We start from the raw sequence: 121,865 nt of genomic DNA on the forward strand, positions 1-121,865 counted from the left end.
ATTAGTTGCAGCACGCGGGCTCAGTATTTGTGGCGCACGGGCTTAGTTGCTCTGCAGCGTGTGGGATCTTCCCGGACCAGGGCTCGAACCTGTGTCCCCTGCATTGGCAGGTGGATTCTTAACCACTGCACCACTAGGGAAGTCCCTATAAAACTTACCAAAAAAAAAAAAAAAGAATATATTTAAAATACTAAACCTAACTCTTTCGTATTCTATGAATAACTCTAGTATCTAAAGTTGTTGCTGATATGATTTTGCTGGCAGTTGTTCTTGTTTTCTCTTGCTCATGGTTTAGTTGCCTTGTTGAGAATTTTGAGTGCATGCATATCAAATAAAATTCAAAGAATTTTTTGAAAAAATAAAAAAATAAAAAATAAAACTTACCATTAGTGACATTTAGGACATTCACAATGTTGTGCAACCCTCACCACTACCTAGCTCCAAAAATTTTTCATCATCCCCAAAAGAACCTCTGTACCCATAAGCAGTCTCTCCTTCTAGCCCCTGGCAACCACTAATCATCCCTCTCTCTCTCTCTCTCTCTATGGATTTAGCTATTCTGGACATTTCATATGAGTGGAATCATATACTGTGTGGCCTTTTGTGTCTGGCTTCATTCATGTAACATAATGTTTTCAAAGTCCATCCAGGTTGTAGCATATAACAACACTTCATTCTTTTCCATGGCTGAATAGTATTCCTTTGCATGGATATGCCACATTTTGTTTATCCATTCTTCAGTTGAAGGACATTTGAGTTGTTTCCACCTTTTGACTATTGTTACTAGTGCTGCTATGAACATCTGTGTACAAAGTTTTGTTTGAACACCTGTTTCCAGTTCTTTGGGGTACACACACCTAGGAGTAGAAAGTCTGTGTCATATGATAATTCCATGCTGAACTTATTATAGAGAAATGCAGTCAATACATTTTTATTGAGTAACTGCTCTGTGATGGATTCTGGATTCATTAAAATGGTTAAACGGTGAATTTTATGTCATGTGGATTTTACCTCAATTTTTAAAAACTATAAAAAGGGGTGGAGGCTGGAGTCACCCTCAGGCTGTAGGTTTCAGACCAATGCAGCAGACTGTGAGCCCCTCTGGGAGCAAGAAGACGCTTGATCTCTCCCTGGGACTCCAGTGCCCAGAGCAAGCCTTATATATTCACACCCTGCACCAACTCTGCATGACCCCAGTGTGACAGGCTGGGGGTGCAGCAGGCCTGCAGCAGGGGAGCTTGCTGTGCTCTTGGAGCATGCCCTCTAGTGGGAGTGCAGGGGATAAACTAGCAATCACCTGAGTTTCCTAGAAGGTGCTGTGACAGAGAGGAACTGGAGGGGGCAGCTTTGTTCCACTGGGTGGTCAGAAGAACCCCTCTCTGAGGAGAAGATATTTGCGCTGAGTGATGGGGAGGAGCCAGCCAGCTGAGATCTAGGGAAGCATGTTCCAGGTAGTGGGTCAGCTCGGTGAGTTGGAGGGGCAGGGTGAGCAGAGCCCAGTGAGCAAGGAGAGTGGTCTAGGATATAAATCAATGCACAAATACATTTCCCTCCTTTCTTGCCTTCCTTAGAAACGATCCCTGCCGTGCTTTCTAGTGGCCCTGCTCCATCTCGGCTCAACCTTCATAAGTCCTCCATCTCCCAGGTAGTCAGTCTCACCTCCCGTGAAAACTCCCTGTTCCCTGGACTGCCAATTTGGAGGGTAATGAGTTGGGTCCTTTGAGGAATAGCGCCTATCTGCCCAGAGGCACGGCAGGAAGGTGTCTCTGAGAAGATGGGCCCAGAGTGTAGCTGAGTGAGCATCTGCAGGGGCCTCCCCCACAACTCCTCTTCAGCCTTTATCACCTCTTCCCTGCTGTTTCTGTAATAAAATGTACCCTTGTTGAAATGGCTGAGTGCCTGGTTCTTCCACTGAGGCTTTGCATGTGGGGTGGCAGGTGTGCAAAGAGTCCTATCTATCACCTAATTCTGGCAGCAAGCCTATAAGGAGGTTCTATTATGCTGCCTGCTTTGTAAGTGGAGAATATAGAAGACTTGAGTCCAGATCCCAGCTCCACCCCTTACTGGACTGCCATTCTGGGGAAGTTATTGTTTCTCAATGCCGCGTTTTACTCTCTATAAAGTGCGGATATTAAGAGCGTATAAGACCTCTAATCATCACGATCAGGACCAGTCGTTTGGTTCATCAAAAAGTTGGTTAAAAGGGGCAATGAAAAATACTTTAAAATCTGTAACTGTACACACATTTGCCAAAGCTTTGATATAGGACCAGAGGTTGGTTTTGCTTTGTTTTTAGTTTGGGTATATGGACCTACAATTTCCAGTTTGTCCTTAAGTGGGGAGCAAAAACTCTTATACAGCAATTTGAGCGTAGAGGGAGGCCAGGTATACTGTTCTACACGCTACAGTGCACAGGACGGCCCCCAGACCGAAATGTCAATAACGCTGAGGCTGAGAAACATGGGTTCACTTTCTGCGTCTCCTCGCTCAAAACGTCCATCCCCCTGTTTGTTCCCTGCTGTCTCCATGGCAACGGGCACTTATCAGGCATTTAATAACGACCCGCTGGATGAATAAATGAAGGCCCAGGATGGGCAGGGGGAGGCGGGCGTGCTCCTGAGACTCACTAGTGGCCCATTTGTCATGGAGACAGGCCTGAAATGGGAAGTCTGGGTTTCCAACCAAATTGGGAGCAAAAAATAATAATAAATAAACAAAAACGAGCGAGTGAATCCAGCGAAGTCTCTTAGCACTTACTAGAAAGCAGGCACGATCATTTATTAGTGATTATTTCAATAATAAAACTTCCCCGACCCCAGGCAGACCGCTCACAAGCGACCCCGCCCCCACCGGGCTCCTCCCAGGACCCGCCCCATCACCGCCCTCCCCAGGCGCACGAGCTCAATTCCTCATCACAGGGCCCGGCGCGTGACGTCACTGCGCAAGGGGCGGGGAGCGTGCGTGCTGTGTTACCATGGTTACCGCGATAGGCTCAGAAACTTCCACAAGTGATGGTCGAGCCCCCCACAACTGACCCCGAGGCCAGCGAACGGGCCAGGCCACCTGGCAGGAAGGACCTGGCAAGCAGGGCCAGGGATAGAAAACGGGAACGCTGGGTCAGGGACATTTCTCACTCCCATCGGCGGCCCGATTGCTCGGCGGCCACTTCCGGATTCAGGTGCTATTTTTCCCCAGAAAATGACAGTTTGAGAACCATTTACAAGCATTCTCTATCCACGAAGTCATCCTTGAATACAGCCATTGTTATCACAGTCTCCTTTTTACAAACAAGTGCTCCTCCGGTTTCTCTGTCACTTTGAGACTACAATACCCAGAAGTCTCCGGGCTGCTCTTCCCCAGGCCCTCAGTCGGAAGGTTGCCCTGGAGACAGAGAGACGCCGGAAGCCAGAAGAATGAGGCGGGGCCAGATTAGAAGAAGGATTCTGATTGGTGGAGCGGCCACGTCACCGGCTTTGAAGGACAGGTAAAGGGTGCGCGTGCGCACTGCGTTGGCCCCGCGCGCATTCTCGGTTAGTGGAGTCCAGGGGTCCCCAAACCTCCGGCTACTGGGTGGGGTCGCAGGTCGCGTTGGGGCACAGCCAAATTTGCGCACGCGAGGCGCTCCGGGCTGCGTTCCCGGGGCCAGAACTGCGGGCTCCGTAGAAGTGCCCGGGGAGGTGAGTGAGATCCCCGGATACCCTACCCGGGTTTCCCACTGGGATTGCCAGTCTCCGTGGTAACAGCCCCTCCTAGCTCGCATGTGACGTCATAGCTCCCCCTGGGAGGAGAAGGAGCAAATTTGAAGGGGGTGCGGGTTCTGAGCCTCGCCCGCTCCCTCCTCTGGGCTGATATAAGGCATCCTGTTTAGGAGTTTGCACTCTGCATCCTGACCTGGGTCTGAATCTTGGCTCTGTAGCTACCCAGCAATGGGGCTGGTGGCCAGGGTTTCAGGTCCTCATGTTAAAATGGTGGACGGCGTCTTCTCCTGAGACGTGTTACGAGAGTTAAACACTAGGCTACCACACCCACAGCTCTTAAGAATGCTTTCTCACAAGAGTTCAGTAATCATTGATGATTGTTTTAGAATTATTTTTTAATGATGATAAATGGAAAATGGCTGGCACAAAATCGCTTTCGAAAAATGATAGACATTACAGGTTTAATAGAATTCGTATCAGCTCATACCAGCTACCACGTATCAAATACTCATCGTGTGCCAAAGCGTTATAAAACGCTTCTATTACTCAACCTTCACTGCCATCCCATGAATGTAGTTCCTCTCAAAAATCCGCATTTCACCAAGAAGAAAGTCAAGCCTGAAGCAGGTTGCCTCACTTGAACAGGGACACAGAGCAAGTAACTAGACCCAGCACATCCCCTTAATGTCAAAAGATCTGCCCTTAGCCACACGTTTTGCCAACTCTGATATTATAGCGATTTCATAGCAATATCCAAGGGTGGTTTATAGTAAGAAACATGTTTGGTCTTTGTTCCCATTCTTAGGGCATAGAGCTCCTAAAACCCTTGAAATTTCATAAGTAATGAGAGTTGATAAAGGTGCTTTTGATATGTTAGTGAGATGGCTTTTGGCAAGCACGTAAGGAGTCTGAGCTGGTCGCCAGGGGCGCCAGCCTGGCGACTGGCGATTGTCCACGGTCAGTGATTTCATCACGCGTGCCGAGGTGATGAAGCCTTTATAAAAGCCAAGGAGGCTGGGGTTCTGAGGGCTTCCAGGTGGGTGGACACGTGGAGATTTGGGAGAGCGGAGCACCGCAGAGGGCATGGAAGCCCCAAGCCCTTTCTTCACACCTTGCCCTATGCATCTGGTCCATCTGGCTATTCCTGAGTTACATTCTTTTATCATAAACTGGTCATGTGGTGGGAATTCCCTGGTGGTCAAGTGGTTAGGACTCCACGCTTCCACTGCAGGGGGCCCAGGTTCAATCCCTGGTCGGGGAACTAAGATCCTGTATGCCATGCGGTGCGTCCAAAAATAAAAACAAACAAACAAACAAACAAAAAACTGGTCATCTGGTAAGTAAGATGTTTCTCTGAGTTCTGTGAGCCACTCTCACCAGTTAATTGAGCCCAAGGAGGGGGTCTTTGGAGCCTCAAATCCATAGCCAGTGGGTCAGAAGCACAGGTGACAACCTGGATGTGTGTTTGGTGTCTGAGTTGGAGGGGACAGGGCAGTCTTGTGGGACTGAGCCCTTAACCTGTGGGATCTGATGCTGTCTCTGGGTAGATATTGTCAGAATTGAGTTGAATTGTTGGACCCCCAGCTGGTGTCAGAGAATTGCTTGGTGGTGTGTGAAAATAACACACGTTGTAATTGGTGTCAGAATTAGAACATGTAATCCTTTTCTGGATTCCTCGGTCCTCTGTGCCCCTAGGAAAGGCCCCCACCCTCTTTCTTTTTGACTCTGAGCAAGACCAGGACAGCCCACGCACCGCCGAGGGATCCTCTGAGCCTTGGGGGAGTCTGGTGGTGATACAGGGCCCGCCTCACCTGCCTTCCCAATGCCTTTCCACGCCTGCATCATGGTGCCCACCCCACAGGGCAGGGGAAGTCTCAGATGCATCTACCTCACGTGGATGAGAGCCAGCCTGAGTACGAGCTCATTACTATTTCATGAAAATTAAAATCTAAAAAGTCCTCAGGCTGGGAATTCCCTGGCGGTCCAGTGGTTAGGACTCAGCGCTTTCAATGCTGAGGGCGAGGGTTCCATCCCTGGTCGGGGATCTAAGATCCTGCAAGCTGTGTAGCACGGGCAAAAAAAAAAAAAAAAGAAGTACTCAGGCTAATGGTTCTCAAATTGCGGGTCCCCTGACCAGCAACACTTGCACCTTCTGGGAGATTGTTAGAAACGCAAATTCCTTGGGGCCCACTCCAGACCCACGGAACCAGAAACACAGGGAGTGTGGCCAGCACTCCGTGTTTTAACTGGCCTTCCGGTGGTTCTGACGTGCTCGAGTTTGAAAATGATGTGGAGAAGGGATAAAATTAGGATGATTAGGAAACCCGGCTGATACGGTCATCCTGTACTGGGAGTGGAGGGAAGAGGAAGCACTCCAAGAGTTTTCTTTGTGGCTTCTTGTTATCGAATCACTCTTGCTCGCCGCTTACCGAATCAATACTCTCAAATGTTGGTGGAATGGAAAGCTGCCTTTTATCAGGATGCCAGCAGTCTGGGGAGATGGTGGACGCAGCGTCCCCCAGAAACCACCTCTGAAGATTCTGCTCCGTCATGAAAGCTTTTAAAGGGAAACAGGGAAGTCATGTCGGTTAATCACTGAGATGGGGGGTCAGAGTCGTCACCATCCCCCACTGTGTGCAGGCTTGTTGACTTATTGTGATTTTTCTCTAGATGCTATCTTGTCCACACACTTTGAGAGATTCCTGAAGGGGAAGCTAGGAAAGAGATCTGGTCATCAGTTAATTACTTATTCTTCATTTCTACCTCTTTGATCTACGGAAAAACCAACAGGTTAGGCAAGGTATTGTGTGATCAAAAGATCTGAAAGGTGTGTTAGGGCCGGAGATAAGTAGAGCATGGGGGCAGCTGGTTTAAGATTAGTGACAAGACAAAGGGATGCCTTCTGAAGAGAGCTCTTTCCTGCAGAGCTTTTTCCTGCCCAAAGCTGCTTGTATTCTGACCACTTGAAGGGTCAGTTAAGGAGCGCTAGGCTCCTTACAGACACATGAGAAAGTTAAGATTCTTACTCAGTACTTTAAGGGTCATAGAAACCTGATAACCGCTAAATTATGGCAAGATCTGGTCCTTCGTAGTTGCAAAGCTTCACAGCAACCTATAGCATTTACTTAATCTCTTGCCCCTTGGAATCACCATGGCGGGGCCCCGTCGCAGACACTGGGCTTCAGTTGGCTCCAGGTGGTGCTGGGATGTTTGTTTGTTTATTTATTTATTTTTGGCTGTGTTGGGTCTTCGTTTCTGTGCGCGGGCTTTCTGTAGTTGTGGCAAGCGGGGGCCACTCTTCATCGCGGTGCGCAGGCCTCTCACTATCGCGGCCTCTGCCGTTGCGGAGCACAGGCTCCAGACGCGCGGGCTCAGTAGTTGTGGCTCACGGGCCCAGCTGCTCCGCGGCATGTGGGATCCTCCCAGACCAGGGCTCGAACCCGTGTCCCCTGCACTGGCAGGCAGACTCAACCACTGCGCCACCAGGGAAGCCCCCTGGGATGTTTTTTTTTAAAGAAATGGTAATTATGTCGTAGGATGGAGGCGTTAGCTAATGCTATGGTGGTAATCATATTGCAATATATAAATGTATCAAATCAACACATTTTATATCTTAAACTTGCACAGTGTTATATGTCTGTTATAGCTCAATGAAGCTGGGGCCAAAAAAAAAAAAAAACGCTCCCCAGGAGGTGCAGCCCAGGTTGAGAGCCTGGCATTTTAGTCCAAAAGTACCTCCTCATTCGTTCCTGCCACTCATGAGTGCCTGCCCTGCCACGAGGCTGTCAGCTGCACCTTGCAGACACCTTTGGGATGGGGTGGTGTTGGCAGGGGTCGGGGAGACAAATGAATAGGTAACCATAAGAATGTGAAAAGTGCTATGAGGAGGAAAGTACAGGCTCCCAGGAGATCATGAGCAAGTAAGTACTTCCTTCACCCAAGCTGGGGGAGGGGAGGCGGGGCAGGGGGTACCCCAGGGACGATTTCTGGGAAGAACCTCAGGGACATGTAGAGGAGGAGAGATGAGGTGAAGGCCGGTGAGGAGGGTACACCACTTATGCCACGTCCCATGGCCCAGAACACCGGCTGCAAGGGAGGCCGAGACGTGTAGCCTTGATCAGGCTGCCCTCGGACCAGCTGAAAGTCAGGGTTCCACCCCGGAGCTGGAAAGACCCTGACTACGCAGCAGAAATTCTGCCAACTACTTGACACACCATCTCATGGAATCCTTGCTGCAACGCCTGTCTTATAAATGGAGACACTGAGTCACAGCGTCTGTCTCTGAGCCTCTGCTGCCACGTAGGAAGCATGACTCCCTCTGTGCACGTGTGAGGATTGATTTAAGAAACACGTGAGGCTGCTGGTACATAGTAGGGCCTCTGGTAGGTGTGAGATGCTCTTCTTAGAGCCTCTGGCCCGTGGGAATGACTCGCGCGCCACCTGGTGGTTGAACAGCACGCAGCCGTGGTGCCACCTGGTGGCCGCATCCCGCAATTGCTCCGCGGAACTCGGGGTGCTGCTTCTACCGGGCATCTCAATCTCGGCTCCCTAGGGGGAGCCAGGCGAATGGGACAAGTGAGGGAAGCTGTCTGGGTGTGAGACGCAGGGGGCGATGGGGATTGTTGCTTACTGCGAAGCCATCCCAAATCTCCAGCAAAGCGTCGCCACGTGGAATGCAGACCTAGAATTAATTCTCTTAAATTGTGATCCTCCCCCCCCCCCCCGCCAAGAAATTCCAATGCGTGTGGAAAGCATCTCCATTTTCAGAGATGGGAACTAATCAAATTTTTTTTGCAAACACTATATTGGCCAAACACACGTGGAGGCTGGCTATAGCCCATGGCTCACCACTTTGTGATGTCTCATAGTATGGTCTTATGGTAATTTCAAAATAAATCTTCCCTCACTTTCTTTTTGCGGGATGGTGATGGTTAATTTTATGTGCCAACCGGACTGGCTCACAGGGTACCCAGATGTTTATTTCTGGGTGTGTCTGTGAGGATGTTTCTGGAAGAGTTAGTGTCTGAATCGGTAGACTGAGTGAAGCAGATGGTCCTCCCCAGTGTGGGTAGGGGTCACCCAAGCCAGAGCAGAAAGGTGGAGGGAGGACGAATTCTCTCTCTTTCTCTTACTGTTGAGCTGGGACATTGGTCTTCTCTTGCCCTTGGTCTGGAACCACTGGCCTTCCTGGTTCTCCCCAGTTGTGGGGCTTCTCTGCCAATCATGAACCAATTATTATAAGACAATTCTTCATAATAAATATATAGTATATATCTGTATCGATATCTCTCCTATTCGTTCTGTTTCGTTCTGTTTCTCTGGAGAACCTTGACTCATACAGTGACTTTTTATTAAGTGTCTCTTACGTGCTTATGCTTTACCTGCATTATTCTCATGTCATTGTCCCTGAAACTTAAAGGGTAGTTTCTTATTATTTCAATTTTAAAATCATTAGTAATAGTACTGGCTAACTTTTGTCAAGCTCTAGTCTCCTGCTAGATGTTTTGCTAAATGCAGTATGCAAATGACTTCTTTGGGTTTCTGCACCAAGCCTTTGAAGTGGATTCTGCTGTCATCCTCATTTTGCATATGAGGAGACAGGCACAGAGAAGCTGAGCGCCCTCCCCAAGGTCACACAGCTTTTTTTTTTTCTAATTTTTTGAAGTAAAGTTGATTTATAATGTTGTGTTAATTTCTGCTGTATGTCAAAGTGACTCAGTTATATACATATATATATATTCTTTATCAAATTCTTTTCCGTTATGGTTTATCACAGGATATTGAATATAGTTCCCTGTGCTATATAGTAGGACCTTGTTGTTTATCCATCCTATATAAACTAGTTTGCCTCTGCTAATCCCAAATTCCCAATGCTTCCCCCCCACCTCCCTCCCCTTGGCAACCACCAGTCTGTTCTCTCCAAGTCTGTTTCTTTTTTGTAGGTATGTTGATTTGTGTTGTATTTTAGATTCCACATGTAAGTGATATCATGTGATATTTGTCTTTCTCTGTCTGACTTACTTCACTTAGTATGACCATCTCCAGGTCCATCCATGTTGCTGCAAATGGCATTATTTCATTCCTTTTTATGGCTGAGTAATATTCCATTGTATATATGTACAACATCTTCTTTATCCATTCATCTATCGATGGACATATAGGTTGCTTCCATGTCTTGGCTGTTGTAAATAGTGCTGCAATTGAACACTGGGGTGCAAGTATCCTTTCGGATTATGGTTTTCTCTAGATATATGCCCAGGAATGGGATTGCTGGATCATATAGTAGTTCTATTTTTACTTTTGTGAGGAACCTCCACACTGTTTTCCATAGTGGCTGCACCAATTTACATTCCCACCAACAATGTAAGAGGGTTCCCTTTTCTCCATACCCTCTCCAGCATTTGTTATTTGTAGACTTTTTGATGATGGCCATTCTGACTGGTGTGAGGTGGTACCTCATTGTAGTTTTGATTTGCATTTCTCTAATAATTAGTGATATTGAGCATCTTTTCATGTGCCTGTTGGCCATCTGTATGTCTTCTTTGGAGAAATGTCTATTTAGGTCTTCTGCCCATTTTTGTATTGGGTTGTTTGGGGGTTTTTTTGTTATTGAGTTGTATGAGCTGTTTGTATATTTTGGAGTTTAAGCCCTTGTCAGTTGCATCGTTTGCAAATATTTTCTCCCACATGGTAGGTTGTCTTGGTCACACAGCTTTGGATGGTCTTTTGTTGCCTGGTTCACTGTCAACCATAGTTACCGCACTTCACTCATTGATCCTGTGTGTCTAACACCTCTAAACATTTGAGTTTTCCACCTCTTATATATAGGTTCTAAAAATTGACACGCGGTCACACAATATTTTTGAATTTGAGGCCTGAGAGGGACCATGGATAAGACTAGACCAATCCCCTAATTTGCCAGATAAAGAAACTGAATCCCATAATAGTTATTCAGGCAAAATCACATAACTAGTTGTTTCAAAAAAAGATGCAAAATACTGGAAGAAAATATAAAAAGTATGTATGGAATCTAGATGAGCTTGAAAAAGTATATCCATACACCTGGATACCGGTGGCAAGTACTGGGATGGAGGGTGCATCAAGGCAAACCCAGCCTGGGGGGCAACAGATGTGGGGCCGACTTGGCAGGATGAGGAGGCAGAAGGGGCTGAATGTGGGTGTGTTGGGGGCCTCCAAGCCCACCCCCGGGTTGGATGATTCCCTAGGAAGCCTCACAGGACTCAGCGTAGAGTCGTACTCCTAGCTATGGTTCACTGCAGCCAAGGATACACGACAAAATCAGCAAAGGTAAAGGCACGTGGGGTGGGGTCTGCAGAAAACCAGGCCCAAGCTTCCAAGTCCTCTCCTTGTGAGTCACACTGATCACACTTAAATAAATAAAATTTTTTTTTGTTTTAATTTATTTGGCTGGACCGGGTCTTTTTTTTTTTTAAACATCTTTATTGGAGTATAATTGCTTTACATTGTTGTGTTAGTTTCTGCTTTATAACAAAGTGAATCAGCTATACATATACATATATCCCTATATCCCCTCCCTCTTGCATCTCCCTCCCACCCTCCCTATCCCACCCCTCTAGGCAGTCACAAAGCACCGAGCTGATCTCCCTGTGCTATGCGGCTGCTTCCCACTAGCTAGCTATTTTACATTTGGTAGTGTATATATGTCCATGCCACTCTCTCACTTTGTCCCACCTTACCCTTCCCCCTCCCCGTGTCCTCAAGTCCATTCTCTACGTCTTCGTCTTTATTCCCCGGACCGGGTCTTAGTTGCGGCATGTAGGATCTTCTTTGCGGCATGCGTGTGGAATCTAGTTCCCTGACCAGGGATCGAACCCGGGCCCCCTGCATGGGGAGCGCGGAGTCTTAGCCACTGGACTGCCTGGGAAGGCCCTACGCTGATCACACTGAATTCCTCCAGTGATGAGCTGTGACAACACCTGTGATGAAATCCAACTCATATTTTACGTCAAGACAAGAAAATTTAAATGTAAGAATTTTCTCTGCCTGTTTGAGCCTCCTCCCTCCCCTTTAGTGTGTATTGTGCACCTGCCTTAACCAGACCTCCTCAGGAGATACACTTCTTTCTTAATCTTGTCAGGGGCGACAATGACCCATGACCCACTGTTACCCCAAAACTGGATGCCCCTCTTGGTGGGCATCGAACCAAAAGACACGACCAAGCCAAAGATCGGGATTAAGAAGGATGTATTACTTGCAACAAGGAAGGAGAACACCAGCGATTTTTCCCAAACAGCAAAATTGGAGAAGTTCTAAGCTAAGGGAGGAGAATTCAGCATAGAATTGGGGCCAAGGTTGAGTCCAAGTGTTAGTTGATTGAAGTCAAGAGGGTCAGAAAAGGTCAACATCATCCAGTTCATCTGGTGGTTGGGCCCTTGAGGAGGGTTTAAATTCTGCAAAACAGCTCAAGGATGTGCTTCAGGCTAATGTCGAAACAGAACTGGGAGTCTTTACAACTGATTTATTATCTTTGCTGCTGTCACTTTGCTTGCCTGATAACAGTCCTTTGTTCCTTCATTCTTCTGTTCCCTCAAGATCATTAATTAGTGAGACCTGTTGAAGGATAAGCATTGCGGGGGGAAAGCTCAGATCACAGAGTAGCTCAGGCCAAAAATGGCTTCTCTGTGTCAAGAAAGCCATGCCTGGTTCCCTTTCTCTGGACACCCCCTACCCTATCTGCGTAGACCACTACTCAGTTTGTTCGTGTACGTGTATATCTGGATTGTGTACACTGTCAATACGTCATCTGACTATAACCCTTTGTCTCAAAAACTTATATAACTGTGCTTTGACCTCTAATGGGTGGAACAGTCTTCAGAGCTTTCTGAAAGACTGTCTCCTGGTTTATAACCCTCAGGTTGGCTCGAATAAAATTTTCCACTTCTGGGAATGCCCTGGTGGTCCAGTGGTTAGGACTCGGCACTCCCACTGCCAAGGGCCCGGTTCAATCCCTGGTCCGGGAACTAAGATCCCACTAGCCATGCGGCACGGCCAAAAAAAAAAAAAAATTCCATTTCTTTCTTAGATCAACTATTGATTAATCTTTTCATCAACACCTGTGAGGTGTCCGCCAGGGAAGCTCATTAGAGACTTAGGGCCGAAGGGTTTTTACTGGGGGCTGGTCACAAAGGCTCTGTCTGCCTAGCACCTACCCAAATCCCAGACTCCCAGAAGGAAGGCAGGTGTTCGGCATAAGCCGTACTGTTGGTACAGACAGTGTAGGCAGGTGAGTCACTGTAGTGGATGCCGAAAACTTGGCCTCTGTGCACCGGTGCCAAATCGAATCTCGGAGACAGAGTTTTGGGTGAAATAGAAAAGAACAGCTTTATTGCTTTGCCAGGCAAAGGGGGACGCAGCAGGCTTGCGCCCCTCAAAACTGTGTGTCCCAACTCAGGAGGATTTGGTGAGGAGCTTTATAGCCATGGTTCAAGGGTGGGGCTGCTGGTAAGGATTAGGGTGTGTGCAGGGCTTGCACTCCTTTCATCTGGCCTCACGTGGTCTTCTCTGGAATGAAGAATGCTAACATCTTCCATTTGTTGGGGCTTTCAGTTCTATAAAGAGCTCAAAGAGGACTTCCCCGGCGGTCCAGCGGTTAAGACTCCTCGCTTCCACTGCAGGGGGCGCAGCTTCCATCCCTGGTCGGGGAACTAAGATCCCGCATGCCACGCAACTCGGCCAAAAAAATAGGGTTCATATAGTCAACGGAGAAATATAATTACAATCAAAGATCCAATTTTGGAGCATTGATTGTGTGCCAAGGAGGTCACATGTGTGTTTTTAAAGCCCTTGTCATCTCTTTCAAGTTGGTTTTGCTGTCATGGAACACCCAGGAACATTTTTGTTCAGGGAGCTTAAATATTCACTCCAAGTTCTTTCAGCAAGTATAGGTCTAACAATTGTTTTAATATAGATCAGTCTGGGGGCAAACTCCCCAGTGTTTCTGTAACACCTGGATGAATATAGCTTCCTCCTTGCTCTCAAGACCCAGAAAACAAAAACTAAGCCCTCAAATATACAACATGCTCTGAAATAATTGCTTGTCCTACATAGATTAAAGACCTCACAATCCTTTTTCCTGGTTGAGGGCAATAGAAAGAATTTGGCAAGTCATAGGTACTTCTATTTTTTTAAATTGAAGTAGAGTTGATTTACAATGTTGTGTTAGTTTCAGGTGTACAGGAAAGTGATTCAGTTACATATATATATTCTTTTATATATACATTCTTTTTCAGATTCTTTTCCCTTATAGGTTATTATAAAATATTGAGTATAGTTCCCTGTGCTATACAGTAGATCCTTGTTGGTTATCTATTTTATATATAGTAGTGTGTATATGTTAATCCCCAAATCCTAATTTATCCCTCCCTCCACTTTTCCCCTTTGGTAACATAAGTTACCAGAGAGAGAGAGAGAGAGAGAAACCTCTTTCTTACTGGGAATTCCAAGCATATCCACTATTCCTGATACTTTTCAATCTCCCTGTGCCCTTTGCTGTTACATAAACATATTTTGCAGAGATTTTGGAATTGTAATAATGTCCCGTGATTCTTAGCACAGTAAGCAAAGCTCAAAATGTGTCTTGGGATTTGGTGTGACACAGAAAGTGGCTGGAAGAAAAGCTCAGAGAAAGAGATACTGGGTAAGCCAGAGGGCAAAAAGCACAGCCTCTGGTCAATGTTTGTCGTCCATATGTAGAGAAATACTGGTTCATTGTCCAAGTACAGGAAAGTCTGCAGCAGGATGGTAATATCTCTAGTTCCACAACCGAAATGACTAAATAAATGGAGGCATGGCCACCAGGAGTGAGAGGGAAGCAACGGCTGGCCTCGCCATGGTTGGGGAACTTCTCACTGTTTTAATATATTCTGGTCAAGAGTCAGGGCCTAAGCCTAGATAGAGATGGGTTAGCCTATTTTTATTTAAAAAAATAAAAAGAAACAGGTATTACTATTGAGCCCATAGCAGAGATGAATGGAATGGTGAGGGGGGGGGAATGAATCAGAACAGATGGGACAAGTAGAAATGAACTAACAAGATATTAACTTAAATATAAAACAGTTAATCACTATGCTGTGCACCTGAAACTAATATAATATTGTAAATCAACTATACTTCAATTAAAAAAAAACACACAATGTGATACCGCTTCACATCCCTCTAGGATGGCTAGAATAAGAAAGTCAGATAAAAATAACTGTTGGTGAGGATACAGAGAAGTCAGAACATTCATACGCTGCTGGGGGTCTCTCTGAGGTTCTTGAAGCCTCCTGAGTGGGTCCCTCTGTGCACCTAGGAAACCAGAAGCCCTGGCTGGGATCTCCCCTCCACCACTGGCTTGCTGCCCGATCTCCACCTGGTCCCTTCCCATCCCTGCTTCTCTGGCAAGAGAATCTGGAGCAATGTGCGCTCTTAAAAGCAGCAAGAGAAAAACAAAGTGTTATCTACAAAGGAACCCCCATATGACTATCAGCAGAATTTTCAGCAGAAACTTTGCAGTCCAGAAGGGAGTGGCAGGATATATTCAAAGTGCTGAAAGGAAAACACTTCTAACCAAGACTACTTCACCCAGCAAAGTTGGTAAAGAGTTTTCCAGGCAAGCAATAGCTGATGGAATTCATCACCACTAGACTGGACTTAAAAAATGTTAAAGAGACTTCTTTAAGCTTAAATGAAAGACGCTAATTAGTAACAGGAAAACATATGAAGTTATAAATCTCACTGATAAAAGTAAATGTACAGATAAATTCAGAATATATAGATAAGTTCAGAAAACTCTAATGTAATAATTGTGACAGATAGATAAGTCACATATAAATCTAGCATGAAGGTTAAAAGACAAAAGTATTAAAAATCACTATGACTACAATTAGTTAATGAATACACAAGGTTTTTTGTTTGTTTTGTTTTTTATTTATTTTGGGCGTGTTGGGTCTTTGTTGCTGCATGCGGGCTTTCTCTAGTTGCGGCGAGCGGGCACTACTCTTCGTTGCGGTGCACAGGCTTCTCATTGTGGTGGCTTCTCTTGTTGTGGAGCATGGGCTCTAGGCGCACGGGCTTCAGTAGTTGTGGCACACGGGCTTCAGTAGTTGTGGCTTGCGGGCTCTAGAGCGCAGGCTCAGTAGTTATGGCGCATGGGCTTAGTTGCTCCGTGGCATGTGGGATCTTTCCAGCCCAGGGCTCGAACCCATGTCCCCTGCATTGGCAGGTGGATTCTTAACCACTGCGCCACCAGGGAAGTCCCAATACACAATGTTAAAAGATGTAAATTGTGACATCAAAAACATAAAATGTGGAGGAGAAGAGTAAAATGTAGAGTTTTAGTGAAATAGAGCAGGACCCTATGGTCCTTGTCCCCCCATGTCCTTAGCCTGCCTTTTGTCTGTGGAAAAACTTTATCCAAAGAATAAGTTTAATCAGAGAAATGAGAAAATGCAGAAACAAAGGAAAACTGTCCAACAAGACTAAATAATAATAGTTTAGTCATTAAGCAGAGTCAAGGACCTTTAGTTCCTTCTCAAGGGCTATAGATAATATTCTGAGCCATATCCTGTGAGCTGTCATATAGTTACTGAAAACTCCACCAGGTGGAAGAAGTTAACTACATGATGACCAGACTGTAGCCATGACATAAGCTGCCACAATTCTGAGAATTGGCCTCAAGGAAATGGAAACAAACCAACCCTGGAACTGAAGACTAAATGTACTCGAAACAATCAAGATGACACTGGCCAGACCACTGATGACCAAGTTCAAGGTGACTGTCAGAGCTGACTATGCTGCTTCTGCATGTAGCCCCCTCCCTCTGTTTATAAATGCTCATGCCCACTGGACTGTCAGTGGGGTGGGGGGGAGTCGGCCTTTGGACAGAAGGCCCCCCTCCTCCCCCAGTTGCCAGCATCCAAAATAAAGCAAACTTTCTTTTCCACCAATTTTGCCTCTTTATTGGCTTTTGAGCGGCGAGCAGCTGGACCCCACTTTCCATTACATTAGTATGCTTTGGAAGGTAAGTTCTCAGCTTAAAGTAGACTGTGTCATAAGATGCTTTATGTGAGCCTCATGGTAACCAACAGGCAAAAACCTACAGTAGATACACACAAGATAAAGAGAAAGGAATCTAAGCATTTCACTAAATAAAATCATCAAATCAGAAAGGAAGAGAGCAAGAGAAGGAGAAAGCAATGAAGGAATTATAAAACAGCTAGAAAACAATGAATAAAATGGCAATAATAAGTCTGTACCTACCAATAATTACTGTAAATGTAAATGGACTAATTTCTCCAATCAAAAGGCATAAAATGGCGGAATGGATACAAAAATAAGACCCATCTATATGCTGCCTACAAGAGCCTCACAGATTTCAAACTATATGCTGCAGGCGTAACACACCCTCGATAAATAAATATGTAATTACAAAAGTGAAGGTTGGGGCTTCCCTGGTGGCGCAGTGGTTGAGAATCTGCCTGCCAATGCAGGGGACACGGGTTCGAGCCCTGGTCTGGGAAGATCCCACATGCCGCGGAGCAGCTGGGCCCGTGAGCCACAATTACTGAGCCTGCGCGTCTGGAGCCTGTGCTCCACAACGAGAGAGGCCGCGATAGTGAGAGGCCCGCACACCGCGATGAAGAGTGGCCCCCGCTTGCCACAACTAGAGAAAGCCCTTGCACAGAAGCGAAGACCCAACACATCCATAAATTAATTAATTAATTAATTTTAAAAAAAGGTTTATTTTTCCTATCTATATAGACTTTTTACTCTGTATACGTCAATGTTAAATATTCACACAAACACAAAATAATTCTTATTAAAACATAGAGAAATTTTTAAAAGGACACAAAATTCATTTTCTGGAGTTATTTATTAGCCCCTCCAAAATTTTAAGTCCTTCTGATATACAGAGGATGAAAGCTATTGTATATGCAGCTGGCAAAGTCATTTGGGCTTATGGAGACTTAGCTGACCCATCTGAATCTCAGTGTCCACAAACATAGAAACTCTTGACAGGAGAAAAAAATGTGCAAGTAAATAAATATCAGCTCATGTCATGTTAGTTGGATGTTAAAAATTCTACTAATTTCACCAATTCATGGACATTTAGAAATACTGCAAGTCATGTGTTAACATGGCTTACATGTTTTTTTCCAGACCAAATATTATATGAAGCTAACCTACTTCTATTAGTAGAGTGGCCATTTTTATGGGCTGTTGATACACCATTTTAATGGGAGGTGTTTTTCCATGTAGTCGATTATTAGCTATGTAACCTGGGAAAAAAGTGTCCAGAGAATGAGAATAATGATGTGGCAGGAAAAGAGCATCAGGTTCACTTTCCCTGAAAATTTTGTTTTCCTTCCATGAAAAAGTCATTCACATTTCTTGGATCTGCTCTTGTTTACCAACCTTCTCCTGTGGATTGAACAGCTGAAACCTCAGGAAGTATTCTGAGTCAGCTAATGATCACTCAGGCTGACCGTGACACTCCCCATTTTTATAGCTGTCATGCAGGCAAATTGGATAGCTCTGTCTGTCTCTCTGCCCTTTATAACAGGACCTGGTTCAGAATCAGGAATCTAAGATTGCTAAGACCAGAACAACCAGACCAGGCTTGGAAGGCTGGGTTTTTTTGTTTTGTTTTTGTTTTTCAAGATGGCTGGAGATTATTTGTGGATTGAGGGGATTCCTTTCCACAGATTCATTATTGAAAACTTGAGCTCTTTGAGAGATGAATTTGTGGTGAGGGATGAAGACGTCATTATACTTTCTTACCCAAAGTCAGGTAAGAAGGTGGGATCAGAAATTGAGGAGGTTACCTGCATTGGTGACTTTGGTGACTAGTGTGGTGTCTCAAAGGAGATTATACTCAGAGAGAGGGATTCATACAGGAATTATAATTCAAAAGGATGTGACTACCAGGGCATTGTAGAGATATAGAGAGAGGCTTATATGAGGGAACACTAAGGCAGATTTAGGGAATTGTGTGGGGTGGTGAAAGGGGAGAGGTTACTGAAGAATTTCTGGGAAGAAAAAGAAACATCTATCCTGAGAAGTCAAGAGCAAATGTGAGGTTGTTAGCTGTGAAAGAAAAATTATTCTGACACTTGTTAAAATGGCAAGAAAGCTTTTATTCAAGACAGTGTGTATGGAAAAGAGACTGAGTTCAACTCCTAATACAGCAGTGAGCTGGGGACAAGCAGAGTGAGGGGGTCAGTGGATGGAAAATTACTAAGAGGATTTGATTAGACATCAGGGAAAATTACTGAGAAGAACTTGATTAGACATCAAGGGTAGGGAGATTTTTGCTAAACTAGCCTAATAGAATCTGTGCTGAAGACAGGAAAAGGACTTAGAAGTCAAGGGCAAGGGATGGGAACCTTGACCAAGTATCAAGTGTGGGAGGATTCTCAGTAACTGACTTTGCAGGATTCTTGTTAAAACTTGGCTCAGCAAGGATGGGGCACAGAGGGTCAAGGTTGTAGCCTCATAGAGTAGAGGTCTAGAAGAGCCTCACTAAATTTGGCCAAGGAGAGAGTCTTTGTCAGAGGTGAAGAGGGAGCAGAGCAGGGCGGGTTGCATATGGAATGGTCCAGATTTGAAAGACACTGAGGGATATTCCAGAACCTGAAAAATCATCGTGGAGAGTGGGAACAGGGCAGGAGCAGGAGGTGAGGCTGGATGTGTGTTTTTGTTGAAATATAGTTGCTGTACAATATTATATAAGTTACAGGTGTGCAGTGTAGTGATTCACAATTTTTAAAGGTTATACTCCATTTATAGTTATTGTAAAATATGGGCTATATTCCCTGAGTTGTATCATATGGATGATACACGTGTTTTTTTTTAATTTTTATTTTATAGTGGAGTATAGCTGATTAACAATGTTGTGTTAGTTTCAGGTGTACAGCAAAGTGATTCAGTTATACATAGATATGTATCTATTCTTTTTCAAATTCTTTTCCCATTTAGGTTATTACAGAATATTGAGCAGAGTTCCCTGTGCTATACAGCAGGTCCTTGCTGGTTATCCATTTTAAATATAGTAGTGTGTACACGTCAGTCCCCAAATCCCAATCTATCCCTCCCTCCCAACCCTTCCCCACTGGTAACCATAAGTTTGTTCTCTAAGTCTGTGAGTCTGTTTCTGTTTTGTAAATAAGTTGATCTATATCATTTTTTTTTAGATTCCCCATATGATATTTGTCTTTCTCTGTCTGACTTATTTCACTTAGTATGATAATCTCCAGGATGTGTTTTAAATGGGAAATTAATATGGAACCTAAAAATCATGCTAAGGAATTTGGAAATGATCCAAAGGCAATGTAAATCCATGGAAAGCATTTAAATGGCAAAGTGAAAGGAGCATATGTTTAAAGATCACGAAGGGCCTCTCTACATTAAAGGAATTTTAAGAGCACTGGATAAGTAGAGAGCAGAGATCAATATCAGATCGGAAAAGGCTACCTGAGTTGGTTAGGCAGTTGACGGCTTTGATTAGGACTTGGATGTGACAGAGGAAATGGGAACCAAGCAATATTTAGGTTGTGGGTTCAAAGTGATTTGGTAATTGTTTGGATTAGGCAGCATTTCTGAAATACTGCACTACTGACATTTTTGGGCTGGACACGAGAATTTTTAGGGTGTGGAGACATTACAGTTTGGACCAGTGGAAATGAGAGATGAGGGAATATCACTGGAAAATGTACATAAATACTAAGAAAGTGCGTTTGTGCAGGGTGGTCAACGGTACAATCAGTCTGTTGCCTAACAGTATTTGGGACAAGACGAATTTGCACCCTCTTGGCTGCAAGAGGGTGGCGTTAGTTGTGGGAAGTAAGTCCTATCGGCTCATTCAGAAGCACAAAGCAGATGGTTGCAGATGGCTGAGTCTTTCCCTCTGTAGGTCTTTCTTCTGTCAGAGCAAGATACATGCTTCGTCTTTTGAAACTTCCCAGAAAACTCTCTCTTAGGTGGTGTTTCTAGGTGTCCAGTCACATGGGGAGCCCTCGCTTCATTTGAGTAGGGAAAAATTAGCATTTGCCTATGGTCAAGTCGGAAATAATGTCTGCTTCACTGAAAGTCTGGGTGTCTACTTTTCTGTACTAGCATTATCTATGTGCCCTGCTCCGGTGGAGCGTCCCGAGCTTGGAAGATGCAAGCGCTCACTCTTTAAGTGGAGTTTTGTTTTGTTTTTTAAAGACTCAATCATTTTTTAAAATTTATTTTTTAAATTTTATTTATTTATTTTGGTTGCGCCGGGTGTTAGTTGCGACAGATGGGCTCCTTAGTTGCAGCTCACGGGCTCCTTAGTTGTGGCATGCATGTGGGATCTAGTTCCCTGACCAGGGATCGAACCCATGTTCCCTGCTTTGGAAGGCAGATTCTTAACCACAGCGCCACCAGGGAAGTCCCTCTTTTAGTGGAGTTTTGGATGTCTGTCGAAGGTTTCTGTCTTAATTGTTTTCCCTCTGCCTTGCCTACTGGTACCTATGTGAGTCAAGCTATATGTATGGGATGGAATAAATCGTTCTTGGGGTGGGGGGCGTCCAATGTTGTACATTTGATGAGGAGGGGGCAAAGGAGATTGAGCAATAAGAAGCAGAGTAAAAGGGCCCCAGCCACTTCTGGATCTATACCCAGAAGAATTGAAAGCAGGAACTAAAAAGAGATATTTGTGCACTTTTGTTCATAGCAACATGAATCACAATAGCCAAAAGATGGAATTTACCTAAATGTCCATTAATGGACTAATAGAGAGATGATAAGTGGTCTACACATACCATGGAATATGATTCAGCCCTAAAAAGAAGGACATTCTGACACGTGCCACAACATGGATGAACCCTGAGGAGAGTATGCAAAGTGAAACAAGCCAGACACAAAAGGACAAATACTGTAGGATTCCACCTATATAACGTACCTAGAGTCGTTCAAGTCATAGAGACAGAAAGTAGAATGGTCATTGCCAGGGGCCGGGGGAGGGGGAGGAATGGCAAACTGTTGCTTCATGGGGACAGAGTTTCAGTTTTGCAAAATGAAAAGAGTGCTGGAGATTTGAATGCACTTAACGACCATGGGAATGCACTTGACATTACGGAACGGATCACATACAATTGATTAAGACAATAGATTGTAAGTGATGTGTATTTTACCACTATTAAAAATGTTTTTAAAAACTTAAAAAAAGAGTAGTAGGGAAAAGGTGGAGATGGTCTCAGGGGAACCCAAAGAACAGAGTCTTTCTTTCTTTTTTTTTAAATTAATTTTTATTGGAGTATAGTTGCTTTACAATGTTGTGTTAGTTTCTATGGTACAGCAAAGTCAATCAGCTATGTGTATACATATATCCCCTCTTTTTTGGATTTCTTTCCCATTTAGGTCACCACAGACCATTGAGTAGAGTTCCCTGTGCTATATAGCAGGTTCTCATTAGCAGAGTCTTTGAAGAATGAAGACTCACAATTCGATCAAGTGGAAGGAGACAGATAATATTGGGAGTGGGGGAAGGCTGGTGGGGGACATATGGGGAAGAGCAAGCATGACTTTCAGGGTGAGCCTGGAGCATGAGTGACCTCAACACCCAGTAGCCTGGAGAGCAGTGAAAAGGGAGCTTCTCTTTTCGGTGAGCTTAGTGGTTGCCAAAAAGGGTATGGTGAGAACAGGGAAAGGGGAAATGATGGCAAGGTCTTCTCTTACACTCCTTAGCACCTGGGAGCCTTCTTTCCCACTCAACTGCTAGATGCTGCTTCATTCTTCTGATTTTTTTAAAAAAATTACTCCAGTACCTCCAAATGGATAAAAAATAATCCTTTACTTTGTCTTATCCCTCAAAGATTTAACAATTAGCCCAAATTTGGACATCTACTGCTTGAAGCTTTAAAATGCTTACCTATTGACATATATATGATACTATATATAAAATAGATAACTAATAAGGACGTACTGTATAGCACAGGGAACTCTACTCAATACTCTAATGGCCTATATGGGGAAAGAACCTTAAAAAAAAAGTGGATATATGTGTATGTATAACTGATTCACTTTGCTGTATACCTGAAACTAACACAACATTGTAAATCAACTATACTCCAATATAGGAAAAGGCTGCTGAGCCCTGATTTAAACCATTTGCAAAATAACAAAAAAAATGCATATCTAAAAAGAACTGATCCCCTTATGATCAATCTGTTGTCTTCTGTCACTAAAAACAAAAATACAATAAAGAACTAACTCTGCTCAAAAATAAAAAAGAATGAAGAATCAGTGAGATGCATTTAAGGGAAACAGTAAGATGATATATAGATACATAATATAAGATTCCTAGATTATTCCCATAGAAACTATTTGGCATTCTACGTTTTGAGAAATTCTGCATACAAAAATTAAAACTTGGGCTTCCCTGGTGGCGCAGTGGTTGAGAATCCGCCTGCCAATGCAGGGGACACGGGTTCGAGCCCTGGTCTGGTAGGATCCCACATGCCACGGAGCAAATAGGCCCGTGAGCCACAATTACTCAGCCTGCGCATCTGGAGCCTGTGCTCCGCAACAAGAGAGGCCACGATAGTGAGAGGCCCGCGCACCTCGATGAAGAGTGGCCCCCGCTTGCCACAACTAGAGAAAGCCCTCGCACAGAAACGAAGACCCAACACAGCCATAAATAAATAAATAAATAAATAAATAAATATTTGAAAAAAAAATCTATTAAAAAATTAAAACTTTATTTTCTGAGCTGTAGTAATTTTATTATAGTTAACTCCTTTTCAAAATAATGAAAAATTTAAAATAAGCTATGTCAATAAATATTTTTTTAAGAAAGGGAAACAGTAAGGTGAGAAATGAAAGCATCCGTTGGAGTTATGGGCAGGGGCTTCACGGCTGAAATAACGCAGTGTCTGTAAGATGTGGTGCGGTTAATCGTCAGGCTGAAGTGGGTAACACTCTCTTTTTCCTTGTGCAGGAACCTTGTGGATGACAGAGATCGTCAACCTGATCTGCAACAAGGGGGATCCTGCCTGGGTCCAATCTGTTGTCAGCAGTGAGCCTTCGATGTGGTTAGAAACTAAAGCTGGGCTTCAACGTATAAAGGATCAGAAAGACCCATGATTCTACGTCTCCCATCTCCCCAGTTCAGTTGTTCCCCAGGTCATTGTTCAATTCCAAGGCCAAGGTAAGTTAATGATGCAAGGTCAGTTTGGGTCACTTCTTTGGTTATCCTGAAGGCCTGTGTTTTAGGGACAGAGTTAAAATGTGACTCAGGTCCATCGACAGGTGAATGGATAAAGAAGATGTGGTACATATATACAATGGAATATTACTCAGCCAAAAAAAAGAGAATGAAATCATACCATTTGCAGCAACATGGATGGACCTAGAGATGATCATCCTAAGTGAAGTTAAGTCAGACAAAGACAGACGTCATATGATATTACTTATATGTGGAATCTTAAAAAATGACACAAATGAAATGAACTTACTTACAAAACAGAAATAGACTCACAGACATAGAAAACCAACTTATGGTTACCAAAGGGGTAGGGGTGGGGGAGATAAATTAGGAGTTTGGGATTAACAGTTACACACTACTATATATAAAATAAGTAAACAACAAGTATAGCACAGGGAATGATACTCAATATTTTGTAATAACCTATAAGGGAAAAGAAGCTGAAAAAAATAGATATACATGTATGTATAACTGAATCACTTTGCTATACACTTGAAACTAACACAGCATTGTAAATTAACTATACTTCAATTAAAAAAATAAATTAAAAAAAATGTGATTCAGTGAAGTGAGCATATTAGAAAAGCTTGTTCCAAGCTACGGTGGCACGTACCAGACAATCTCCCTGGTGCTGCTCCAGGGAATACTCGGTCCTTAATTAAATAAATCCTGGCAGCACCCCCAACCCCTAGGTACCCAACATTGATATGACCATATGGGAGGTGTCTCAACTGTAAATCAGCATCTATATTTCAGAAGAAATGTAGGATTGGCACACATGTTTGAAATCCCACTGGGTTTTTCTAATCGTGAAATCATTTAGGGCATGTCTTTCCCACTTAATAGATCCACTGACCTCTGAGGCATAATCTCAGGACCCCTAAAGGAGGGCCCTAACATTGAGTGACCCTATGCTGTAAATGTGCATCTTCACTCATCTTAGATTATAGTTTAAAACGTGACACCGAAGGTATTATCAAAACTGTGTGAAACTGAACTTATTTACAAAACAGAAATACACTCTCAGACATAGAAAACAAACTTGTGGTTACCAAAGGGGAAAGGGGAGGATGAATTAGGAATTTGGGATTAACACACGGCTGTATGTAAAATAGATAAACAACAAGGCCCTACTGTATAGCACAGGGAACTATACTCAATATCTTGTAATAACCTATAATGGAAAATAATCTGAAAAAGTATATATATATATGAATCACTTTGCAGTGCAACCAAAAATGAATAAATACATAAAAGGAAGAATGAAAAAATGTATGAAACTCCCTCAAACAATCGTATGTGACGTGGTAGTGGAAGTATGATCAAAATATTCTAACATCACAGTGTCTTTTATACTATTAATATTGTGCTATGTTTCTATTTGGTTGCTTGTTTATTGTCAGGTATATTTATCTTACTGTGATCACCGTGATTATGAAGACCAGGTTTATTTTTTTTATTTTTATTTTTTGACCAGGTTTATTTTTTAACTTTTTTTTTTTTTTTTTTTTTACCATTTTACACCAACCTACCAGAATGCTTAAAACAATATAGAGATTTAAGAAAATATTGGATGGTGGGCATGTAAATTGGTGCAACCAGTATGGAAAATAGCATGGAGGTTCCTCAAAAAATTAAAAATAGAACTACCATTTGATCCAGCAATTCCACTTCTGGGTATCTATCTAAAGAAAACGAAAACACTAATTTGAAAAGATAGATGCACCCCCATGTTCAATGCAGCCTAATTTACGATTACCAAGATATGGAAGCAACATAAGTATCCATTGATGGATGAAGAAGATGTGAGATATATATATATATATAAACGTATATATACATACATACATACAGTTGACCTTTGAACAACATAAGTTTGAACTGTGAGTTTCATTTATACAAAGATTTTTTTCAATAAATATTGTACTGTATTTTCATTTTATTGCTTTTTATTTTTTTATTTTTTAATAAATTTATTTTATTTATTTATTTTTGGATGCATTGGGTCTTCGTTGCTGTGTGCGGGCTTTCTCTAGTTGCGGTGAGCAGAGGCTACTCTTCGTTGCGGTATGCAGGCTTCTCATTGTGGTGGCTTCTCTTGTTGCAGAGCATGGGCTTCAGTAGTTGTGACACGCAGGCTCAGTAGTTGTGGCTCGTGGGCTCTAGAGTGCAGGCTCAGTAGTTGTGGTGCACAGGCTTAGTTACTCTGCGGCACGTGGGATCTTCCTGGACCAGGGATCGAACCCGTGTCCCCTGCATTGACAGGCGGATTCTCAACCACTGCACCACCAGGGAAGCCCTATTTTATTGCTTTTAAATTAACTAAGCGTAGGGAAAAGTTTGTGTTCGATTAGAGAGCACAATATGTGGAATCAAAAGAATTAGGGTTTGAGTCCTGATTCTATCCAAACTGTTTCTGCTTCCTGCCCTTGGGTGAGTATCAGTTCCTTTGCTTTTGAAGCAGAGATAGCAGTACTTGGGTTTTCCACCGTGTAGGGGCCAGTACCCTCAACCCCTATGTTGTTCAAGGGTCAACTGCACAATAGAATATTACTCAGCCATGAAAAAGAATGAAATCAAGCCATTTGTGACAACATGGGTAGACCTTGAGGGCATTCATGCTTAGTGAAATAAGTCAGATAGAGAAAGATAAATACCACTTCATCTCATTTATATGTGGAATCCAAAATTAAAAAAAAAAAAAAGCTCATAGATACAGAGAACAGATTGGTAGTTGCCAGAGGTGGGTGGGTAGTTGCCAGGGTGGGTGGTGGGCAAAATGGGTAAAGGAGGTCAAAAGGTACAACCTTCTAGTTATAAAATAAATAAATTATGGGGATGTGATGTACAGCCTGGTGACAATAGTTAATAATGCTGCGCTGCATATTTGAAAGTTGCTGAAAGAGTAAATCTTAAGCATTCTCATCACCAGAAAAAAATAATTCTGTAACTATGTCTGGTGACCAGTGTTAACTAGACTTATTGTGGTCATCATTTGGAATCATTATGCTTTACACCTGAAACGAATATAATGTTGTATGTCAATTATACCTAAGTAAAATAAAATAATAAAGAAAATATTGAATGAATGAAAGAATACATGAAACAGGAAAACAAACCAAAAAAATAAAAAAATAGCCCAAGACCACACTCTGTAAAATGATTATGACTTTACTCCAGAAAATTCTGGTTTGAACCTCAGTTCTCCAGATTTTGTCTATGAATAAATAGTGCAATGTCGTTGAAGCTCCATTTTTGTGTGCTTAAACCAGCAGGATTTATTCATCTGTGCTAAGGACTGGGAGGAATGTGATGATTAAGATGACCTCAAGCCACATCCGAAAGGAATGTATAGATCATTTGAAAAAAGACCAATAACAGACAAAATTTGTTAGTTTCCATAGCGACCACATTTTCTACTGACAGCCTAGCTTAGATCAGAGCCTAATGCATACTCAATGAATAGTATCTATTTTAAGAAATATAATAAGTAGATTAAGAATCCGCTTATTGTTGTTTATCTATTTTATATATAGTAGTTTGTCTTTGCTAATCCCATACCCCTAATTTATCCCTCCCTGCCTTCCTCTTTGGTAACTGTAAGTTTGTTTTCTAAGTCTGTGAGTCTGTTTCTGTTCTGTAAATAAGTTCATTTGTGTCATATTTTAGATCCACATATAAGTGATACCCAGCTCAGATTATGACTGCAGTGGAGTAAAGCAGTGATCAGAATTGGAAATGACCTGATATAACACTTGATCCAGCATGTCCTAGCCCAGGTTTACTGACATAAAACTAGTTCCTTTTTTTAAAAAAAGTTTGTTTTGAGAACCCTGAAAGTTTGTTTCCTCTTGAGGTTTCACCATCTACAGCAGCATGAGTTTATTCATGTCATCATTTTGAATTTTATAAACGAACCCTTATATACAGTTGGCCATTCACATCTGTCTGATTAGTCCCTGGGAAATACTGATATCGTAGAAATTCCTAGGAAAAGATAGTGAGGCCTGGAACATGAAATTCCAGGAATAGCAATGAATAGGGCAGAGTCCCACTAAAACTCAGACTTCTTCAAAATGTAATAACATCATCTGCCTCTCAAAACTTTAAAGACCATCATTCCATGTATCATAAGGTTCTTAAAGGGCAGAAACAATCCGTATCTTATACGCTGCTCCTTCCATAGAATCCAACTCAATGTCTGGCCCATTGTGGGTTCTAAATCTATTTTGTTAAATAAATGAATTAAAGACTAAATTGTAGCCAGACACTTTAATGGGCATTGGCATTTTCTCCATTTGTGAAAAGCCTGGAGCAAGGGAAATGGATACATTTATTCTCATTTTCTCTCTTTTTTAAATTTAAGTGTATTTACATAATGAGAAATCCCAGAGATGTTATTACTTCCGGTTATCATTTCTGGAAAATGGTAAAGATTATCAGAGAGCCGGAATCATTTGAAGAGTATTCGGAATGATTTCTGCAAGGAAATGGTGAGTTTGACTCAAAATGTGGACGCCAGGTGGAATGGGAAAGTTTCTGCGTCTCATCCCCAGGTCTTACTGTCCCATGATTTAAACAACCACATTGTGATCGAAACCTAGATGTCGCTAAATCTGTAGTCCCTCCTGTTAACAACAGAAATCTTAGCCAATGTGCTTTGTGTTCCCCCCCAATTTTTTCTAAATATGATAAACATGTAAAAAGATAATTCACCACACTCAAAATAAGAGAAAAGTATGAATTCAAACTACAATGATATACAGTTTCTCATCTGTCATAGTGGAAAGTGTATGCCTTTCCTCTCCTTGCCGTAACAAATTACCACAAATTTAATGCTTTAAAACAACAAAAAATTGGGAATTCCCTGGTGGTCCAGTGGTTAGGACTTTCACTGCTGAGGGCCCGGGTTCAATCCCTGGTCGGGGAACTAGGATCCCACAAGCCGCCTGACGTGGCCTAAAATAAAATAAATAAATAAAACAAAAACGTATCTTACATTCTGGAGTTCAGAAATCCAAAATATGCCGTATGGGTTAAAATTAATGTGCGGGCATGGCTACATTCTGTTCTTGAGGCTCAAGGAGAGAATTCACTTCTTGCCTTTTCCAGCTTTTAGAGGCTGCCCACGTTTCTTGGCACGTGGACCACATCCTTCCACACTCTGCTGTCATCACATCTCCTTCTCTGATTCTGACACTCCTTCCGCTCTCATATAAGGACCTGTGATTACGTTGTTTCTACCTCGATAATCCAAGATAATCTCTCCCTTTGAAGATCCTGAATTTAATTGCATCTTCAAAGTCCATTTTGTCATGACAAGTAACGTATTCAGAGACTTGGGGATCAGGCTGTGGACACTTTTGTGCGGCCATCATTCTGCTCTAGCACAGCTAGCATTCAAAACATTTGACTCACGCTGTGGCGGTGAGACTCTGGGTAGACCAACACGCTCATATATTGCTGGTGGCATAGATAACAGTACTAACCCATGTAGGGTCATCTTGCAAATTCTAGCATTCTAGCATTTACACTTTCATGTTTAACTCCCCTTTCTCCAGTGGAAAAAAATACACTAGCAAAAATACACACACACAAAAAAAAGTTGCGGCGGGAAGAAAGAGAAGATGGATTTACTAGACTTCAAATGATCCTTATTTGTAATAGCAAAAAATAAAGTTGCCACCAAATATATAATGAAATGCTACTCAACTTAAAAAAATAAAAAAGATGGAATGTTGCCATTCTATTACAGAGTGACCTCTAGAATCCACTGCTAACTATTTTAAAAATTGAGATGTGGAGAAAAGTTTGTAGCATAGGCTACCAATGAACAACGATGGAGGACAAGTACAGGAAAGGGCATGAGGAGAGAAGAGTTTGGTAAAATTTGGAGAGTTGGGTGTGATAAGAAAGAAGCAACTAAATGAGGTGGACGGACCTAGAGTCTGTCATACAGAGTGAAGTAAGTCAGAAAGAGAAAAACAAATACCGTATGCTAATGCACATATACGGAATCTAAAAAAACTGTACTGATGAACCTAGTGGCAGGGCAGGAATAAAGATGCTGACATAGAGAACGGACCCGAGGACACAGCGGGGGGAAGGGGAAGCTGGGATGAAGTGAGAGAGTACCATTGACATATATACACTACCAAATGTAAAATAGTTAGCTAGTGGGAAGCAGCCGCATAGCACAGGGAGATCAGCTTGATGCTTTGTGACCACCTAGAGGGGTGGGATAGGGAGGGTGGGAGGGAGGCCAAGAGGGAAGGGTTATGGGGATGTATGTATACATATAGCTGATTCGATTTGTTGTACATCAGAAACTAATGCAACATTGTAAAGCAATTATACTCCAATAAAGATACATATATATAAAAAAAGAAGCAACTAATATCTGCCTGGTCGCCATCAGAGACAACCTTAAATATTGTATTAAAGAGCTTGGTTTTTTTTTTTTTGGCTGCTCCACATAGCTTGTGGGATCTTAGTTCCCCGACCAGGGATCGACCCCGCGCTCTCAGCAGTGAAAGTGTGGAGGCCTAACCACTGGACTGCCAGGGAATTCCCAAGAGCTTGGAATTTAACTTATGCAATATTTTGATTTAAAAAAATATTATTTCTGGGCTTCCCTGGTGGCGCAGTGGTTGAGAATCTGCCTGCTAATGCAGGGGACACGGGTTCGAGCCCTGGTCTGGGAAGATCCCACATGCCGCGGAGCAACTGGGCCCGTGAGCCACAACTACTGAGCCTGCGCGTCTGGAGCCTGTGCTCCGCAACGAGAGGCCACGAGGGGCTTCCCTGGTGGCGCGGTGGTTGAGAGTCGGCCTGCCAATGCGGGGGACACGGGTTCGAGCCCTGGTCTGGGAAGATCCCACGTGCCGCGGAGCAGCTGGGCCCGTGAGCCACAATTACTGAGCCTGCGCGTCTGGAGCCTGTGCTCCACAACAAGAGAGGCCGCAATAGTGAGAGGCCCACGCACCGCGATGAAGAGTGGCCCCCGCTTGCCGCAACTAGAGATGGCCCTCACACAGAAACGAAGACCCAACACAGCCATAAATAAATAAATAAATAATTAAAAAAAAACAAAAACAAAAAAAAAAACTTAAGGTGGTTTAAAAAAAAAAAAGAGAGGCCACGATAGTGAGAGGCCCGCGCACCGCGATGAAGAGTGGCCCCCGCTTGCCGCAACTAGAGAAAGCCCTCGCACAGAAACGAAGACCCAACACAGCCAAAAATAAATAAATCAATCAATCAAATTTAAAAAATAATAATAATAAATATTATTTCTGAAGAAAACTCTAAAATTTTGGATCTGAATTTCCATAAAAGATATTTTTAAAGGGCTATAATGCCAAAAAAATTTAAACACCTGTTTTAGTTGTGTCAGCTTGTCCAATGCTCTGGAATCCTATTTGATCCCCTTGTAGAGCCACAGAGGAAACATATATATATATATTTTAATTATTTATTTATTTATTTATTTATTTTGGCTGTGTTGTGTCTTCGTTTCTGTGCGAGGGCTTCCTCTAGTTGCGGCAAGTGGGGGCCACTCTTCATCGCGGTGCGCGGGCCTCTCACTATCGCGGCCTCTCTTGTTGTGGAGCACAGGCTCCAGACGCGCAGGCTCAGTAGTTGTGGCGCACGGGCCCAGTTGCTCCGCGGCATGTGGGATCTTCCCAGACCAGGTCTCGAACCCGTGTCCTCTGCATTGGCAGGCAGATTCTCAACCACTGCGCCACCAGGGAAGCCCAGGAAACATATTTTTAACAATTATTACAATTTTTCCTATCACACACATGCTCCTCCTGGCCATAATCTTGGATGTTCCTGGATGAAATGCTCTCCTTTAAGAGTTTCCAGGGGGCTTCCCTGGTGGCACAGTGGTTAAGAATCCGCCTGCCAATGCAGGGAACACGGGTTCGAGCCCTGGTCTGGGAAGATCCCACATGCCGCGGAGCAACTGGGTCCGTGCACCACAACTACGAGCCTGCGCTCTACAGCCCACGAGCCACAACTACTGGGGCCCGTGTGCCTAGAGCCCGTGCTCCACAGCAGGAGAAGCCACCCCAATGAGAAGCCCACGCCCCCCAACAAAGAGTGGCCCCCGCTCGCTGCAACTAGAGAGAGCCCGCACGCAGCAACGGAGACCCAATACAGCCTAAATAAATAAATAAATAAATTATATTTTAAAAAAAAGAGTTTCCAGTGGGAACTTCCCTGGTGGTCCAGTGGTTAGGACTCTGTGCTTCCACTGCAGGGGGTATGGGTTCAATCCTTGGTCGGGGAACTAGGATCCCACAAGCTGCACGGCCAAAAAAAAAAAAAAAAGAGTTCCCAGTGTCCGTGTTCAGACAGTGAATGTTCAACATTTTACTAGCAGAAGGAGGACCTAAGTTCTAGAAGCTTCAGTTTCCCTATTGGATTTGGGAGTGTAATAATTGAGACTGTGCTGAAACCTGCTCCACACCTGTAAGAGAAAGAATTAGGTGTCTTTATTGCAAGGTAGAAAAAAATCTTGCCTTTTGGTTTTTTAACTTCTTGGAGTTTATCATCTAATTATGTCAAACACAACTATTTCTCCTATTTAATTATACCAAACCCTTAGTTACAAACAATCTTAAACATAAAAAACAGATCAACCAATTATAATTAAATATTTATTTATTTATTTATTTGGCTTTGCCGGGTCTTAGTTGCCGCATGCGGGTTCTTTTTATTTGCGGCATTGGAACTCTTAGTTGCGGCATGTGGGATCTAGCTCCCTGACCAGGGATGGAACCCAGGTCCCCTCCATTGGGAGCGTGGAGTCTTAGCCACTGGACCACCAGGGAAGTCCAAGCAATTATAATTAAACAGGATAAATAATTCAAGCACGTCTCAGTGAATCCAACATAAGAATTCAACGAGCTATACTCCTGTAGGAATAGCTGGAACCATGGGATTAAACAGAAGATCTTATATCTCTGCACTTTTCTGCTTGAAATTTTCATTTTCTGAACAAAAAAAGATGTGATACACACACACACACACACACACACACACACACACACGATGAAATACTACTCAGCCATAAAAAAGAATGAAATAATGCCATTTGCAGCAACATGGGTGGACCTAGAGATGATCATACTAAGTGAAGTAAGCCAGACAGAGAAAGACAAATACCATATGATATAACTTATATGTAGAATCTAAAATATGATACAAATGAACTTATTTACAAAACAAAAATAGATTCACAGACATAGAAAACAAACTTATGGTTACCAAAGAGGAAAGTTGGGGGGATAAATTAGGAGTTTGGGATTAGCAGATACAACTACTATGTATAAAATAAATAAACAACAAGGTCCTACTGTATAGCACAGGGAATTATATTTAATATTTTGTAAAAAACCACAATGGAAAAGAATATGAAAAAAATTTTTTCATTTTCTTTGTCTCAACATAGGTTTCTGCTATTTTGGTTCACATGATATGAAAGAGAGTTGACCATTCCTGAATTGGGGAACGTATATAGTATTGTGCAGTTATACAAGGAGAGACAGAAAGTTTCCTCTTTTTTTTTCCTCCAGAAAGTTTACTCTTGGTATGAAGACCAAAAATCTCAGGGGAAGAGACACAGGTTTGCATGTGTCTAATGCCTTATTCAACAATGTCTAAGTGACAGTATCACTTGACCTACGACTCCTCAAATGCACATTGTGAAAGGAAAAAAAAAAAATTTCCACACAGTGTGCTGTTCCAAAGGTTTGGGATGGGTGAAGGACATACAAAAGACATATGTTTCTGGTATAGGGGAAAGAAACTGTATTCATAGCAGAAAGAACAAAGACACGGACTCCAAATTAGAAGGGGTTTAAATTTAGCTCTTTCATTTGCTAACTGAATTCTCTTTACAGTTCAGAAATCTCATCACAGGTAGATGTGACACATTTTTTTTAACTTTTTATTTTATGTTGGAGTACAGTTGATTAACAATGTTGTGATAGTTTCAGGTGTACAGGAAAGTGATTCAGTTATGCATATACATGTATCTATTCTTTTTCAAATTCTTTTTCCATTTAGGTTGTTACATAATATTGAGCAGCGTTCTCCGTGCTATACTAGGTCCTTGTTGGTTATCCATTTTAAATAGATGCCCATCTTAAATACTGCATTGTATACGGCGCCCACCTGGTGGCCATCCAGGCAGTAAAGGCAGAAATTCTATTTCTCATGTCAACGAAGAAGAAAGGACAAGGATTCCCCCAACTTAGCTCACTTGCTCATCAGACACATAGGGTGTGCATCAAGCGGGCAGCATTCCCGGGGCGGTGGGGTCCACGGGAGTGAACCAGGTACTTCTCTCCCCGCTTCTCTTGCAGTGCTGTATGGATCGTGGTCTGACCATGTTCACAACTGGCTGCAGATGAAAGGAAAAGAGAATTTCCTGGTGATATCGTACGAGGAGCTGCAACAGGTAACCATTCTCTCTAGCTCCATCTCATGGCTGTCAATCTTCCATCCATTCGTTTTCTTTTTTGAATTTTATTGTATTTATTTTTTAACATCTTTATTGGAGTATAATTGCTTTACAATGGTGTGTTAGTTTCTGCTGTATAACAAAGTGAATCAGCTATTCATATACATATATCCCCATATCTCCTCCCTCTTGCATCTCCCTCCCACCCTCCCTATTCCAACCCTCTAGGTGGTCACAAAGCAACAAGCTGATCTCCCTGTGCTATGCGGCTGCTTCCCACTAGCTATCTATTTTACATTTGGTTGTATATAGAAGTCCATGCCACTCTCTCACTCACCCGTTCTTTAATATTTCTATTCTACCCTTTCAATCGGATATTATCCCTGGGAGGAAATCAAGTAGGGTCATTTCTTCTTTGACCTCCTTAGGTTGTACACATTCTTTCTTCAATTTTCTCATTTATTTCTTTTTACAACATTTAATGCAGGCACTGACGAAGAGTTCAGCAACATATTTTGTTTAGTAAGTTTAGCACATACTGAGGGCTATCAGTGATTTCATGGCAAAAATCTGAAGCAATCTGGGAACCCAGGGGCAGTGTCCGGTGGGTATGGAAGGCAGATGGGGCTTGGCAGGGTCAGGATAGAGGCAAAAGTATTTACATATTCCCAGACTGACTGATAGGAATTGAATATGTCAGTCAGTATTCATAGGAAGCATTCGCTGACCTCCAGAGAAAGTGGCCGACGTAAATTTTTTTTAAATTAATTTATTTTTGGCTGCGTTGGGTCTTCGTTGCTGCGCGTGGGCTTTCTCTAGTTGCGGCAAGCGGGGGCTACTCTGCATTGTGGTGCATGTGCGTCTCATTGCAGTGGCTTCTCCTGTTGTGGAGCACGGGCTCTAGGCACGCAGGCTTCAGTAGCTGTGGCACATGGGCCCAGTAGTCGTGGCTCGTGGGCTCTAGAGTGCAGGCTCAGTAGCTGTGGCTCACGGGCTGAGTTGCTCCGCGGCATGTGGGGTCTTCTGGGACCAGGGCTCGAACCCGTGTCCCTTGCATTGGCAGGCGGATTCTTAACCACTGCGCCACCAGGGAAGCCCATGGCCAACGTAAATTTAAATAGACTGTCTCAGGACTTCCCTGAGCCACAACTACTGAAGCCCATGCGCCTAGAGCCCGTTCTCCACAACAAAGAGAAGCCACTGCAATGAGAAGCCTGCACGCAGCAACGAAGACCCAACGCAGCCATAAATAAATAATAAAGAGTAAAATAAAAAATAAATAGACTGTTTCTTATAAACACCCCTCTGTCCCTTACTTGGACTGCACATTTCCAGATGAGCATGACGAGCTCATCCTCTTCTTGCTTTGGCTTATTTTCTGTCTCCTCCTGGTCCTCACTCTCTGCTGTCTCTGTTTGCTCTCTTTTTCCCGCTTGTCATTTTCTTTCCACTCTCTGTGGTTCTCATCCTAGGACACACAAGCCAGTGTAGAGACGCTCAGCCACTTCTTGGGCAAGAAGCTAAGCCCAGAAGAACTGAATGCAGTCCTCAAGAATGTATCCTTCAAGACCATGAAAGATAATAAAATGAGCAATTGTTGCCTATCACCTGATATCTTTATGGATCAAAGCAAAGGTTTCATGAGAAAAGGTAAGAGAGCATTTTTTAAAACTGAAGTATATTTGATTTACAATATTATATTAGTTGCAGGTGATTAGTTGCAGGTGCAGCATAGTGATTCAGTATTTTTATAGATTATACTGCATTTAACATTATTACAAAACAATGGCTACATTCCCTGTGCTGTACAATATATCCTTGTTGCTTATTTATTTTATACATGGTAGTTTGTACCTCTTAATCCCCTACTCTTATCTTGCCCCTCCCCCCTTTCCTCACCCCACTGGTAACCACTAGTTTGTTCTCTATATCTGTGAGTCTGTTTCTGTTTTGTTATATCCATTCATTTGTATTATTTTTTAGATTCCACATATAAGTGATAAAATATAGTGTTTGTCTTTCTCTGTCTGACTTATTTCATTGAGCATAATACCTCCAAGTCCATCCACATTGTTGCAAGTGGCAGAATTTCATTCTTTTTTTATGCCTGAGCATTTCTAATTTTAAGACCTGGAAGAAATGAACAGAGAATTCCCCTGCTTCTGTGGATACACTAAGATATGGGGCGAGCAAAATATTTGAGTCTCTAAAATCACAAAAGTGGCGCCTGACTTGGAGAGTTTAAGGAATGATTTGGGATATTTATAAGGTCATAAAGAAAACTTGTGAAGATGAAGCACTGCCTACGAATGATGTATCTACCTGGCCCCACTCGTGTCCTCGGTGTAGGTCGTTGTGTAGAGCACCCTCACATTTTCTTGTTAGAGAGTTCCCGCTCACAGCACTGGTGTGGTCCTTCGCCCCATGGAGTGACCCTCCCTTTACAAGTATTGACAATGGGAATATCTATTCCACCAAAAGGAGCTGGCAAATAGAAACCCTGGGAAAAGAAAAATGAGGGGAAAGACATGTGACTTAGCTCCAGGCCAAACCTTCCGTTGAGACCCTATACTAAAGACCAAAGATGTTCACTACACAGAAGGAATGAAGGTGTTGACGGCATGTAGTGGGTAGTTTCCATTTTCAACCTGCAGTTTACAAGAGGGGGGCTGGGGAGACCTCAAGGAAAAGGTGACATGTGACTTCTGTTTGCTCGGTTACCCAAGGGGAGAGCATTCTAGGTAGAAAAAACTACAAGGTACAAAACACTGGGTAGTGCTGTTTGCGGTGATATTCAAGGGTGGAGAGTTAAAAATAAAAGGAAAGGGACTTCCCTGGCGGTCCAGTGGGTAAGACTTCGCCTTCCAATGCAGGGGGTGCGGGTTTGATCCCTGGCTGGGGATCTAGGATCCCACATGCCTCGTGGCCAAAAAAACAAAACATAAAACAGAAGCAATATTGTAACAAATTCAATAAAGACTTTTTAAAAATGGTCCACATCTAAAAATAAAAAATAAAATAAAAGGAAAGGAAAGAGAAGGCATGACTTGGGAGTAGCAATCAATCACAAGTATACCATATCTACCTACATGACCCAGGGTAAGAGCAGCGTGGGAGAAAAGAACCTCCACTGTCCTAAAGAAATGTGTTGCTGGTTAAATGAGGTATACGTGTAATATCCTAACACAATGCCTGGCATATGAGAAATTACTTCATGTAGGTTAGGTGTTATTGCTGTTGTGGTTGCCTTTTGTGATTATTCAAGCCTCACAATATAAACAGATTGCAAACTGGAGACTCAAATATACTACCAAACCAGTGGCCGTCGGACTCTGGACAAGAAAATTTTAACCACTCAGTTATGTTGCCTGCAATTTCCAGTTCAGTGTTCGTGACAGATTGGCAGTGGCGACAGACACAGAAGACGCTCAAGTGAAGTCTTGAGACCTTATTTATAAACCTGATCTGGACTTATTTTGTTGTATATTTGACAGGAATCACTGGGGACTGGAAAAGTCACTTTACAGTGGCCCAGAGTGAAGCCTTTGATAAAATCTACCAGGAGAAGATGGCTGGGCTCGCTCAAGACCTATTCCCATGGGAATAATGGCCTTATATTCCTGGATCAGATGTAAATGCTGCATTTCCTGATGTTCTTGTGTTCGAGCATGCTCATAGGAAGCAAATTTTAATCCTACAATTCAATTATATGCTTCCTTGAAAATAACCATGTTCTAAGAATACTATTTCATAATAGGTGGAAGTCATAATAAAATTTAAATTTCAGTGCCATAAATAAAGTTTTAATGGAACACACATACATGCACACACACAAAAGAATCATGTTCCTTCTTAACTGTAAGCCATGCCAACTTCAAAAAGTTATATAATATTTCAAACACACAGAATAAGAAAGAAAACAATATTTTAAACCTCATATGAATTCTAACCTGTTAAAAAATAAAAGTTGATACCTTCCCATATTTGTGAGTCTATGAAAGTCCACCACAGAACGTTACATATATTAATATACTCACCTCTTCTTCTGTAGCCATTCCCCAATCATATTTTCCCTCTGTATCTTTGGCATCTCATCATTAATGGCTACTCAGAATTTAGCGTGCACGTTTCTGCAGGGGACGCCCTGTTCAGATCACCACACCGACGCACTTACGCTCCAGCCGCTGTGAGGGAGCTTGCTGAGGGCTTGCCGGAGCCCTCTTATCTGCAACACTGCTCTGAGCAAAACGAGAGACATCTTTCCTGGAAGATTAGGCTTCCCGAAAAACAAACGGCCCCCAGCAAATGACTTGCAGAGATAAATACTAAAGACTAACACCCTGCGCTAGGAAAGGAGCAGATTCGTGGTGTGCTTTGTTGTCAGGCTCTCTGGGGGACGAGAACAAACCACATCTGTGTTTGGCTTCTTCCCCAAGACCCACCACTCACCCCCGCCGTGTTGTGCTGGCCTCACTCCTTTTCAGAGCACACTCATTCATTGAATCATTTATACAAAAGCACCCATTTCAAGCTCTGTTTCTAAGAAACCCAACTCAAGAAACTTAACCCCAGAAGCCATGCTAGGAATAAATTACACTGTGAGGATGGGATTCTGGAATTGATCACTTACCAGCCAGACAACAATGAGGACCCCAATGCTAGCAGAGGGGAACATACAGACAGACCCTGGCATATTATCCCAGGGCAAATCCTAAGGGTTTTTTGTTTGTTTGTGTTTATTGGTGCACCACGCGGCATGCAGGATCTTACTTCCCTGACCAGGGATCGAACCCGTGCCCCGCGCAATGGAAGCGCAGGGTCCTAACCACCAGCCCCCCAGGCAAGTCCCCTGCTAAGGTTCTCACTACTGTGTTGGGATACAGGTGGAAAGGGCTGACCTGTCATGTGCAGTATCTCTGGAATGTGATTGTTACAGGGGGAATAGTAACTCTTAGGACTGTGGAATTAGGTGCCTTTTGAAAAGTGCCACTAACGCAAAAAGCAGTGGAGACAATGACCTCAGATGGATTCATCAGGGTTGTAAATGTCACCAAAAACCTGGCCTCTGTTCACTGGTGCCGAATAGAAACACCGAGACAGAACCTGGAGGAGTAGAAAAGAGTAGCTTTATTACTTTGACAGGCAAAGGGGGCCACAACGGGCTAACGCCCTCAAAACTGTGCCTTGATTCCTGGGCAATAGGAAGGGGTCTTATAGTTTCAGGGTGGAAAACAGGGCTGTAGATGAGGATCGGGGCTGATGTAGTCTTGCATTCTTCTTTCCTCCTGGAGACATTGGGATTATTAGGGCTGGCGTCAGGTGGTTCCGGAACGGGTTCTGGTGGTCCTCGAGGTTATCGTTCCATGACGTTCTTTCTGGAATGAAGAATGCTCACAAAGGAAAGGAGTGCTAGGGAGTACTGTCTTGGAGGAGTAAACATCAGGTGCATAGTACAACTTTAGCTAGAGGGCAGTCACTATCAGAGTGCAGTTAAGCAAGAAAGAGAAGGGAAAAATAAAAAACGTCTACAGGGGCTTCCCTGGCTGGACATCGAGCCCTGGTCCCGGAAGATCCCATACACCGTGGAGCAACTAAGCCCGCGTGCCACAACTACTGAACCCTGCGTGCCTAGAGCCTGTGCTCTGCAACAAGATAAGCCACCACAGTGAGAAGCCCGAGCGCCACAACTACTGAGCCTGCACCCTAGAGCCCACGAGCCACAACTACTGAGCCCGCGTGCCACAACTACTGAAGCCTGCGCCCCTAGAGCCCATGCTCTACAATGAGAAGCCACCGCAATGAGAAGCCCGCACACCGCAACGAAGAGCAGCCCCCCTACCCCGTTCCTACTCGCCGCAACTAGAGAAAGCCCGCGCACAGCAACGAAGACCCAACGCAGCCTAAAATAAATAAATAAATAAATAAATAAATTTATTAAAAAAAAAAGTCTACAGGAGACCAGTTGGATGGGTGGCAAGAATAAGGGCTGAATAAGGGCTGACATAATGGGGGTGCCTCAACTAGCTTCTGCTACAGCATGAAGGACAGTGCGGGAGTGATGTCAGCAAGACGGTGAGACAGGAGGCCCTGTCCCCGGATGATAATGATGTGAGGGCTCTGGAAGCCAGGAGAGTAGTTCCAGTCGCCACAGGGACCACGGAATCCAAGCTCAGCCACGTCGGACAGGACGAGAACAGCCTCACCCTGCCCGCATCACCGCTTCCAAAGCTGCCGCATCTCAGTGCCGAGCCCCCTACCCCCAGCCCTTCTCACCCGGTGGGGAAGGAGAAAGCCAAGCGAGGGGCTGGCTTCTCCAGCCTTTGAGACCTGCTTCTGTCTCCTCACACACGGAATGTGAGGAAAGCCACGTGGCTGTGGCCTGGGGGCAGCGAAGATCAAAGAAACGGGGTAAGGATGGCAGCAACCCGCTCGAGGGTCTCAGGGACCACCTGGGCGCCCCCACGGATGGCACAGACCTCACGGACTGGCTTGACCCTGCAGAACCGAGGGAGACACCCGGTCCTGAGGCTGGTCCGTCAGGAGGAGGGAAAGAGGTGAAGCGGGTACCCATCGCCCCAGCACTTTGGGGCAGTGCCCTGGGGAGAGGCTGGCAGCGCTCCACACCTGACACAGCCCTGTTGAGGCAGGAGATAGATGGGCCCCAGGCGGAACAGCTGGAGTTTGTCCCCTGTGGGCAGATACTCCAAGATGAAGAGGACGAGGAGCTGAGCCCTGCCCAGAGAAGACACCACATGTTTCTCATTCTCAAGGTCAAGGAGACCTTCCCGACTACACATGCACAGAAAGCCTCCTTGGAGGTCAAAAAGGGAGTGATGTCAGCCTACCCAGAGGCCTCTTCGCAAGAATCCACCTTGGCTGAGAGATGCACACGCACACATGGGAGGACCCTGAGATAAACCAAGTACGGACTCAGAACCAGGCAAAGCAAGATGACTGGCCAGAGGAAACTCGGAAGAAATGCCCCATGTAAGTGATTCAAACTACCACGAGGGCAGGACTCTCTCTGTGAGCCCACCCATGTGTGCCTATCCACATGTACTCTTTTTCCTCCTAGTAAACACTTTACTTGCTTCACTACTTTCCGTTTCTTTGTGGAAATTCATTTTCTCCAAAGCCGTGTGGGCCAGGGCCTCGTCACTGGGCACTGGTCTAGTGGCGAGGATTCAGTGCTCTCTCTGCCATGATCTGACTTCAGCCTCTGGCCGGGAACCGAAATCCTGCTTGAAGCTGCTGCAGGCTGAGGCCACCCGAGATCACTGTGGCATAGAGGGAAGACACACAATCCTAAACATCCCCTCCAGGAGGGACCCCCAGAATCTCCAGACGGGCTGTCTGCTGGAGGTCCTTCCCTCCTGAAGCCAGTCCATAAAGACTGGAAGAGGCGACTGCTTCTCAAAGTGCAGACATCAACGCAAGGCTACAAAGATCATGAGGAATCAGGGAAACCGGACGTCATTGAATGAAGGAAATAAGCCCTAGTGACCGATCCCAGAGAAATGGAGATCTACCAACAGCCTGCTGGAGAATTCAAAGTCATCGTCTTAAAGAAGCTCCGTGAGCTACAGGAGAACAGAGATAGGCAATAAAACGGAATCAGGAAAACAGCAGATTTTTTTTTCCTTTACAATTTTGTTTATTGAAGATTAATTTTCTATTCAACTTTAAGGTCCACAATTATAAAGCTTAACTTGAAAAAACAGAGATTAGTTTTGACATTTGAAATTAGTACAAAAACGATCTGTTACAACCATAAGGTGAACAATATAGAAACAATTGCATCTCAAAAGCATGTTAGGAAAACAGCAGATTTTTTAAAATGAAAAGTTTGGATTGATGTCAGCAAGAAGGGAACAATCTATCATCAACTGGGATCAATCACCATGGACAGGAAATAAATCTAGGCAAGGACAAGTAAGGAATGAGAAATAACCATGTTTCTAAGCCTCCCTTCCCCATTCAACTCTTTCCCAAGTCATTCTTCAATTCCAAGGCCAAGGTGAGCTAATAATGCAAGGTCAGTTTGGATCACGTCTCTGGTTGTACTCTGTTTGTGGGACAGATTAAAACTTGATTCAAAGTGAGCATATCAGAAAACATTGTTCAAAGTGACATGTTTGTATATTAGATAATTTCCTTGGTATTGCTCCAGAGAACACTTTGTCTTCCTTAGCTAAGTAATAAATCTCTGTTGCCCCCTAGTGTAAAGTGCCCAACATTGAGTTGTCCACGTGGAAAGCAGCTCAGTTACAAATCAGCACTTAAAATTCAGAGGAAATATGGGTTTGGTGTTTACATTTGAAACCCAATGGGAACTCCTCTAATCATGACATCTATGTAGGGCATGTCTTTCCCAATCAACTGCTCCACAGTCCTGTGATGCGTAATTTCAGGAGCTCCAAAGGAAGGTTCTAACTTTGAATATCCCTAAAGATATAAATGTGGATCTGTACTCTTCTTATAGTTTAAATCATGTGATACAAAACACATCTAAATTGCACAAAACTCTCTCAACCCATCTTTTGTGATGTAGTGGATGAATGATCAGAATATTCTTATATCACAGTGTGTTATATTTTATGAATGTTGTACTGTATTTCTATTTGCTTGTTTACTGTAAGGGTCATTTATTTGACTGTGACCTCCATGACTCTGGAGACTGTGGGGGGGAGGGGAGGGAAATTTCTCCCCTCCCCCTCTTGAGTTCTTGTGGCTGGACTAATAATACAATTGACTCAAGACAGAGTAACAGGAGAAAAAGAAACTAACTTTAATTCAAAGAAATGAGACCTAAGAAGTGGCCAAAGCAGGCAGCTTTTATACTTTTTAGACAAAGAAACAATAAATTCGTGAGGAACTGACAGGACAAAGAATTTTAGGTTTTGGGTGCTCAGTTAGTGAAGAATCTAAACAGAATTAGGTTTGGCTGGTAAATTAAAGAAGTAGTAAGGTTTGTTTATACAGGTCTCTTGGCCCTAAATTCCATCTCTGGTGATAAGGATGTCTCGCTACCTTCTGGTACAGGAAAAGCGCCTTTCACACAGGACATTTCCTGCTTTCAGGGAAACAGAGGTGGGTCAAAGCATCCCTCTTTCACCAGCTATTTCTTATGTAACTTTCCTTCAAAATAATCAATATGCATTGTGAATGAAAAATGCTGCTTGCCATATCAGTCTGCCAAATAAACCATAATTCTCAACTTTTAGGTTTTTTCAGTTGACAATATACTTTTGACCAGGGACAGCAATCAGTTAAGTGCTAACTGCTAGAAGTGGTAGTGGTAGAAATAGTAAAAGTCCTAATAATAGTACGGTTAGCTGATATTTTGATTGTCACTACCTAGTCACAGAATTGGGAAACCAAAACTAGTTCTTAACACATTCACTCTTGATACCTACTCCCAGAAACTCACACACTCACAGGGTCATACACACAACCACAAGCCCTGGGTTCCCCCTACACATACCCTGATATTCTGATTTATAATAAGAAATACATTCATCACCAGTTCCTGGCACAGAGCTCCCCAAACTCTTGGAATTTCCTTTGTGAGGAGCCAGATCAAGGTGTCTTTTGTTATGTTAATGAATGACTAGTAGGGGGTTGGTTGCCACGGAACCCACCCAATTACTCAGCAGTTAGAACTTTCAGTTCCACCCCTAGACCTCCAGAGAGGGAAGAGGGGCTAGAGACTGAGTTTAATCACTAACGGCCAATGATTTAAGCAATCATGCGTAAGTAATGAAGCCTCCACAAAAACTCAGAAGGATGGAGTTCAGAGAGCTTCCGGGTTGGTGAACACATGGACACACTGGAAGAGTGGTAAGCGTGGAAGCTCCGTGCCCCTTCCCACACATATCTTGCCCTATGTATCTCTTCCATCTTTCCATTCCCGAGTTATATCCTTGTATAAAAATTGGTGGGTGATCTAGTAAGTAAAGTAAGTGAACACTTCTCTGAGTTCTGTGAGCTGCTTTAGCAAACTAATCAAGCCCAAGGAGGGGGGGGGGCGGCAGTCATTGGAACCTCCGATCTATAGAGGGTCAGTCAGAGCACAGGTGATACCTGGACTTGTGACTGGCACCTGTGGGGGATGGGGGCATCTTGGGGACCCAGCCTTTAATTAACCTATGGGAATCTGCCTCTATCACCAGCTAGACAGTGTCAGAGTTGAGTTGAATTGTTAGGACTCCCAGCTGCTTTCAGAAAATTGCTTGATGGTGGGGGGAAAAAATTCCACACACCGGAATTGAAATCAGAATTATACATACACACACACCTCTAAAAACACAAAACTGGATCACTACACACACACACACACACACTGGTTTCCCATACGCTCATACACAACCACAAAAAGTGGGCCACACGCATACTTGTACAAACACACACTTCCAGAAATGGTAGCTTCTACACACATTCACTATCTGCGGGTCCACAGACAACTACGCAACCACAAAAGATGGGATCTACAGAGTCGGTATTTTAAGCTTTGTGGGCCAATTTCTGTGGCAACTGCTCAGCTCTGCATTGCGCAGAAACAGCCACACATGACACATCGAGGTGCACGAGCACGCACATGCAAAATGAATTTACACACACACGTACACAACCACAAAAACTGGGTTTCTCACACACGCAAAACAAGGGTACACAACCACAAAAATCCGGTCACACGCGTTCACAAAAGTTCATCCTCACACATACACACAATAACACAACCTGGGCCTCACACACATAAATGCACAATGACCACCCGGGACCCGCACGCCCAGACCTCAGGGGCGGGCTCACACCTCCCGTCTTCTCTCACAGACTCGCGGTCACCTCACGCACCACCACAGGAGGTCGCTCGCGTCCCCGCCCGGCCGACGCGCAGCCGCGTCACTACACGAGGCGGAAACGGGCCGCAGGGGCTCCTGGGAGATGTAGTCTGGGGCCTGGAAAGGCGCCGCGCAAAGGACTCTGGGGCTGTTCGTTCAGAGAAGGCGCAAGCGATATCCCACCCCTGGCCTGGAGCAACATCCCTTCGCCCTTCTTCTGGGTCCATTCGTGTCCGGGCCGGACAGATCGGAGTCAGCGCGGGCCGGGATCCCTCAACCTCACGATCCGGGCGTGGCCGTCCTGAACGGCGCCACGTCCCGGAGGCTTCTGGGAAGTGCAGCCTGAGCTCGCAGTGCGCATGCGTGAGCGCGTGCGTTACGGTCCGCGGGTGAGCCTGGCTCCAAACTCCTCTGAGGTCCCGGGGCAAAGGGGAGGGTGTTGGGGCTAGAAGCCCCCGGACGGGAACGTGTAGGTGTGGATACTGGGGAGGCTGGGTTAGGTTGAAGGGATCAAGGAAGGGCCTCAGCACCTGAAAACATCTACGTGATTTTATAAGGACAGCAACAAGTGAGGCCCTGGGAAGCGCTAGGCGGCCCTTGCGCGTGCGCGCGGCGCAGCGTGTTCCGAGGGCTGGTGCAGGGGCGGGGCCTCGGGCGGGCAAGCGAGCGGCGATGCCCCCAAGAGCGGCTCCGAGTGCGCGAGCGCGCCTGCGTTCGCCGGCGTGTGAGGGGGGCGGGGCCTCAGGTCTGTGCCTGTGGAAAGGTCGCGGGAGAGGTGAGTAAGCGCCTGCGCACCGCGTGGCTTATTTAGGGGCGGGGCCTCGCGCTCTCGTGGACGCCTGGGGGCGGGGCCGCGGCTCGCCGACGTGTCTCGCGCGTGAGGGGGCGGGGCCAGCCAGTGCCGACCGAGGGCCGCGAAGGGGAGTGCGCAGGCGCGGGGAGCGCGCCGTGCCTGCGCAGTTGCAGGGGTGGGCGCCGCCGGGACGCGACCCTGGAGGACCGGGTGAGTGTGGCTGTGGGTGTGCGCCCACGGCTGCCTGGAATTTTCTGCCCGTGACCGCCTGTGGGGTTTTGTCTGGTTTTGTGGTGACGGAGTGTGAGGTGAGGGACTGTGTTTGAAGCATGTGGTGGCGTCGCTGTGTTGTGAGAGGGGAGCGGGTTGTGGCGTTTCTGCGTGTGTCTGTGACGGAGCCAGCCGTGTGGTGACGGGGACGTGCTTCAGGACCATGTTCGTATTTCACCGCAAGGTCTGTGGGGTTTATGTGAGGAAGAGGTGACTGCGCTTGTGGGAGGGGGGCCGGGAGTGGGTATGTGAGTGTGGCTGTGAGAATTTATGTTGTTGAAGCGCGTTCGTGTGTGTGTGTGTGTGTGTGTGTGTGACCGACTGATGTAGGTGGCCGTTTATCGCCGTCTGGAGTGGCTGCGTGGTTTGACCGGGTGGCTGTATGACTGAGCTTCAGTGGCTTTGCGGTTGTGAGTGTGTGGCAGTGTGCGACTGCGCTGTCGAGGTGTATCTCTCCCGGTAAGCGTGGAAGGAGGTTCCCTGTGGGGAGGATTCTGAGCGGCTTTACGGGCGTACAGGCTCCTGCAAGGAAGTATGTGTGCGGTTGTGGGAGGCTTTCCTTCTCGGTAAAACAGGATAACAACACCGGCGTCAGTTTTGGGAAAATTATGTAAATGGGGTAACGTAGTGAAAAACCCCTTACCGAGGTTGGCGCTCACCAAGCCCTGTGTAGGTGCTGGGTGTTTATTGGAGTGCTGGTGGTCGTTTTTCGTTGTCCCCGTGCAGAGGTAGGAGCGCGGTGGTGAACGCTGGAGAAATTTGCATCTCTGAACTTGAGACTGAGCAGTCCTCCTCGGAGCTGGGGATCTGACCTCTTCTAGCTGAGAAGCGGTGCCCCAGTAGCCCAGCTGCGCCTTGTTGTCTGTTACTGCGTTCGTGCATTTGAAGGGAGGGCAGTGTCTGCCCTGGTCTCTGGGACCTGAGGCTGCGTATGGTTGTGTGTCTGCTTCCTAACCAGTGTAGCTTGGGGGACTCTGGGACTTCTGGTTCCATCACTCAGTAGTTGTGTGACTTTGGGAGAGGTCACTTAAATTGCTGACCCTCAGTTTCACCTGCAAAATGGGGATAATAATAGTACCAATCTTAGGCCTGTGGTGAGCGTTAAGTAGAACAGTGCCTGACACAAGTAAGCAACGAATAAATGCTAATTGCTTTATTATTAACCTAATAATCCCAAGAATTCCACACCCAGAGAATAAAATCCACAGGAAGAAAAGCAAGAAGTGGAGCCTCAGAGAAAAAGTTGCAGGTTAAGAGATAAAGTAATCCCTAAAGGCTAAATTGAGCTTAGGTTCAGAATTTTGTAGTCGGGGTCCTAGGAGGGCACGAACAGAGGGTCTTCCTAGATGGAGATATCCCTAGGGAGCCTGTGGGGTCAAGACCCAAGCACTCAGAGTTAATTTCTTTCATTCTGAGAAGCCCACTGGTTAAGACCCAGTGGCAGAGACTGAGGAGGAGTATCTCCTGATAACACAGCGATCTGAAGACATCTCCGTGTCTAGACCAGGGTTTCTCAGCCTTGGCACTTTGTTTTGTTTTGTTTTGTTTTTTAATTAATTTATTATTTATTTATTTATTATTTTTGGCTGCGTTGGGTCTTCGTTGCTGTGCGTGGACTTTCTCTAGTTGCGGCGAGCTGGGGCTTCTGTTTGTTGCAGTGCGTGGGCTTTTCTCATTGCAGTGACTTCTCGTTGCGGAGCACAGGCTCTAGGCGCGTGGGCTTTCAGTAGTTGTGGCTCACAGGCTTCAGTAGTTGTGGCTCGCGGGCTCTAGAGCGCAGGCTCAGTAGTTGTGGTGCACAGGCTTAGTTACTCCGCAGCGTGTGGGACCTTCCCGGATCAGGGCTCGAACCCGTGTCCCCTGCATTGGCAGGCGGATTCTTAACCACTGCGCCACCAGGGAAGCCCCAGCCTTGGCACTTTGGATGCTTTGGGTCAGATAATTGAGAGACGGGGGAGAGCTGTTCTATATGTTGTTGGATGTTTAGAATTATTCCTGTTCTCTACCCCCCAGATGCCAGTAGCATACCCCTGCTGCCCCAATTTTAACAAGCAGAAGTGTCTCCAGACACACAGCCTGGTATCCCCTGGAGAACAAAATCACCCCAGTTGAGAACCACTGGTGTACAGGACCATGATGAGGGCACACCATGAACATTTTCAGGGCGTGAGGGTGGGGAGGAGAGCAAGAGGGCTGGATGAGAGAGGTGATAAAGGGATAATGTTTCTGAGACGAGAAGAAAGGGTGTCCAAGGCCTGCAACCTGGGTAGGCTCTGAGAGGCACTCATTCATTCAGCAGTCAGATGCCTGCCATGGGCCAAGCACCTTGCTAGTCAGGATGGGCTAGGTTTCTACTCATTGGAGCTAGCATTTAGTAGAGCGATGAAATTAAATTTATAACAGGTGGCAGTAATTATTTTGAAAAGGAAAGCAGGGTGGAGGGATTACAGGGTGACAGTGGGTGCTGTTTTCAGTGTCGACACCCAGGCTTCCCATGGGCATCTCAGTCAACTCCAAAGCCAAGAATGGCCACCATCAGTGACTCCTTGGAATCCTCTGATCAGGGAATCTATAAGCATTTGGCTTTGAGCTTATCAAAGACTTTTCTCCTCCCCCGTGCTGAGGTCTGGACTCTTAACAGGGAGAGGTCAGATCTCCAGCCCGCGACTGAGGCTTGTAGACTGGGGCGTTAGTTCTAAACTATGGCCTTGCATATAATTTAGAAATCTTAAAAGATAAAAATAAGACATGCCTGGACTCCATCCCCAGAGATTCTGACTTAATGGTTCTGGCATGGGGCCCAGCCATCAGTATTTATTAAAAAGCTCCCAAGAGATTCCTGTGTACAAACAGAGTTGAGAGCTACAGCTGTGAGAGTTTGTGGGCTCCTCTGGGGCTTCTCAGAATGAAAGAAATTAGTTCTGAGTGTTTTCAATATCTTATCAAAGGCAGTCCCGACAGCTGCACTTCCCTGCAATAGGGACATTCCTAGCCCCGTCCTACAAGTGAGGAAATCAGATCTGTTCCCGTGCCAGCGGAGAAAGGGCAGGTTTGACATTCAGATGCAAAGCCTATGTTTTCTGCTATAGCTGGGCTTGGGTCTTTGGAGAAAGTACCTTTCTATATCCCCGGCCTCTGGGGCTGGCAGGTTCAGGATAGAGGTGATCTTAAAATAGTAGGTAGGTGGTATAGCAAAAACAAACTGGCTGAACGGAAGCAATGTGTGGGTGCATTAATGGCTGGCTTTCAGGTATGTCAGGACCCACCCCCAACTCAACACCCAACACAGGCCCCCAGGATCACAGGGGTGCTGTGCCCCGAGGGGAGGCATGGCCACTGTCCAGTAACTCTTTTTATTTTAATTTATTTGTTAGTATTATTATTTTTTGGCTGCATTGGGTCTTCGTTGCTGCACACGGGCTTTCTCTAGCTGCGGCGATCGGGGGCCACTCTTCATTGTGGTGCACGGGCCCCTCATCGCTGTGGCCTCTCCTGTTGCAGAGCACCGGGCTCCAGACGTGAGGACCTCAGCAGCTGTAGCAGCGGGCTCTAGAGCGCAGTCTCAGCAGTTGTGGCGCACGGGCCCAGTTGCTCCATGGCATGTGGGATCCTCCTGGACCAGGGCTCGAACCCGTGTCCCCTGCACTGGCAGGCGGATTCCTAACCATTGTGCCACCAGGGAAGTCCCTCCAGTAACTCTTTAAGCTTGTTCTCATCCAGGTTCTAGCCATCCTTACCTTAGGAGCAGGAATTTAGCTTTGTGCTAAATTGCAAAGCCCCTTCCCACCCTAAGGTCTGGGGCTCGGAAGAGAGGCCAGGTTTACAGCGCTGCCCTGAGGTGGTGTGGGATCCAGCCTCTTTATTTGTGGTGGTGGTGGTGTTTTGAAAAGGTAATTATATATATGATACAGAACGCCAAAGCATAGATAGGGAAAAGTGAGTTTTGAGTTTCCAAGCCTAGTGACCCAGTTCCCTTCTTCAGGGACAATCACTGCTACTAGCTTCTTTATTTCCCTTCCAGAACTTGTCTGTTCCTTTTCAAACTCATGTATTCGTATCCTGTATTTTGTTTTTTCTAAGCATTTTCTCTATACCTTTATTCTCCTCATTACACCATATCTTGGAGATCATTTCACACAGTACATGTAGAGCAGGTTTCTCAACCTCAGCACAGTTGACATTTTGGGCCAGATTGTCCTTTGCTCTGGGTGCTGTCCTGTGTATTATAGGACGTTTAGAAGTATCCCTGGCCTCCACCCATTAGATCCCAGGAGCACCCCCCACCCCCAAATTGGTACAACCACAGATGTCCCAGACATTGCAAGTGTCCCCCAGGGGTAAAATTGCCCCCAGTAAAGAACCTCTGAGGTAGTGCTGCCTTGTTCCTTTTAAGGACTACACGGTGTCCTATATGTGCGTGTAACATTCACTGATTTTCTTATTGATGGGCAGTTGTTTCCAATCTCTTGATAGGAGTAGTAATTGTAATAGGGAAGAACCTTGGTATTCTTTTTTTTTTTGGCTGCACTGTGAGGCATGTGGGATCTTAGTTCCCCCGACCAGGGGTCAAACCTGTGCCCCTTGCAGTGGAAGCGCAGAGTCCTAACCACTGGACTGCCAGGGAAACCCCAGAACCTTTGTATTCTATTACAAGTTAATCACTAAAGGGATGTTGCCTATAAGCTTGAATTACACATAATGGGGTTCTCTGGGAAACCCTGCCTCCCAGGTAATGAGCATTAAGCTAAAATACCTTTGTTTAGCCCATAGGAAACATCCTGACCAAACCCACCTGTGAATGACTGCAGGAAGGAAGAAATTAACACATCCCCTCTGAAATGTTGGACTTTTTCCCCTCCCTTTTAGTATAAAAAAATCTTGAATTCTAACTCAGGAAAGATGATTCTTTGGGGCGTGAGTCATCATCATCTCCGTCCGCTGGCTTTCCAAATAAAGTCACTGTTCCTCGCCCCAACAGCTCGTCTCTCGATTGACTGGCCTGTCGTAGGGCGAGCACTATGAGATTGGACTCAGTAACATAATGATAATAAAAAAACTAACATTTGTTTAGCACTGGCACTGCTCTAAGTGTCTTACATGTTTTCATTCATTTAATTTTCACAACAGCCCTGTGGAGTCATCGTTGTTATTTGCCTCATTTGACTGTTGAGGAAGCTCAGGCCCAAAGAAGACAGGGAGCATGTCTGAGGTCACACAGGTAGCGGGTGGCAGAGTTGGAAGCTGAACCCAGACATCCTGGCTCCAGATGGCTGCCCTTCACTGTAGGACTGTACTGCCTCTTCCTACAAACCCTGTCATTTTACACACATACGAGGACGTCTGAAGACAAATACCAGAAACGCGGTTACTGGGGTAAAGGGTATGTGCACCTTCAGTCTTAAAGATATTGTTAATTTCTCTCCAACCAGCACTGTGAGAATTCTTACTTCAGCCCTCTTAGTGTCAGGCTTCCCTGGTGATGCGTGGTGTATACTGAATTAGAAAGGAAAAGGAAGGCAAGAAATAACCGTGTGCCTGTTGCTGAAGATATCTCATGTAAACTTTTAACAGCTAAGGGTGAAGCAGGTTTTGTTTACCCCATTGCACAGGTGAGCAGACAGGCTTTGTGTAGTTCTCCCACAGCCAATAATTGGCAGAAGCAAGCTTTGAAACCAGAATTATCTAATATCAAACTGCTGTTCTTTCCTCCCCAGCAGTGCTGAGTTCCTTGGAGAAAATTATTTTGTGGACAAGAATCGTGCTCCTTCACCTTGGGGTGCGTGCCAAGGGCAAACCGCCATGAGAAACCACAGGATGGATGCGTTGCCACTTCCTGGAGCAATCCATTTGACTTGAGGAATCAGAGGGGAAGACTCTGGTAAATGATTTAAAACATGATTTTATATTAACACAGACTCAGATTTATCATGATGTAGGATGCAAAAGTTATATGGATGTTTCAGAACAAAACAGAAGATTTCAAGAGTTTTATGTTATGGGGCAGCTGCATTGGGGTGTTCTCAGGCAACAGAGCCAGCCATTAACCCTCCTCTACTGTGCAGGGACATTAGTCAAAAGTTCTCAGAGGCCACGTGTCAGTGAAGTGCTGGAGCTGGCTTACCCCACCTCACGTGAACCCGCTGTGCACACCTCTCCCCAGTTCCATGTTCAGTGACATCAGTTTGATATATTACAGTGGGCCCTGGTGGGAGTATGTACACCATGGAAATTGGCAGACAGTACAAATTACCCAGCACATCACTGTCCCAAGGTTGAATACAGAGAGAATTCAGGCATCCAGGATTCTTTTTTTTTTTTTAATCCAGGATTCTTTGTCACCATTTTCTACACAAGGGAAGCCTTGCTCAGCACAGAGAATTGAAGGCCAGGCCACTCGGTTTGTCACTGAGCAACAACTCCTCACCCTTAATGCCGTCTGCTCCAAAGCTCCCCAAGTGCGGTGGCACTCTGATGTAACAAAGGGGAATATCTCGTAACTGTGGTGCTACATTGACACCTCCCGAACCCTGCCAGAGAAGACGGTGGGAGTATTTGCCGTGTAGACCCTTATCCTGCTCCAAGAGGGCAGACTGTGCTGCATGTGGATGGGGCTTAAACCCAGGCTTCATCACTTAAAGCTCTGAGATATTGGGCAGGTCTTCTTCCCTCTTTCATCCTCAAAATGGAAACTGGAACCCATGTGGTCAGTTTGCTCTAAAGGTGAAATCATATAATGCATATAAATATCCAGTACAGCTCTCGGTCTCATACTTACTATTTTTTTTAATTTTTAAATTTTTATTGGGGTATAGTTGATTTACAGTGTTGGGATAGTTTCAGGTGTACAGCAAAGTGAATCAGTTTTACATATACACATATCCACTCTTTTTCAGATTCTTTTCCCATATAGGTCATTACAGAGTATTGAGTAGAGTTCCCTGTGCTATACAGTAAGTCCTTATTATCTCATACTTATTATTAACTGGGAGGCATTGTTGTCACCAGGGGTTGAGCACATTTAACATGCACACTGAGGGCTTCCCCAGAGCATGTGAACAGAGGGACAGTAGACTGTTCAGAACAGAAGACTCACAGCCCACAGCACTGGCCACATGCCACACTAATAACAACAATAATGATAAATACAGCTACCATGATAATTGTCTTGTCTGCTCCTCACAGCAGCAGCCCTTCACCTTCCTTTTGCAGACGTAAAGGATCAAGGTAAAGACCCAGTAAGGTTCAGTGTCTTGCCCAAGGTCACACAGCTACACACAGGAATGTTGGTCAACTCACAGCGTGCAGTGGAGAACAGGAGGTGAAGGCAAAGGCGGATGTAGTAACAATAGAATTAGTTCCCCACGTAATGAGGTGGCACCTACTGCATGTCCAGGAGGCCCCTACCCCAGCTAAGGGGGCCAGGGAGGGCTCTTTGAAGAAGTGATGGTAAAGGAAGTATTTACTACTGGGCCATTTAGTCACTCAGGTAGCGAATAGTTAGCCAGCCCCTTCCACGTGCCAGGTCCTGGTCCAGGGCACATGGGGCTTATGCTCACGTGGCTGGGACAGACTGTAAGCACCAGAAGCAAATCGCATAGTGCATTAGCGAGGAGAACTGTGGAGAAAAGAGAAGTCAGAGCTGGGAAAGGGCGAGGTGGGGGGTGATGGATAGGGTCAGAGGTAGGTTGCAGTAATGAATAGAATGGTTAGGGTGAGCCTCACAGAGAAGGTGAGGTTAGAACAAAGATTGAAGGGAATGAGGAACTGAGACAGGGGAAAGAGCATTGCAGGTGGGGTCCTGAGGCAGGACTGTGGCAGCTCGTTCAGGGATTGGCAAGGAGGCCAGTGTGAGGAAGGGGAGAATTGTAAGACCTGAATTCATAGCTCATGGGAGGGAAAATAAGGCCAGATATTACATGTAGACTCTTACCTAATCCTCACAACAACTCCAGAAGTAGTTCTGTGTTGTCCCCATTTAACAGGGGAGGAAACTGGCACAGAGAGGCTAAGTAATTTGCCCAAGGTAACACAGCTAATAAAAACAGTCGTCAAGCCCAGGTGGTCCAACTTCAGAGTGAGGTGTTTAACACACACCAGGCCACCCAGCCGTTCCCTGTAACCCCGGTGAAGAACAGGGCAGGGCTCCAAGCTCCTTCTGGACCTGTGAGTCTGAGTTAGGCAGGGCTGGTGTCCCACGGCTCCTTTCTGCCCTGTTGGAGTGACCTCATAGGCTAACCTCAGTGATCTCCAACCAGCCCCTTTCATCTGGCCTTAGCGCATCCCTGAGATTCCTCTGAATTATGCATTTTTTTTAGCACCAGGTCATTGACAGAAGAGAAGAAAAGCCCACTTATAGGGCACATGAATGGGAAGGAACAAATGGAAGGGTCACTATATTTGTTTCCCATTGCTTTGGTGACAAATTACCACCCACCTTAGTGGCTTCCAACAACACACCTTCATTCTCCTACGGTTCTGAAGGTCAGATGTCTGAAATGGTCTAGGCAGGGCCATGTTCCTTCTGGAGGCTCTGGGGAGAATGTGTGACCTTGCCCTTTACAGCTTCTAGATGCCACCTGCGTTCCCTTCCTGCATCTTCAAAACTGGTGGCACAGTGTATCCAGACCTTTTTCTCTCTGACTCTGCTTCCATCATCTTCTCTGTCTCTGACCTCCTGCCTCCCTCTCGTAAGGGCCTTGTGACCACATTGAGCCCACCTCGATGATCCAGGATCATCTCCCCACCTCAGCATCCTTCAATTCATCATATCTGCAAAGTCCCCATTTTGGCCTTTTTTAGACCCTGCCCTTTTCCAAAGAGAAGAGGGCTTGGAACGACTGCTGTCAGAACTGTCGTCTGTGCTGTGGTTTCAACATAAAGTGGTTGCACTCCGCCCCACTTTGAGCGTGCCAGGAAGCAGTCTGGACTGGTTACCACGTCAGCCAGTAACTTCTACTGAGCACCGCTCTGCACAGGGCATGGTCTCAGACACGGGAGGAGAGAGCGAACAAAACAGTTAAGGTGTCTGCTCTCATGGAGCCCAAGTCCCATGGGGGAGATGGTACCTGCATAAACAAGCCATTTTCAGGAAGCCGGGGCTACTGCACAGAAAATGGAGCAGTAGAATGGCGTGGACTCTGCAGTATGAAGCAATGCTGTCCTGTAGAAACACAATACAGGCAGAATTTTTAATTTTCTAGAAGCCATATTGAAAAAAGTAAACAAATTAATTATTAAAGTTAATTTTAATAATACATTTTGTTTAACTCAATACGGTATATCTGAAATATTACCATTTTAATTCATAATCAATATAAACAATTACCAGTGAGATTTTTTTACATTCTTTTTTTCTTTTTTAACTGAGTCTTTAAAGTCAGGTGTGTCTTCTACATGTATAGTGCACCTCAATCCAGACACTTAATTGATCTGTATTTAAATTTCATAAAATTTACCATTGGAAAAGTAGATTCACACACCCAAGTTGTTCCAAACATACTTAAAGGTTTTCCAGTAACTGAATTAAGGATCAATTCTTAATTTTAGATTAATAATAAATTTTAATTCAGTGATTTTATTATTTATCATTTATTATGGTTTTAATAATAAACAAATTGAAACAAAATTAAACAGTTTCTTATTTCCAGAACTCCATGTCTCAAGTGGCTGCTGGCATGTGTTGGGCAGCACAGGTATAGAGTGACCCAGGGTGATAGAGGGCCTCCTGTGGAGGTGATACTTGACATCTCACCTCTTCCTCTCCCACTGATGCACACCACTGAGATTACCCTTCTAGAGTTCTGCATAGCTATCTAATGAGTCCCTTCTCCAGCTGTTGCTCCCCCCCGCCCCTCCCCCACCACACACACCCAGTCCATTTGCCACAAAGCTGCTGAGAAAGTGTGTGTGAAGTGTTAGGTCAGCCACAGCATTCCTCTGCTCAGCCGCCAGCCCCCCATGATGCCTTATCACGCTTAGGATGAGTTCCAAACTGCTGCTCACCCCTTCGTGATCCGGCCCCTCCTGACCTCAGACACCTCCTAGTCCACCACTGCCCGGCTCGCTCACTCTGCTTCAGCTCGCCCGCCTTCTCACTTCCCTCCACGTGCCAAGCATGTGCCTGCCGCAGGGCCCTTGCACCTGTTGTACCTCTACCCAGAATGCCCTTCTCCCAGTGCCCAGGTGGCTCACACTGCATTCACACCTCGGCTCAATGTTGCCTCTGAGAGGCCTTTCCCTGCCACCCCATCACTCCATCCCCTGCTCAGGTCCTTTCTTCCCTGCATAGCAGTGATCTCAGCTAACACTGTGTTCTTTTTTTTTTTTTTAAACACTGTGTTGTATATGGACTTGTCTTCCCTGCTGGAGTGTAAGGTACTTGGGAGCCGGTACCTCTCTGCTCTAACTCTGCTCTCTCCCCGGCACCGGGGACAGTGCCTGGCTCCTGGTGAGCACTCCACAGTTCCTTGTCAGATGGAAGAACAGGTGTCTGCCTGTCTCATTTGCCTCCTGATCTGGAGCCTCCTGTGGCCTTAAGAACAGATAGTGTTGGCTGTGGTCCCTCCCTGATCCTGAGAAGGAGCAGGAACGCTTCAGAAGATGTTCTGACCTCCCGCAACGTGCATGTCTGTGCACGTGTGTGTGACCAGGGTGTGGGGCCAGGGGATTCTTATCCTAGAGACCCTGGGACCACCCAGAAGGCCCAGTCGACTCATGATTTCTCTTCTCTCCCAGCCCCACCTTCTCAGCACTCTGCCCCTCTCCAAATTGAAACCCTCAAGGGGGAGGAAAGGATGCCTGCTGCACGGGGGAAATCCAAGTCCAAGGTAAGTAGTGGTTCCTCGTCCTTTGGGAAAGTTCCATCTTGTAAGAAACCATTTGCTTTCCTTCCATTGGAACATCCTACCCCACAGAAACCCAACCAAGACATAGTCCCTGGTTTCCTTCCATCACCACCACGGGGCGTGGGAGCGTGAGAAGGGCTCCAGTGACCCAGGTAGCCACTCAGCGGCCCCCTCTCCTTTTTTCTCAGTGTGCACATGACTGTTCACCTATTCATTCAGCATCTCCAGGGTCTCTGCCTGTGCTGGGAGGAATACTGTCTCCAGAGAGGAGACCAGAGCCACCATGGTTTCTCGAGGTGGACATGAGTGCCCAGGTGGGACCTGCTGGGGCAGAAGAGGATTGGATGCTGTGCTCCAGAGTTAATCTCTTGATGTTGCTTTGTCTTTACATGTACACCCCATTTTTACAAGGAGGACATCTCTAAGAGATTCCTCATAACCCTGTATTCAGGTTGAGTTAGTCGGAGCCAGGCCAGTGAGTCAGCCTCCTGAAATAAGCATGTTTCAAGACTTTAGATGATCAAGTGATTTTCCACAATAAGTCTCTTCAGTGCAGTTTCTCATAATAGACGCTTTTGCCCTCTAAGTTATGTGTATTCATTCCCTATTGCCACAAACTTGGCCATTCAAAACAGCACACATTTATTGTCACACAGTTTGTGGGTTGGAGTTCAGACACAGCTTGGCTTAGCTGGATCCTCTGCTTTGGGTCTCACAAGGGTGAAATCAAGGTGTCAGCAGCTGTGGTCTCATCTGAAGCTCAGGGTCCTCTTCTGAACTCATCGGTTATTGGCAAAATCAGTTCCCCCTCCTGCTTTTCATGTGGCTCCCTTCATCCTATCTTCAAACCAGCAACAACAGGTCACATCCCATTCATCCTTCACATCTCCCAGACTTCCCTTTCTGCTCTCCTCTTCCACCAGCTGGAGAAAATTCTTCGCTCTTAGGGGCTCCTGTGATGACATCGGGTCCACCTGGATAATCCAGGCTACTCTCCCTATTTTAAGGTCAACTGATGAGTAACCTTGATTACATCTGCAAATAAACTTTTGCCATGTATAACACAGTCCCATGTGGTTGGGGACATGAATCAGAAGCCAGACTGCCCAAATTGAACCCCAGCTCCTTCATTTACAAGCTCTTAGATCTTCAGTAAGTCACCTCACATCTCTGGGCCTCAGTTTCCTCATCTGTAACGTTGCTGTGGTCCCCAGTCACTGGCTAACATGAGCCAGTACATGCAGAGTACTTAGAAAAATGCCTTGTCTTTGTCAGTGCCCCGTAAATCCAAGTTGACATGCTTTTTATGCAACGAAATCTTTATCATGTAGCACGGTGTTTTGTTTAATACACCTGCCCCTTTTGATCTCAGAACCGCAAATGTTTCCTTAATAGAATCCTGGCACCACGTATCTCCCATGTTTGGAAGTCCAACGTTTTCTCCAGCCGTGTGGAAGCACAAGCCCACAGTGAAAGGACATGTGATTTTCCATTTCAGGCACCAGTCACATTTGGGGATTTGGCCATCTACTTCTCCCAAGAGGAGTGGGAAGGGCTGAGCCCCATTCAGAAGGATCTGTATGAAGATGTCATGTTGGAAAACTACCAGAACCTGGTTTCTCTTGGTAAGGCTCTCCTGCTCCCGTCATCCACAGCTGGCCTGTCGTGGGCCAATCAGTCTAGTCAAGAAAACAGAAGCCACTCCAGTTTTTTGTTGTTGTTGTTTTAATGGCTTTATTTAGGTATAATTTACATATTATACAATTCACCCATATGCAGTATGCAATTCAGTGATTTTTTTAATGTATTTACAGAGTTGTGCATCCATTACCCTAGTCAATTTTAGAACATTTTCATTATCCCCAAAGGAAAGCCTATACCCATCATCAGTCACTTTTTATTTCCCCCTGCCCACTAATCCCCCCAGATTAGGCAAACACTAATCCACTTTCTGTCTCTATGAATTTGCCTATTCTTGGCATTCTATAAACATGAAATCAAATATGTTGTCCTTTGTGTCTGGCTTCATTCACTTAAGGTAATATTTTTGATGTTCATCTACATGGTAGCGTGTATCAATACCTCATTCCTTTTTATGGCGAAATAATATTCCACATTTCGTTTATCCATTCACCAGTTGGTGGGCATTTGGCTTGTTTCCACTGTATGGCTGTTACGAATCTGCTGCTATGAATGTTCACATACAAATTTTTGTGTGGATGCGTATTTTCATTTCTCTTGGGTATATACCTAGGAGTGGTATATGCTGGTCACATGGTAACTATATATGTAACCTTTTGAGGACACCTGGGTTGTTTTTAAGAGAAAAAATTTAAAGTATTGACTTAACAGGTACTATTAAAAGGTGAATATTAGACACACATGGTAACTGCAGGACACAGCCACCATCCTAGGGCTGGGAGGACAGAGGGAAGAGTTTAGAGTTTTTAGGACTTTGAGGAAGGGACTCAGACTTCTGAAGGAGAGGGGTGCGCTGCCTGGTTTATCCTCCTGAGGGCGCAAGATGAGGCTAGTTCTGGAAGTGCAGGGAAAAAAAAGAAAAGCATAAATTGAAACCGCCAGTACCCCTATTGGTGGATGCTGACGCGGAGCAACTGGCACAGAAGTGTGGATTACAGCAGATCAGAGAACGGTGGGCTTGGGAGCAGAAAGGCAGTAGCTGAATAACCAGCCTCAGGAGTTTCTGGTCCAACTTTTCATGAAAATAGTTGGCTTTGTAGAGTTAGAAATGTATAACTCTGCTGGCTATGACTGAACTTTCATCCTTCTTCTTCTCCGCCTATCCTTTACATCCTCTGTGCTCCTCTTGCACTAATAAACCCCATTTTTGTTGACACAAAGCTTGGCTCTAACAGCTGTGGTGCCCACATCATGCTCAGTTCCAGTGTTTTTCCTGTGTGCAGGACTTTCCTTTCGGAGGCCAAATGTGATCACCTTATTGGAAAAAGGGAAAGCACCCTGGATGGTGGAGCCAGTGAAAAGACGCGGAGGCTTGGGTGAGTGACAGAGAACCAAGGCTTAGAAGCTGGCATTCTCTGTAAGGGTGCCCTCCATCATGAGAGGGCAGCATCTTTAAGATAATAGTTGAGAGACACTTTCTCCACCTCAGAGGCCCCAGGCTTGTGCAGAAAACGCAAGTCTCTTCAGTATGAGCCCCAAGAGGGAGAATAACCAACATTTAACAAGCTCCTTATTAGGTACTCTTTTAAGTACAGGTTCCTCCCAACAACCCTATAAGGTAGGTAGTATTATTATTCCTATTTTATAGATGAGGAAACTGAGGGCCAGAGAGGTTCGGTGACTTGCCCAAGGTCACCCAGCTAGGAAGTGGCAGCAGAGTTGGAGTTTAAACCCCAGCTTCCAGTTCCAGAAGCTCAGCTTTTAATAGCCTCATCCCCACCTATCCAGTCCCCTGCCTCGGCTTTCATATTTCCCTTCAGAGAAAGTGTGTTCTGATTTCTCTAATGATAGCATTTCAAATGATCAAACTTGCATCATTTTCTTCAATCCTTAAAAAAAAAAATTAAAAATCTTTTCCATAACTGTTTATTTTGACTGCTTTTCAAGAACTCATTCCCTTTTCTCATAGATTCCTCTTTGGTTGGTCAAGTTATGGGTTTTTAAAATTTTTTTGTGGTTTTTTTTTTTTTTTTTTTTTTACAGATTTATGAGTTTATTTTTTGTGGTAAAAAGCACATAACGTTAAATTTACCATCTGAACCATTTTTAAATGTTCTGTTAAGTATATTCACATTGTTGACCAAGAGTTATCTAGAACTTTAATTTGCAATACTGAAACTCTGTACCCACTAAATACTAGTACTTCCTACCTCTCCATTCAGCCCTTGGTATGATTTTGACTACTATGGATACTTCATATGAATGGAATCATGCAGTATTTGACTTTTTGTGACTGGCTTTTTTCTGCTTAGCATAATGTCATCAAGGTTTCATCCATGTTGTAGTATGTGACAGGATTTTCTTCTTTTTAAGGCTATATAATATTCCATTGTATGTATATACCACATTTTCTTTATCCATTCATCTGTCAATAGACATTTGGGTTGCTTCCTCTCTTAGCTATTGTGAATCATGCTGCAATGAACATGGGAGTACAGATATCTCTTCGAGATCCTAATTTCAATTCCTTTGGGTATGTACCCAGAGGTAGGATTGCTGGATCATATGGTAGTTATGTTTTAAATTTTCTGAATAACCTCCATACCATTTTCCACAGTGGCTGCACGATTTTTCATTTCCACCAATAGTACACAAGGATTCCAACTTCTGCTCATCCTCACTAGCACTTGTTATTTTTTTTTTTTAAATATTTATTTATTTATTTATTTGGCTGCACCAGGTCTTAGTTGTGGCACACAGGATCTTCGTTGCCGTTTGTGGGATCTTCGTAGCAGCACGCAGGTCTTATTTGTGGCATGTGGGTTCTTTTTAGTTGCAGCATGTGGGTTCTTCAGTTGCAGCATGCAGGCTCTTAGTTAAGGCATGTGGGATCTAGTTCCCTGACCAGGGATTGAATCGGGCCCCCCTGCATTGGGAGCATGGTGTTTTAACCACTGGACTACCAGGGAAGTCCTCTGGTTTTTTTTGATAGTGGCTATCCTTATGGTGTGAGGTGATATTGTGGGTTCAATTTGCACTTCCCTAATGATTAGTGATGTTGAGGATCTTTTTATGTGTTTATTGGCCATTTGTCTGTCTTGGAGAAATGTCTGTTCAAGTCCTTTGCCCATTTTTTAACAGGGTTATTTGTCCTTTGTTTTTAAGTTGTAGGAGTTCTTCATATATTTTGCATGTTAATCCCTTATCAGATATATGATTTACAATACCCACAGGTTGCCTTTTCCCTGTTGTTTTCTTTGACATGCAAAAGTTAAGTTTGATGTAGTCTCATTTGTCAGTTTTTTCATTTTGTAGCATGTGCTTTTGATGCCATATCTAAGAAATCATTGCCAAATCCAATGTCCTGAAGCTTTTCCCCTATGTTTTCTTCTAGGAGTTTAATAGTTTTAGGTCTTACACTTAGGTCTTTAATCTATTTTGAGTTAATTTTTGTATATGGTGTATGGTAGGGGTCCAAGTTCATTTTTTGCATGTAGATACCCAGTTTTCCCAACACCATTTGTGGAAGAAACTGTTCTTTCCCCATTGTATAGTCTTGGCACCCTTGTTGAAAATCATTTGACCAGATTTGCAAGAGTTTATTTCTGGGCTCTCTATTCTCTTCCATTGGTCTACATATCTATCTTTATGCTACTACCACACCATCTTAATTATCAGGAAGTCTGAGCCCTCCTACTTCATTCCTCTCTTGCAAGATTGTTTTGGCTGTTCAGGGTCCCTTGAGATTCCATATGAATTTTAGGACTTTTTTCTATTTCTGCAAAAAAATGTTATTGAGATTTTGATAGGGATTGCATTGAATCTGTAGATAACTTTGAGTGGTATGGACAGTTTTACAATATTAAGTCTTCCAATCCAGAAGCACAGGATGTCTTTCCATTTATTTGTATCTTTTGATTTCTTTTAGCAATGTTTGTAGCTTTCAGTGTACAAGTCTTTCATCTCTTTAGTTAAACTTGTTCCTAAATATTTTATTCTTTTGATGCTATAATAAATAGGATTGTTTTCTCAGTTTCCTTTACGGAGTGGTCATGGTTAGTGTATAGAAACACAACTGATTTTCGGGTGTTGATTTTGTATCCTGCCACTTTACTGAATTCATTGATTGGTTCAAACAGTTTTTGGTGTGGAATTGAGGTAGTTCCTTCTATTCCTATTTTTTTGAGTGTTTTTATCATGTTAAATTTTGTCAAAAGCTTTTTCTGCATCAGTTGAGGTGATCATGTGGTTTTTGTCCTTTAATTTGTTAATGTGATAGACTACATTTATTTTCCCATATTGAACTATCCTTGCATTCCAGGTATAAATCCCACTGGCTCATGTGTATGATCCTTTTAATGTGCTGTTGAATCTGGTTTGCTAGTATTTTGTTTAGGATTTTTGCATCAGTATTTATCCAGGGATATTGGTCTGTAGTTTTACTTTGTTGTGATGTCTCTGGTTTTGGCGTTAAGGTAATGATGGCCTTATACAATGAGTTAGTAAGTATTCCCTCTGCTTCTGTCCTCTGAAAGAGATTATGGAGAATCGGAATGATTTCTTCCTTAAATGTTTGGTAGGATTCACTAGTGAACACATAATGGGCCTGGTACTTTTTGTTTTTGAAGTTTATTAATTACTGATTCAGTTTTTTAAATAGATATATGCCTATTCACATCATCTTTTTCTTGTGTGAGTTTTGGCAAATTATGTCTTTTAAGGAATTGATCAGTTTCATCTAGATTATCAGATTTGTGGGCATAGAATTGTTCAGTTTTCTTTTATTATACTTTTAATTTCCATGAAATATGTAGTGATGTCCCCTCTTTGATTTCTGATATTAATTTGTGTCTTCTCTCTCTTTCTTAGTTAGTCTAGCTAGAGACTTAACAATTTTACTGGTTTTCAAAGAACCATCTTTTTATTTCATTATATTTCTCTATTAATTTCCTGTTTTCATTTTCAATGATTTGCTCTAATTCTTTTTTTTCTTCTTACTTTGGATTTAATTTGCTCTTTTTCTAGTTTCCTAAGGGGGAAACTTACATTTTTGACTTTAGGTTTTTGTTCTTTTCTATTATATGCATCCAGTGCTATAAATTTCCCTCTAAGCACTACTTTCAGTGCATCCCACACATTTTGATAAGTTGTGTTTCCATTTTCATTTAATTCAAAGTATTTTAAAATTTCTCTTGAGATTTCTTCTTTGACCCATGTGTTATTTAGAAGTGTGCTGTATAATCTCCACGTATTTGGGGATTTGATTTTTGAGTCATCTTTTTGTTAGTGATTTCCAATTTAATTCCATTGTGGTTTGAGAGCAGGCACTGTATGATTTCTATTCTTTTAAACTTGTTAAGGTGTGTTTTATGACCCAGAATATGGTCTGTCTTGGTGCATGTTCCATGTGAGCTTGAGAATAATGTTAATTCTGCTGTTGGATGAAATACTCTATAGGTGTCAATTATATCCAGTTGAAAGATGGTGTGGTTGAGTTCCATTATGTCCTTACTGATTTTCTGCCTGCTGGATATGTCCATTTATGAGAGGAGGGTGTTGAAGTCTCCAACTCTGATAGTGGATTCATCTATTTCTCCTTGTGGTTCTATCACTTTTTGTCTCATGTAGTTTGATGCTCTGTTGTTAGGTACATACATGTTAAGAATTATTATATCTTCCTGAAGAATTGACCCCTTTATCATTATGTAATACCCCTCTTTATCCATGATAACTTTCCATGTTTTTAAGCCTGCTCTGTCTAGAATTAATATAGCTACTTCTGTTGTCTTTTATGTATTTAATTAATTTATTTATTTATGGCTGTGTTGGGTCTTCATTTCTGTGCGAGGGCTTTCTCCAGTTGCAGCAAGTGGGGACCACTCTTCATCGCGGTGTGCAGGCCTCTCACTATCGTGGCCTCTCTTGTTGCGGAGCACAGGCTCCAGACACGCAGGCTCAGCAGTTGTGGCTTATGGGCCTAGTCGCTCCGCGGCATGTGGGATCTTCCCAGACCAGGGCTCGAACCCGTGTCCCCTGCATTGGCAGGCAGATTCTCAACCACTGCGCCACCAGGGAAGCCCTGTTGTCTTTTGATTAGTGTCAGCTTGGTCTACTTTTCTCCATTCATTTACTCTTAATCCATATGTGTCTCCATATCTAAAGTGGGTTTCTTATAGACAGCATACAGGTGGGTCATGTTTTTTATGCACTCTGAAAAATCTCTTTTAATTGATGCATTTAGACCATTGACATTTAAAGTGATTATTGATGTAGTTGAATTTATATCTACCATTTTGTTACTGTATTCTATTTGTTACCTTTATTTTTTCTGTTTTTGTCTTCCACTCTTTTCTGCCTTTTGTGATTTTAAATGAACATTTCATGTGATTCCATTTTCTATCCTTAGCATACTTTCTTTTTTTAAACTTTTTATTTTTACTTTTTAAACTCTTTTTAGTGGTTGCCTTAGAGCTTACAATACACATTTACAGTTAATCCATGTCCACTTTTAAATAACACTGTACCACTTTATGGATAGCATGAGTACCTTAAAATAATGCTAACTCCTTCCTCCCATCCCCTCTATCATTGCTGTCATTTACTTCACTTATATGTAAGTATACATTAGCATACACACACACATAAGATAAATACATAAGCATATGTAATCAAATACATTGTTGCTATCATTATTTTGAATAAACTGTTATCTGTTAGACTAATCAAAAATAATAAAAGGGGTTTTTTTTGCCTTCATTTATTCCTTCTTCAGTGCTCTTCCTTTCTCTATGTAGATCTGAGTTTCTGACTTACATTATTTTCCTTCTCTCCAAAGGACCTCTTTAACATTTCTTGCAAGGCACGTGTACTGGCAACAAGTTCTCACAATATTTGTTTATATGAGAAAGTCTTTCTCTTTCACTTTTGCAGGAAATTTTCACAAGGTACAGACTACTAGATTGGTGGGGTTTTTTCCTCAGCAATTTAAATATTTCATGCCACTCTCTTCTTGCTTGCATGGTTTCTGAGAGGTTGAATGTAAATCTAATCTTTGTTCCCCTGTAGGTGGGATCTTTTTTCCCTCTGGCTTCTTTCAGGAATTTTTCTTTGATACTCTGCAGTTTAAAAATGATATGCCTAGGTATAGATTTCCTAACATTTATCCTGTTTTGTGTTCTTTGAGCAGCTTAGATATGTAATTTAGTGTCTGACATTAATTTGGGGAAGTTTTCAGTCATTGTTCTTTTTTCTCTTTCTTCTCCTCTGGTATTTCTATTACAGATATGTTATTTCTTTTGTAATTGTTCCAGTCTTTGGATATTTTGTTCTGTTGTTTCAGTCTTTGTTCTCTATGCTTTCCAGGTTTTGAGGATTTTATTGATAAATTCTTTAACTCGCAGAATCTTCCCTCAGCTGTGTCAGTTCTACCAAAAAGCCCATCAAAGGCATTCTTCATTTCTGCTGCAGTGTTTTTGATCTCTTAACATTTCATTTTGGTTCTTCCTTAGGATTTCCATCTTTCTGCTTACATTGCCCATCTCTTCTAATATGCTGTATACTTTATCCACTAGAGCCCTTAGCATATTAAACATACTTGTTTAAAATTTCTGACCTGATAAGTCAAACATCCCTGCCATATTTGCATCTGGTTTTGATGCTTGCTTTGTCTCTTCAAGTTGTGTTTTTTGCCTTTTGGTATGTCTTCTAATTATTTCTTGATAGTCAGCCATGATATACCATTTAAAAGGAACTGCTCTAAATAGGCCTTTAGTGATGTGATGGTGAGGTGGGGGAGGGGAGAAGTCTTTAGTCTTATGATTAGGTTTTCAGTCTTTTAGTGAGACTTCTCTGGATTGTGAACATCACAAGTGATTCTGTTTTTCCCTCCCACATTAGGTGGGACAAGCTGGCTAGAGCCAGGTGGAGTTGGATATTTTCCTTCCCCAGGTCAATTAAGCTCTGATAATACCTCAGCCTGGTAGGCTCTGGTTACCTACCTAGTGTCCCCTGAGGGCAGGCCTTGTTAAGAGGAACAGACTGATCTGGCATATTTCAAAATGATTCCTTTTCCCCACCCCCTGGAGGCAGCCCAAGAGAATTTTTCTCCTATATTTAAGGTGAGAATCTGATCAAACTCCTAAAGGTAAATCTCGCCATATTGTGTGGGCTGCTTTGACTAGGTCCCCCTGGAGTTTTTAACTCTCAGAGTTGTTGGCACTGAGCCTCCAACAATTCATTAATTATAGTTCAGGTTTTCCTGCCCCAGCACAGGTTCCCGTGGTGGTTGTGCTTGTGAGTCTCTGCTCCAGTAAGCTTCAGTTTGTCTCTCCAGTCTTGGAGGAAGTGGTTCGCCCTGTGCCCTCCCCTCTATAATGGATCTAAGAAGAGTTGTAGGACAAAATAGTGACTTCCAAACTTTTACATGAGGAGCCAGAAACCAGAAGTCAAGTTTGGTTTTTTTTAAGATTCGATTTTAAGAATACATTATAAAAATTTACAACTTTATTGAGCCACATACTGTAAAATTCATCCATATTAAGTGTATAATTCAGTAGTTTTTGCTAAATTTACCAAGTTGTACCACCATCGCCATAAACCAGTTTTAGAACAGTTTTGTCACCTCAGTAAGATCCCTCATGCCCATTTACAGATAATCCCCATTCCCACCTTCAGCCACAGGCAACCAGTAATTTACCTTCTGTCTGTATTTTACCTTCTGCCTTTTCTGGACATTTCCTATAATAAAACTACATTCATCTACTGAACAATTTATGGAGTTTAATGTGGTATATGGTATACATTTATTCTCTAAATAAAACCTTTATTTATTAATTTCCAGTTGTGCTTCCCTGAATTTCAGTTATTAAATGTTTCTATAAAGCCCTTACTGTGTTAAAACCATAATAAGACACTAAAAAGTTACTCTGATTATCATCGTTATTATGATAATGATTGCAAATAGCTTTATTTTTCTAGCACAGGAAAACAAATTGAATTTCTTGATGTCTTTCAGACTTAGGGTCTAAATGTGAGACCAAGAAGTTATCTCCATATCAGTGCAACAAATCTGGGCAAAGCATCTATCAGAAACCAGTTTCTGCACCACAAAAAGTTCCCACAGGAAAGAGAGGCTGCAAGAAAAATTCAGTCCTAATAAAACCCAAGAAAGTGCATTCAAAGAAGAAATCTCTAAAATGTAACTACTGTGGGAAATTCTTTAGTCAAAGCTTAGCTCTTAAACTTCATCAGAACTCTCATACTGGAGAGAAGCCTTATGAATGCAGTAATTGTAGAAAAGCTTTCAGACAGATCTCATCCCTTATTCTTCATCAAAAAATTCACAATGGAAGGAGAAGCTATGAATGTGATAAATGTGGGGAAAGCTTCATTCAAAGAACAACCCTTATTTTACATGGGAAAAGTCATGATGAAAAGGAAATCTTTGACTGTGGGAAGGCCTTGAGTCAATGCCAATCTCTCAGTATACATCAGAAAATCCACCTTGTCCAAAATGTCTACCAGTGCAGAAAATGTGAGAAAGCCTTCATTCGAATGTCATCTTTTTTACTTCATAAGAAAATTCACAATGGAAAGAAAATACATAAATGCAATAAATGTGGGAGAGGGTTCGGTAAGAAATCAGTCCTTGTTATACATAAAAGAATTCATACTGGAGAGAAGACTCATGAAAGTGAGAAGGCCTTAAGTCAGAGTTTACAGCAGAGAAGTCACTGTATAGAGAATCCTTATAAATGCAGAAAATGTGGGAAATCCTTTAATAGGATTTCATCCATTATGCTTCATCAGAGAATTCACGCTTCAAAGAAACCCTACAAATGTGATAAATGTGAGAAGATCTTCACGCAGCTTTCAACCCTTACTCTACATCTAAGAATTCATAATAGAGAGAAACTATACAGATGTAATAAATGTGAGAAGGTCTGCAACCGGCATTCGTCCCTTATTCAACATCAGAAAGTTCATACAAAGAAAAAGAAACTGTTTGAATGTAAGGAATGTGGGAAGATGTTTTCTGGAACTGCCAACCTTAAAATACATCAAAACATTCATTCTGAAGAGAAACCTTTCAAATGCAATAAATGTAGTAAAGTTTTTGGCCGCCAATCATTTCTTATTGAACATCAGAGAATCCATACTGGAGAAAAACCCTATCAGTGTGAGGAATGCGGGAAAGCCTTCAGTCACCGAATATCTCTTACTCGACATAAGAGAATTCATACTGAAGATAGACCCTATGAATGTGATCAGTGTGGGAAGGCCTTCAGTCAGAGTGCACACCTAGCCCAACATGAAAGAATTCACACTGGAGAGAAACCATATACATGCAAAACGTGTGGGAAGGCCTTTAGCCAACGCACATCCCTTATTCTACATGAAAGAAGTCATACTGGAGAGAAACCCTATGAATGTAATGAATGTGGGAAGGCATTTAGCAGTGGCTCAGATCTTATTCGGCATCAGAGAAGTCATTCTTCAGAGAAACCCTATGAGTGTAGTAAATGTGGGAAGGCATATAGTCGGAGCTCATCCTTGATTCGACATCAGAATACACATTCTGAGGAAAAGGCTTAAGATTGTTTTAAATATGTAAAAGCTAAGAGGGAGGCTAGCAAAGTAGCAGAGACAGAGGCATGGGAAAATGCATTTGTCTATAACATAATTTGTGTAAAAATGGGACAGTTTAATGACGTGTCCCACTTTGAAAGCCAAAGAGCAAAAGTCATTGGTGATTTTGACCTGAGGATTTGAAATCAACTGAGGCAGTGACTTTATCATAGTTCTTTGTTTCAAAATAGCAAGCTCAGATGATTGGATCAGTCATTTTTAATGAAGAGCATTCTTCATTTGATAAAAATAACTGGTACTTTATTTCCAATGTAATTTTAAAGCTATTTCATTGGTTATGTACAACAAAGTGAATTGTAAATCCATTTTTCTGGATGGAGCTGTGAGCCTGATTTAAGGTCATGTGAAGAAAGAGTTTGAGTTTGTCCCTTAGAACTAAAAGTATCACACAGAAGTGATTTCCTCACAAACCAGGGTGCCATTTTCAGCTGACAGAAACTTCTGGTTGAGAATAAAGAAGATTGAGTAAAGATAGCACTCATAATTGTGTGGAGCAATAGAGTCATTACCATACTGTCTCTATGGATATGAAGACATATGATCTTAATGGTGTGAAAAATCTAACAAGCCTGGGACAAGCTAATGGGGGGAAAAAAAACCCAGGATGTACTGAAGAATGAGGAGCTGCAGAACAAGGAGAAATCACTTGTTACTGTTTTGTTTGAAAATGAATTTATATTTATATGAATAAACATTGGTATTTTCATGTGAAAACACTGGTGTGCAACAAATGATTGGTGGAGAATGGGAAGTCATGGACTGAATGTGTCCTCCCAAAATTTCATTTGTTAAAACCCTAACCCCCAATGTGATTGTATTTGGAATTGAGGCCTTTGGGAGATAATAAGGGTTAGATGAGGTCATGAGGGTGGGGCCCTCATAATAGGATTAGTGTTTTTAAAGAAGAAACACCAGAGGCCTCTGCCATGTGAGGACACAGCAAGAAGGTGGCTATCTGCAAGCCGAGAAACTAGCCCTCACCAGTATCCAACCTTGTGGCATCCTGATCTCAGACTTTCAGCCTCCAAAACTGTGAGAAATAAATTTTGTTTACATCACCCAGTCTATGGTATTTTGTTATGGCAAACTAAACTGACTGATACTTGGGAAAAACCCTGCATTTATGCGCCAGGCTCTTTCATGTCAGCTGTTCACCATATATATAATAGTTTTCAGTGCTTTCCAGTTTGTGCAAAATGTGTAAGAAATAAAATCAGAATTCTTTTTTGGAATTGGGTTATATACAGTTGGAGTCTTCTGTGTGCGTTTTTCTATTGCAAAAGCTACTTTTGAAAGCACCTGTATCTAAGACAACTTTGTGAAGTGTTTGACCACATGGATTAGGTCCCTCTAACTTTGACCACAGCTGAGAAGACAACAACTGGATTTGTGAAGGGAGCATGCATGTAGGATAATAGAACAATTTTCCATTTAAACTTGTCATATCAGTCTGCAAGATCAGCATAAAAAATCAACACTTCAAGCAAATGGATGAGCAAACAGCATAGAGAAGGCTCATGGAGGGGCATGTCTTTTCTCCCTATCCTTGTATACACACATCCCTCTACTTAGTTAAGTTCTCTGTCAATCTGCCATAGAGGTTGGTTCCAAATCAATGGTCACAAACCTAATATGTACTAATAAGACACTGTTCTTGTCTGCAGGCATTTACAGTTTAGGGGATACAGGATATTTAAATATGGAAGCATGTAAGGTACACAGGTAATATAGAGGATGATGAACTCCATGGTGATGGATCACTTTTGGAGACAGCGATAGTATTAAAGGGAGAATAGATATTTACTAGGCACACAAAAGTTGGGAGGCTATTGAAGGCAAGAGAGAAAGTACAGAGGTACAAACTAAAGGCAGAGGGTTGTGGAGTATTAGGGGAGTTACAAGTTCCAGCATTTAGTACAGTGACTGGCACATAGGAAGTGGTAAGCACTCAATAATATTGAATGAATGAATGAAAATATCTTAGTTTAGCTGGCCTGTCTCTAAGGCATAATCTAAAGAGAACACTGAAATTTGAAGGTCACCCAGACATTGAGATTAACCCATGGAAAACATGCCCTCACTAAGGAATCACTAGTGAATTTTGAAGGCTGTGATGAACTTAGGGTAACCACAGCAAGGAGCAACCTTAAACCTAGTCCAATTTTTAACTATATTAATGAAAACCTCCTACATGAAAGGCATAACAGAAGAAATGACCGTTTCTAGGGCTTAAATCTGTTTACCTCTGTTTCTACTGTCCTACACAAGATACCTGGGTTTGGGCCAAAAAATAAACATTTACAAGACAAGAAAAATCACCACCCACCAAAAGAAAAAGCAGTCAAGAACTAGACCCAGACTACCTCACACAGAATTTTAAATAATATGTTAAAGGCTCTAATGAAAAAAGTGTACAACAGGCAAATTAGATGGGTCATTTGATCAGAGATGAAACTATGAGAATCAAACGGAAATACTGAAATGAACACAGTAAAGAGATGGGAACAATACCTTCAACAGGCTCATAGGTATACTTATAACCAAGGAAAGAATAAGTGAACTTGAAGGTAAGTCAATAAGAATAGCCAAACTGAAACACAGAGGAGGGCAGGGGTGACAGAAAAGAACAGATCATCCAAGAGCTGTGGGAAAAGATCTGTTGGTCCAACACATGCAGAATTGGATTCCTGGAAGGAATAGAGAAATTGGGTGAGAAGAAATATTTGAATAAACAATGGATAATGACACCAGAACAAAAATCTATAAAGCTCAAAGAGTACAAGGAAAGATTTTTTTAAAAAGACGTTACATAGGAACAAAAGGGGGAAAAAACTGTCTTTATGAAATTTTTCATGAAAATGTCTTTCAGAATTGATAGAGAAATGAAGACTTTCTCAGAGAAGGAAAAAGCATAAAATACATTGACAGAAGACCCTACTCTAAAAGAACTGTTAAATGAAGTTCTTTAAACAGAAGGAGATACACTTAGAAAGAGATCTGGAAATGGAATAAAGGTAAGACAGTTTTTTTTTTTAACATCTAAATACCTAAAAGCTGTCTAAAACAGTATGCTATAGCATATATCAGTGTAAATAGATGACAGAAGCACAAAGGATGTGAGGGAGAAATTAAGAAATACATTGTGTAATATCTTTACTTGTTAATGTTACATTACTTGAGATATATTCTGGTTAATTAAAGACATTGTAACCTTACAGTAACCTCTAAAACATTTTAAAGAGATGTAAGCAGTTAATAGAATAAAATGGAATAATTAAAAATCCTCAGTTAACCCAATAGAAGGCAGAAAGAGAACAAAAACCAAAGAATAGGCAGAACAATTAGAAAATAGTTAAGAGGATGGATGGGTTTTAATCCAAATATATAAAAAATTGCATCAAATATAAATGGTCAAAACACACCAGTTAAAAGACAGATGATAAGATTGAATGAAAAAGCAGGACACAGCTATATGCTGTCTAGCAGAAAGTCACTTTAAAGGCATAGGTAAAAGTTAAGTAGTGGGGAGAGATAGATCATGCAAGCATTGGTAAAAAGGAAGCTGAATTCACTTTTAATATCAGATGAAGTAGACTTCAGAGTAAGGAATATAATCAGGGAAGAAGACAAACACTACGTAACAATAAATTTTCCAGGTAAACATAACAATCCTAAACGTATATGCATCAAACTACAGAGGTGCAAATTTCACAAAGGAAAAAAAAAAGTGTAAATAGTCTACAATAATCATTAGAAACTTCACCACTTCTCTCTCAGTCACTGATAGAACAAGTAGAAAATCTGTAAGAATATAGAACTGAACAACATGATCAACCAAATTAATGAGTTGACATTTATAAAATATTCCACTCCACAAGAGTAGAATACTTTCTTTCCAAGTACACATGGAACATTTCACCAAGAGAGACTGTAAAACAAATCTTAATAAATTTTTTAAATTTAGTTATATAAAGTATATTCCCTGTTCATACAGAACTAAACTGGCAATAACGGCATGGTATCTGAAAATATTTGGAAGGTTTAAATTACAAATTCCACTTTTTTAATAGATAACAGAATTAAATTTACTATTGAATAAGTGGACCCATGCAGTTCAGACCCAAGTGATTCGGGGTCAACTGTAATGAGTACAGAGGAATCACAGAAGTAACTGAAAATGCTGGGATTTAAATCATGATGGGAAAGAACCATTATGTGATACTTTCTGTGCCGTTTTCTGATATGTCACACACTCCTGGAAATACGTAAGAATTCAGAAATTGGCTAATAAGCGTCAAGTAATTCAATCTTCAAACGTGTGGGTTTTTCTTCAGCAGTTTCTTCTTTCTCAGATACATATGCAGAAATTCAGGCAATTCAGGCAGATGTAACAGGTTAGAAATGAGAAAGCCCCCAATTTCCCACCTGATTTTAAAGTCAAGAACTTGACATGTAATTTAACTTCTTAAAGTGCAGACCCCTCCACTGCTCTGGCTGCATCTCGGGCCACCCCCCTCGGGCCCCGCCACCTCGAGGAGCAAGCCCACCTTTTCCTCCACCGCTGGCACCACATGACACAGAACCTACATCCTGTGGGTATCTGCTTGATGACCTTGTGCTGAGTTCGCCTCGGTCATTTCTTACTGCCCCAGTATGTTTGATTCCCAGTACTCCTGCCACGTTGCCGAAAAATGGAATGAACTTTGAGTCATTTAGAAGAGAACAAGGAGCTATTTGGAAACAGCCAAGGTAGACTGTACACTCAATCCTATTTTGTATATTTCCTCAAATTCGTTTGCAAGATACAAGTTTTTCAGTTTATGTTCCATGGTCATTAATTCTGCTTTTGACATTTCTTGACTATGAATTTAAAGTTAATGATCTTCTTTTTGTTGACAGACAAAAGCTCATCTACCTCGCCTGCTTCATTATTTAAGATCCCAAAAGGTGAGTTTAACTTTGTGTTTATTTCATGAAGGTTATAAAATTTGCTGTGGGAAACTGGGTCTGTTACTAATTGTGGCAGATATATCAAGAAGTCAAACGTTTATTCCTTTATAAAAAGCACCTGACAAAGGATAAACCAGGAATAAGTTGAAGAATTATCTATTTATTCTTGAGTAAGGTTGGCAGTTTTGTTCTTTCAAGAAAATTATTCCATTTTATCTAAGTGGTTAAATTTATTTACATAAAGTTCCCAATATTCCCTTATCTGTTTAATAACTGTAGTGATGTCATCTCTGCCATTTCAGATATTGGTAACTTGTATGTTATCTTTTTTTTCGTATTGTCTGAGTGAAGATTTATTGGTTTTATTGACCTGCTTTTGTCTTTCCTGTTTCCTACTGATTTCTTTATTTCCATTCTTACGGTAACTTTGGGTTTCATTGCTCTTCATTTTCTAATTTGTTAAGGTGGAAATTGAAGTCATTGATTTGAGAGTTTTATTTTACAACTTAGACAGTAATATTATGTTTCCTTTTAAGTAATGTGTTAGCTGCATTCCACATATTTTGATATGCTGTTACAAGTTTCATTCAATTAAAAATACTTAAAAAAAATACTTTCTGTTTTGCCTTTTGAGTTCTCTTTTAACCCATGGGTTACTAAAAATTGTGCTATTTAGATCCAAATATTTGGGGGATTTTCCAATTATCTTTCTATTATTGATTTCTAACTTAATCCATTCTAGTTAGAAAACATTTTGTATGAATTGAATCCTTTTAAATTTATTGAGATGTGTTTTAAGGCTTGGAATATTGTCTATCTTGGTAAATGTTCTGGGTGCATTTAAGAAGAATGCATATTCTGCTGTTCTTGGGTGGAGTGTTTTTTAAATGTCAGTTAGGTCAAGTTGGCTGATAGTGTTGTTCAAGTCTTCAGTGCCCTTACTGATTTTCAGTCAACTTGTTCTTTGGGAGATGCATGTCAAAATCTATTATAATTGTAGTTTGTCTATTTATTTTTTTAAATTGAAGTATAGTTGATTTACAATGTTGTGTTAGTTTCAGATGTACAGCGGAGTGATTTAGTTTTATATATATATTTATATATATATATGTTTTTCACATTCTTTTCCATTATAGGTTATTACAAGATATTGAATATAATTCCCTGTGCTATACAGTAGGTTATTGTTGTTTATCTATTTTATATATAATAGTGTGTATCTCTTAATCCCAAACTCCTAATTTATTCCCTCCCTCCACCTTTCCCCTTTTGTAACCATAGTTTGTTTTCTGTATCTGTAAGTCTATTGCTGTTTTGTAAATAAGTTCATTTGTATCATTTTTTTTAGATTCCACATATAAGCGATATCATATGATATTTGTCTGTCTCTGTCTGACTTCACTTAATATGATAATCTCTGGGTCCATCCATGTTGCTGCAAATGGTATTATTTTATTCTTTTTTTTATGGCCGAGTAGTATTCCATTGTACATATATACCACATCTTTTTTATCCATTCATCTGTTGATGGACATTTAGGTTGTTTCCATGTCTTAGCTATTGTAAATAGTGCTGCAGTGAACATTGTGGTGCATGTATCATTTCAAATTATAGTTTTCTCTGGATATATGCCCAGGAGTTGGATTGCAGGATCATATGATAACTCTATGTTTAGTTTTTTAAGGAACCTCCTTACTGTTCTCCATAGTGGCTGTACCAATTTACATTCCCACCAACAGTGTAGGAGGGTTCCCTTTTTCCCACACCCTCTCCAGCATTTATTATTTGTGGACTTTTTGATGATGGCCATTCTGACTGGTGTGAGGTGATACCTTATTGTAGTTTTGATTTGCATTTCTCTACTGATTAGCAATGTGAAGCATCTTTTCATGTGCCTGTTGGCTATCCGTATGTCTTTTTTGGAGAAATGTCTGTTTAGGTCTTCTGTCTTTTTTTTTTTTTTTTGATTGGGTTGTTTGTTTTTTGATTCTGAGCTGTATGAGCTGTTTGTATATTTTGGAAATTAATCCCTTGTGGTTGCATCATTTGCAAATATTTTCTCCCATTCCCTAGGTTGTCTTTTGTTTTGTTCATGGTTTCTTTTGCCGTTCAGAAACTTTTAAGCTTAATTAGGTCCCATTTGTTTATTTTTGCTTTTATTTCCGTTTCTTTAGGAGAAGGATCCAAAAAAATATTGCTACAATTTATGTCAAAGAGTGTTCTGCTTATGTTTTCCTCTAGGAGCTTTATAGTATCCAATCTTACGTTTAGGTATTTAATCCATTTTTTTTTTAATAAATCTTTTTTTTTTTAAGTTATACAATTTTTATTTATTTATTTATTTATTTATGGCTGTGTTGGGTCTTCATTTCTGTGCGAGGGCTTTCTCTAGTTGCGGCAAGTGGGGGCCACTCTTCATCGCGGTGCACGGGCCTTTCATTATTGCAGCCTCTCTTGTTGCGGAGCACAGGCTCCAGACGCGCAGGCTCAGTAATTGTGGCTCACAGGCCTAGTTGCTCCGCGACATGTGGGATCTTCCCAGACCAGGGCTCGAACCCGTGTCCCCTGCATTGGCAGGCAGATTCTCAACCACTGTGCCACCAGGGAAGCCCCATTTAATCCATTTTGAGTTGATTTTTGTATATGGTGTTATAGATGTTCTAATTTCATTCTTTTACATTTAGCTGTGTAGTTTTTCCAGCACTTATTATTGAAGATACTGTCTTTTCTCCATTTTATATTCTTTTTTTTTTTTTTAATTTATTTATTTTTTGGGTCTTTGTTGCTGCGCATGGGTTTTCTCTAGTCGTGATGAGCGGGGCCTACTCTTTGTTGTAGTATGCAGGCTTCTCACTGTGGTGGCTTGTCTTGTTGCGGAGCAGGGCTCTAGGCACGCAGGCTTCAGTAGTTGTGGCACGTGGGCTCAGTAGTTGTGGCTCGTGGGCTCTAGAGCGTAGGCTCAGTAGTTGTGGCACACGGGCTTAGTTGCTCCGCGGCATGTGGGATCTTCCCGGACCAGGGCTTGAACCCATGTCCCCTGCATTGGCAGGCGGATTCTTAACCACTGCGCCACCAGGGAAGCCCTCCGTTTTATATTCTTGCCTCCTTTGTCGTAGATTAATTGACCATAAGTGTGTGGGTTTATTTCTGGGCTTTCTGTCCTGTTCCATTGATCTGTCTGTTTTTGTGCCAGTACTGTACTGGTTTTGATTACTGTCGCTTTGTATTATAGTCTGAAGTCAGGGAGTGTGATTCCTCCAGCTCCATTCTTTCTTAAGATTGCTTTTGCTACTAGGAGTCTTTTGTGTTTCCATACAAATTAAAAGTTTTTTTATTCTAGTTCTGTGAAAAATGCCATTGGTAATTTGATAGGAATTGCAATGAATCTGTAGATTGCCTTCAGTAGTATGGTCATTTTAACAATATTGATTTTTCCAATCCAAGAACACTGTATATCTTTCCATCTGTCTGTATTGTCTTCAGTTTCTTTTATCAGTCTTACACAGGTCTTTTGCCCTCTTGGATAGGTTTATTTCTCAGAATTTTATTCTTTTTAATGCAGTGGTAAATGGAATTGTTTCCTTAATTTTTCTTTCTGATATTTTGTAGTTAGTGTATAGAAATTCAACAGATTTCTGTATATTAATTTTCTATCCTGCAACTTTATTGAATTTATTGATGAACTCTAGTATTCTGGTAGTGCCTTTATGATTTTCTATGTATAGTATCATGTCATCTGCAGTGACAGTTGTACTTCTTCTTTTCCAAGTTGGTTTTCTTTTCTTGTTTTTCTTCTTGGATTGCTGTGGCTAGGACTTCCAAAAGTATGTTGAATAAAAGTGGCGAGAGTGAGCATCCTTGTCTTGTTCCTAGAGAGAATGCATTCAGCTTTTCACCATTGATTATGATGTTAGCTTTATCATATATGGTCTTCATTATGTTGAGGTATGTTCCCTCTATGCCCACTTTCTGGAGAGTTTTTATAAATGGATGTTGAATATTATCAAAAGCTACTTCTGCATCTATGGAAATGATCGTATGGTTTTCATTTTCTGGTTTTTTAATGTGGTGTATCATCACATTGACTGATTTGTGGATATTGAAAAATCCTTGCCTCCCTGGGATAAATCCCACTTGATATTGGTTGTGTGATCCTTTTAATGTATTATTTGGTTTGCTAGTATTTTGTTGAGGATTTTTGCATCTATGTTCACCAGTGATATTGACCTGTAATTGTTCTTTTTTTGTGATATCTTTGTCTGAGTTTTTCGTTTTTTGTTTTTTTGTTTTTGGCCATGCCACACGGCTTGTGGGGTCTTAGCTCCCTGACCATGGATTGATCCTGGGCCCCCCTGCAGTGGAAGCACGGAGTCCTAACCACTGGACCACCAGGGAATTCTCTGTCAGATTTTGGTATCAGGGTGATGGTGGCTGCACAGAATGAGTTTGGAAGTGTTCTTTCCTCTGCAGTTTTTTGGAATCATTTCAGAAGGATAGTTGTTAACTTCTCTAAATGTTTGGTAGAATTCATCTGTGAAGCCGTCTTGTCCTGGACTTTTGTTTGTTGGGAGTTTTTAAATTACTGATTCAATTTCAGTACTGGTAATTGGTCTGTTCATATTTTCTATTTCTTCCTGGCTCAGTCTTGGGTGATTGTACCTTTGTAAGAATTTGTCCATTTCTTCTAGGTTGTCCATTTTATTGGCCTATAATTGCTCATAGTAGTCTCTTATGATCCTTTTCATTTCTGTTTTCGGTTGTAACTTCTCCTTTTTCATTTCTGATTTTATTGAAATGGGCCCTCTCCCTTTTTTTTTTTTTGATGTATCTGGCTAAAGGTTTATCAATTTTATTTATCTCTTCAAAGAACCAGCTTTTAGTTCCATTTATCTTTCTATTTTTTTAGTCTCTATTTCATTTGTTTCTGCTCTGAATCTTTATGATTTTTTTCCTTCTACTAACTTCAGGTTTTGTTTGTTCTTCTTTCTCTAGTTCCTTTACATGTAAGGTTAGGTTGTTTATTTGAGCTCTTCCTTGTTTTCTGAGTCAAGATTGTATCACTGTAGACTTCCCTCTTAGAACTGCTTTTGTGGTGTCCCATAGGTTTGGGATTGTCATGTTTTCATCTCTAGGTATTTTTTGATTTCCTCTTTGATTTCTTCAGTGATCCATTTGTTGTTTAGCAGCATTTTATTCAGCCTACACGTGTTTGTTTTTTGCAGTTTTTCTCGTAGTTGACTTCTAGCCTTATAGCATTGTGGTCAGAAAAGATGATATGATTTCAATTTTCTTAAATTTACTGAAGCTTGTTTTGCCACCTAGCATGTGATCTATCCTGGAGAATGTTCCATGTGCACTTGAGAAGAATGTGTATTCCGCTGCTTTTGGATAGTATGCTCTATAGCAGGGCTCCCCAACTGGTCCGTGGCCTGTTAGGAACCAGGCCGTGTGGCAGGAGGTGAGCAGCAGGCGAGCGAGCGAAGCTTCATCTGTATTTACAGCCACTCCCCATCGCTCGCATTACCACCTGAACTCCGCCTCCTGTCAGCATTATGGTGAGTTGTATAATTATTTCATTATATATTACAATGTAATAATAATAGAAGTAAAGTGCACAACAAATGAAATGTGCTTGAATCATCCCGAAACCATCTGTCTCACCAACCCCAGTCCGTGGAAAAATTGTCTTCCATGAAACCAGTCCCTGGTGCCAAAAAGGTTGGGGACTGCTGCTCTATAGGTGTCAATTAAGTCCATTTGCTCTACTGTGTTATTTAAGTGTGTGTTATTTATATCCATTGATGTAAGTGGAGTGTTAAAAGTCCCCTACTATTATTGTATTACTGTGGATTTCTCCTTTTATATCTGTCAATACTTGCCTTATATATTGAGGTGCTCCTATGTTGGGTACATATGTATTTACAATTGTTATATCTTCTTGGATTGATCCCTTGATCATTATGTAGTGTCCTTCTTTTGTTTCTTGTAACAGTCTTTACTTTAAAGATTTGGATTTGTCTATTTATTTTTGTAGTTCTATCAGTTTTTTTCCCCAGCTTCAGGTAATTTCTTCACATGCATGTTCTGATGAATATTCAGGTAAAATTCAGCTAAAAATTCTGCAGATGTCTAGGGTTTTTTCCTCTAAGAGCTTTCAGGCACTTCATCCTGTGAACTCCAGTCACCTCAGTCTCCATGACTTTTAGCATAATTTCCTCAACTTTGGGAGGCCACAGCCTGGAAAGTTTCCATGCAGTTATCTGGGGAAATCATAGTACTCATTTGTTTCCCATGTTTCAGGGATCTCTGTTTCATTGCCTGTTATCCAATGTCTTGAATGCCAAGGTTTCATGTTTTGTCCAGTGTTTTATTGTTTCAGATGGGAGGGTAAACAATTCTCTATAATTCCATCTTCACCAGCAGTGCAGATCTCAAATAAGCATTTAGTTAGGGTAGGCCTCACTGTGGAACTAGGATTTATTTTTAAAAACAGGGTTGCAATGAACAGTCTTTCACATACGCTTTTGCAATTTTTTACCAATATTTTTGGAGAATTAAATTGCTGGATCAAAAGATAGGCATATTTTGATAGATACTGCCAACTTGCCTTTCCTATTCAAACTAGTATTTATCTAGAATGAAGGTTACTTAGAGGAATGTTATGTACCTTTGTCCAGTGCTGCCTACATCTTGCCCATCTTGAGATATATTAGTAAAGTTTTTCAGAATTTCTTCTGCCTACTTTTTCTCCATTATGCCACTTTTCCAGAGGGCAGACAGTGCCAAAGATATTGGCATGTTCTTTTAATGTGGCTCTGTTAATTCTGTAGTCTACTTTTCATAGTGTGTGATATAAGGTGGTATCACTTTCCTCTTTCAACAATGCTAGTATATTGTTTTTTTTTTCCTCACTTTGTTCAATTTTAGTAAGAGGAATTTCTAAATCTGAGTCTACTATCAGTCCATAGGGTCTCTGAAAGACTAGACTACATTTTTGAATGAGTAGAGCTCTTCCTGATCTGGCTGTTTATCAAAGGCCTGTGTTCTAGACTAGTAGGAAATTTGTTTTAGCCTAGTGATTCTCATTTATTTCTGTGTATTCAGATCACCTGGGCATCTTGTACGATGCAGATTCTGAATTACTAGCTCTGGATTAAGGCCCAAGATTCTGGAATCCTAAGAAATTACGAGGTGAGGCTGATGCTGCTCATCCATGCCCCACATGTTGAGTAGCAAGGATTTAGCATTTACCTTGCAGTCCTGCACATCATTCGCAGCTTCCCTCTCCTCTGTCAGATGATAAATCACCTCTTCAAAACCCGTGTGTTTCCTCCTTGAACACTCCAGCTCCTCACCCCTGCCACTCTTTTGCAATTGTAAACAGAATTTATGGAGACTTCTAAAGCCAGACTTTTCAGAGTAATACTGTGGCTTCAGTTGAGGTGCCTTTTCTTTTGCCCTTCCAGATATGCCACTGCTTTGGAGGTATTTTGTGCTCATCAATGCATCATCAGTTTCCTCTCCCAGGATTTTCACCACATTTAGCAGCATTTCCTTGTGGATTTTGAGACTCAGAATTATAGATGTTTCTTTACTTCATCGAAGATGGAGTTTCCTTCTGTTTCTTATTCTTCTTGTTGCTTTCACTTGGTTTCAGAAAGGAGAAATGGATAGAGATATCTTGGTCCCACCATTTTAAATTCAAAGTTAGTATTTTTAAAAGCTCCTCATACATACATTTGAATTTGCCTCCTTATGGGAATGCACCAGTCTGCTACTCTTCCATAGAGACCATGAAAAGGGAGGGGGAAAATGGAGTTTTTCTAAACTGGAAGGCAATCCCCTTTGTAGAGCAGATCTGCTATCCTTTCTGTAAACAGCTTCACTTTTTGTTGGCTGTCTCTGACATCCTCTGTGCAGAAAGCCTTCTTTGGAGGTCTTTAAAGGGAGCTCCCCTGATGTCTCCTGGCATGAATGGTGCAGGTGAGGCTCAGCCACTTGTCACCCAAGCCCTAGTCTTTTGCTGTTGGAGTTACCTTGTCCAACGTGCAGCCATCTCAGGAGTCTGGCAAGATAGCTTAATTACTAGCAACTGTGTACTGAGTCCAGTTGACCCCTGGAAATTTAACTTACCCTTGCTACAGGGGCTGAGGGAGCTCCCTGTAATTACACACAGTATCTCTGCAGCAAAAGATAGGTATATCTACACACTTAGTGAATCAGTGATGCCCTTATATCAGGGCACCTGAACCTGTCAGTTCAGGTCTGTTGTTTTCTTTATGGGAACTGATTCTCAACTGCCCTCCACCCTACCCCCATCCCATGGGAATTTTGTTAACTGGCCATCCAATGATCCAATTCCCCTGGCATGCGAACTTGACCCAGCTTGGCCAGAGTACCCCCTACCCTGGATCTGGTGATTGGTCCAGAGTGGGCACATAGCATAAACTGGAACAAATTATATTTTCCTCCCAGGGATTGACATGGAGGCTCAGAAAGAGAAGGTCACCTTGCTTTTGAGATTAAAAGCTCTAAGAATTTTTAAAGTATAATATCATCAGATGCCATTTTCTTCCTACCAAGAGACAGAACCTGCCAGAGAATGAAACAACTGAACACAGAGCTGTGAGCTACTAATCTCTGATGAGTCTGAACACTTACATGCAGCCTACCTGAGACTGTAACATACATGCTCTACATCTTTGAGTTATAGGAACTAATAAATACCTTTTTCCTAAGCTGATTTGAATTGGGTTTCTGTCATAATCCTGATTACAGTTGTTGTAATTTTATTTGTAAATTTATCAACTTTATACACTGAGCCTTTCTTATGAAAGGTAAGGATTTACTTCATCCCACTAAGTGAGTTATATTAGCTCCTCTGATGTGTTTTAACTTGAAATACAGCTAACCTACATTTCTTATTCTATCGACTTTAGACATCTCCTGAATCCCCTCTATATACAATGAGCATATTTCCCCTTATCCTTGCTTCAAGCTCTTATTTCCCTGTCAACCTCCCACCATCCAGTCTATATCAGCTATATTTTGCCTTTACATTATTAAGTAGATATTAGATATGTAGACAGATATATATACACATAGAGACTTCAGTGATTTGTCTATTTTAAAGTTGGAAATAAAATAGCATTAGATCGTTATCACCACGTAAATATTATTCTCTGAAGAGTCAGAGCCAAGCAACGTGTGACGATTACATTTTCTGCTCTGCAAGTCCAATGTTATGATCCCAGTACCCACTTAAAGGAATCTATTCCTTGTATCAGTCATATGGATTTTTTTTTTCATATTCTAGTTATTTTCCAAAGTCATGTCACATTTTATGGGGGCTTGCTTTATATTAGGACCATAATATCTGGTATGGCTTCTCCTTTTTTTTTTTTCCCAGAGCCAGTAATTTTCTTTTCTTCTGACGAACTTTTGTCTTCACCATATTACTAAAATCCTCAAACTTTGTATTAATTCTATTTAATGTAACCCACCCCTTTCATTCTTCCTTAAGTTCCTTTTCACTGACTCCCTGGATATCTAACCTACCAGTAATTTGGTCTGATTCTTGCAGGGTGATCATCCTATTCATCCTCAACACCACTTTACTAGGTTAGATCCACTGTTTAAAGCCTTTCCTGTTTTTTCCCTTTTCCATCCAAATTTTGCTGAAGCTAATCATTCAATACCCTATTAAAAGACAGTGGGAGTAAACTGAAGTAAACTGGTAATACAAAATATCAGTACTTGGCCTCATGTTTAATTACTGTTTGGGTATAAAGTTCTAGATTCAAAGCAGTTTTAACTCATAAGTTGGAAGGTGCTGTTCTGTATTCTACAATCTAATATTGCTCATCAGAGGGAAGGCTAATGCTATCTTGATCATTATTCTTTATCAGGAGAAATTTCCATTTTTTAAAGCTTTTAGGATGGCCTCATCTTTAGTATTATGAAATTTCACAAGCGTTATTTCTGGGTGTCATTTTTTTCTATTGTAATTGTGCTTTTTGCCACTTAAGCCTGCCCAACATTGAGTGAGCTATTTCTAGCTGAGTGCTCATAATTTTCTTCAGTTTAGAAAGATTCTTAATCATTTATTTGATACATTCCAATTATATTTTCTCTATTAATTTTTTTTCTGGAACTCATATTAATTAGATGTTAGGCCTTCTAAACTTCCAAGTCCCTTTTGTTTCTCATTTAACTTTTCAATTTATGAAATTGAAGAGTTTCCACAATTTTCTTTCAAACCTTCTATTATTACAGCAATAATGTTTTTTCATTCTTAGGAGTTCTGTCTTATTCTTTTTGGTAGCTTCCCATATTTGCTTTAAAAGTGCAACATCTGTTCAAATCTCAGACTAACATAAATTTTTAGTTTTCTTCTCATTATATAACTTTCCCTACTCTGGTTTAGTCTCTCTCTTGGTCCTTATGCTGATACTTTTCTTCATCTGTGATGATCCTTAGCTGTCTGTTCACATTTAAGAATGATATGGTTCGATTATCTTAGGTAGATAGCAGGAGGTTCTTTGGTTATTCTCATTGTAGATGTTTCCCTGAATGAAAAGGTTTACTGGGATCTCTGCCTGCATGGGAAGGGCTAGTGAGTTGATGAGAAATTCTCCAAATTCCAAAAAAGGTTTCAACTTAGGCTGTCAACTCTCACTCTAGCTGCTCTAGTTCTCCGTGAGTTTGTTGAATTTTTTCATAGTTTGTTTTTTAAATTTTAACATTCTTATTTAAAACTTCAAACATTACAGATAATGGTAAATCTACCCTCTTGACCAGAATGTCCAATTCTAGTTCCCTCCCCCAAAGAAACACTTTATCAGTTCGATGTGTCTGTTCAGGACTTTTTCTAAGTATTTGCATACTTACATAAATGTATTAGAAATATATTTTAAATACATAATACTCTATTATTCTGGAAAATTTCCATTTTCAATCAGTGTCTTTTAGTCAAATCCATACCAATATTACCAGTCCATTCTTTTAAACTGGTGCTAGTATTTCTAGTCATGCCTCTCTTGATGGAAATTTAGATTGTTCCCAGTTTTATGTACTGTGCTGCCCTCCAAAGGGGTTATAGTGAGCATTTTTAAAACTTCAGTGCCTGCAAATTAGCACTGATGAGAGTATTTATTTCTCTACACAACTACCAAGTTTTTTTAAATTATTGTAGATTATGTAAATTTGCATCTCTCAATACTAGCAAGGTTAAGCAGGGACTCATATTTATGGTCCATGTGTATTTCTTCTGACTTGCGCATTCTTAATCCTTTGTTCATTTTTATTCTTGCTTGGTTGTCCTTTACCTATTTATAGGTACTCTTACATCTTTCCCTTTGTATTATATTACAATTTTTTCCCATTCTGTTTCTTATCTTTGTCTTTTTAAAAGCATTCTAACTTTTGATATAATGAATTTCATTTTGGCTTTCATTTTTGTCTAATTTAGGAAGATGTGTCCAACAGCAAAGTCATAAGCATATGGTACTATACTTTCTTCTAATACTTTACTATTCACTTTAACATTCAGGATTTTATTTAACTGGAACTAATTTTTGTGAATGGTGTGAAGGAAGGATCCATTTCAATTTACTTATAGAAGAGAGGGTAGAGTGGGAAAGCTGTTGGCAGGGTTACTAACATAACTTTCACATAAAAAATCATTAACTGTCTTGTCATCGTGTCTCCTTATTACCCAGCCTCTACACAAGCCAACTCAAAGCATGAACTTCTCTAGGGACCCTTTGGACAGACTGACTCCCATTACTGAAATCCCTGTCATGCCAACATTTCAGGTAACAGCTTCTTCTGCAACATTTCATGAATAAGCACTCTTTTCCCTTTTGTCTTTTATAAAATTTGATTCTTTCATCCACTGATGACTCCTGCTCTTTTTTGATACCTTTTAAATTGTTTTATCTGTTTAATAGGATATGGAGGAAAGATAAACTTGTGTTTAACTGCAAAAGAAAACCTTGATTTTCCCAATGAAAATTTTGATGCTGACAAGTTACCTTTTAGAAATACTGTACAAATTCATACACCCTTACATCAGTACACAGAAGTACCTCCTCTCCTATGCTTTTGCAATGCAAATTTTATCAATCTGATATTGAAAGATGGTAGTTCATTTGTTTAACTTGTGTTCTGATCCTTGTGAGATTCAGTACTTACCACTTTTATCAGTCACCTGTTGCCTTTATACCATTTTGCCCATGAGGGGAGGAGGTGTCATTTTTCTAAATGACTCGTAGGAGCACTTTTATGTTAAGGATACGAACTTCATAGGTTAAACATATTTTAATGTTTTTTTTCCAATTCTAATGTTTAAAAACCTTTCGTTTGTACTATCTTTGACTATATAAAAGCTTATTAAAGTTCTTATATAGTCACACCTAGAATCTTTGTGTGTGTGGCTTCTGGATCTCATGTCGTATTTAGGAAGATTGTTCTCCATGATTATAAAGCATGTTACGGTGTCCTCTAATGAGTCTGTTTTGCATCTGGATAAAAGAATGAAGTGATTGTTTTGTACAGAAATAATTTTTTTGAGCAGAATCTCATTTACCAATACTGTTAAGCCACTGACATGAAATATCACCTTTATTATATATTTCCTTTATGTGTGTATGTTGTCAATGTGTATGTGTGTATGTTGACAAACACGTTTCAAGCCTTAAAAAAGTCTTATTTTGTCAGGTACAAAGAATCTATTAATTTGGGGCCTACTAACATCTGTAGAATACTGAGTCTTCCCCTACAGAAGGATAAAATGTCTATTCTTTTAATCCTCCATTAAACTTTGGTCATTTTCTTTGTACTTATGTTCACAAGAGAACTGGTTACTGCATTGATTGCATGCTCAAAGCCTTCAGGATTCAGGAAGTAATATAATGTGTAAAACAAGTCAGATGTAAGGGAACAGGTAGTGGTTTGAATTGTGGAGAACTGGAAAACACATGCCCATCTAAAGGTATTCATATTCATTTGAAACTTGATGCATATCCATGTTGATGAGTTTTGACCTATAGTTTGGGTTTCTTTTCCCTCTAGTTTTGGAGTTACAGCTTAGAAGCTTAACAACTTTTCTATTTAAACGACATGGGTTTAATTACAATTCATCTACCTGGAATTAGGAGAGGTGAGTTAAATTTTACTTTCTATTCTTCTTTGGTTATTGATCTTTTAAAGTTTTCTCTCTTTTAAAAACTATATTGCCTTTGTTTAAATGCAAATGATGAATACATCTCAGTAAATTTTACTTATTACAAGTGATTTTTAACACCTGGCTTCTTAAAACTGTTGACTATATAATGAAGTTAGTTTTTCTTATCAACAAAATCATATCTCTGTGTATTCATGTTGAAACAGAAGCCCCCATCTTACTCTGTCATCATGGACTCCAACATTAACTCTGCTGTGCTGGATACTATCACCCACCTTTAGAACAATGACTGCTGTTCCTAATCAAAAACCTTTACAGTCTTTTGGGTTGCTTTGTTATTTCGCAGATAATCATTGCTGAGATGATCTTTTTATCATAGTACCTTTTTATTTTACATTAGTGTTTACTGATTACTTTATGCTAGGCACTCTGCTGAGCAGTTCACATGCATTATCTCATTTAATCCTCCCATTAACTTGAGGTAGTACCATTATTATTTCCATAATATAAATAAAAAAACTGAAGCTTACAAGGGACAAAATGTTTCTCCAAAACTAGAGAGCTAGAAAATGGAAGAGTAAGAATTGGAACCCAGATCTATTTGATGCTGCACTATAAATTCTTAATGTTGATAAGTAGCCAAAGAATGAGATGGATATTGACATGAGATGGGACTCTGAAATGTAGACTGGAACAAGGTATTGGGGGTTTGGGGGTCTTTTAGGCTATTTTGAGTAATGTGTGCCTTGCCCTAAGACCTATGGGATGCCAATGAAGGGTTTTAATGAAGGAGAAGTGATATGATTGAACTTTTTAAACGCAAGTTTGACTGCAATATGCACTACTAGCAGGAAATGGTAAACACGGGGAGATCAATTAGAAAGTTATTTCCATAATCCATGTCAAATAGATTGTAGTGTACTGGACAAAGATGACAGAATGGAAATTAATTAGAGTCAGATTCAAGGCATATTTAGGAGATAGAACCTACAGGTCTTGGCAACTGACTGGACACGGAGGGTGAGGGAGAGGAAAGAGTCAAGAATGACTCCATCGTATGAATTCTCTCATGATGAGCAAGGTGTGCTCGCTGCCTGAAAGATTTCCTGCAATCCTTACATTCATAGGGTCTTTCCCCAGTATGAATTCTTTGATGTAGAGTAAGAGATCCACTATAGCTAAAGGCTTTCCCACAAATGTTACATTCGTAAGGTTTCTCTCCAGTGTGAATTCGCTGATGTTGAGCAAGGCCTGCATTCTGGCTAAATGTTTTCCTGCATTCCTTACACATGTAAGGTTTCTCTCCGGTATGACTTCTCTGATGTTGTGCAAGTGACGAACTATTGCTAAAGGCCTTCCCACATTCGATACATTCATAGGGTTTCTCTCCAGTATGAACCCTCTGATGTTGATCAAGGTATGCAATCTGGCTGAAGGCTTTCCTACATACTTTACACTCATAAGGTTTCTCTCCAGTATGAACTCTCTGATGTTGAGCCAGGTGTGCATACTGGCTGAAGGTTTTCCTACATTCCTTACATTCATAGGGTCTCTCTCCGGTATGAATTCTCTGATGTACAATTAGGTATCCCCGATGGCTAAAGGCCTTCCCACACACGTTACATACATAAGGCTTCTCTCCTGTGTGAATTCTCTGATGCTGAGCAAGAAATGAGCCATTACTAAAGGCCTTTCCACATTCAATACATTCAAAAGGTCTTTCCCCAGTATGAACCCTCTGATGTTGAGTCAGGTGTGCAATCTGGCTGAAGGCTTTTTTACATTCTTTACACTGATAAGGTTTCTCTCCAGTATGAACTCTCTGATGTTGAGCAAGATGGGCATTCTGGCTGAAGGCTTTCCTACATTCTTTACATTCATAGGGTTTCTCTCCAGTATGTATTCTCTTATGTTGAGCTAGGTTTGCACTCTGGCTGAAGGTTTTCCCACATTCAACACATGCATATGGTTTCTCTCCAGTGTGAATTCTCTGATGAAGAGTGAGAGATGAGCTCTGGTTGAAAACCTTCTCACATTCATTACATTTCAAAAGTTTCTTTTCTACATAGACTTTCTTACGTTTCATTTCAACAGATTTTTTCCGGTAGCTTCTCTTTCTTGGCTCATGCTTATGTATTCTTTCTTTGGTGGGAAAACTCTGCTTTATATCAAAGATTGCATCCTGATGGAAAGTTTGCCAAGATTTAGTATATTCATTACTTTGATCTTTACTCAGGATTTCTTTATGAGTGATGATCAATTGACTAGAATGTATCTCCTGACTTCCCAAGTGGTTCTTAAACCAGTCCTCATTTTTAGAGTCTTCTCTCAAACTGGAGCAGTCAAGGTTATAACTAAGATGGCTTCTTCCCATTGTCCTTACTTTGGATGATTCCTCATAAATAACTTGCTTTGATGAAAATTCATTGTTTTTAAATGCATACTCCCAATCTAAAAGATACCAAGAAAACAAATGTCTTTTGTATTTATGCATTAGAAAAGAAGAACTTCTAAAGCACAAATTGGTGAATGAACTACATAAGAAGTTCAAGGATTTAACAGCTGTTAAATGCAGTCTAATAATGAGATTACAGAGAATGAGAATGAAGGAAAATTTATTAAGAAAATAAGTATCATGCATAACTATTAAGGTAACTATCAAAATCATAATAATCCTTTTATATATATATTAATATAACAGTCTGCAAACACCCTTCCTCTCTTGCTGCTAGTTATCCTGCATTCAAGTTAAGTTCATTACCTTTAAAAAACCAATTTCATGTCAGTGTGGCTAAAAAACTCCCAGTACCATTAATTGCCATAGGCTGTACATAAAACTCTATGGTTAAACTTTTGCAGCCTGAAAATGGTCTTCCTGAGTATCATTTTCTATGTGATATGTTCCAACCAAATGTAAGTTTTCAATTGATACTCAAGCTAAGATGCCTTCATATAGAAGTAATTTTGTATCAAATTTCTTCGTTTTATTAACCTGCCATTGGCCTTAATTTGCCTTACCCTTTTCATTCCCAAATCAAATCACCTATTATTCTGTTCAAGACTTTCCAATGGTTTCTCACCTTATTTATAGTAAAACCAAAATTCCTATTATGATTTACAAAAGCAATGTAGCACATAAACATAAATGTAAAACCTATATAATATTATGGCAAATAAAATCCAGGAAAATATGAAAGCATAATCATAACCAAGTGGAGTTTGCCCCACGAATGCAAGGTTGGTTTAATATATGAAAATCAATGTAATTCACCACATTAACAGATTAAAAAAAGGAAAAATCATATCATTTCAATAGATATAAAAGTATTTTACTAAATTCAACACCTGTTTATTATAAAAATTCTCAGCAAACCAGGAACAGAAAGGAAATTCCTCAAGCTGATAAAGGGCATCTATGAAAAATCTGTAACTAACATCAACTTAACAGTGAAAGAGTGAATACATTTCCCCTTATAACAATGCAAGTATATATGCTCTTACCAATTCTATTCAACATTTTACAGGAGGTCCTAGCTATTACAATAAGTCAAGAAAAAGAAGGCACATTAAGATCAGAAAGGAAGAAATAAAACTGTATTTGCAGAAAAAATGACTGTTCATGCAGAAAATCCTCAGAAACCTATAAAACAACTACTAGAACAACTGCTAAATCAATCAATCCAGCAAGGTCAAAAGATGTAAAGTTAATATAAAACTAACAACAATGTAAATGAACTATACTTCAATAAAAAAAATAAAAAAATCAATCAATTTACATTTTTACATACTAGCAGCAAACAATTGGAAAATGGTCTTTTTAATAAGAGCACCAAAAAAACATGAAAGACTCTCAGGAAAAAAAATTTAGATATAAGTATATAAGTATATTTTTATATATATAGATATATAAATATAATACTTATAAATATAAGACCACTACACTGGATATGACAAAACACTGCTAAGAGAAATTAAGACTGTAAAAAATGGCTAAATAGACAATACTCAGGAATTGAAAAAAATGATATTAGGATGTCAGTTCTCTCCAAACTGATACATGGATTCAACACAATCCCAAACAAAACCCCAGCAGGATTTTTGGGTAGAAATTCTCAACTTCATCCTAGAATTTATATGGAAATGCAAATGATCTATTAAAATAGTCAAAGTGATTTTACAAATTGAACTGATATCAAAGTTTACTATAAAGCTACAGTAATCAAGACTGTGGTACTGGTGAAAGGACAGAGTTTAGAACTTAATGCATGCATATACAGTCAAACGATTTTCAATGAAGGTACCAACAAGACAATATAATGGGGAGGGGAAAGTCTTTAAAAGAAAGGGTACTGGAGAAACTGTACATCCAAATTGGAAAAAAAAAACAAAAAACTTCAACCTTTACCTCACACAAGACACAAAAATTAGCTCAATGGAACATATAAAGCCAAAATGATAAAATTCCTAGGCGAAAACACAAGAAAATGTCTGTGATCTGCGGGTAGCAAGACTTTCTTAGATATGACACAAAAAGGACAAACCAAGGCAATAATTTGGACTTCACAAATATTGAAAACTTTGGATGTTCAAAAGACAGTAGTAGGAAAATAAAAATACAAGTCACAATTGGTACGTATATCTCAATGCACATAAATGACAAAGAATTTGTATCAGGACTATACAGGCATACCTCAGAGGTATCATGGGTTCAGTTCAAGACCACCCCAATAAAAATGAATGTTGCAATAAAGCAAGTCACATGAATTTTTTGGTTTCCTAGTGCATATAAGAGTTATGTTTACACTATACTGCAGTCTATTAAGTGTGCAATAGCATTAAGTCTTAAAAAAAATCAATTTACATACCTTAATTAAAAAGCACTTTATTGCTAAAAAATACTAACCATCATCTGACAACGCAGGGTCACCACAAAACTTCAATTTGTAAAAAGTGCAATATCTGCGAAGTACAATAAAGTGAAGAAGCACAATAAAATGAAGTATGCCAGTATTAAGAACTTTTACAATAATAATAAAACAACCTAATAAAACATGGGCAAAAGATTTGAACAAATACTTCACAATATATATATGAATGGCCAATAAGCACATGAAAAGATCCTCAGCATTATTAATCATCAGATAAATGCATACTAAAACTACGAGATACCATAACGCAGTCATTAGAATGGATAAAACTAAAAATAGCTCACCAAAAAGGGAACCCTCCTACATTGTTGGTGGGAATGTAAATTGATGCAGCCTCTATGGAAAACAGTATGGAGGTTCCTCAAAACACTAGACTTGCCATATGATCCAGAAATCCCACTCCTGGGCATATATCCAGACATAACTATAATTCAAAAAGATACATGCACCACTATGTTCACAGCAGCACTATGTACAATAGCCAAGACATGGAAACAACCTAAATGTCCATCAACAGATGAATGCATAAAGGACATGTGGTACATATGTGTGTGTATATATATACATACACACACACACACATATACGTACATACACACACAATGGAATATTACTCATCTATAAAAAAAGAATGAAATAATGCCATCTGCAGCACATGGATGGACCTAGAGATCATCATACTAAGCCAAGTAAGTCAGAAAGAGAAAGACAAATACCATATGGTATCACTTATATGTGGAATCTAAAATACAATACAAATGAGAATATATTTGCAAAACAGAAACAGACTCATCTAGAGAACAGACCTGTGTTTGCCAAGGGGGAGGAGGGGTGGGGGAGAGAAAGATTGGGATTTTGGGATTAGCAGATGCAAACTATTATATCAATATATAGGATGGATAAATAACAAGGTCCTACTGTGTAGCACAGGAAACTATATTCAATATCCTGTGATAAACCATAATGGAAAAGAATATATATATGTAACTGAATCACTTTGCTGCACAGCAAAAATTAACACAACATTGTAAATCAACTATACTTCAATAAAATTATTTAAAAAAAGAAAAACACCTCACCAAGATATGGTGAGGATGTAGAGCAACTGGAACTCTTCTACAGTGCTGGTGGGAATGAAAATGATACAATCTCTTTGGAAAACTATCTGGCAGTTTCTTAAAAAGTTAAACATATTCCTGTCATATGACTCAGTTTTTCCACTTTTAGATATTAACCTAAGAGAAATGAAAACGTATGTCCACACAAAGTCCTGTATGTGACCACTACATATAGCCCAAAACTGCAAACAACCCAAATGTGCATCAACAGGTGAATGGAAAAAGTGTCGAACATCTATACAATAGACTGCTACTCAGAAACAAAAAAGAGTAAATTATTTATATATGAAACAATATGATTTTCAAAATAATTTTGATGACAAAATAAGCCACACATAACAGTATGATTCCATTTAGTTTAAATGCAAAGTAATCTAAAAAGACAAATATCAGATTAGTGTTTGGAGCCAGGAGTGAAGAAGAATGAACTGCAAAGAGGTACAAGCTACCTTTCAGGGTGACGGAAACGTTTTATGTCTTGATTGTGGTGATGGTTTCATGGACGTATACAACTGTCAGAACTCATCACATTGTGTAATTTATATGAATGCAATTTACTGTATGAAAATAATTAAAGTTATTAAGAAAAAAATTATAGGGACTTCCCTGGTGGTCCAGTGGTAAAGAATCCTCCTCCTTAGTTCCAGGTTGGGGAACTAAGATCCCACGTGCCGCAGGGCTACTGAGCCTGCGTGCCACAACTAAGCCTGTGTGCCACAACTACAGAGCCCATGCAGTCTGGAGGCTGCATGCCACAACTACTGAGCTCACACACTCTGGAGCCCACGTGCCACAACTAGAGAGCCTGTGTGCTCTGGAGCCTGCATCCCACAACTAGAGAGAAACCCAAGCACCACAATCAAGAGCCTGTGCGCAATAACGAAAGATCCCATGTGCCACAACTGAGACCCGATGCAGCCAAAAATAAATAAATAAATAAGAAAGAAAAAATTATAGATGGAATCAAGAAAGATTAAGTAAAGACAGACTTTCGTAACATAATAAAAAAAGTAAAACTCATGTAATAAGCTCTTTACACTGAAAATAGAGATTATACCTTGGAACCTATGGAACGGTTAAAAAAACTAACGCGATATTAGGACATATAAAATCCTCAAATCGTTAGAGAGTAGAATTAGTACTAATTACTGTCCTGATCAAATATTATAAAACAATTTGATCAAGATACAATAAAACCAGAAAATTTTCTTTTAAACAACTCTTGCCTAAAAGGGAATTTTTTAAAAAAAATAGGTCGTCCAGGAAATGGAAATAAGAAAAACAACTACATATCAGAATCTATGGAAGTCACCTAAAGCTATATTCAGAGGAAAATTAAAACTAATAATTTCATTAGTGAATAAGAAAATGAAATTAATAGTTTAAGTTTTTTTCAGCAAAATGGAAAACAAAATAAACCTAAGGAAATTAGAAGGAAAGAATTAGTAAAGAGAAAAGCAGAAAATAGAGAATTAGAAAAGAGAAGAATGATGACACTATATTTTATATTTAACAGATATGTCCAAAAGCTGGATTTTAAAAGTAAATAAAGACAAAATTGATTAATGAGTAGCAAACAATTTTTTTAAAAAGAACAGCTATGTAAAATAAATTAAAATTGGAAATTACTAAATATAAAAGAAAATTATAAGCGATTATTATGCTCAGGTTCATAGAAATAAATCTGTCACCTAAATGAAAAGGGTAACTAACTAGAAAAATTAAAATTTATATAATTTAACTCAAGGAAGAAACTATAGGGAGGTTATTTACCAGAGAGGACACTGAGAAAGTTGTCAAAGGTCCACTTCCTCACAAAGGCCCCAGTACCAGGATTTTTCTCTCAAACTCTAAGACTATGACCTTATTCCTTCACACTAACATCTCTAAATCAGACTTGTTTTTCTTAGCCTCCATCTCCCTCCAATCATACGTTGCATATCTTCCCTTGGAAATCTCCCCATCTCTTAAAAACAAGTCTCTTATTGTCCCAAGCCAAATTCATCTTTTCCTCTACCAACCTGTTCTTTCTTGACTTGTTTCTATTAAATGCTATCACTTTCCAGTTACCTAGACTTGAAAATACAACTGGAAATGCTTTATTTTTTCTTTGATGGTTTATAAACCTCTGAATAATCCTAAAAATTGAGCAAAATGATTTTATGAAAGTAGAAATTCAGTGAATCAAGATTAAGTGAATAAGTAAATGAATCAATCCTTCAATCTAAAAGGAATGAGTGACCAAAAAGGAAAAAATATGCACTGCTGTGTCTGGATTTTTAAACATAGTATGGAGCAACGTGTGTAAAACTAAAAAGCAAGGACATGGAGATAACTGTGACATCTGCATCCAGAGAATAAGAAAAGGTTATCAGAGAAGACAGTTAAGTGTGAGAGAAAATATACACACATAATGTGTGAGGAGAGTTAGGTTGGGGAACTCACACTAGACACACCTCAGTGTTTCTTCCCAGGCCTTGAGCCTTTTCGGGCTACCCAGTAAACATCAATTATGAGCTGGAACTTTCCAGAATAGCTGAGCTTTTCCTTGCAATGGCCTCTGCCTCCCTAGTTCTCTCTCACTCACCAGGGCATGCTCCTCTTGTCCCCTCCTTCTTCACCATCCAGGGCTCTTTTCCTTGCTCCAATAATGAGATCACATCTGGCTTAGAAACTGAAACTCCTGCTTACAAGAAATAAAAGGGGAATTAGCCAGGCCCATAAATCAGATCAAGTTGCTTGGTCATCAGGAAGGTGAGGCCACTATAGAAGGGAGCTGAGGAAGAGGTGAAGTATTCTGAAGAATGGGGAAGATGAAGTTGCACGGACAGTCTAATGAAGCTGCCAATTCTACAAAACTAAATTTATTTGGGGGAGCACAAAAATCAGAAATTTAGCGAACTTTATCAGAGGTTTCCCAAACATTACATTGGAAAGCAGCCCTACGTGCAGATTCTGAATTACAGGGAGACCTCCTTACCCAGTGATACCAGGCTCCTATAGTTCTGCAACATCACTTTCCTGTACAAATTCCTCTGAGCAGGGTTCAGCCATTCCCACTCCTCTTGAGAGAAATCTACAGCCACATCCCCAAATGTCACCAAATCCTGAAATGACATAAACATATTCTTGCTCAACTAGTGTTCGTACCGTCGCATGAGCATAGTTTAAAAAGTTAAATTGTCTATACTTCTGGAGAGAAATACTACAGGTAGTGAAATTTTCTGTCAGTATCTTGGGTTCTGAGCAACACATGTCAAGTAATTGCTAGACAACTTCTCTGTGCTTAGTGTTGATATTCTGTCATGGAAAGTATACAATTTCAGAGTCTCTACTGATGGAGGAAAGATACACACGGAAATTGGCAATAACAGAACACTGTAAACAATCAAGTGTAAAATGTTATTTATACTAAATGCTAGAAGAGCATTTCTCAATATGGAGAATAAGGATAGACTGGGGCAGTGAAAAAGGCTTCAAAGAGGAGGCAGAAACATGAGTTATGCCTTACAGGACGTACATGGTCTAAACCAGCATTTTCCCAAATTCTACAATGGAATGGTCAGTGTTCCAGCTATATCAATAAGGTATATATTAAAATATATTTGATGCTTATAACTGGTTTTCAAAAATTAAATACAAATATAATAAAAACAGTAAAGTTTTATGGTGATTTTGCAAAAATATAACTTAAACAATATATACCATTACGGAGAACAATCAGGGACAACAAAAGATTACATAACAGCTCTGACAACATCACTAAGTTTCAAAGACAGCTGGTAACTTATGCTACCTAAAAGACAAAATAATAGTAATTTTAAGCACTACTAATTAAGTTAAAGAGTGAACATTTCAAATGTGATAATGAAGTGCATCAAAAAATACCTACAACTCTCACTAGAGGAACATACTGAATTGTGCACATCTAATGAGCAAGAGTTTTTTAAATGTTAAAACATAGCTCTCAAATACCACTGTATGTTACATTAAGGATCTTTATAGCATGGAAGATGACCTAGTCTGCTCCCTAGAAATTGAAAATGGGCATTCTTCCTAATGTGGTAAATCTGCTTCAGACTTATCAAGGCTTGCTGTCTGATTCGGTATATGCTTCACAGGTTTGGCATGTCACAGAGCAAAATCTACTCTTAAGCTGAGCTGATATGCAGATGCCCTAAACAGCTGAACTGACTTGACTTGTCAAATATTGAAATCCTTCCACAATGGTTGGTAAACAGGAGAGGAATCACTCCCAGTTAAAAGACCAAAAGCATTCCCCTGAAAGAACAAAGAGTGAAACAGACCTCTTCATTCTAATAGACACTGATTTCAAAAAGGAGATAATGAAAATACTGGAGGAGTAAGAAAAACTATCGACAGAAATGCAGAGTACTGTAAAAGGGAACTAGAAACTATAAAGAGGAACCACGAAAAATTAGAAAACTCATCTGCAGAGATGAAAGCTAAGGGCAATGAATAGCAGAATGAATAATGCAGAAGAATGAATAAGTGACCTGGAACACAGAATAATGGAAATCACCCAACAAGGACAGCAGACAGAAAGCCAAATGAAAAAAAATGAAAGCAATGTGAGAGACCTATGGGATAATATAAACCATGCCAATCTACACATAATAGGGATTCTAGAAGGGGAAGAAAGAGAAAAGGGGATCAAAAATGTATTTGAAAAAATTATGTCTGAAAAATTCCCAAACCTAAAGAAGGAAACACATCCAGGTACAGGAAGCACAGAGGGTCCCAAACAATATAAACCGAAACAGACCTACACCAAGACATATTACAATAAAAATAGCAAAAGTTAAAAGAGAGAATTCTAAAGGCAGCAAGAGGAAAACAAAGAGTTCATTACAAGGAAACCCCCATAAGGCTATCAGGTGATTTCTCTACAGAAACGCTGCAGGCCAGAAGGGAGTGGCAAGATATATTCAAAGTCCTGAAAGGGAAAAATATGCAACCTAGGATACGCTACCTAGCAAGATTATCATTTAGAATAAAAAGAGAGATAAATAATTTCTCAGACACACAAAAACTAAAATACTAAATCTATCCTAAAGGAAATATTGAAAGGTCTTCTCTAAATAGAAAAGAAGTAAGAATCTATAGGAAAGAAAAAAAAATCACAATTGGAAAGTAAATTACTTAAATAAGCCAGGACACAGACTAAAGAAAAAAATCCAAAAATCTGTGTGAAAATGATGGTAACCACAATGAACAGCAAAAGGATGGACAAGATGTAGAACAGGACAACAAAATCATAAAATGTGGGGGAGAAGAGTAAAAAAGTGTAGATTCTTTTTCTTTCCTAGAATGAATGTGTTTCAGCCTATATGACTACCAGTCTAAGGCAAGTAGATATAGGAAGGGGTTAACATTCTTGAAAAATAGGGTAACCACAAGTCAAAAACATAGAGTCACAGAAACCAAAAAGAAGAGAACATAAGTATAATACCAAAGAAAATCATGAAACCACAAAAGGAAAAATAAGGGACAAAGAAAAAATATAAAATCAACAGGAAAACAAGGTTTAAAATGGCAATAAATACGTATCTATCAGTAATTACCTTAACTGTCAATGGACTAAATCCTCCAATCAAAAGACACAGAGTGGCAGATTGGAAAAAAAACCAAGAGCCTACAATATGCTGCCTACAAGAGACCCACTTTAGGGCAAAGGACACATAGAGATTGAAAGTGAGGGGATGGAAAAAGGTATTTCATGCAAAAGGAAATGACAAGAAAGTGGGGTTGCAATACTCATATCAGACAAAATAGACTTTAAGACAAAAGCCGTAAAGAAAGATAAAGGAGGATACTATACAATGAAAAAAGGATCAATACAAGAGGGTTTTACATCAACATATATGCACCTAATATAGAACACCCATGTACGTAAAACAAATACTAACAGAAATACAGGGAGAGGGACTTCCCTGATGGTGCAGTGGTTAAGAATCCACCTGCCAATGCAGGGGACATGGGTTTGAGCCCTGGTCCAGGAAGATCCCACATGCTGTGGAGCAACTAAGCCCATGCACCACAACTACTGAGCCTGCATGCCTAGAGCCCATGCTCCACAACGAGAAGCCACTGCAATGAGAAATGAGAAGCCCACGCACAGCAACAAAGAGTAGCCCGTTCCTACTCACTGCAACTAGAGAAAGCCCGTGTGCAGCAACGAAGACACAATGAAGCTAATAAGTAAATAAATAAATAAATAAATTTATAAAAAAGAAAAAGAAATAAAGGCAGAAATTGACAAGACTACAATAATAATAGGAGATTTTAACACCCCGCTCACATCAATGGACAGATCTTCCAGACAGAGAATCAATAAGACAACAGAGATACTAAATGATACAGCAGAACAGTTGGACTTAATTGATATTGTCAGTACGTTACATCCAAAAAAACCAGAATACACATTCTTTTCAAGTGCACATGGAATTCTCTAGAACTGACCACATACCAGGGCATAAAACAAGCCTCAACAAATTTAAGAGTATAGCAATTATCTCAAGCATCTTTTCTGACCACAACGGCATGAAACTAGAAATTAACCACAGAAAATAAATGAGAAAAAAATGATTACATGGAGACTAAACAACATGGTACTAAAAATCCAGTGGGTCAATGAGGAAATCAAAGAGGAGATTTAAAAATACCTTGAGACAAATGACAATGAAAACACAACCATACAAAATCTACAGAATGCAACAAAAGCAGTTCTTAGAAGTTCATAGCAGTACAGGCTTTCCTCAAAAAACAAGAAAAATCTCAAACAACCTAACCTACCACAAAGAATTAGAAAAAGAAGAACAAACAAAACCTAAAGTCAGCAGAAGGAATGAAATAATAAAGATCAGAGAGGAAATAAATAAAAGACATTTAAAAAAATAGAAAAAATCAATAAAACTAAGAGCTGGTGCTCTGAAAGGATAAACAACATTGACAAACCTCTTGCCAAGCTCTTCAAGGAGAAAGAGAGAACTTATTTTATTAAACAAAATAAGAAGTGAAAAAGGAAACATAACAGCTGACACCATAGAAATACAAAAAACCATAAGGGAATACTATGAACAATTAGAAAAGCCAAAACCCACATGATCTTCTGAATAGATGCAGAAAAGGCATTGACAAATTCAACATCCACTCATGATAAAAACTCTTACCAAAATGGGTGCAGAGGGAACATACCTCAAGATAAAAAAAGCTATTTATGACAAATCCACAGCCAATATAATACTCAACAGTGAAAAGCTGAAAGCATTCCTGCTAAAATCTGGAACAAGACAAGGATGCCCACTCTCACCTCTTCTATTCAACACAGTATTGGAAGTCCTAGCCGCAGCAATCAGATAAGAAAAAGAGATAAAAGATATCCAGATTAGGGCTTCACTGGTGGCACAGTGGTTAAGAATCCGCCTGCCAACGCAGGGGACATGGGTTCGAGCCCTGGTCCGGGAAGATCCCACATGCCGTAGAGCAGCTAAGCCTGTGCGCCACAACTACTGAGCCTGCACTCTAGAGCCTGCCAGCCATGACTACTGAGCCTGCGTGCTACAAATACTGAAGCCCGCACACCTAGAGCCTGTGCTCCACAACAAGAGAAGGCCCCACAATGAGAAGCCCGCGCACCACAACGAAGCCACCGCTCGCCGCAACTAGAGAAAGCCCGCGCGCAGCAACGAAGACCCAGTGCAGCCAAAAATAAAAATAAATTTAAAAAATTAAAAAAAAAAAGATATCCAGATTGGTAGGGAAGAGGTAAAATTGTCATTATATGCAGATGATATGATACTACATATAGAAAACCCTAAACGGTCCACACATAAACTACTAGAACAGATAAGCGAATTCGGCAAGGTAGCAGGATACAACAGTAACATACAGAAATCGGTTGCATTTCTTTACACCAACAGTGAAATATGAGAAAGGGAATGTAAAAAAAAAATCTTTTAAAACTGCAACCCAAAACATAAATTACTTTGGAATAAACCTCACCAAGCAGATGAAAGACTTACACACTGAGAACTATAAAACACTGATAAAGGAAACTGAGATGATTCAAAGAAATGGAAAGATATCCCATGCTTTTGGATTGGAAGAATTAATGTTGTTAAAATGGTCATACTACCCAAAGCAATCTACAGATTTAATGTGATCCCTATCAAATTACCCATGATATTTTTCACAGAACTAGAAAAAATAACCCTAAAATTCATGTGGATCCATAAAAGACCCAGAATTGCCACAGCAATCCTGAAGAAAAAGAACAAAGTAGAAGGCATAACCCTTCCAGAGTTCAGACAATATTAGAACGCTAGAGTAATCAAAACAGTGTGGTACTGGCACTAAAACAGACATACGGATGAATGGAACGGAAGAGAGCCCAGAAATAAACCCACACACCTATGGTCAATTAATCTTTGTCAGAGGAGGCAAGAATATACAATGGGGAAAAGACATTCTCTTCAACAAGTGGTGTTGGGAAATCTGGACAGCTGCATGTAAATCAATGAAGTTAGAACACACCCTCCCATCACACACAAAAATAAACTCAAAATGGCTTAAAGACTTAAACATAAGACATGACACCATAAAACTCTTAGAAGAGAACACAGGCAAAACAATCTCTGACATAAATTGTACCAATGTTTTCTTAGGTCAGTGTCCCATGGCAATAGAAGTAAAAACAAAAATAAACAAATGGGATCTAATCAAACCTACATGCTTTTACACAGCAAAGGAAACCATAAACAAAATGGAAACACAACCTACAGAATGGGAGAAAATATTTGCAAATGATGTGACCAACAAGGGCTTGATTTCCAAATTATACAAACAGCTCATACAACCCAAAAAAACAAACAACCCAACAGAAAAATGGGCAGAAGACCTAGACACTTCTCCAAAGAAGAAATACAGATGGCTAATAGGCACATGAAAAGATGCTTAACATCGCTAATTATTAGAGAAATGCAAATCAAAACTACAATGAGGTATCACCTCACACCAGTCAGAATGGCCATCATTAAAATGTCTACAAAACAAATGCTGGAGAGGGTGTGGAGAAAAGGGAACCCTCCTACACTGTTGGTGGGAATGTAAGTTGGTGCAGCCACTATGGAGAACAGTATGGAGGTTCCTCAGAAAACTAAAAATAGAATTACCATATGATCCAGCAGTCCCACTACTGGGCATACATCTGGACAAAACTATTATTCAAAAAGATACATGCACCCCTATGTTCATAGCAGCAGTATTCACAATAGCCAAGACATGGAAACAACCTAAATGTCCATCGACAGATGAATGGATAAAGATGTGGTACATATATACACTGAAATACTACTCAGCCATAAAAAAGAATGAAATAATGCCATTTGCAGCAACATGGATGCAAGTAGAGATTATCATACTAAGTAACTCAGAAAAAGACAAATACCATATGATATCACTTATATGTGGAATCTAAAATATGACACAAATGAACCTACCTATGAAACAGAAACAGAATCACAGACATAGAGAACAGACTGAGGGTTACCAAGGGGGAGGCAGTTGGGGGAGGGATGGAGTGGGAGGTTGGGGTTAGCAAATGTAAGCCTTTGTATATAGAATGGATAAACAACAAAGTCTTACTGTATAGCACAGAGAATTATACTCAATATCCTATGATAAACCATAATGGAAAAGAAGATAAAAAAAGAATGTATATATGTATAACTAATCACTCTGCTGTACAGCAATAATTAACACAACATTGTAAATCAATGTCAATAAAAAATAATAAATAACATTTATAAAATATGGTGATGGCTTGAAAGAACAAAAACAGAAAAGTCTGGTATTTCTACCCTCAGTGAATTTTTTTCCCTTTCTAAGGTAAAAAACTGGAAGTCCTCAACCCTCAGCACCTACCTACCATGGCACCTGCCCTAGAAGCAATCAAAATTTAGTTAGTATATATTTGTTCAAATGTTTCCTTATACAGACATGTCTATGATTATCTATACATATTCATTTTCTTATAACATCACTTGTTAGATGGATAATATTACATGATGTAAATATGCCATATCTTATTTACTATCCCCTTGCTTATTTTCAGTTATATGAATCTTAATTTCTCACTACGATGCTACAAAGGTCTCTAATTATTTTCTCAAAATATATTCCTAAAAGTTTTTCTCTCCATTGAGACTAGGATTTCCCAAACTTACTTAACATCAGAAAACAGTTTAAATTACACTATTTTGACCCAGTCAGAATAGGACCTAATTAAAAAATAATTCAGGCTGGGAGTAAAGTGTTGACTGGTAGTCAAAGAAATACTAATAAAGGTTCTTCACATAGAAAGAAAATGGAAGGAAATGGAAATAAAAGGAAAATGGAAGCGTCAAAACACAGGAAGAAATTAAGAGCCCCAAAACTAACTATAAACTGAATAAGGTAAGTCCCCCATAGTGTGTTTAGTTCCAAGATATTATTATATCTACTAATAATAGGGGACTTACCTTATTCAGAAAGTGGCAAGAATACCAATTATAGAAGGAAGATTACAGAAGGAAGAAAGAAGATCATTACATAACAAGCAATGGTACATATCCTAGAGTGGCCACTAAAAGAATAATAAAAATAATGGGGGCTTCCCTGGTGGCGCAGTGGTTGAGAGTCTGCCTGCCAATGCAGGGGACGCGGGTTCGAGCCCTGGTCTGGGACGATCCCACATGCCGCAGAGCGGCTGGGCCCATGAGCCACAATTACTGAGCCTGCGCGTCTGGAGCCTGTGCTCCGCAACAAGAGAGGCCGCGACAGTGAGAGGCCCGCGCACCGCGATGAAGAGTGGACCCCGCTTGCCACAACTGGAGAAAGCCCTCGCACAGAAATGAAGACCCAACACAGCCATAAATAAATAAATAAATAAAAATTAAAAAAAAAAAATAATGTATAATTAACAAGATAACTAGGAAAAAACCTGATTTATCCAAAAGAAGGCAAAAAAGAAATGAAGAAGGAACAGATGGGATAAGTAGAAAATAAATTGCATGGTATACTTAAACACAAGTATATTAATAATACATTAAATGAAAATGTACTAAACACTTATTTAAAAAGACCAAGATTATCAGACTGGATTTTTAAAAACCAGCCAACCTTTTTTGGGGGGAGGCACAAGGGATCATGGGAGGCATAGGGGATTGGGAGGCACATTGGGCCGAGTGCCTGGCTGTGAGCACAGGGGAGGAAAAACAAAGACTATATACTGTTTATAAGAGGCATACTTTAAATATAATCTTTAGAGCACCACAAGAGACTGTGATTCAGGAGGTCTGGGGTGGCATCCCAGAAAGAGCATTTGGGCTGATGGGCTTTGTCTGTTCTACACATCATATCCTCTGCCTTCTCCTTCTTCCATTACCAATTCAGTGGCGGGAGAGAAGAGGTTGCCTGCTGGCTCTTGCTGCCCTGGTCTCACAAATTCATTCCTTTGTTGATTCATATATTAATTTGGCAAATATTTACTTAATGCCTACTACCTATTTTGTTCTAAGAGTTGGGAATACAAAGGTGAACAGAATATAGCCCCTCCCTTTGTGGAGTTAATATTCTAACAGAGGAGAAAGACACTAAACATAAGGTCATACACATATATACACTAATATGTATAAAATAGATAACTAATGAGAACCTGCTGTATAGCACAGGGACCTCTACTCAGTGCTCTGTGGCTACCTAAATGGGAAGGAAATCCAAAAAAGAGGGGATATATGTATACGTATAGCTGATTCACTTTGCTGTATAGGAGAAACTAACACAACATTGTAAAGCAACTATACCCCAATTAAAAAAAAACAAAAAAGCCCATATGGTCATACAGTGTCATGTACTATTAAATACTATGACAAAAAACAAGGTAAGGTAACTGAAAGTTACAGGAGCGTTTGTGTAAGATAAAGTAAGTAAGATAAAGTAATGTAGGGCTTCCCTGGTGGCGCAGTGGTTAAGAATCCGCCTGCCAATGCAGGGGACATGGGTTCGAGCCCTGGTTCGGGGAGATCCCACATGCCGTGGAGCAACTCAGCCTGTGTGCCACAACTACTCAGCCTGCACTCTAGAGCCCGCACGCCACAACTGCTGAGCCTGCATGCTACAACTACTGAAGCCCGCACGACTAGAGACCATGCTCCGCAACAAGAGAAGCCACTGCAATGAGAAGCCCGTGCACCGCAATAAAGAGTAGCCCCCGCTCGCCACAACTAGAGAAAGCCCGCGCGCAGCAACGAAGACCCAACACAGCCAAAAATAAATAAATAAAAATAAATAAATTTATTAAAATAAAAGAAAGTAATGTAAATCTTAACAAAGAGGTGATTTTTGAACAAAAATCTATCAATACATAAAGTGGGAGAGCCAGCCATGTCATCATTTAGGGGAGAATTACAGAAGAGGGAAGAGCAAATGCAAAGGTTCAGAAATAGAAAGTAGCTTGGAACATTTGGGGAACAGCAAGTTGACCAGTGTGACTAGAACAGAGAGCAGTAAAGACTTGTAAAAATGAGGTCTAGGGTAGCCAGGAGCTGGATCGTGTAGGACCTTATAGGCCCAGGTAAGGAAACTGGATTTCATTCCAAGTAAAATGGGAAGCGAACAAAGTTTCTGGGCAAAGGAGTGAATGATGTGCTCCATCACACTGAGCACACTGCTCCCTAGAGTCCTTCATTATTTTCTACCACCCTCTTTAAATCTCTCACCGTCATCTGTGTTACTGACCCTCAATATACAGTACAACTTCCTACATCTGACAGTCACTAACTAGTGATGTGTATACATCACTTTCCTTCCTTGGCTTTTTCCTCATTTGTAAAACAAGTGTCTTAGACAAGATCACCCATAATTTTCTTCCTGGCTTTATCATTTTATGAACCTACATCTTTGCTGTCTAATATACTAGCTACTAGCCACATGTGGTTATTTAAATCTAAATCAATTAACATTTAAAAATTCAAAAAAAAAAAATCAGTTCTTCAGTCACACTACTACAGACAAGTGCTCCACAGCCACATGTGGCTAGCTGCTACTGTACTGGGCAGTGCAAACATAGAGCACTTTTATCATCAATCATCACAGTGCTTCTCTAGGTGATTTCTGCTTCTGAGTCATCTTCTTAAGATGTAAGAAAATAAAAAGATGTAGCAGTTTGTATGGTTTTATTTTTTATATTTAACCTACAAAATGTATTTAACCTCAAAGTATGAGGAAGAAAATTTTTTTCTAAATGAATACTCCAGTCCTTCTCCACTGATTTAAAATAACATCATTACGTTATTATGTAATAAACAAACTAGGAGACACTAAATTCCATGAAGACAGACAGTATTTTTTTCACCACAGTATTGCCAGCACTTAATATACAGTAAGTCTTAAATAACTATATGTTCAGTGAATGAATAAATATTTTCTATTCTTATTTATATTTGCATTTGTTTCTGGACATTATATGCTGATTTTTTCATTTATTTCTTCTGGCTCTCATTCTATACTACTTACTATTTTTGTTATTTACGATTTATTATTACAGATGTATATAGCCATTTTTTAATGTAGATTCAATACTCCCTCCTATTATTCTCCTTTTTCAAAAAATTCCCTGCTATTTTTCCATATTAACTCCTCTAATCTTTACTGCATGATCTAGAATATTCTAGCTGTAACCAGCTACTAACTCAGGATATCCCTAGAACAGGACCTCATTACCCCCATGGAATCCTACTCTTCAGTGCCCGCAGAATGCCTGAAAAACACTCCTGCCCTAGCTGACCCACACTTTAATACTCAAGACCCAACAAGTCCCACTCCTCAAAATCACCTTGAGCAAGCGACCCTGTCATGTATCAATACTACAACTAAGACTTCCCCAAGTAGTCCTTGTCTACTTTTCAAACCCAGGTCTGTGGAAAAGCTCTAAACTGTTGGTCACAGCTGAACACCCACCTTGACCTCAGTGAATCACGTCACTTCCCTACAGGGAAGACTTTCAGATTCCACCACGGAGTGTATTTTTGCCTCTTGAGACCTCCCAACAGAACACCTAACCCACGGGAAGTGCTAAACTGTTTCTTGAATGAAGATGAAAATTCTGGCTGAGAAAAAAAAAAAAAAGGAAGCTCAGTGGGCTTTGGGGGACCTCCTTTTACTAGACTGGAGAACATGAGGACCAGGTCACTGAATGAATGGAATTTTAGAATGGGAAATTTCAGAAGAAAAGTAAAATGTTCATATAAAATCTGAAAAACAAGGCATTTCAGAGAAGAGAGAAGAAAAGCTTCCTTACCTCGGACATGGCTTTACGAATTTAGGACAGCCCTTCTGTCCTCCTCCTTCCGGCTTCTCTTTGGGAGAAGGGCAGTGTCCAGAGAAAACAGAGCTGGAGAGGGAGAAAGAAAACGTGAAATGCTGGGCCTGCCCTCAGCTCCCAGCATCACCAGCCTAGATACTCTCCTTTCCTTCTCTGTGCCCTTCTCCCCAACCACGGAAGTAGATACGAGGTGTCACTGCATTGGTCATTCCTATCTAAATTTATAATTCTTTCACCTGTGTACTTTATTTTTTGAAGTATAGTTGATTTATAGTGTTATATTAGTTTCAGGTGTTCAACATAGTGATTCAATATTTTTATAGATTATACTCCACTTAAATCTCCCACATGCTTTAGATCTCAATATGCAACATAAACTTTCTGTGCGTAAGATACCTCATTTATATTTATAAGAAGTAACAGTATTTATCCTTCAGAATGGCACTGCCAAATAAGGATAATTTCCCCCTTCACACGTGAAGGCTATTCATCAGTGAAATTATCCAATGCTTCATGGTAATTAAGTAATTGAGCCCAACTGGAATCCAGGTCTGACTCATTAGTCTTTACACCAGATGATGACGTTGAAAGGAAATGTGTTCCCACCCTTTCTACAAAGATGAGAGATAAAACTACAAAGTGAATGCTTCAGAGAAAGCATCTTTACACAGAGTAGGCATCAGAGGGATCATGTGGTCTGGAGGACACTGGACCAAAAAGGACATCCTGCTTCTGGTCCTGGCTTATAACAAAATGCACCTGAAAACCAATCTCTCAACTTTTCTAAGAAATTTCCTCAGAAGGGGCTGGGGGGAGGGATATGCAGAAACAATCACTACAACCCCTTAATCATTAATTATTTTCCACTAAACTTCACTGCCTTGGAGAGTAAAGAAATTATCTCAGAAGTAGCATAACTTAGTGGTAAGAACAACTAGGTTTGTGGATCAGAATGCTAGAACATCTGATCCACCACTCAACTGGCTCTGCAGCCTCTATTCCAAATCTCAATTTCCTCATCAGCAGAGTGGTACCTACTCTCTATCAACGGTTGGGAGGGTCATGAGATGATCCACATCAAGCATTTAGCACAGTACCTGGACATCCTCTGTGTGCAATAAATATCATTAAATCATTTACTTTCATAAGTAGCACACAGTAGGTCTCCCCGTCCTTTTTTCTCTTCGATTCCTCACTAGGAGAGGGACGGAAAGACCTTCTGTGCCAGAGAGGACTAAGGTCCAGCAGCTCAGTCTTCTGCTGTCCAGGCCCAAGGCTTTCTCCTCCTCTCCAGCTCTCTTCCCCTCTCCCTCTCTCCTCTCCGTAAACTCCATCTCTTCCCCTTCATCCCAATCTCGGTCTTCCCGCTACAACAGTCTCCCAAATCCTGGAGCACACTGGCCTCCCAAAGCATCCACACAGCCTCCCAACCACCACACAAACCACACAGTCCCTCATGCTGGCAGCTCCCCTGGCAGCCTGTGGACATGCTCCCGAGCTGTAGCTTGCCCACCCCTCGCAGTGAGTCACACAGTCACTGACATGATGACACATGGAGCCATATACTGTCACACACCCCTAGGGTCACACAACCTCAAGCAGTCTCACGTGAACACACAGTTGCACGTTCACTGTTACAGACATTGTCACACACATTCTCAAATTCTGTTCACACACCGTCGCACAGCGCCCCATACACAAGGTCACACACACAGTGACACTGTCACACACGGTCCCATACACAGTCACACTGTTCACACAGGTTTCACTGTCACATTCTCAAACACTGTCACACATTCTCCCTCGGTCCCACACAGCCTCACACACTGTCACACACGGTTTCACTCTGTTCAAACACCGTCACACACAGCGGACCCAGGCTCCCACCGTCACAGGCCCCCTCACACGCCTGCTCCCGCCCCGCAGGCCTGCCCAGGCGCGCGCACCCACCCCGGGCTCCTCACCGCCTTCTCCCCGAGAGTCGGCACTTCGTTCCGCACCGTTCGCGGAGACGGGGAGCCGAGCGCCCTGCGGCCGGGGCGTGGACTAGATCTCGGGCCTGACGGGCGGACTCACAAAGGGGCCAAAGCGCTCGGGCAGGCTGTCGGCGCCAGCCGCAGTGGCTGCTGGGAAACGGAGTCCGGGGCCAGGCGCGGTGCGGCGCGGAGCATCCTGGGACGACTCGCCGCGGGCGCCGGGCCGACGGCTGCTTCCTGCCTCGTCCTTTTCGCGTCGTCTCTGCCACGCTCCTTAACCCCCCGACTTTGCGACCCAGAACTCGCACCCGCCCAGCCCTCTCAGGCCGTCCGTCCGACCGCCCCCGCCACCGAATCCAGCCCGGACCCGGATCGGCCGGCTCGAACTGCGCAGGTGCAGCTTGCTCGCGTCGCGGAGGCGTCCAGACTCGGTGCACGCGTCGGCCGAGAGTAGCGGCCGCGGCTGTGATGCGCATGCGCGGTGGTTGGGCCCGCGCCTGGGCACAGCAGGTGGGGCTCCTGGCCCGGTGCTGGAAAAACGCAGCTGGCGAGGCTGGGTGTGAGGGCTGGGGCCCGCCGGAGGGGGGATCCCGGGAGCATGCGGGCGTAGTTAAGAGATAAGGTGCTCGGGATTTCTTTCTCTCCTCTTTTTCTGTTTCTTCTGTCCTCCCTATCCTTTCATTCGCCACTTATTGAGCGCCTACTGTGTGCCAAGCACTGTTGTAAATGCTGGGGACGCAACTGTGAACGTGCAAAAATCCCCACTCGTGGAGCTGACATTCTATTATGGGAGAAATTTAATAGGAAAAAAAAAGGTACTAATATATACTGGGAATTGATACGCGTTATAAAGAAAAGCAAAACAGAGTATAAAGATCATTCTTTCAGTTCTTAGTTCTTTGTTACACCCTCTGGTTCCTATTCAACCTATGTCTGAAAATACTTCATAAACTCCTATCTCTAGTCCTAACCCACATTCATGCCTCACCTCTTTAGAAATTGCTTTATAAGATGCAGAGCTTCAATGTAACTTGTCTCACCAAAGTAACCAATGACAAAAAGCATTAAATAAGCTGGTAATTTTTATATTGAGGAAATGTAAAAATGCAAATGTTATTTTCACAAAGCTACTGAAACATTGTACATAGTAATAAAATGTGGAATATAAACAATATGGCTAAAAATAGAGAAGTAAATAAATAACTTCATCTGTTTGAAACTATACAACATAAAAATAATCGTGTGATAATGAAGCAACCTGTAGAAATATTTCTTAGGTTAAGTTTTGTTTTGAGGAGGAACAGAGCTGTTACAATTACACTAAGATTGCAAAATTGGAAAACTGTTCCTATGTATAAAAACGTAAGGGCTTCCCTGGTGGCGCAGTGGTTGAGAATCTGCCTGCTAATGCAGGGGACACGGGTTCGAGCCCTGGTCTGGGAAGATCCCACATGCCGCGGAGCAGCTGGGCCCGTGAGCCACAATTGCTGAGCCTGCGCGTCTGGAGCCTGTGCCCCGCGACGGGAGGGGCCGCGATAGAGAAAGGCCCGCGCACCGCGATGAAGAGCGGTCCCCGCACCGCGATGAAGAGTGGCCCCCGCTTGCCGCAACTGGAGAAAGCCCTCGCACGAACCGAAGATCCAACACAGACAAAAATAATAAATAAATAAATAAATAAATAAATAAGAAAATCCTTTAAAAAAAAAAAAAAAAACGTAAAAGGAACACAATCCACAAAAACTAGATGGTTGGGGGCTTCCCTGGTGGCGCAGTGGTTGAGAATCTGCCTGCTATTGCAGGGGACACAGGTTCGAGCCCCGGTCTGGGAAGATCCCACATGCTGCAGAGCAACTGGGCCCGTTAGCCACAACTACTGAGCCTGCGCGTCTGGAGCCTGTGCTCCACAACAAGAGAGGCCGCGATAGTGAGAGGCCTGCGCACCGCGATGAAGAGTGGCCCCCACTTGCCGCAGCTAGAGAAAGCCCTCGCACAGAAACGAAGACCCAACACAGCCAAAAATAAATGAATAAATAAATAAATAAATTAAAAAAAAAAAAAAACTAGATGGTTTTGTGTTTTAGTGTTGAAATTATGACTGATACCTTACCTCTTGCTTTCTGAAACCGTTCAAACATTATGCAAGTTAAGACATATCAGTAAACGTCCAGGTTTTTGCAGCCTTTTCCACATTTCACAAATGTATGAAGAAATTGGGCATCTTTAGCCTGAAGAAGATAGGTGATAACATTTTTCGTTTTCAACCATTACCTTTTAAGCTCCTTCTGTTGACAGAACCCTCTACAAAGCTTGTATCAAAATCTACTGTGACTTGCATAAAAAACACATTTATCATTTTCAAGTCGATAATCAGCAAGCAGATGTCTGCCTAGCATATCTAAATTTAATGTAATAATCTAAGTACATAATCTTGAGTATTAGAGATAGAATATGGAATCTGAGACAGAAGGAACCATTTATTTTTCCCTCACTGTCACAATGAAGATACATTTATTTTTTCATGGGTTAGTACTGGAGCAAATTTAAGTCTGTATTTTAAGGTTTGTAAGAGGTGTGAGGTCAAAGTTCTCTCTTTTTTGTTATGTGGCTATGGATGTCTAATTGCTCCAGCGTTATTTGTTGAAAATGCTGTTCTTCCTCCATTAAATTGCTTTTGCAGCTTTATCAAAAATTCAGTTCTGACAAGGACTTGTGTCCAGAATATGTAAAGAATACTTAACAAGTAACTAATAAAAATACAATTAACACAATTTAAAAATGGACAAAGGATTTGAATAGACATTTCTCCAAAGAAGATAAACAAAAGGTCCAAAAGCACATAAAAAGATGCTCAGCATCATCAGTCCTTGGGGAAATGCAAATCAAAACCAAAATGACTTACCACTTCACACCCATTAAGATAGCTAGAATCAAAAAGTCAGATAACAAGTGTTGGTGAGGACGTGGAGAAATTGAACCCCTCATACATTGTTAATGGGAATTTAAAATGAAGCAGCTGCCTTGGAAAAACATTCCAGAAGTTCCTTAAAAAGGTAAAGATATAGAGTTACTATATGAACCAGCAATTTCAGTCTTAGGTGTATACCTAAGAAAAATGAAAACATACATGCATGCAAAAACTAGTACACAAATTGTTCATAGCAGCACTATACATAATAGCCAGAGTGAAAACAACCCAAATGCCCATATTATTCAGCCATCGAAAGTAATAAAAGTAATGAAGTACTGATACACACACTACATGGATGAACCCTGAACATCACACTATGTGAAAGAAGCCAGTCACAAAAGACTACATATTGTATGAGTATGTTTATCTGAAATATCCAGAATAGGCAAATTTCAGAGACAGAAAGTAAATTAGTGGTTGCTTTGGGCTGATGGGAGGAGATGAAGAATGAGCACTAATAGATAGAGGGTTTCTTTTTTGTGGTGATGAAAATGTTTTAAATTTAATTGTGATAGTTACATAACCCTGTGAATATACTGAAATACCACTGAATTGTATACTTTGAATAGGTGAACTTCATGGTATGTGAATTATATTTTCAATAAAATTCTTAAAATAAGTTCAGCGTACAGTGAGGGTTTACTTCTGGTTTCTCTATTCTGTTCCATTGACCTATGTGTGTATTGATTACTGTAGCAATACAGTTAAGCACTGATATTGGGTTGAGTTCTCCCACTATTCTTTGTCAAGATTGTTTAGCTATTTTAGAGCCTGTGCCTTTCCATGTAAGTTTTAGGAAAAGTTTATCGTATATCTACAAAAAAAAACCTTTCTTTTCTTTCTTTCTGCTTGGTTTGGGTTTATTTTTGCCCTTCTAGTTTCTTGATGTAGGAACTTAGAATATTAATTAAGACCTTTCCTTATTTCTAATGTAAGCATTTAGTGCTCGAAATTTCCCTCTTAGCCCTGCTTTAAATACATCTTACATATTTTGTTAGGTTGTTGAAAAGAAAACCTACACTCCTGTGTGTCTCCTTTCTTCTCACAAAGAACACTTCACTACACTTCTGACAACAGATGTGTGAGGGTGCCCCCCCCACACACACACCAAGCAATTCTGCAACACCAGCTGGGTGTCCTAGAAACTTAACTCAATTCTGACACTATCTACCTGGAGATAGCATCAAACCCCAGAGATTAAGAGTTCAGTCCCATGAGACTGCCAATCACAAACCCCATTTGTCACCTGTGTTTCTGACCAATCAGCTATAAATTGGAGGTTCCATGACTCTCCTCCTCAAGTTTGATTAATTTCCTACAGTGGCTCACAGAACTCAGGAAAACAGTTTACTTACCGTTTACCCATTTATTATAAAAGGGCATGATAAAGGGTACAGATGAACATCCAGCTGGAAGAGGCTCATTGGGTAGGTGGTAAGGGCCAGCTTCCTGGTTCATAGACGGCCATCTTCTCACAGTAACCTCACATGATGGAAAGGGTGAGGGAGCTTTAGGGGCCTCCTTTTTAAGGGCACTAATTGCATTCATGAGGGTTCCACCCTCGTTACCTAATCACCTCCCAAAGGCCCCACCTCCAAATACCATAATATTGAGGACTGGCTTTCAACTTTTGAATTTGGGCAGGGGTGGGGGGGGCATTCAATCTATAGGACTGAGCAAATAAAATCTACTCACTAGGAAAAAAGAACACTCTATTTATCTAGAAGGTAGACTCAGTAGGCTTTGGCATCTGATTGGATGAAGAGAGGGTAATGAGAGGTAAGTGTCAAGGATACCACCTAGGTTTCTAGTATAAGTGGACAGAGGTGCCAGGTGGTTTAGTTGCACAACTCCATAAGTCTGGTTTAAACACAAACACAGTCCTCTGAAATAAGGTCATATAATCGTAGACTGAATAGACTTATATGTAAAGATAACAACAGAAGCTATGAAGACAACAGCCAAAGATGAAAAGAGATCTAGATAAAATACTTGAAAATTTGAGGGAAATTAAAGACCTTCCCAAATAATTAGAGGACTCAAATTTGTATTACCTATAAAACTTTCTTTACAAATAAATATATATTTAAAATATTAAAATACTGAAATACTGAAACTATGTTTGAATTTTCTACCAGCGAGAGAGATGCAATCTGAGAACTGTATATAGTGTTGTCAGTAATAACAGCAAAACACAGGGTTAATTCTGAATAACTGCTATTAATGAAAAAGAAAAACACAATAAAAGTATACAAACCAAAAACCCCACACAGTTTCGTTTCCTTCTTTATAGAGATTGTATGTCAGAAAAGTTATGGGAGGTATCCACGGTCATGGTCATACAGGGAGGGAGTAGCTAAGATAGGGTTAGAATCCACTCTTGTTTCTTCCATTCCTTGTTCCAGAAACATTCCCTGCAAGACATGGCCTCCCCACAGCTCATTTCATTCATGTGATCATGGCAGGTCCCATCATGGAGGGAAAGAATATAGCAAAACCACAAATGTAGCTGAGGGTTTATAGAAGAGGAGAGCTAGAGTTACTATGCATGTATTTTGGCACAAGAGAGTGTACAGGGTGATCTCTTGGGAAGTGGTTGACAAGGCAGCTGTGGATCTGATAGAATGGAGAGGCATTAAGACATTCATGTACTCTTGTGTGAACAAAAAAGGAACAAAGAGTATCGCTCATCATCCAGTTATACAAGGGTTAAGTCTCAACCCATTGCAGTCACCCACCAACAGTGCACCCCGAGGAGAAATGAGGATGAAAAACCAGTATGAGACACTCGGTGCTTTGGCAAAACAGGCCCTTAAGACAGTTAAGATGCATATCTCAGGAAGCATTTCAACGACCCCAGACTCTTCCATCTTCCCATACATAGAAAAGCACTGAAATCATTTACGTGAGATATCTGTTCTTTGTGATTAGCAGTAATCTTTTACCAGGATGTATACTTGACTGCATGTATATCCTAGCTCCTACATATACCGGGGCTCCTCCTCTACACCTCTTGGGAGCTCTGAGTTCACTCAGAGCTACTGAGTGTCTCTCGGGCTATCCACTTCAGTTAAGACTGAATAAAACTTAAACTCAAAACTCTCATGTTGTACATTTTTAGGTCAACACTTGAAAGAAACTGTGGTAGTCAGCCTCCCAAATGGCCCTCAATGATACTTGCCTCCTAGTATTCATACCCTTGTGTAGTCTCTGCCCATACTGACTCAGTCAGAACTGGTCTACGTGACCAACAAAGTATGGTGGTGTGTGACTTCCAATGAAATAAAAATTCACGTTTTATGGCAAGCCAAGAAAAATTTAAAAACAAAATTTTTCTTTGCCCATTTGGGCTTCCTCCCTCCCCTTTATTGTGAATTGTGCATCTGCATTAACCAGACCTCCTTAGGAGGTAACCTTCCTTCTTATCTCATAAAGGGTCACAACTCCTTAGGAGAGAGCCTTCCTTCTCAATCTTATAAGGGGCATGATGACCCATGACTGATGACTTGCTTTGTACGTGTAGATCTGGATTGTGTAAGCAGTCAATGTCATCTGATAAAATGACACGTATAATACATATAACCTTTTGTCTCAAAAAAATTATGTAACTGTGCTTTGACCTCTAATGGCTGGAACAGTCCTCAGAGCTTTCTGAAAGAGTGTCTCCCCAGTTATAATCCTCAGGTTGGCTTGAATAAAATTTTCCATTTCTTTCTTAGATCAACCATTAATTTTTTCGTCAACACTTGGTCATAAAAGTCATTGCAGCTCCTGGATCACTCATTCTAGGGGTGATCTAGCCACCATGTCATAAAGACACTTAGCGCTATGGAGAGACCCACATGGAGTAGAACTGGGGCCTTTTTTTGACAAGGGATTGAACCTGCATCCTTGGCAGTGAAAGTGTGGAGTCCTAACCACTGGACTGCCAGGCAATTCCCGGAACTAGGGCCTTTTGCCCAAAGCCAGCACCAACTTACCAGCCACATGAGTGAGACACCTGGAAGCAGATATTCTGGTCCCAGTTCAGCCTTTAGTTGACTGAAGCTCTAAATGACATCTTGACTACAGCCAGCTAAGCTGCTCCCAAATTCCTGACTCACAGACACTGTGGGAGATTATAAATGTTGACTGTTGTTTAAGCCATTAAGTTCTGGGGTAATTTGACATACAACAATAGGTAACTAATACAGAAATCAAATAAATTAAAACTATGAAAGACCACATCAGAGAATAAAAAATAAATCCAAATGACCCAAAATATAACAGGAGTATTAAAATTAAGAAATAGAGATAAAGAAGAACTATAAGAAAAATTTTAGTCATTCTTTTAAAATAACCATGTAATATTTACAATTAATCGTTGATAATTACTCATGAAGAAAACTTTAATAAATCTTCAAAGTACAGATTTTACAGAGAGCATTTGATTCATCACACTTTACAGCATAACAAATTCCAAACAGATGGAAATAAATGCATTGTAAATATTCCCATAAAGTTCTACAGAAAAATAAAGATGGACATTTATAATTTAGGAGTAGGAAAACAACTTTTGAGCAAAATAAAAGGTAGAAAGGGAAAAATTGATATGCCTCAGTATGTAACAGAATACAAAATAGCTACCCGATAAAAATATTTCTCAATTTAAGATTTCAGTCCAGACATCTCTTCTGAAGTCATGGTCAATATTTCTACTTATATACCTAACAGATATTTCAAACTATCACATTCCAAACCAAACGCCCAATCTTACCTCCACAGAGGTTAAGACTCTGGTCTGTTATACTGGCCGGCCACAACCTGTCCCCACTTGGGCGCCTGGGGCTCCTCACCTTCAGCCTTGTTATGGCTTTGTGGTCCCATTCAAATTTGTTCCCAGTTGGGTCATCCAGCTGCCTGACACTCACAGCCTCAGGAATCCCAGCTGACCTACCCTACAGGACTGACCAGAAGCCCTGATATGAAACCTATCCTTTGTGGTTATTTCTTAGAATAATCAGCACAAGCCTGAATGGCCCAGTGACTTTCTCCTCTGGGCACCCTCACACTCTGTCTCCCTCAGGTCCCAGCCCAGAGTCCAGGGCTCCAGTCTCTTTGGTTCTGTTTCCAAGAGGCCTCATGTCTTCTGTGACATCATGAAGCAAATGTCTTCTGTCTCTGAAGATGCTTTCTCCAAGGTTCCACCACACTGGCTCACTCATCACTGAGAAGGCAGAAGCAGCATCTCCTCCACCCACAGGTACTAAGGTCTGGTTTTGTGGAAATACCAACTCCTCCACTCCACCAGCTCTGTGTCCTTTAGCAAGTCATTTAACCTTTGTCCATCTCCCTTTACTTCATAGTCAAAATGAGGAAAATAGTATCTGTTTTACACTGTCAGTATATGTGAAGCACAAAGCGCAGCTTTTAGAATGATTAGTTTGGGACTGTTGGAATCAGACAGCTTTTCAAAGGCCAAGGAGTCTTTCAAAGAGGTGAGAAGAAAACAACTTATCTCGAAGAACAGAAGGGACAGGAACCTGAGAATAGGGTAGAGTTTAGATGCCACAGCGCATCTGTTCTTCCATCCTTCCTTTCCTCACCACCCCCCCAAACATGCTTAAGCCAAGGCCACAACTAGAGTGAGTGAAGCACTCCTTCAAGCACAACGTTTAATGGGGCACCAAAAAAAAAAAAAAAAAAAAACCCAGAAATCAAAAAACATGATAGATCAATGAAATATTTTTTAAAATAAAGCTCAATGTAAAAAGTTCATGACAAACAAAACATCAACATCTTAGAGACAAGATCTGGTTACTACATTAAATCAAGAAGTGACTGAGCACAGCAAGTTTGAATTTCACACCTCGAGAACCTACAGTCCAGAAGACAGTTGCAAATTCAAATCATTTGATTAACTGTGATCACGCTAAAGTATTTTTGTTTTTGTAGCAAGTTATCTGTGGGGAGATAATTTGAGACTACAAAGATATCCTGTTCATCATCAATCTTTAGCAACAGATTTCTAATCAATGAGATTTCTGCCTGAATCAATTACTACCATGATGGTTGAAAGATATTTTCTAACTCTATCATTCCTTCTACATTTACTAGTTGGAATTCTGTAAGTTCTTTCTCATCTCATTCATTCATCATTTATTTTAGTATGGACATATGAAACATTATGAGTAATACTGCAACTCTAATTATATTGATGCTTAAATTGTCCCAGTTTTGCCCACAGAAGCCCCCTTCAAGCTGAATCCTGAAGAATATACTTCAAAGAGCTTTGACAAACATATACATCCATGTAATCATCACCTCAATAAAGATATGGAAGGTTTCCATCATCCCCAAAATTCCCCTTCTATTCCTTTTCTGACTTTCCCTGGACCCCTGGACCAAAGCAACCACTGATCTACTTTCTGTCCCTACAGTTTTGCGTATTCTAGAATTTCACTTTAAACAGATCTATGTGCAGCTTAGTTTTCAGCCAAAAACTCAGGGAGACTCCTATGCATATTTCTGGAGCTCTTTCTCAGAGTATTTCCCTCCTTCCTCTTCCTTCCTCTTCCACACTCTGCTCGGCAAATTCCAGTTACTTCAGTTTCCCCAAGTTCTGTTGTTTGTCTCACTTTAGCAAATCTGTTGTGCTCTGCTTGCGTTCCTCCTTCTTGCATTGTCTGGAATATGCCTCCAGGGAGAAAGCCACTGCAGCTGTAGGAACTCATTTATTCTTCCCTCTCTTGGGGACCAAAGTCTTGCACTACCAGTTGTCCAATATCTGAAAAGACTTGTTTCCTACATGTTACCTAGTTTAGTACTATCACACCATCACAGTTGTGAGCAAAGAATCCTCTGTGATATTTTTTGAGCATCTCCCTACTTTTTGGCACAAGAAGATATTCCATACTCATCTTGTACTTTCCCTGCCATTGTCCTGGAATCAGACATTACCCCAAGAAGCTTTGGCTCCTTTTATTAGAGAATTGTATTTAAAGACCAAGGTCTGCTTATTGCTACTGAGGCATCATTGCTTCCAGGCCCATTCACCAAATAGAAAAGTAGAAAATACATAAGCACATAAATACTTTTTCTTAAAGTAATAGTAAGACTAATTAATTTAAATAAACTTTATTTTAGAAGTTTTTGATTTACAGAAAAACTGCAAAGATAGTACAGAGGGTTCCCACATACTCTGCACCCAGTTTCCCCTATCATTAGTCTGTTTTTTGTTTAACAATGAACCAACATTGATACATTATTATTAACTAAAGTCCACACTTTATTTTTTCTTAGTTTTTATCTAATGTCCGTTTTCTGTTCCAGGATCTCATTCAGGATACATTATTTTTAGTGTAGTTGTGTCCCCTTAGGCTTCTTTTAGTTGTGACGGTTTCTCAGACTTTCCTCGTTTTCAATGACCTTCACAGTTTTGAGGAGTTTGGGTCAGATATTTTGTCTAATGTCCCTGAACTGGCATTTGTCTGATGTTCTGTCATCAAACTGGGGTTATGCATTTTGGGGAGGAAGACCATAGAGGTAAACTGTCATTTCCACCACATCTTAACAAAACTAAATGATATCAGCATGCCCTCACTATGGGTGTTAACACTGATCTGGGTGAGGTACACAGACACACTTTTAATCATGAGTTCACACCAACCCAACATCACAGGGTTCTTCCTTACCTTCCATTATCCTTTATTTATATCTCTCTTTTCCCACAGTAAAACACTGGCTCCCAACAAATCTATATATTTATTCATTTGCTTAATCCTATGATGCACACAAAATAGTTTCGAAATCACTACACCAAAGCTATTAGGAAAAACAATCTACTAAGTTGAGTTCAGAGATTGCTTGCATTTTCTGGCTTTTTGTCTTTATATATTAGGAATATTAGCTCCTTATTTGAGATTTATAAAGTTGTAAAGATTTTGCCATCTGTCTTTTGCCTTTGTTCGTGGTGCATTTTGCCTTACATAAGTGCTTTAGTTTTATGTTCCAAGTGCAGCAGTCTTTTATTAAGTCTGGATTTTTAAGTCGAAATTAGAAAGTCTTTCCACACATCCAGGTTATAATAGAATTCACCTCTGTACATGTCTGCTATTTGCATGGTTTAATTTAGAACTCTGATCAATTTGGAGTTTATTCTTTTGCATGATGTGAGGTATGTATAAAATTGTATAGTAATTGTATAATAATTATACAATAATACAATAATTATATTTTATAAATATTATAATTATAATAATTATAATTATTATAATAGTTGTATAAAATACAATTTTATCTTTTTCCAACTGACTGTCCAATTATTCCACAAGGTTATTTATTAAAAAGTTCATTTTTATCCCAATGATTTGCCACCTTTACTACAGAGTAGATTTCCCTCTATATTTGATATTTCTGAACTTTCTAGTCTCTTCCACCTGACAATTCATGAGCCAATACCACACAGCAGGTATAATTATAGAAGTTTTTAGAATGCTTTAATATCTGATCAGGTTAGCATACACCATAGCTTTCTTTTCTCAGAGTATTCTTAGCTATTTTTGCATGTTTATTTTTTCATTTGAACTTTAGCATCAACTTGTCTATTTCCAATGGAAAAACAGTACTGGTATTCTTACTGGGTTTAAATTACATTTCTAAATTAATTTAGAGAAAAAGACATCCTTCAGACATGCAGCAACATGCATGTGCACAGATCTCAAAAAAATGTTTCAAGAAGTGAGACACAAGAGTACATGTTCTAAGAGAAATCAAGAGACAAGGTCTCTGGACTGTGGGCCTGGGTCAAGGACAAATGTACCACCTTGGATAGGGATGCTTTCCTCATTCACAGACCAGGTATAACAGGGCCTGACCGGCAACCAGGACATTGGACTTCCGACCATACTGGAACACGC

General features: G+C 41.1%; 2 protein-coding genes, 1 long non-coding RNA gene and 1 pseudogene across 22 annotated transcripts; 3 read left to right on the forward strand and 1 right to left on the reverse strand.

Moving 5' to 3' along the window:
• The first annotated feature begins 3,542 nt into the window (after positions 1 to 3,542).
• On the forward strand, positions 3,543 to 38,325 carry LOC103000720 (sulfotransferase 2A1-like; annotated as a pseudogene).
• A 5,883-nt stretch (positions 38,326 to 44,208) lies between these two features.
• On the forward strand, positions 44,209 to 70,688 carry ZNF667 (zinc finger protein 667). 12 transcript variants are annotated; one of them, XM_057534067.1, is made up of 8 exons: positions 45,260 to 45,653; positions 51,455 to 51,707; positions 52,042 to 52,205; positions 52,654 to 53,047; positions 57,062 to 57,153; positions 58,670 to 58,796; positions 60,096 to 60,188; positions 67,826 to 70,688. In XM_057534067.1, exons 4-8 carry the CDS (start codon positions 53,026 to 53,028, stop codon positions 69,403 to 69,405), a joined length of 1,914 nt encoding a protein of 637 aa, XP_057390050.1. In that variant the 5' UTR covers positions 45,260 to 45,653; positions 51,455 to 51,707; positions 52,042 to 52,205; positions 52,654 to 53,025; the 3' UTR covers positions 69,406 to 70,688. The 12 variants fall into 12 exon arrangements, with proteins under 12 accessions (XP_057390054.1, XP_057390050.1, XP_057390052.1 ...); XM_057534064.1 differs by lacking the exon at positions 45,260 to 45,653 and adding an exon at positions 46,174 to 46,267; XM_057534065.1 differs by lacking the exon at positions 45,260 to 45,653 and adding an exon at positions 46,174 to 46,267 and having other exon boundaries at positions 52,045 to 52,205.
• A 1,649-nt stretch (positions 70,689 to 72,337) lies between these two features.
• On the forward strand, positions 72,338 to 103,203 carry LOC102998593 (uncharacterized). Of its 2 annotated transcripts, none has more exons than XR_009006073.1 (7): positions 72,338 to 72,473; positions 74,359 to 74,406; positions 79,732 to 79,964; positions 86,130 to 86,225; positions 87,484 to 87,571; positions 90,093 to 90,246; positions 97,763 to 103,203. It is a non-coding gene; the product is annotated as an uncharacterized LOC102998593 (long non-coding RNA). The 2 variants fall into 2 exon arrangements; XR_003622723.2 differs by lacking the exon at positions 97,763 to 103,203 and adding an exon at positions 91,120 to 91,396.
• Positions 87,657 to 110,426, reverse strand: ZNF583 (zinc finger protein 583). 8 transcript variants are annotated; one of them, XM_057534078.1, is made up of 5 exons: positions 110,101 to 110,426; positions 108,001 to 108,093; positions 96,622 to 96,748; positions 96,229 to 96,327; positions 87,657 to 90,046 (listed from the first exon to the last, which is right to left on the reverse strand). In XM_057534078.1, the coding sequence occupies exons 2-5, from the start codon at positions 108,007 to 108,009 to the stop codon at positions 88,569 to 88,571; spliced, it is 1,713 nt and encodes a 570-aa protein (XP_057390061.1). In that variant the 5' UTR covers positions 108,010 to 108,093; positions 110,101 to 110,426; the 3' UTR covers positions 87,657 to 88,568. The 8 variants fall into 8 exon arrangements, with proteins under 8 accessions (XP_057390061.1, XP_057390060.1, XP_057390059.1 ...); XM_057534077.1 differs by having other exon boundaries at positions 110,025 to 110,426; XM_057534076.1 differs by having other exon boundaries at positions 109,975 to 110,426.
• Between the last annotated feature and the right edge of the window lie 11,439 nt (positions 110,427 to 121,865).

Source organism: Balaenoptera acutorostrata, chromosome 19, assembly GCF_949987535.1.
Source record: "Balaenoptera acutorostrata chromosome 19, mBalAcu1.1, whole genome shotgun sequence".
NCBI lineage: Eukaryota > Metazoa > Chordata > Mammalia > Artiodactyla > Balaenopteridae > Balaenoptera > Balaenoptera acutorostrata.

Excerpts from the sequence above, each read along its gene's own strand:
- ZNF667 (XM_057534071.1), top strand. The coding sequence starts at position 53,026 with ATGTGGTCAGTTTGCTCTAAAG. Across the intron at positions 58,797-60,095 it reads CCAGAACCTGGTTTCTCTTG|GACTTTCCTTTCGGAGGCCA; the intron begins GTAAGGCTCTCC and ends TCCTGTGTGCAG. Across the intron at positions 60,189-67,825 it reads GAAAAGACGCGGAGGCTTGG|ACTTAGGGTCTAAATGTGAG; the intron begins GTGAGTGACAGA and ends GATGTCTTTCAG.
- ZNF583 (XM_057534078.1), bottom strand. Across the intron at positions 96,328-96,621 it reads TAGGAGCCTGGTATCACTGG|CAGGAGTTTCAGTTTCTAAG; the intron begins GTAAGGAGGTCT and ends ATTTCTTGTAAG. Across the intron at positions 90,047-96,228 it reads GACAAGAGGAGCATGCCCTG|ATTGGGAGTATGCATTTAAA; the intron begins GTGAGTGAGAGA and ends GGTATCTTTTAG.